The 144,179-nt window shown below is 40.8% G+C and overlaps 1 protein-coding gene across 1 annotated transcript; it reads right to left on the minus strand.

Moving 5' to 3' along the window:
* Window positions 1-31,243: 31,243 nt before the first annotated feature.
* SLC7A11 (solute carrier family 7 member 11) lies at window positions 31,244-114,509 on the minus strand. The gene is made up of 12 exons (XM_063135236.1): window positions 113,945-114,509; window positions 108,910-109,036; window positions 97,722-97,837; window positions 85,518-85,643; window positions 80,400-80,499; window positions 79,448-79,492; window positions 48,064-48,187; window positions 47,787-47,890; window positions 45,808-45,904; window positions 43,372-43,521; window positions 41,572-41,749; window positions 31,244-34,915 (listed from the first exon to the last, which is right to left on the minus strand). Exons 1-12 carry the CDS (start codon window positions 114,219-114,221, stop codon window positions 34,848-34,850), a joined length of 1,512 nt encoding a protein of 503 aa, XP_062991306.1. The 5' UTR covers window positions 114,222-114,509; the 3' UTR covers window positions 31,244-34,847.
* Window positions 114,510-144,179: the final 29,670 nt, after the last annotated feature.

Genomic DNA, 144,179 nt, shown 5'->3' on the forward strand with positions numbered 1-144,179 from the left:
CTGAAAGACACAACTAACATTTCTCCACCATCACCACCTGTCATTTCATGCTTTACAACTGCTTCAGTATTCCTTATTTGTTTGCCAATCATGCGGAGAAAAAGTATTCTGAGCATGGGCAATTCTGCATTTTAAGCTCACTTAAATCACAGCACAGTTATGACTGCTGGAACAAAGTAGAGTTTGCTTCTGCTACCCTGATGTCCTCATCAGCTACTGCTTTCTAGGTAGTCATTTGGGGCTGGGGGGGCTGGGCTACAAGGCCCTGGACTTTGGCCCTAAGATTCACCCCTAACTGTACCACTGAGGATGCTTACCCATTTTATCAAGTAAAGCTTGGCTGCTCTTTTAATCCAGAAAAAACCTGGTTTTGAACACTTGATAGGGGGTGGAGGGACACATTGGGCAACAGAATTTTCTCTGTTCAATTTGAGTGAACGACGGGCATCTCAAAGACCTGAAGTGGAGTCTACCTTTCCCTTTGGTACATAAGGGAAGAGCAATCCACAAAACATAAGAAAAAAAATCACCAATTTCACAGGGGGAGTGGACCAGGGATTTCTTTGAGCCAAGAGTGTCCCGCAGTTAATTGCTCACATAAGTAGAATAAACTGGTGGTGCTGTAATTGAATTTTTATGGAAATAAACAGGTGGCAGATTTACTATGGCTGTGGGGATAGCGAGGGGGGACGAAATGCTATAGCCATATTAACCTCTTTAATTGAATAGCCTCTCTATGGCGAGCAAAATAAATAAATAAAGACGGTGTCACTCGTTTGGTGAGCTGCGTGCCAAATCAAAATACCTGCAATTACCCTTGTACGCGAATGGGCCGAATGGGAATAAGGCATGGTGCCAGCTTCCATCTAGTTGTCATGTTTATTAATTAAGCTGCAGGAAGTTTCAGAAACAAAAGTTTCAGTCCAGCAAGAGAGACGCAAAACACCATGTTACTTAGACACAGGAGGCAACTGGCAAGTCCAGGTTTTGTTCTAGGACAAGGTCTCCGAATCACACAACAGCCTTATTTCAGAATGGGTAGTTTTGCATTATGCTACCCCCTAGTGGAGCAGTATTGCCAAAACATCTGCAGCAAAAATTGTTGGGATTACAGCCTATAATACTTTAATGAGCAGCCAGAGGTTTTAGAAGGGTAGATGATCTTCTAACCATCCCATTTCTCTGACTGAATGTGGCTCAGTGATTGGGGGATTTCAGCTATTGAAAACACTGGCTGGATTTACACTAGTGCTTTTTATCAGGATCGACGTGCACTGATAACTGTTGAGGCACAATACACATTCTGTATTCTGCTTTTCTAGTGTTATTTCCTGTTTTTTAATTTATTCTGGATCATCAAAAATACTGCAACAGATGTAATTGTGTGTGCTACGAGACATAAATGCACAAGAGGAATAGAGCGGCACCATGATGGGATCTTATCGAAATGACAAGGTGTAGATCGGGCCATATTCTGTTATATGTTTATAGATATAAATATACATTTGTTATAAATATAATGTGAGGAAGGGTGCCAGTCTAGTCCTCTCCATGTGTTGTATGCATGAAGGGAAATCACACATGGAAAGGAGCTTCAATTCTGTGTAGCTGCCCCCATATTCTGAAGTTTGCACTCCTTCTCACAGCCTGAAGCCCAGACATGAGGTGTGCAGAGGAAAGTCTACATTCACAGACCCTGTACACCAGAGGTGCACGTCCTTTGTGGCCCCTGGGGATGATGCTGGCTCACAGATTGGGGGCCACACGCATATGTGTGAGCAGAAATGCACAATGGACTTCTAAGTAGAAGCACTAGGAGCCGTGAAAATATTAATCCACCTTCTGGCATGGTCATCTATAGGTTTAATTCCTGAAATGTGCATTTATAGTTGCATTTCTGGTTCTGTAGGAGATCATGGAGCTTGTGCACACATCTGATATTGGGGACTGCAGGTTGTGTACACAAACTGTCTACATGAACTGGAACCTGATCACACAGAGTTCCAACTAGTGGAGAATGGTGGCTCTGATTTCGGTGCGGCTGTGAATCCATCCTGGGTTTTAGTCAGAACCAGCTAGAACTCAAAAAAGCTATCCAAGGTGCTAAACCATACCCCAAAATAGGTACAGCACCTTGGATAGCTGGTTGTGACTGACTGAAAGCAAGAGTGGATTCACAATTCCACCAAAATTGGAGTTACCACCCTTCACTGCTTTCAACTGAAGCAGAAAGCCATTGCATGCGGAAGTGTACTTGTATCATTAATGCCTAATGCATGGTTGTCATGGATGGAGTTGATGGTGTGTGATCTTGGGCATGAGGCTAATGACATGGACCCTTCCTACACATAATGCCCCTACATGGATATGTTGCACCTTTCCTCATATGCCTGTGAAGACCCTGAGGGAAACTGGACTGAAAAGGCCCCACAGAGCTGCCATTTTGCTGGGATGGGACAGGGAGTCCAGGAAGACAGAGAAAGATTGTCACAGAAAGAGAGAGACAATGCCACAGACACAGACAAAGGGTGGCATAAGCAGAGAGATTATAGCACACAGCAGCCATATTGTGTTGGCACTCATGAAACTTCCTCAAAATTCCATATAAACCCAGGGGCCCAAAAAGGGTTTGGAGTCCTGTCTTATAGGTCAAACCCAGTCAACAGGTTGAGAACTAAATTTGACTGGAAATACATACAAATCATACCCAAATGCTGGAACACTAAGCTAATCTTGAATGCAAGATTCCATTTGGCTCATGAGAATTTGAAATGGCATGTTTTATATTGTAAGCTACTTGGGCAAGACTGTGGTCTGGAACAGTGTCCCTGAAATGTATTAATTAATTAAATAGAACTACTTCATCTCTATTGAAATCATCACATATTTACTAATGAATGGTAATTCTGCAACATCTGTTTACAATTTTCCTTTAGATTTTAGCTATCGCAGAGTCTGAGATGGAGGGGCTAGGTCTGCCCTGTACAAAGTGCCCAAGCCATCTCTGGGCTGACCCAAAGAGCTAGATCAGCTATCCTGGTTTTCTGGCCTGCCTGGAATCTAATAAATAGTTGGTGGGCTATGTTTCATCGTGTAGGTAAGTTTGTGCACATCTGCTCTAATGAGATTTAAATGATCCTCCAATGGTTTGTTTATTCCTATTATACTCGTATTGACCCATTCCCTTGCACAGGATCTGTCCTATTTGGCCAACAGAATACAAGATACATTATGTGGGTGAATGATACGATGACATATATTATTAGATCCAGTTAATGGAAGTTCAGGTTCCCTATCAGCCTCCGGGCCTTGCAGAAATAAGAAATGTTTCAGAAATGAAGGTGCAGGAAGAACGGAAGAACATAACAAACGTACAAAGCTTTTATAACAGCATATAGATTTGTCAGTAAGGTTCAACTGCATTTGAATTGTTACAGAAGGGCCCTCTTCTTGGAAAGCTAAAAGAAAAAGGAAAACCTCAAAAACGAACTCTTTCGTACTTTTATCCTGACTTCAATGTTTAAGGTACAGGTAATAAACTTCAGGAAATACCAAATTAAAAATTAATACAAAATTAAAAGAGAAGGGTGTCTGGATGGAGGAAGAGCAGCAGTAAAGCCACAGAAGTATTTTCTAAATAAAGATTCAGTGAGGACACAATCGTATGCATGCTTAGACAGAAGAAAGTCATTGGCATTCCTTAGGAACCTTGGTGTTTTTGCTGTGTGGTGCTTTTGGCTGATATCTGCTGCTCACAAACAAATATCTCCTAAACTCTGGCTTTTCAGAGCTAGTTAAGAAGTGCTTAAAACAGAACATGTGGACTGTTTTGCAATACTACAAACGAGAAAGATCTTGGAATTGTTGTATAGGGTGACCATATTTGGGAAACCAAAAAAGAGGACACCTAGTGTGTGTGGGGGGGGAAGCAGCTTTCTGAGTCCTGCAGAAAGTACGCTATTCCCCCGCAACCTTAAAGAACCCAATTGGAGAGGAGGAGGGGAAAGGATTTCATTCTGCACCACCACCATCCACTCCAATTGGGGCCTTTTCTATAATGTCCACGAATGACCCACTTTCCCCTTTAAGACCTCAATTGGAGCTCGGGGTGGGGGAATGATGTGCCTCAAGAAAGCATGTCACTCCCTCCTGCCATGCTAATGGCAGCCTTAAAGAGGAAGGTGTGTCATTCCAGGACATTATTGAAAATTATAGAAAATCCCCCGACACCATGGAAAGAACAAAAACCAGGACAAATCCGGGGAAATCCTGACAGTTGGTCACCCTATTGTTGTAGATCACAAGCTGAATATGAGCCAACAGTGCGATATGGCTGCAAGAAAGGCAAATGCTATTTTGGGCTGCATTAATAGAAGTATAGCTTCCAAATCACGTAAGGTACTGGTTCCTCTCTATTCGGCCCTGGTTAGGCCTCATCTAGATTATTGCGTCCAGTTCTGGGCTCCACAATTCAAGAAGGACGCAGACAAGCTGGAGTGTGTTCAGAAGAGGGCAACCAGGATGATCAGAGGTCTAGAAACAAAGCCCTATGAAGAGAGACTGAAAGAACTGGGCATGTTTAGCCTGGAGAAGAGAAGATTGAGGGGAGACATGATAGCACTCTTCAAATACATAAAAGGTTGTCACACAGAGGAGGGCCAGGATCTCTTCTCGATCCTCCCAGAGTGCAGGACACGGAATAACGGGCTCAAGTTAAAGGAAGCCAGATTCCGGCTGGACATCAGGAAAAACTTCCTGACTGTTAGAGCAGTGCAACGGTGGAATCAGTTACCTAGGGAGGTTGTGGGCTCTCCCACACTAGAGGCATTCAAGAGGCAGCTGGACAACCATCTGTCAGGGATGCTTTAGGGTGGATTCCTGCATTGAGCAGGGGGTTGGACTCGATGGCCTTTTAGGCCCCTTCCAACTCTGCTATTCTATGATTCTATGATATGCCAATGCAAAGCTACAAACAATGACTTTATACTGGCATTATAGGCAAGTAGGCCAATACAATATAGTCCCTGTATTCATTTTTGTTTTACCAAGATCTGAACACAGAGTTTCATGGATTGGCAATCTGGAGATGGTTTTTGCCTTTAAAGTTATAGGTGAGTGATAGGCACCACTACTTTGCAGCTACCTTATGTCTTTCTCTGGTAAGGATTTGGGGGCTATTTTCCCTCAGCCACTGTTCAGTAGCAGTCTGTAGGGTGACCATGTGGGAAGGAGGACAGGGCTCCTGTATCTTTAACAATTGTATTGAAAAGGGAATTTCAGCAGGTGTCATTTGTAGGTATGCAGCACCTGATGAAATTCCCACTTCGTCCCAACAGTTAAAGCTACAGGAGTTATACTAGAGTGACCAGATACAAAAGAGGGCAGGGCACCTGCAACTTTAACTGTTGTGATGAATAGGGAATTTCACCAGATGCTACATGCATACAAATGACACCTGCTGAAATTAATTTTTCTACACAACTGTTAAAGATACAAGAGCCCTGTCCTCCTTTTCATTTGGTCAGCCTAGTAGCAGTGGCCTTTGCTGTCTCTTGCCCCACACATTACTGGCCATGTTGGTGGCTTTCAAAGCACACAAAAATGTCTCTTGGTTGAACAAGGCCATTTCATGCATTGTTGTGTATCTTTATACTAGGGTGACCAACTGTCAGGATTTCCCCGGATTTGTCCTGGTTTTTGTTCTTTCCATGGTGTCAGGGGGGATTTTCTATAATTTTCAATAATGTCCTGGAATGACACACCTTCCCCTTTAAGGCTGCCATTAGCATGGCAGGAGGGAGTGACATGCTTTCTTGAGGCACATCATTCCCCCACCCCGAGCTCCAATTGAGGTCTTAAAGGGGAAAGTGGGTCATTCGTGGACATTATAGAAAAGGCCCCAATTGGAGTGGATGGTGGTGGTGCAGAATGAAATCCTTTCCCCTCCTCCACTCCAATCGGGTTCTTTAAGGTGGCGGGGGAATAATGTACTTTTTGCAGGACTCAGAAAGCTGCTTCCCCACACACACACTAGGTGTCCTCTTTTTTGGTTTCCCAAATATGGTCACCCTACTTTATACCATTTCTCCTCTTCCCAACTCACACTTGCCCTCAGGCCATAGAAATCATAGCCTATCTTATGAATCAATTTCTCTTGCTAAATCAACAAAACCATTGTATGCATATGGAAAATTATCCAGGGCCAGATATACACCAAGATATGACCCTTTGAAAACAATTTTGAAACTTTATATGGTGTGTGTCCTGGGCCCCACAGCTGTCACTATTGTTATAAACCATTTTAAAGCAGTAGAGTAGATCCTGCCCAGAATCCAATATTCTCTGGTGCAAACTGGTAAGGAAGTTGCTCAGAAGATACTTCTTGACAGTCACCCAATCCTTGTCCCATTTTCTGCAAGAGTTCTTAACCCCAGCCCACCTGAATCTTCCTAAAGGCCAAAACAAAAAATATTGTAAATCACTCTTTAGCAGCTACTTCTTTCTTTTCCTTTTTTCATTTTTACTCTAGAGTAGGTGCAGGGTTGGCTATTTATTTATTTATTTATTTATTTATTGCATTTTTATACCGCCCAATAGCTGAAGCTCCCTGGGCAGTTCATGATGGGGGCGGGGCGTACAGGAGCTTTTAAGATCTGGATCAGACCCCATCACATACTCTAGGTAAAAATAAGAAAGATGTAGCTGCTAGATACAGATTTAAAGTAATGTCAGTTTGGGCCCTAATTCTACCAGTCTTTGAGATTTCTGGCAGAACCAAAAAAAGATTTCATCTAAGTCAGTCAATATCCCACTTGTAAATCAGTTAAACTGATCAGGGCAATGAAACGATGACAATTCAAAGTGAATCACTCTCTGAATATTGGACAGCCCATAAGAAGTAGCAGCTCTAAGCCACTCTCTCCTATAACAGCTTTCTGAACTGGAGAGGTGCATACAAAGTCCCTTAAGGACAATACGCTTTCAATCCTCTTGGCAAAAGTACAGTACTACTCTTCAGGTCTGATTCTCCAAGTTAGAGCTGTACCAATGATGCCACCTTGTGGTTAACATTATCATAAAAACATTGATCAGAGGAGACACCTTATGTCTTTAATAAGGAGACAATAAACAAGAATGGTAAGGATCTTGAACAAGAATTTAACAGAGTATTCTATAAGAAACAAACAAAAAAAGTGGCAAACCAAAACGTTAATATATTGAAGATGCTCTTTCCTGACACATAACTAGCTGGAGATGCTGTTCTTCAGGGAATATGCTAACAACTTAATTTAAAATGTGTCTATCGTAAGTACATAATCAAGATGCCAGATTTTAAAAACCACTGATTGAAATACAATTCTAATTCATCTAATTATGGTAGTAATTTATCAACTGTTTTTAAAGTTATGCAGGAATGGATGATCAAAAATAAGACTATATTTCTTCTGGTGGGGCTTCAGGACTAGAAATAACCCATAGTGGGAGGAAAATGACCTGGAAAGAAAGCAGTTTCATGGAGGAGGCATAGAAGAAGGATTGAGATCCCTTTCCATGGCATGTAGACTGAGGCTGATGGAAGTTGTTAGCCAAAAGTTCTGGAGGGCACCAGGTTGAGGAAGGCTGGTCTAACAAAATAAGAATAGACCAGATGCAAATACAAACACATGTATAAGTCATAGATAACACTAAGGAAAATTACCTGTAGATATTAATGCCCAATTTGGGGTATGGTTGATGGGGCAAGACTAAACCCATTGGGGCAGGGAGATTGTAGAACTGCCACTCCAGAGGTATGCTTAAAACATACCTTTATTGTTCACCACATAAGGGAATGGATGCTATTACTGACCTATGGGGGTAAATAGATCCCTGGCTCCTTGGGCCAGGCACTTTCACTAGGCCCCTCCCTCAGTGAGTCTTCCCTCTCACCACTGTAGATTTGGGGGTTGGACTCGATGGCCTTATAGGCCCCTTCCAACTCTACTATTCTATGATTCTATGATTCTGTGATAACCTCAGAACCTACACCAAATGGGTCCGGAACACCCCGGTGTGTAACCAGTGGTAATCCAAACAGACAAACATTTACTCCCAACTGACAAGCATCACCACAGACATGATTGTAAATAAGAATCTATTCATTGTAAAAACTGCAAAATTAAACAAGTGGCATGGTGGTTATATAAGTATATAATTTGTCTCTGTGTGGTTACAAGAAAAGAGAATGAAATGCAGATGTAAGATTAATTAAAAGAATTCCAGTTGCCAAAGCAGGTATTACAATCTTAACTAATAAGATAACAGCTTCTAGCATTGTTATGACTCCTCCTTATCTGCTTCTGTTTACTACCTGCGGTTTAAAGCTAAACTAAAACACATTCAACTATACTAAAACATTGTAGTAAACCCTCCCTATTCTTCCTCCTGCATACTATTTGAATCTAAAAGCTATGTTGAAGCATTACTAAGTTCTTCAAGGCATGTGAAGGATAAAAGCAGAAGTTAGAGTGAAAGAGACAATCCAAGACTTGGAAATATTCTAAGTCCCAATTTTCAGAAAAATATTCCAAGTCCCAAAGTCTAAAAGCATAAAGAGATTTATAGTTATCCAAATCCTTGGACTTGTAATCCAAAAGTCAGGGGTGAAGTCGAAGAGAAGGAAAAATAAAAATCTGCCTTGCAGCCTGTGCTTTTATACACTTGTTCTGGCCAAAGGTAGGGGTCCCGATGAGTGATGGGACCATCTTTCAATCACAAATGGCATGAATAAGTGATTAGACCACCCATTCACCAATTAGGTGTCTCCCCCTGCCCAATACCTCATGTGTTATACTCATGGGGTTCATTAAAACATGGCTGCCATATGGGCATATTATCTTGATTGGCGTATTTCTGTCTAGCACATCTTCTTTGAAATCACGTTCCTCTTCAGACATATTTGGTCATATCCTCCCAAACACCTCCTCCCAAGTGTCACGTTTGGTCAGTGCTATGACGTAAGGTAACACACACACCTTTCACTTCAAAGATATGGCATGTATGTGCTACTCCAGGTGCAAGGGAAGAATGGGGATTGAGAGGGGGGATCTCATCACAGCAAGAATATAGACCCATTCGGATACATACTGGAAGTGGGCGGGAGGACAAAGGTGGAAACAGACCATGGCAAACGAGCAAGCACCTGATCAGCTGTTGGCAGCAGTGTGGCTTAGTGAGTGATTAACTAACCCGCCAAGGCTTGTCTTCAGCGTGGCATATCATTAAGTCCAAACTGGCCCAATGTATCTCTAAGGGGTCCCTTGCAACAAAGAGGCCGTTTCTCCATATATTGTTTAGCTGTCATAATGACCCTGTTCAGACAACATGCTAAGCTACGGTGGTTAAGCATTTTGAGTTAAATATTGTGTGTTGTGTGAACCATGACTTAGTATGTTGTGTGAACCATTCCTAACCATGGTAGCTACATGAACACATTTTAAACAAGCTCACTAACCATTTGCTGCAAACAAAGTTAGCAGCCTAACCATGGCTTAGCATGTCATCTGAACAGGGTCATTGAGAGGTAGTTTGCTAGCATATAATAAATTCTAAAGTCCATGCTCTGCAGAAGCTAGTTTTCAGGCCTACCAGATGCATAGTTATTACCAGTTCGGAAACTGTACCACCAATCTTCATGAAAACCGTGCATCTCTGATTGGAGGCAGTCATTCATCTTGCCTTTCACCTATCCCTTTTCTGATCTTGCATGGTTCTAAACATAACACAGTGGAAGTAGATTGGACTATATTTCATGCACATGGCTGGAACTAAGGGACATTGCATCTGCTTTTTGCTGTCTCCTTTGCTTACTGATAAAAGAGGATGGACAGCTTGTTGATGAGCACTTTGAAGCAAAAGCTTTTTTCCTACAATTAAAATCTATAAATTATTTCTCCACAGATACACATCTTAGGCATCAGTTCACAAACTGTTTTGCGTAAACTGGAATTAGTTATGCTATGCAATTTTGAAACACCAATAATTTTGACGGAGTTATAGCTGGATACACTTTTTTTAAAAAAGCAACCTAAATATATAGAATTGGAACTTTTCAACTGTGGTATGTCCTTCTATTACTATGATTTTAAATCTGTGTATACATTTCTTATTGTGTCATTCAGATATATTTACCATATAAACTGTGTATGAGTAATGGTTAAAATGTTGCCAACAGAGCAATGGAGAAATAATGGGAAGTGATTGATGTGCATAAGGTATCATGCTAGAATGGAGGCCAGGGGCACAAGAGAAGCACTGATACATCCACAGACACCTAGATCACAAATATATTATCATTCCACACCACGTTTAATACTGGTGCTGTTCCACTGGAATTAGGCAAATGTCACAAAACATGACACCATTTTGGGGCATTGCTGTTGCAAAACCTGTAAATCTGAAATGTTTCCAAAAACCAAAGTTGGTGCTGTGTGTGTGTGTGTGTGTGTGTGTGTGTGTGTATGTGTATATATATATATATATATATATATATATATATATATATATATATATTACAATACAATACAATGTAATTTTAGAAGCATTTTTTATTCAATGCAGTCTCTCTGATCTTGGTTCAAAACTATTGAAATACATGAACTTCACAATACGTCACAATACGTGCCTTATCATTGCCTGCTGCATCATGAAACATTTGGTTCATAGACTTCAAGTCTTGTATTGATGTTAGCTGTAGTTACATGAGAAAAAAACAGTGATAGCAATCCTGAAAAGGGTTCACTGCAGATGAACTCTCCAGATATCTGAGTGCCTTGAACCAAAAGTCAATTTAGCCGCCTTCACACATGAAAAGGGCATTATGTGATTACCAGGAACATGGTTATGCTGCAAGCCCTGCCCCTGGTATCAGACATGTTGCTGATCCCATCCACAGACATTAATCATGTATAGGCCTGGTTCACATGTAATGGCAACCCAGAGTATGGGTTGAGTATGATTTGGAACATGGGTTGTCATTGAACTGTAGGTTGTCATTGAATCATGGTTGTCCTTGAATCATGGGCTGTCATTATATGTGACCCCAGCACTATGCTTTAACTATGAGTTTTTAACTACAAACAACCCAGGAAGAGAACCCATGGTTTGTTGTTGGGTTGTAAACTCTGGCTTGTTCATAGTTATGAACTCATAGTTAACCCATTGTGCAGGGTTCACATGTAATGACAACCCATGATTGAAAGTCAACCCATAACATATACTCTGAGTTGTTGTTACATGTAAACTAGGTCATAGGCATTCTCTATGCAGACAATCCACACCGATGCGTGGACATCTGGAAGTGGAGCCAGCAGCATGCTGAAGCCAGGGCCACCAATGCAGTGTCACTCCTTGTAATTACGTGATGCCCCCATAATCACATGATTGAGGGTGCTATTTCCTGTGGGCTTCCCATAATTAGCCCACAATATAGGAACAGAAGGCTGGACTAGATTGGCCTTTGGTCTAATCCAGCATAACTCTTCTTACGGTGGTGCTTTTCAATCAGTGTTCTATTTCTGCTCTCAGTGCTACTTTCTGTTTCCCTTTTACATTCTGTGTCCAACTTCCTTGCTACCTGTAGGACATGCAGTACAGTGTTCGAATCAATAGGGACTACTTAGCAAGTGGCAGACCAGCAAGCCAAGTCTCACGCTGTACATATGCCATGTTCCTTCTTTCTTCTCATTTATGCTGTTACAGAACAAACAACACCTATCTCCAGTCAATCTACCACTGGGGAGTTATGCGACAGTCTGATCAGCCGTCTGTTATTTCCCCTTTACAGAAAGACATTTCATGTTTCATACTTTAGAAGAAGCCACATTCAAAATCAGAAGGGATGCAGCATGATGGCTTACGGTAAGAGCTGGCAAGTCCTCTGTTCCAATCCCACGTCAGCTGCGCATCTTTTTTGTTTACCGAAAGTTCAGTCGTTCTACATTAAATGTGATCATTTTTAAGGACTACAATCCTGAACACCCTCAGTAGGGAATCAGTTGCATTGAACACAGTGGGAGCAGTTTCTGACTAAACATGCACTAGCATGTGGCTTTTGCTGCAACAGGCAAACCTGGCTATTCTTATAGAATTCACATTAGCTATGAATTCAGGTTAGGTTAGGTTGGCCCGCTATTGCCTGCAATACGTAGATAGCAACCCTGGCCTGCCTTATAGGTCCCTCTGTAAAGATTTCTGAAGTAATATACAAGAAGCACTTAGAACACTTCAAGTGTGCTATATAAATGCAGAGCGTTATTTAAAATGTCATTTTCAGGGACCTGGTAATGCAGTCTTTACTCCTTACGGGAGCACCAAACAACGAGGGATATTAAATGTGTCATTGCATCCAATGTGTATGTTTTTAAAAATGCAAATTGCAGCAGCTGGTGGTGGGGTCAGAGCAGGCATGGAAGGGAGGGTTTAACCCTCCCCCCCCCCTCGTGGCCCAGTGGAAAATCCCTCTTTGGAAGTTAGCAAAACAGTACAAGTGTTTTGAAATTTGTTAAAACTTACAATAAAGTGGGTTAAAAAAAAAAACCTGCACAATGCCTGTTTTGAATACATTAATTAACAGTTGCTTTCTTCCAGCTGATGCAATCTGCATTTTTTAAAAACCAGCATGTTACATGCAAAGGCGCATTTAGCATCACCTTCTGCATTATAGCCAATAGGTTGTATCCAATGTTAGTCTAACTTAAGTCCCATTCATTTCAATGAATCTTCTCTAAGTAGGGCTAGCATTGCATAGAACCCATTGGGGAAGGGATGCCCAGGAGGTTGTCTGTACAAGTGATCTCCTGGGACGCACCTCTCATGCCTGGTTCTGATGAAAGACCCTCTCAGAAACAGACATTTCAGCTGACTCTGAAAAACTGAGCCAACCACTTCCTCCATCCAACACAGCTCTCCAGAGTTTCTGCTTGCCTTCTGGCTCCTCGGCACCAGCCAGAGGGCAGGCAGTGGCAAGTGCCACAACAGCGATGGAGGGATGGGTACGGTGATGAGGCAGTGGTGCATATGTTCTCACACCTTAGGCAACAGCAGAGCTTGCACCGGGGCTGAATAGGGTCCCTGATCACACAAAGTTCTACTTTTTTTCAAGCAAACAGAGTGGAATACCTCTTCAGACATCCTTGCTCAACGCGGACAAGTTGGAAACTTTAGGGAAAGGGGTTGATGTGCACAGGGCAGTGCCGGATTTCAGAACAAGCCAAGTAAGCCATGGCTTGGGGTCTCATATTGTAAAGGGTTTCAAAATATGATAGAGGTAACTAAGATTATACTTGAAATGGCTTTGGCTTAAATCTGTTGGAAAGTCTGGTGTGACTGACAACAGAGTTGCCTTGTATAGAGAAATCATGGCAAGACAGCATTTAGTATTGGCAGCAATAAGTGCAAACAAGAGCCAATTTAAAAGAAGTTCAAACAACTTGCTTTATTAGTGCTTTTATACACATCATCAGAGAAGGCTATCTAACACTGTTTAACTGCCAGCAACCCCTACTGCTGAATGGTACCCTTTCATTACCCTTTCTATTATAATGTAATACACCTTTTTCTCTTTATTTTTACAGTTTGGGGCTTCTGAATCTTGATATGGCTTCACTTAGAGACTCAGCATATATTAATCCAGCCCTGGCACAAGGACGTAGGGTGCAGAGCCAACATGTTTTGCCCCATGCTCCTACCCTGTTTTAGCCCTCATGCATCCAGGCAAATGCCTGAACAGGGCTAAAGTTGCCTCACAGACTTCCCCCTAATTCTGCAAGCATCAAACTTTGCTAGCCTCTCCAAAATGAAACATGATAAGAAACTTTCTTGCATTTTAATAAATGAACATATTCGCAGTGCTGCTGGTATTGGTCTTTTTAAAAGTATGTCAATTTAGAGCAATACTATGTTTAACAACACTTATTCCCAGTTAAGGATGCATAGGGTTGCAGCCTAAGGGTCCGCTAGATGAAAGCAGGAATCAGATTAGTTTCGGCTCGTGGGCAGTATAGAAATGTAGTCAATAAATAAATGAAATTAGCCTTCTGACTGAAATCTTAGCAGTGTTAGCAAATGGATTAGCAACAAAAAAAATTAGGTATTAGGCAGAGGGGGGCACCATTCAGGCAGCAAAATGTCCACCCAGAAGATGAACCCATTGTAATTCAACAATCTTACTTCCAAGTGCAAGAGACCAGAAATATGTATTCTTCATAAATGGTGTGCGTCATTTTACATTAGAATATTTGAAGGCACGATTTTGATTTTTCTGTCTCGTAACATGGTGAATGAAATCCTCAGAGCACATAAACCCAATAGGACATCTGTGTTATGGGTAGATTTAAGCTTTAGGAAAAAGCCATCCATACTAAAAGTACAGGTTTGAAGAACACATCAGAGAGAATGTGCCATTATAAAACTAGACAGAGAGAAGCCATACAACAGGGATGGTAGGAGAGGTGATCTCTTACTGGAACATCTAATAAAAAGGGAAAAATCAATTGAAACAGGTGTACCAGCCACATATTCCCAGTGTAGGAAGAAATTATAGATTTAAAGCTGCTATCTCCGTCAGCCTGGACTGGTACAATTTTGAGAAAGGTACAATTTTCAGCAACGGCGGCCTTCATGCTTCACTCTTCTCATTATTCCTTGAAGCAATGTATTCAGTAGAGCAAGGCAATATACCTTCATCACAGCTTTTAGCCCCGAGAACTCACCCTCTGTCTGTGAAAAACTGGCATACAGGCACTTTGTGCTATGACAAGTTTCATCAGAAATGGCGCACATGTAATTAACTGTGTGGGAGGGGGACACACACACCCAATGATGAAGGCGGGTATAGCGGAGTTATTAAAGGCCAGACTAGATTTGACGCAGCAGAGTGGCTGTGATAAGGATTTCCTTTGTCTTTTACTCCAAGGAAGCCATGAGGTTAACCTTTTCTTCGTACACCATTTCCACAAACTTAACTGCTCCTCACACCCCCACAAAAGCTTCTATTTGCTATGCTTGGTGGAGAAGGGGACAACACATACATGGTAATATATGGTGCATGTATGCTTTTCTAAAGACAAACAGTGGTGTGGGAGGGAGGGAGAGGGGGAGAGAGAGAGGGAGAGACAGACAGAAAGGCCAGATCTACACCAAGCAGTAGATTGTCTATACATCTATACCTAAATGCGCACTTTCGTGTTTTATGACACATGATGCAGGTGTCCATTCGCTGTAGCGCCGGGCTATCTACACGATAATGTGCATCTTCTCATTCGCAATTTACCGTGACTTTTGCATCTATGGCAAGTTTGCACAGCATTATGGCTATGTATCATTGGGGGAGTAAAATCACATTTTGAAAGGTGAGCGTAGCTTCGAGGGTAGGACAATGTGATTGTCTGATTTCCTGCCTATCGCCTGCCTCCTTTGTTTGCGCCATTTTCAGTTTGTTTGTTTTTATAAGTCACCCCTCCTCACCTCCTCACTTCGAGCACTCAATCGATCGCCCGCTCTGTGCAGCCGGCACCCCAGGTGCCCCACCAGCGCACCTCCTCCTCGTGGTGTTGCCTCCCCCCCCCCGAGTCGCCCAGCCTCGACGCCAACTTTTTAAGGAGGGAGGACAGCATTGTTTGTGCCCCCTGCTCTGCCCGGAGCCAATCACCGCTTCCTGAGGCTGCTCCCTGGGCTGGAGAATAATCTGGCCGCTTGCCTGCCAGAGGCCCTTCTGAAGCGTTGGAGTTGCTGCCCCAGCCTCTGCCTGTTTACTTGGAAATAAGACCCAACGCTTTAGGGTCAGAGCCTAAAAGTGCCCTGCAGAGTTTGGATCGGGGGAGGGCTTTCATTCAAATACACGACACCCCCTCCCACTTCAGAGCATTCACCCTAGCAGAGGAACTAAAGAGAGGCAGATGTGTGTGTGTGCGCGCGCCCGCAGTAACTTCATGATATAAATCGCTGCTGCTGCAGTGTGACGCTCGTTAGCTACATTCGAATCCTCTATAAATCGGATTAACATTCAAAGAGAACCAATCTCTCTGTCATATAGATGTGCCCCAGGATATGAACGCAGTATGAAAGCAGTGTGTAGTTATGTGTCAATGGGCTCCAACAGTTGTCAGTGCACTTCAATACTGCTACAAAGCAGTAGTGTGGCTCCTGCCTCTTATATACTGCTTTCATACAGCTTTCATAGTGTATTATCCTGCTTGGTATACTGTAGGTCTGGCCAAAGACAGACAGAGAGAGATTTAGAGCTTTATCACACCAGCATTATACTTTGCAATCACTGCGAATTGCGCGCAAAGGACTCTGAAGTTTTCCAGTTTATAATCTGCTTTGACTGTGAAGTACTCCCATGCATCCTGCTTTAATTGTGTAATAAAGGGGAAAGAATCAAGGCATTTAATTATTAGTGTTCAAGCAAATCATTTGTTGTTTTCTGAGCAGCCACTGGGGGCACAGGATCATGTTTAAAGAAAAATTAAACAAATGCTTATATCTGCGTAAGTTTTAAAGATAAAGTCATCAAAATTGGCACAGTAATAGATATTAAGGAGAGCTTTAAGCATACCAAATTTGAATCGGATTGGGTTATCCGTGGATTTTTAACATTTCCCTCCTTAAACCCATTTCCTGGTATGCAAAGTAACTTAGGAGCGCTGCCGCCTGGGTTGTGACTTTTAACAACAACAATGGCGACAGTTTAGCGCTGCAGGGGATAATTTGAGGGAAACAGGTACGTGGGATGAAGCTTTTAGATAGGACAAATATAGTCCAGCCCATCTAGACAGTGCCAGATTGGAGATGTCTGGTTTATAAGGTGGTTTGAGGCTGAATGTCCATGCCCCTCTTTCTCTTTTAATTACAAACTACCTAGAGCATATTTCTGCTGCACATATTGAAACCGGAGACAGAAAAGCCCTTGGAAGCAACTGCACATGATGAGGACAGGTCTTGTTTTTGTTTTGGGTTCTTTTCATATGGTGTCCTTGTATGGGATGGTATATCATTCTGTGCTTCCATTCTCAGAACATACTCACCGTGCATGCTTTCCACTGAATATCAGATGAGTTCGCTCTGATATGCTTCCACCTGCTCCCCTCCCCCCGATTCCTCAAGTATTTCTATACAAAGTATGGCCAGATCTACACTAAGCAAGATATAACACTTTGAAAATGGTTTGAAAATGGTATATGGAATGTGTCCTGGGCCCCAACAATTGTCAATACCATTATAAACTGTTATAAAGCAGTAGTGTAGATCCTCACTGGGCCCGTTCAGACAACATCGTTAACCCTGCTGGTTTAGGATTTTTGGGTAAGCAGCGGGGTTTAACGTGTTGTGCATAATGCATTTTCCTTAACCAGGAACACCTGCTAACTACATTGCGGGTGGCTTCACTAACCCTGTTCTGCAGCAGGGTTAATGGCACTAACATTGGCTTAAGGTGACTTATGTGATACAGCTGTGGTTAACAGGCTGAAAGTATAGAGCTAGCAGTACAGAGCGACCTATATAGCCTAGGCCGCTCTAGCCTGCAGGCTCACTTGCTGCCCCTCATAGCTCTAGTTCTAATATGGCATGGCAGCTGCCATTTCACATAATCGGCCCCGTTTTTTGAGTGAAACATGCAGATTAAAGGACCATGTATTGAATCCAGCCCTTTTTTACTACCCAAGCGCACGTCTTCAATACAACCCTGTCCAGAATCCAGCCTCATTGATCCACAATTACCCCCCAGACAGACAGACACTCCCAAAATGGCGTCAAGCTTGGGAGGGCAGAAGTGCCTCCTTAAAATGGCTGACCGCATCAAGCATAGTGCAGACACTCCCAAAATGGTGGCAAGCTCAGGACAGCACCATGGCACCTTCCATGTAAACAAATCTGCTGGAGTCACTCCTGTCCAGTGAGAAGGTGGGGATCAATATTCCTGAACGGCAACCAGCGTTACAGCCACAGGACACGGTGATCACAAGCGTCAACAGCTGCATTATAGCAGTAATGGCTGCTGTCTTTAGAAAATGAACTAAAATGGTGGGCGCAAGTGCCAGCTCTCATAGTGCAAGGGCTTATGGGATACAGGGTGGAGCATTCGGAGGAATCAGGCACTTGTCTAACATGCTAACTGGCTAGCATGCGGTTAAGGAAATTGAGACCCGGACAGGTTTTACGGCATCGTGTGCGACGATACAGCTTGTGGTTAGTGCTAACCACAGGAAAGCATGGGTAAGCTAATCACAGAGCCCTCAGGGTCATCTGAACAGGCCCAATGGGTTCAGTTAAGCTTATTCCCAGGTACATGAGTATATATACTGCCTTCCTCAATTATTTCAAGGCAGTTTGCAAAAATTCAAATTATGTGTAAAACAACATTAAATACATATTAAAAGCAACCTGCAAATAAAATATTAATTTAAAGTCAGTGATTTGAAAATACATGAAGAAAATATTTCCCACACTTCTAGGCTTGTTGAGAAATCCTTTCCTAGTCTGTGCATTGTTTATGGTTTTAATGGAGCACTTGTTGTTGTGCATTGTACTTAATTGAAATAACATGCTACCTGAGCAATTAATACTCTTAACCCCCAGCAACTATCAAAAGGGCAAAGCAACATGACAACACAAGTCCTGGTCTTAAAACCAACATTAACCTTGACCCTATGCGTGTTGCCGCCTGCTGCTTAAAATTTATGGCAGCAAAATGAAGAACGGTCTTTCTGCTGAATCAGCAAGATGTACTTGCAGTGTGGGCAGAAGAGTGCCTTGGCTATTTCTGAAGGAAGAGCATGTCATCTAAATTAATATAGTCGAATTGCCTCATAAGTCATCTCTACAGCTTCGTCGTGCTGTACTAGAAAGAAGACCAGAGTTCAATACGGTGCTCATTTTGCAGATGTACTACCGATTCATCTAGCTTGGAACTTCATATCATTTCATGCAGTCGAACTATAATGAGAGTCAGATTAAGAGTCCTGCTGAAAGAACGCCCTAGCCAGGCCATTAAACCAGCCATAAAACTTGAACAAACCCTTCCAGAAGCCTGCTTAATGCAGGTAGTGCCTCGGGCTGTACAGAACCATGGCAAACAAGCCCCAACCAGCCTTGCTAGGAAGAATCTCCAGAAACCAGTACATCTTATTAGAAGAAACATGTTAGGCAGTAAAATTAATCATCTCCTCAGTAAATATCACTGAGCTCCTCACTGACGTTGAAATAAGTGTTCCAATCTTTATAGCCAACTCTATGGAAAGGGCAGTGTTCACATGTTAAAAAAAAACCTTCATCCACACAAATGTATTTTCATCATTAAGCCTGCACATTGTTGTACAAGAGGCCATTTTAAAGTTGTTGTGCTTCCTGTGAAGCATATGACAGAGGCCCAATATGGGAGAAGGGTATTGCAGAACCAATCTATGCAGGCAATGCTTGCTTGAGTCTAATACAGTCTCATGGAAAAGCATTTTGGGGTAGCTGACTAAACTGAAGAACCAAATTCTTCAATTGAAGAGCCTAAAGTGAAGAGCCTAAAGTGAAGGACCTAAAATGAAGAACTAAATTCAACCATACTAGAGATAGCATGAGGGGAAGCTTCAACCCAGGGGAAAGACTCTTCATGTCTGAAGAGGGTTTGGACTATCAGTACATATAAAAATTGCTTGCAGAGCTATCACAGAGAATTGAAGCACTAGCTAAAGGCTATGAAGGTTAGGGGAGCCTATGGCCATGGCTAGATAAGGGGGTTGGAGGGCGACGATCTCGCAATTTTATGATCGCAAGATCATCGCCCTTGTCTACACGTGGCGCGATATATCACGCCGGCCAGTTTGGATTTTTTAAAAAAGGAAAAAGGAGCACAAGAGTGCTCGAACGAAAGGTAAGTTTTTTTAAACAAAACCAACAACCTTCCCCTCCCCCCACCCCACCTTTGATGGGCACAGAGCTCCTCAGGAGCTCTGTGCCCTATGCCCCATGCCCAGCTCTTTACAGTTACTTGTGAGGAACCAGGACAACCCAGGACACCCACCCACACTTTCCATGGCCTCAGGATCATCCTGAGACTGAGGGGAAAGTGGCAAAAAAGGGTAGGGTGATCATTCCCCCCACCCCATTCCCGGGATGCCTTGTGCATCATGTGGACACACAGGGATGATCCCGGGGCTATCACCAGGATATCTCCTGGTCTAGCCATGGCCTATGTTTCTAGTCTCTGATGTCATTTCCTTTTGTTTTTGTAGAACAAATTAGGTAGAAATTGCAACTACGGTTGGACCTTGATACTAAATTCTAGGCTCCTGCTGTCCAAAAGGAATCTAAATGACTATCCAGGAGACCCTCCCAGGTGTTGGGGTTTTTTGATTTGTTGCTGTTTAGATTCCAGACACCTTGGTAGATAACCAAGCCAAGTCCAAATAGACAAACATCACCACAGGCTTCAAATTTAACTGATATGTATGAAATGCTTTATTTAAGATTTCAAAATCTAAATTACAATGGTGGTTGCATGAGCATAATTTGTTAGCTTTGTTGTGGTTACATTATTAGTGGTGAAAGAAAATGTGACATAAACTTGAGATTAACAAAAAGGAATGCGGTTGACAAAAACAATACCATAAAAGTAACAGCATAGCTTGCGTGACTGTTTTACAACACCCTCCTGCATCCTATTTGTGTTTTAAAGCTGAATTAAAGCATGCTAAATGATCTAAGGTTCACATGGCTTCTTCCTGCACATTACCTAAATGTGGAAAAGTTAGGCTAAAGCATTACTATGTTCAACTCCAAAAATAAGGCTACGACCCATATTAAGAAAATATTCTAAGTTCTAACTTCAGAAAATAATAGCAAGTGCTAAAGAAGTCCATAGTTACCCAATCCTCCCGGGTCCAATGGTCCCGCAAAGACCAGAAGTGAAGAACTGCAGGTGAACCTCAGAGAAAGGAAAAGTCAAGTGTCTGTCAGCCTCACCGTTATGGTCCTGTTTACACTACTGTTGTGGTCAGAGGCAAGGGTATACACTAATGATGGGACCAATCCAAAATTAGTTGTTCCCTTGTCCCATGTTTCACACACACACACACACACACACACACACACACACACACACACACACACACACTTTGTACTAGGAATGTTTGTGGATGTTCTTTGAAGTCCCTTAATCTGGTTATTTTATCTCATCTAGTGGGTTAGGATCTTACCCTTTATCAGCCTGGCATGTTTCCTATTGGTATATCTTCTTTAAGCTAGAGGTAATCCTGACCATAGTTATGATTTTTCCCCAAAACCAGGAAGCATCAAGTAAGAACATTCTATGTCTTCTTATCAGTACAGCTGCCAATCATTAGCTACTAAGCACAGTCTTTTTTCCTCGTTAGAATCTGAGCATGCACACAAGCTCTGTTCTTCTTATCAGCAACCTTCCAAACAACTCTTGTTCTTTTTCAACTTTGCAGAAAGCAAAATTAAAGCATAAACAAACTGCGCTGTACTTTTTCAATCCAAGCTCTTTTCACAGCCTTTTTAAAAGAGATGTTATAATGCCATAACATCAAACATCAGCATTTAAGAGCACAGTCCCATACATGTTTAGAAAGAAAAAAGTCCTGTAACTCCCAGCATGCCCCAGCCTGCATGCTGGGGTAATGCTGGGAGTTGTAGAGCTTTTCTGTCTAAACATGCATAAGATTGCACCTTAAAAGTCTAAAATCTTCTTGTACATGAGTCTGGCGTCTAGAACATAAATCTGATGTCCTCTTTCAATGTGAGACTGGGGCCTTCTTCGAGGTCTCCACATGAATTGTCTTCAGACTCTTTATCAAGCCATCTGCTTATTTTAGGATGAGATTGCAAAATGTAGCTGCCTAGCTTTTTGTGGGTATTGACCAGTGTAGTCAAAGTCTAAAACATCTGAAGGGCACCAGCTTGCCTATCTTTGGTGTACACTGTAAGGAGCACAGTACACTTGCATAGGCTTGGTTAAATTGGCTACCGGTAAGTTTTCAAGTACGAATTGATATACTGATGTGGTGGACATTAAAAGCCCTAAACAGCCTGGGCTGTACATATTTGTTAACTCCTATGAACTTTCTATTTCTTGAGATCAGGAGATCTCCATATCTCAGAAATCCCTGACCTTTTTGCATGGGCACATTTAGAATTTTGAGAGATTGTCATGGGTGTTATGGCAAAACAGCTTGCATGGGGGGCTTCATAAAATGGCTGCCATGGTGAGCATGGCCAGCCACAAAATACTCATTTCCCAGAAGGCAAACTGGTGAGACTAAAAGAAAAGTAAATTGCCCAAGAACCTAAGTCCAAGGCAGAGGTGGAGTCTGAGCTCCAAAATGCAAAAACACTCCTTTGAATCCAAATGAAGATGACACTGGGGTGAAGGCAGCACCTTCATTGGATGCCACTCCAGATCCGGGCCTGATTCAAAGTGCTGGTACTAACATTCAAAGCCCTAAATGGCTTGGGGCCAGGTTATTTGAAGGAATGCCTTCTCCCATATGTACCTGCCCAGACCTTAAGGTCCTTCTCCATAAGCCCCTGCCAAAGGAAGTGAGGCAGGTGGCTACTAGGAGGAGGGCCTTCTCTGCTGTGGCACCCTGGCTATGGAATGAGCTCCCCAGAGAGGTTCGCTTGGCACCTACACTGTATTCCTTCCGTCGCCAGCTGAAGACCTTCTTATTTTCTCAGTATTTTAACACCTAATTTAACTTAGATTTAAACTTTGCTGTTTTAATTCTGTATTTTAATCTATATCAATTTCTGCTGTGTGGTTTTATCCTGGTTGTGCTTTTTATATTGTATTTTGTATTTGTGTTTTTAGACTGTTGGTTGTTTTATTATGCTTTTCATGGTTTTAATTTTTGTAAACCACCCAGAGAGCTTCAGCTATTGGGCGGTATAAAAATGTAATAAATAAAATAAAATAAAATAAACATACCAGCCTTCCAATTACAGCACCATTATTTTTGGCTCCCTCATGTACATAAAAGCAGTCCCTTATGTCTCAGGGAACCATTTCTTGATCCTACCTGGTGTCAGCAGTTGCCAAGGGCCTAGCATCCAATTAGGTCCTACTGCGGACACCCCCTTTAAATACTCCATTATTAGCCAGAGCACAGAGCCCCCTTTGAGAGGAGCTTTTTAGGAAAGAAGGGCAGGCTGCAGACTGAAGAAGGAGCTGGAAGATCCATTTAATATGTGAAATAGTGTACACTGCACTTTTCATCCCAGCCTATGCTGCCGCACATCTGGAATAGAGCTATTTTTGTGGTGGCACCACACTGTGGCATGGTATTTTCAAATGTGCAATCTACCACTTCGTCAAAATAATATTTGTAAAGCTTCATTTGTTTGTAGTGTAAGGACTATCTAGAACTAAAAAACCCAGGGTATAATTATTTGTGAAAGTACATTTCTGCTATAGTAAGCTAAACGCCTGCTTTTAAAAAAATCTATAGCCAAAGAACAGGAAAAGAAGCAAATTAAAATGATACTGAGATTATTTGAAGAGCAAAAAATGCTAGAATCCACTCTCAAGATTTTAAAATATTATTGGCTAGTAAGCCTGGATGTGCTGAAGACTAGGGGAGGAAAATGAAGAAATATTACTAGGCTTCCTGACCCATATCAGGTGAACATGAATTGTTGTTTGGAAAACCTATTAAATGTGGCTCACGGTTATTTATAGAAAAACCAGCTCAAACAGAGTTGCAGTAATCAATTCCTACAATAACAGACTCATAAATCAAAACAGCAGCAATGTCATGATACAAATCATGGCCATGTTTTGTTAATGAAGAGAATTAAGTTTCTACAAAATTCACTGTTAATGTAGAATCCACAATCAAGCCAGCTTCACAGACCACTGTTACTGGAATGTGATCTGTTGATCTCCTTTCAATGCTGCAAAATCATTTGAAGCAAGTCAACTCATCTTCATGGTTTAACTTAAGAATTTAAGAAGATCCCTGCTCAGTCAGACCAAGGGCTCATCTATAGCAAGCAGGATATAACACTATGAAAGTGGTATGAAAGCATTATATGGTGTATGTCATGGGCCCCAACAGTTGTCAGTGCACTTCAATTCCACTATAAAGCAGTAGTGTGGCTCCTGCATTTTATATACCGCTTTCATACCACTTTCATAGTGGAATATCTGCTTGGTGTAGATGAGCCCCAAGAGTCCATCAAGCCTTCCATTCACACAGCGGTGAACAAGCTGCCTATGGGAAACTCACAAATACCACCCTTCCACTCACATTCCCCAGCAATTGATATACTTAGGCCCTTTCTACACCTAAGGATTATCCCAGAAAAAAGGAGGGATCATCCCTGCCTGCTCCCAGGTTCCTCTGTGTGTCATTTGGATGCACAGGGAAGATCCCAGGACGATCCCAGGGGAAAAGGCAGGTGTAGAAATGGCCTTAGACATACTGCTCAGATACTGGAGGTAGCACATAGCCATCAGGACTAGTAGCCATTGATAGTGTTATCCTGCATGAATTTGTCTAATCCACTTTTAAAGCCATCCAAATTAGTGGCCATCACTACACCTTGTAATGAATTCCATGTTTTAACTATGTTTCCGATCGAATGATTTCAGATTTTATTTCTGAAAACATTACCTGCTTCATTTCAGCCATTGCTGCAGTGATTTGTTTCTTGCTTTCCTCAAAGGATCACATGTGGACACAGCCTTGACAGCATGGATTCCAGTCATGAGACAAGGCATGAAATCCATGCTGGTTGCTTTCATAACCTGTGTAGCTGGTTGATGGGGGTTGCTTCCATTGGGCCTGCTCAGATGATATGCTAAGCCATGAGGCCGATCTACACCAAGCAGGATATAACACTTTAAAAACAGTATGAAAACTGTATATGTGTAATGTGTCCTGGGCCTGAACAGTTGTCATAACCGTTATAAGCAGTAGTGTAGATCCTGCCGTGGTTACAGCCCTTTTGCAGCAAATGGTTAGAGGGCATGTTTAACCATGGTTATGTAGCCACCATGGTTAGGAATAGTTCACATGACACGCTAAGTCATGGTTCACACAACATGCTAAGCCATAACGTTTAGCTCAAAATGCTTAACCACCATGGTTAAATCAAAAGTAACCGGCGGATGATACATTTACTAATTCTGCATAAGGCCTCCCATTCTAACTGAAAGTTTTTACGATCTGCAGATTTCTTCATCTTATCTAGCATCATTTTTTCCTCCTTGCTTCCTCCTTTTGCTTAACATCAAGCCAGATGAAGAGTTTTGATGACCTCCAAAGCTTGCTAACTTCTCTCTGACCTTTTACTTAGTGTTACAGATCTAGTTTCACCCAAGAGTTCAAGAACTCAAGTTTTACTGATTTTTCTGCTAGGTAGCATATCAGACTACAGCCACGTCTGAGAAACTGGAGAAAATGCTTAGGAGTAGATTCATTGATATTAGAGTGTTTATGTGAAAGTTAGATGGCATAGTTCTCTGGCTGGGTTGCCATTTTTCATTCCCCACAGAGAGTAGCCTTCAGCCTGGAATTAGTGAACACAATGTTGTTTGTTGTACATTTACTTCACCACAAAACCATTTTCTCCCTTCTACATATTCTGTTCTGCTAGAGAAAGAAGTTTTATAACACATCAGAGGGTTTTGTGTTATTTTCAAATGTGGGCAGTTCTGCTTCTAAAATATCTATATAATCTAGAAAAGGAGACATTTTAATGCAAAAACATATTTCAACTTCCCTAATAACATTTCTCTTTCCCTGCAGAAATTGTTTTTATTGATTCTGAATCTTTGTGAGCTTAGTATTCATAAAAGAGGCCAAACAGCTAGTTGGGAGGACTAAAGGCCTGCAACTCAGGTGTATAATATATTTAGCGCTGGTTCTACAAGGTAATAATAATTCTCTGTGTTGGCTCCACTACCACCACCACATGTAGCATAAGCCTTTTTTTGTTCAGTAGGTCCTCATCAGTGAGGTATAACATCATTGTGTCTGGCTCCATGGGTTGCAGCACCCCGAAATTGTTGAAATAATTGCAAGAAACCAAAAGAACTCTTCAAACTAAGAGGGGTTCTTCTTCCCTTGTGAAAAGGATCCTTTCACTGCTTGGTGTGTCCTACATACATAAATCCCAGTTCTCCCCCTATGGATGTTCATGGAATTGTAGGCACATAGGGCTCTGTCCACACAGCCAAGAACCCAGTTGGGGGCCTGGTTCCTGATTGCGTATACCACTGTAGGCATGGGAGCAGTGTTCAGTTGTTCACTGAAAGCATGTTGAGCGGAAATTGGCAACCTGCGGCTCCAGGGCATATGTGGCCCTCAGCTTAATTTCAAAAGCCTTCTGCATGTTCAGACCTCTGGCAAGAGCTATTGGTCCCTTTCCTGGAAGGAAAAGGAAAGGAGGGAGGGAGGGAAAGGGGGCAGAAAAAGAGAGAAAAGACAATGAGAGAAGGAAAAAAGGGATGAACCGCCCACTTTTGGCTCTGGCCGCACCCACCAGACACATGGCCACCAGCAGATTATCCATAAGGGAATGCAGGCCTTGACAGGAAAAAGATTGTCCACCCCAGTAGAGAAGGAGGAGTGGAGCGTGGTGTCCTCCCCTTGTGTGCACCCATTGAACACACAAGCTGAATGCCTGAACAGGACTACTCAAGATCTGCTCTGTTTCTGTTCCCCATTTCTATTGCGATCCCTGGAGAAGACATTCCTGCACCATGCAGCTTAGAGCCAATTAGATGTTGTGCAGAGACCAACTAATAGGATCTCCAGTGGTATTTTAGTAGCAGCAAGGGGGTGTACAGATTGGAACCATGGCACTAGGGTGCAGGCTGGTCTCTCTCTGCATCTTTTCTCCAAAGATTTTATTTGCAATCTGGGCCAAAACATACACTTACCTTTAGGGTTGCACTATGTCTAGTTTAGCTCTTATGCAGGCTAAAAAAAGGGTGGGGGGAAACAGGATATGAGTCCAGCCATGTCCTCAAAAGTCAAGGTCGTGATAGTGGTGGTTTTCATATCCAATTCCTCTAGGGAAATATTTACAAGCTTGCCTGGGTATCTAAAAGCCAGACTTTTTCCTGCACATTGCAGAGGGTTGGACTAGATCATCCTTCTGGTTCCTTCCAACTTACAATTCTATGATTTTCAAGGTTTTCCCCACATGAAGCTTTTATTCTGCAATTGTTCTTGGTTACTCATGAACGTTTGTGGGTCCTTTACATGACATTGTCTACCACCAGCTCCTCTCCTGTGTTTTCGGACCATTTCAGCGGGTTAATTTGAAAAGGAAATAATGAGGTAATAAAAAGATCCATTTTGAATCAGTTTGAATTTGCCTGTTTAAAGAGGGAGGGGTGCTATAATAACAGGCTTGCATTCTGGGGAACTGGAAATGCACACAAATACAAGTAAGGGATCCCCCAGTGGCTATCGGTTTTAGAGGATGGCAGCTTTGAGAGAGTGTGATTTTGAGTGGATGAGTTGCGGTAGAATCTCCGACTCCTTTTCCTGCCATTAGGAGAATTGACCATCAAGTATGTCAGACTTTTAAGCAGAGATGGCAGCTCCACCCATTCTATGCACAAAACCCAATCAGTCTGGCAGTTGAATCATTCTTCCACAGTGGTGACACCTGAGAACAGCAGGCTAGCTTAGGGAGTGAAGGCAGCTCTGTCTTCCAACATGACACTGCCACCCCGCCCCATAGCATCTGCTGTCTGAGGCAACTGCCTCACTCTGCCTAATGGTAGGGCCATCTCTGTTTTTAAGGCCTTTTTTTACCACCTCCTCTATCCCATTTTGACCAACAACCCACTATTCTCTGCTGCACATTTTCTATCCCCTTCCCTCTTGATGCACAACATATTTTATGGAAGGTCCATTGTTCTTCAATAATCTGGATTTGGTTATATTGCACCAGTTTCTCTTTTGGACCTGCACTTTCAAGCCCTGTTGCCAAACACCCTCAACAATCAAGCAAATAATCCAATTTCTACGATGTAGAAAATGTTTGATACTATAACTCCTACTCCAGTCATTCTACTAGGGGTGGGGGAAAGCTGCTGAATGTTTCAAATATTTAATTCTGGGACAAGCACCATTGTCAGCAATCAAACAGCAACACAATAAAACCTAACTACATATTTATTGCCCAGATACATGCAGGGAAATCGGTCAAGTCCGGGTCAGAAAAAGTGTTTCATTCATTTGTTGATCCAGGGAATTATGCTATTCCATTTTTAGATTAGAAATTGCAATGACTATTACCTGAGCATGGATATTTCAGTTCATTACTCTATAATATATATATATATATATATATATATATATATATATATATATATATATACCATCATAGATCCTTTGTCTCCTTCTAATATTGCTTGCTTATTGAAAGAGATAGTTATAAATTTTCTTATTAAATTAGGGTTCGAAGGGGGAAATGGGCTGGCAGGGATTCCTTCTGCAATGGAATTATCATGAGAAGTTTCTAGAAACAATACAGGATATTTGCATATCTGTCAAACGAACAATTTGCTGTCCTAATAACCAATGTGCAAATGCTGCCATTCATGTTGCTACTTAGGGAATTAATCCCCCAGTGACATATTGTCTGCCTTTAGGGTACAGCATAGATCATGCCATAATCTTTTGTGAAAATTGTCCATGCTACCTAGTGCTACAGTTATTGCCACACTCACATGAATAACAGGTGAGTTCCTGTCTCTAGTTCCAGTGAACACTCCTTTTACCACACCTAATTTTTAAAAAACGTTTTTCTAACGTTCCTGTTGAAACCGAAAACTAAGTTCTTGTCAGAAAAGTGTGATGAATTATCTTGACCAACTTGTCAGTAGCAGAGTTTATTTATTCTGTCTTTTTAATAATAGAGGCATAAAACCACAGGTAGGTAGAGTTTAGCTTAAGTAAAAACTATAGATGTTTTATACATCACTGAGAAGTTTCATGTAATCATCGCATCTAACATACCATACTTCATGTTTAACGAATTTTTCACAACATGCTTGCTTGCTCTAGTGCAGTCCCAACTGTTTAACAGTAGCTGGGTTGTCATTAACTCCATTAAATGGCATTAATCTTAAAATAACTCCAGTAAAGGAGACAACTAGAAGAAGGCCTCTGCAGAAGTTCTTAAAGCATGGGCAGTTGATGTGGCAAGAGGCACTACTTCAGTCATTTCATTCCAAAGAAGTATTAAAAGTTCCTACAATGCAGGTATAATATCTTCCATACTTAACAACTAAGCAATGGTGCATCTAGGACAGGACCTGGGGCCAACTTCAGGGCCCTGCACCCAGGAAGCCTTCAAATGACCACCCAAAGAGCAGCAGTTGATGAAAGAAGCAGAAGCAAACTCCATTTTATTCCTGTACTCGTGATGATGTTTTGGCCTTAACTAGACCTAAGGTTTATCCCAGGATTGTCCCGGGGACATCCCTGTTCATGTGAATGACACACAGAAGATCCCGGGAGCAGGCAGGAACGATCCCGGAATAAACCTTAGGTCTAGCTAAGGCCTTTGTCTATGGTTGAAGTGAGCTTACAATGCAAAACTGCAAATGGCCAGCGTTGTTTAAAACAACACAAAAATCAGGGATGCCAAACAGTGTTCTTGTTGTTGTTCTAACACATCAGGAATGTTAGTTGTAAAACATGGAATGATATGTGGTGGGAGAAATGTTACTTCTGTGTTTCACAGCTGAACTAATGCACATGGTTATCTAATGCCCCTCTTCCAAGATCATTAAATCTAGGGTCTAACATTACCTAACACACCACGGCAACTAACAGATGTAGGATTGGGATAAAGGGACTGTTGTACCATGTTCATGAGCCCTGTATGTGTTACGCACACAAACCATGCAATCTTTTCTGCCAATATGTGTGGATAAACACATTCCTGCCCTGCCTGTAGTGGAGATGGCTTATCAAGACTACAGTAATTCAAAGGTCTCCACTACACCACTGGACTATGGACAATCCACAAGTTTTATTGTTTAGACATCACATGATCATTAAACCCATTGTTCTTTTGCAACATACTAGTTCTCCATGGCATGCAGCTTCTCCGTATGTAGGTAATTGGCCTGCAGATCCCCTGTGTTATGAGGAAGGAGAAAATTCTACAGGAATAAATACAATTGAAATATGGAAATAAAATGGCTGCTGAGATTGGACTTGGAAAAACACAAACAACACCAATGACAGTCAACTCTCATCTAGTGCTTGATTCTAATAACATTATGCCATTTTAAAATTATTTATTTATCATATTTTTAGCCTGCTTCTCAGCCAAAAAAGGCTCCCAGAGCAGCTTACAATCAATCAGCAAACAGACCCTGCCCTTAGGCTTACAATCTAAAATAATAATAATAATGTGGGTTAATCCTGGATTGCTATATTTCCTATCGACACAAAAGCTTATTCTCCTGTTAGCACCTTTTCCAGGTACAGGTAAGATCATGCAACCTACACATTTTTAAACCTTGCATATTTCAATATTTTTATCACTCTAAACATTTTTAAATCTAGTATATTTCAATACTATCATGTTGATAAGAATCCTATTTTTACTGTGGATGTTTGTGATTTGTTTGTTTGATACATTACAAAGAGGTGAAAATCTCCTCCATCGCTTCTCCTGCAGCTGCACAACAGAATATTGATATTTAGAAGACTCAGAGATGAGAGGCTTCCAGAGGCTCAGACAAGGGTAGGATTGCTCTCTTAGTGATGCTTATAGTAGCCCCATGGAAAACAATGGGTCTTAAATTGATCATCATTACAAATTTTCCTCACTGTTTACAGTGGATCTACTCTAAGCATGCCTAAGTCTGCATCCAACACTGTGGTGGCTTGTGATCAAGAAACAACCTTCATGTCTAAATATACTCCCTTCTTACAATAATTCCATGTACCTAAAAAACAAACCACCTACAGAACTAATACCAATGAGCTGGACAAGTCCATTGAAAAATATGTAATTAATCTGTTTTAAATTTAAATATTAGTCTCAGGGCTTTGCTAGATCTACCGGCTAATCCGTGCGGGAGGAGTGGCGAGCCCGTGCTACAAGTAGCACGGACTGTCGCACCTTCCTAGACATGGATGCGACGGGGGAAAAGCAAAGCCCCATCGTGTCCGCCATTTTTATATATATATATTTTTAAAGGGGCCGGATGCAGGAACGCTCCTGCTCAGGTAAACTACTTAACAGCTGTGTGTGATTCACAAAGTAGAAATAGTTGTAGCATCAGACTATTCTAGTGGTGCTGAGGACCAAAACTGAACACTTTGTGTCGAGCAGCAGCAAATCAATAGGTAGATGGAGATGGATAGAACAAATCTGCAGAATTCGTTCTTCCCATCCTTATTCATGTAAGCGTTTCTATCAGATTGGGCTCTAAGGCCTTGTTGATACATACTGTGGATCCTTCTTGCAGTAGTCCTGCATGAAGGTATTTAATTAGACCTATACTCATACGTAGGTCCTAACTACATGCAATCATGGCAACAGTCCCATGAGTTGTAAACTAAGAGGGATTTACGCAGAGGAATGATAGGCAGGAGAGGGCAGATGAATCCCTGTTATGCCAGCCACTTCAATTAGGTCTGTACACATTTTTCCTGGCCAGGTTCTGAGATCAAGAGTGTCTCTAAATTAAGTGGGGGGACTGCACCCTTATCAGGCTTTCTTCTTCTCAGGTCTTTTCTGTGTTTACAACAGTTCATTTAGATGGCAGCCAATGCTGACCATGTGATTTGTAATTAAAAACTTCCTCTCTCTGCAATGCTCCATAAAGTTCAAAAAAACAGTGCCATCTAGTGGCTTCGTTGTAGCACCATGCTGACTTTACATACTGGGGATATCCCACGATAATTTTAAATAGTGCATTATCCCTGATCTTTCTAAAAGCAAGAATACTGGAGGAAGGAGCAGGAAACTTCTGGAGGTTGATGGCATTATGTAATGGACACTCAAACTTCCATGAGCTTGAGGAGAATCAGGAGCATGCAATAAATCTCTCATGTACAGAAGCTCTGAAAGTAAGCCCAGCTAAAGGAAACAGGGAGCAGGTTCTGGGGGCAACAGAAGTGGGTGGATGAACTCCTCCCACCCACTATGCCACCACCTGAAATCATCTCTTTCCCCCATTGTGTTGCATCTGTGTTATGGCTGTGACACAATCCCTGTTCTATGGTTTGGGTTGCCATCCCACATCTAGCTAGAGCCTTAGAGTTTCAGTCTCCAGTACACTACTCAGCATTATCCATCTATTTTACATGCAACTTTGTTTACTCTCTGGGCTTTGTACAGCTATACATTTCTTTGCAACTTACTCTCCTTGTTTTATCACACAGTGGGTACCTCATTAATATAGCTTTGTATTATTATAATGATTGTAAATATTCATGCAATGGAATTATTAATTAGAATAATAAGTCTCCTGTGCGCCTTTCTAAAAGTCACACGATTACTTTACAAATTATTCACTGTGTACGGAATATGAAATTGCACAATTAATGAAGGAGGCAATTTCTCTAAGGACACAGAGCCTCCATGGGTGCCACTAATCCTACTAAAAAGTGATGTCTAAAACATATTTTAATGTTATGCTTCCAACTGCAAAAAAAAAAAAAAAGGAAAAGAAACTTTGGAACACAAGAAGAAACTCGACAGAATTCTATTGACATAGGTAGTGTCAGTTTGAATAACTCCCAGTTTCAAGTTAACACTTAGGGCTACTATATGTGAAAGTTGGGAGGGGAGTGGTTTGTTTTTCCTAGTGGGGGGAGAGAGAGAGAGAGAGAGAGAGGAAAATATGACAATGGAACTACAAAAAAAAAAAAACTGGAAGGAGATGCTTTGTTTCATTTGAAAATATATTTACTAACCATGATGGTTTGATGAGGAAGAACTTGAGAAAGAGCATCCTGTTATGCTTCCAACTGATGACAAGTAACCTCTGTCTATACACAAGGTTGGGTTACTATTTCAGGACAGCAAGTTAGTCTCATCTCACTTTTTGTTGTTGTTATCATGAGGTAGCTGGCGGGATAGCAAACTTTACCATGTAACAGAATTGAAGTCAGAGATATTTATTTATTTTTATTACATTTAGATAATGTAATAAAATTTACATTACATTTTATTACATTTAGATAATGTAATAAAATTTAGATTTATTAGATAACGTCTACTGCACATAAATGCAAACTTGTGATATTCAAAATGAATATCCACATCATCAATATTTTTAACTTAATATGCCACTGGAAAAACGGAAGTATTAGACTGTTAAGGGAGAAACTACTGTTGACTTGTTGATAAACCTAGAATAAAACTTAGAAGATGGGATCCGAAGCTGCATAGATACTACAAATCTACTTAATGGGATTTTTGTTTGGTCTTTTTCTCCTATGGAAATTTTAATCCTTTGTCATCTCACAAAATAGTTTTTTGTTTTCTTAAAATCATGTCATTTTTAAAAATGTTTTGGCATTTGGCATTGGGAAACAGTAGTCCAACGCCACCTTAAATGAACAGAATTAACTTCATGGTTCTTCGACTTCCAATCATAACTCCCAAATTCCTAAAGTTAAAATCAAAGCTTTGATAGCTGCCATGTTTAAAATGCATGGGTAAGACTGGAAAATATAATAAATGCAGACTCAATAATAATTTGTTATTAAGATACATTACTACATTTTAAAAAAACAAACACTGAGAAGGTGCTACCCTCCCAATTGGTCCAATCCTATGCATTTTTGTGCTACATTGGATATACTACAAGGTCTGCTACATAGAAACAACACAAACTTTGGTGCTGTGCTGGTGACATCAATTATCTCAGACAATTGTGCAAGTGCAGCCTGAATGGGTCACGGGTAACAGCCACCATGATCAAATTTGAGACAACTGCTCCATTGGTAAGACTGGGCCAGCAATGAAGACAATAAATGCCACCTTCTTAGATGCTTATGAGTCACCAAAATGGTATAAAGTGTTACCAATAATTCAGTTGCATCAGCACAGCATAGCTGTTAGAACATATTTGTGTCAATTTACAACTGAGATACAGTACAGTAGAGCAAACTTGCCTAAGTCACAGGATAGCACAGTACCTATGTCATTATTGGTCATACAGAAAGTGCCTCCCTGTCCATCTATTGCTACATTCATTGGCATTTTCAGGAAACCCATTCATACCTTCAAACACTAAGAAGGCAAACAGAATGTGCACATTTTTGTTTTCAGCAATTAAATCAATGAAACAGAAAGGTGGGATATTAAAAAAAGTATGGAGTAATTTTGTACTGAAACATTTTTTTTACTCCTGTCTTCCTTCTTGCCCAATACACAGAATGCAAACATCATCCATGCTATTATTTCTAGCTATTTGAACATTTTTAAAACAAATGTTCATTTGCACTACAATAAAAATCATCAATGTGAAAAACTGGATTCCTTGTATGATACAATATATTTTAAATATCACATTGACTCTATTCTCATAAAAGGAGAAAATGCACTTTGTTCCACAACAGTTTTGTAGCCTCTGCTATCAAGACCGTTGCCTATCCATAGTATTGAATAACTACATATAAAAAATGTTGACACCGAAAACAGTTCCATCTATAGTTCTTATCAAGTATTAGCTTAAAAGTGATGTTTAGATCATTTCTCCATTTTTTTCAGAAACGTTGAGAAAGCTCTTTTCTTCATCAACTGGTGAAGAAACTGGATGCTTGGTCAACAGTGCCTCATCCAACTGTAGAAGTTCATGATGTCAGATTCTCCTCTGGTGGAACTACTTCCAAGATTATTTGCAATGTTGATGTTGTCTTGGCTGTAAAGAACAAAAACATAGGAGAGTTTTTCAATGCTTCTGGGAAATACCCTTTTCGAAGAATAACAAAATATGCTATTGATGATTTTTGAAACATTACATTGGCTTGCCTTAGGCATGCTGGCTGGTGAATGTTGCAAGTTGTGAGACTTATTTCTGTCTAAACATGCATAGGATTGAGCCTTAGCTGATTAAAATGCTGTAAGTTCTGGCTGTTGTCTATCCTTATGCCACTAACAGTGCAATCCTGTGCACACCTACTCAGAAGTAAGACCCCACTTCATTTCCCTGGGACTTGCTCCCTTATAAGTGTGTATAGGAGTGCAGCCTTAAAGACAGAAAAGCAGAAAATTCATGTGCAATAACTTAGAACTTCAGAAGCATAAAATCTAGATGTACAAACTCCAGATACAAATACCTTTTGATAGTTTAATTCTAGACCAAACTACATGTTATATGCAAATCTATGTAATAACAGCCCAGTGGAACATTTTATTTAATTTTTTAAAGGGTTAGGGTTAGGGTCTGAAACTTTTAAAGAAAATATCATCAGCAGAATAATACATTTAACAAAGCAATGCACATTTAAACCAAAAATAGCAATTATAGTTTGGTTTTTAAAAAGGAAAGGAAAAACTTGTTTAATCAAACAGTAAATGTCTCAAGTAACATTTACCATTTAAAGTGCAGTTAGACGAATACTCCAATATATTCTAATGTAATGGAGCTCGCAATGTGGCCTTTTCCATATTTATGTGTCTCAACAACAATTCTCTATCACTATTAAATGCATATGATGTTCCTTGCCCCAGAGCATGGAAACATCACTTTCAGTAGTTTCCATGCTCCCTCCAACAGCTATTTTTCCCCAAGCAGGATTTTAAATGTGAGGTCAGAGTTGTTTAAGGATGCCAGGGTGCATGACCAAAGGCGTATGCCACAGGTCAAATGCTAATTTATTGGAACCCCTAAAAATATTGGCTTGAATCCTAAGGACACTATCCAAGACTGCCCAAGAGCCAACAATACCCACCACTTGCACAACGGAACCAAGAGAACCAGAAATACAGGTTTCCAGAATAGAAAAGTTCAGCAGAGTTCACATAATGGAGCATCGCTGACTTGTCCTGATCTGGAAATGAGTGTTTCTGCTTGTTTTGGAGCTTGCTGTTTGAAACAAAATTGCTATTGCACATGGGGTAGGTACCGCTAGCACAACGGAATCAGGGGGAGCACAATGCCCCTGTTGGATACTACCCTGAGATACATTAACTCAAGAAAGTTCACAGAAGCTATGTTTCCCATCCTGGGGCTGTCTTCATTGTGCTAGGTTGGCGCCACCTCCCTCTTCAAGCCCACACTTTCCTTCTCCCAGGGCGGTGTCGGGTAATTCCAATGCCAAGGAGGGAGCGCGGGGTTTCTGGGCGGCCATCCAGGTCCCAGAGCCACCCTCAACCTCTTCCTGGTGGAAGGTGACCAATCATGGGGAAGCACCACAGGGGCTGCAAAGATGGGCTTGTGTCATCTACCCAAGCCACCATGGAGCTTTCCCCATGTATAGACAGCCCCCTTGTCTTCCTCAATGCAGCCTTCTGTGACTCCTGAAAAGTCTCTCCAAAGGATCAAGAAACCCTGCTAAACAAACTGAATTAGGGAGGGGGAGGGAAGAGTCTTCGAGAATCAACAGGAAACTGCATAAAGCCTCCCTGTTCTCCTACCCTCCCCACCCCTGCCCCCATTTCATCCTCTCTGCAGTCTGTTTCTCAGCACAGACATATAGCCGGCATGGTAAGAACCATGCAGGCTACAAGAGAGGATGGGGTGGGGACAATGGTTTCTATCCTGGTTTCGACATTGGTTCCCAGAAACTGAAGAATCTATGGCCCTCTAGATAGTATCTAGTGGCCATAGGAATGTTCCCTCAATTTCTTTAAGTTGATTGAACTTAGGATCCAAGCCATTGTTCCCTAAACAGGAATGTTGGCCTGTGGTTAACTGCCAATATCCATGAAAGATTATATATGGCCCCATGAAGCTTAGAGATTATTGTCTTTCTAAATATAGGTGTGTCTTGAACTGGAAAATCACCACTAGACTGCCAGTACCTTAGGCTACAATCCTATACTCACTTATTTGTGAGTAAGCCCACTGAACTCAATGGGTCTTACGCCTGAGTAGAAACCCACAGAATTGCACTGTATGTTTACCTGCATAGTGTTTCGGGTGACCATATGAAATCGGGGACAGGGCTCCTGTATCTTTAACAGTTGTAAAGAGAAGGGATTTTCAGCAGTTGTCATTTGTATGCATGCAGCACCTGGTGAATTTCCCTGTTCATCACAACAGTTAAAGCTGCAGGAGCCATGCCATCTTGACCAGTTACAAAAGAGAGCAGGACTCCTGCAGCTTTAACAGTTGTGATGAAGTGGGAATTTCACCAGGTGCTGCATGCATACAAATGAGACCTGCTGAAATTCCCTTCTCCTTACAACTGTTAAAGGAATAGGAGGAGCCCTGTCCTCCTTTTCATATGGTCACTGTAATAGTGTTCCTAACGAACAAGTCATTTATCCAACTGAGCAGTGTCTGTATTATCTAACCTGGTTTGCGATGCATGTCAGTATCATAATATCTACAGGAATTTGTATTTTCTCCGCCAGAGAAAACAGCGGTTTCCAAACGGCTCAAGCAATCTGGCATTGCCACTGCCAGCAGAAATCAGGCCTCTTCAATAGTCTCCTTGAAAGGAGTGTTTTCTTTCTGCTTGAGTAAAATGGTTCAATACTGGCATCCTGTGGCCACACAAATTCATGAAATGATGTTCGAAAACCTTTGTAAATTCTGATTACCAAGTAAAAGATGAGATCTCTTCCTTGCCTTATTCCCAGGTAGAAAAAAATAAACTACTATAGACATCAGTTTTAATAGCTGGAGTGATTCCTATCTAGTGCATCACACCATTTTTAATTCCTTTTATTTATACCATGCAAGTCTGCAAGTAACAAAAGAATAGGCATATAATAGCTAATAACCAATATTTTATTTTTATAATGGTTATTGAAAATATTAAAGGGGATGGATTTGTATCCTTGAATTTGCACTGTGTAGTAATTTGTACTGTGATTTCAGTGGGAGCTATTTTTGAATCCGTGTAGTTACATGTGAAATTCTCTATCTTGTAAGCATTGAACTCTTGTTCTTGTTCTATGTAACTAATTCTATAATATCCAGTAGACCTTAAAATAGGATAGTAAGTAGAAAACTTCATTTTTCACACATCAGGGTGGTAATAAACTCTATTATACACGTATGTGCATCTCAATGTATTTTCTTAAAACAAACTATTTTTGTTTATATTTTCCAGGAGATCTTTCATTCTTTTAAGAACTATTTAAAAAAAAATCAAAACTAAACAAAATTTGCATTATTCAAAAAAGTGTGTCTCTTAAACAAAATTGCAGCACTTAACGACACTTCCTTTTTTCATTCATTCATAGATAGATATAGATATAGATTAGAATTACACATTTATACCAATGCATGGAAAAAAGACCCTGACTCTTGTAGGAAAAACAATTTCAGGAGAGGGCAATTTGAAGTGAAGAACTAGCACACAAGGAGTGCTTGACCCTTACCCTCCCTGTGGCTTTTTACTGAAGGTTGTCCCTCCCTGTTCCTGTTTCCCTACACACTGCCAGAGGTATCTTTTGAAAAATCAACATGCTATCTGGAACACTGCTGTGGAGTAGCAGCTGGACTGTGATTTGGAGCAGAAAAGCCGTGGGTGGAGGACAAGTTAAGCGCTCTCCGATTACCTCCGATCCAAATTGTCTCCTCCCACAAATGTTTTCCCCTACAAAATGTAGTCATGAAGGATTATTACCTGCCCTCACTGTACTTCTGAACACTCTGAGAACAGCATCACTACAGTTTTATATACCAAAATAAAAAGGTAACCATGATTTTGATTATCTGGTAAATATTTGCAAATTGCTGCTAGACATTTGAAAGCAGTTTCTGTATTAGCACACCCACACAAGCACACACACAAACTGCATACTCTCCTTGGCCTTCTGTACCATGTTCAAAGGGTGAAAGTACACATTGTAGCCACATCAGGGGATTAAAAAAATAAAAATAATCCTAAATGTGTAGGGACCTGTTTTTTTCGGACCCACAAAGCTCAGGGAGCCAAGGTTTAGATTTAACCCTTCCCTACCTAACAATGATCTTAATGAACCTCTCCCCCACCCCTTGCACCTCCTCTCCCACACTGCAGTTAGTCTTGAAAAGAAACCTCCCATTGGAAATAATGGGAGGTGTGTGGGTTTTTCCCCCTAAGGCTAACTGCAATACAGGCCATGGCTAGACCAGGCCTATATCCTGGGATTGTCCCGTGATCATCACTGTGCATCCAAATGACACACAGGGGATCCCAGGAGCAGGCAGGGATGACCCCTCCATTTGCCTGGGATAATCCTTAGGTCTAGCTAAGGCCACAGAGAGAAGGTTCCAATTAAATCAAGACACAACCCTGCTCAGGATGTAAAAATTCCCTAGCATAGATGCAAACCACACAATTAATGAATTGCACATTAGAGCTTTGGACCTTGTCACTTTGTTTGCAATATGTAACACCTTTCTCCTCAGATGGTTATTGGGTTGTTGTTTTCTATCCTGGAGATGGGACTTGTTGTTGTTGTTTTCATTTAAACAATAACCTCTAGATTTAGTATCCTAAGAAGCATTGTTAATATTGCTGCCATATTCAAAATAAATTTGCGGGGGGTGGGGGTGGCTCCTGACACTTCAATTATTTTTAAATAGACTGGTATGGAGGTATTAGAGTTGTAAAGGTGCTTGTTGATGAAGACTGGTGAACAAGTTCACATGAGTACTATCACTTTTTTTTTCCAACACAAGCAGAGAACAGATAGGGGTTTGTCCACAACAAATGGAGGTGTAAAACTGCATTGCTACATCAAAAGACAACAAAGTAAAGTTAATACTTATTTTATATGGTGCTTTCCTTTCTGCTAAGTATACCTAATATATGCAACAAATTGCCCTACAATATGTCTTTAGGAATAATTGGCACAAGCTATTTGTGCTATTTAGTGTGAATCATGGAAGTACTGGCTGTTGTTGATATATCCTAATAGTTGATCAATACTGATAAAACATTAATTGTTTGCTTTGCAGCTGAACAGCATTAAGGGTGACAAAATACAACTAAAACTCAGGTGTCAATATTCTGTACAGTGAAAGAAAACGGCCAGCTCAAAGTAGACGATTAGGAAAAAATATGAGAGTCTTATGTCCCAACCAATTCAGAACTTATAGAGTTAGATCCAGTTAAGTATCAGAAACATTGCTGAGGTCAAATACCAGTTCAATATCAATTATTGTTTGAACAGGGACCAGTGGGCCCATTGCTTCAGTTAGATATATCTGTAATTGTGAATTTGACAAAATAGTTACTAGTTTCCTTAGAGCACACAAATACTTTGAATCAATTAACATGGAAAACAAGTTAGCACCACACAGCAGCTCCAGGCCACAGAAGTTCACTAGAATATTGTTCTGTTCTTCCCAAGCTGTGGCTCCCTAACATAAAGCAAGAGAATGATGTGAAATTTCCAGGAAGTTGGGAGGAGGGGAAGCAATACTGCGTCCTCACACGCCCATTTACTTCTTTCACTGGAGTCACATGCAATCATTACCAACCAACGAAAAGTTCTTCATTGTGTCTCAGCAAATTGCCATTATACGCAATCATTAAGATTCACCAACCATAGATATAACTGATACATAGGTTTGACTAATGAAACCGAAAATGCATATGACAATTATATGACAATTATAGAGCCATTCTTAAAAGTCACCATCCTCTCAGGAGTAACAGAGAAATTGTTTGGGAATAGGATTAGAAAGGGGAATAGGATTTTAGTGGTGTTTCAATAACATGAAATTGATTTTCTTCAACAAAGTGAATTATGACTGACGAGTTCTCTTAGTACAAGGCTAGCTTCTTAAGTCGTTATTATTTATTTCAATTGACAGAACAAGTTTATAATCAAAATAATTAAAAGTTGCCTCACTGAGGCAATAGTGGAGTGAAGAACAGAAGAAAATCTAAAAACTTAGTGGCCTGGTTCATACATAATGCTAACTCATCCTACAGGTTGTTGAATTCTGGGGTTGTTGTGAAATGTGAACGTGACTCCATTAACAAAGCATAGTTTGTTAACTACAAACAACTCTGAAACATAATCCATGGTTTGTTGTTGGGTTGTGAACTCTGGGTTGTTTACACCATGCAAACCCAGAACCCTGAGTTGCAACAAGCTACAGAGGTGATGGGCAACAATGGTAAAAAAAAAAAAAATCTATCTGCTCTACATACTAGTACTGTAGCACTACAAAGGTATTTGGGATACAGACAGGGAGCAGGTGAAGGAAGAGGGAAACACACAACCCAGGAATTGCGAAAACAAACTACGGTTTGTTTGATCATGTGCCCGACAAACCCTGGGTAGGGTGATAAGTCATGTGTTAAATACATCATGGGTTAAGCTTTATGTGCAAACCAGGCCATAGAGTCATTCTATACTCTAATAAACACAGAAAAAGATTCTCTATGAATGTTCACTCACCTAAGAGCCGTCTAAACCACGTTGGCTTCTTGTCCCATATGATAAAGAGGTAGTAGGCAGGCACACCAGTCAGTGTTATTGCAAAGCCGATGCCTGTATTGACAGGGTCAGCATAAAGTGATAATGCAACCATGAACAGGCAGGTGAAGGAAAACAGAGCAGGAATAAAGAGTGGCACCTGGAAAACACACCAAATGACATTAATGCAATAGCCTGACCTTGGCTATTGAGTGACACTGGTATTTAACGTTCTGTGAAATGCAAATTGGATAAAACACAGTGGCACACTACAAGCCTTGCAGAAATACAGGTGTTCAGGATAGGCATTCCAAATGCAAGGAGCTAAAGAAAGCAAATTAAATGCACCTTTGCACAGTAGGCATCCCAGCAGCTGCTTAATTACTCACAAATGAACGCTATACTGCTATACAGCATTTAAACAGAAAGAAAAATAAATGTATTTTCTTGGACAAAGTCCCTTTCCCAATCCTCCATTAGATTAGAAGACAGGAGCATCTGCAGCAAAGATGGTGTCTTTTATAATTGCCCATTGGAATCAATTTTACAATGAAGTAAGGTGCCTGGGTTATGGGCTACCTTTTAAAATGATTAAGTACATATTGATTTTCTTCACCAGGTACAATAAATAATCTTGCAAGAGACTGCCAAATTAAATACCATTTTGGCAATGGAAACAGCACCCAATAACATTACACAACCATCAAGTACTTTGAAAGTCCTGTACTATTGTCATCATCACTGATAACATTATATGAGGTGTTTTTTAAAATGAAATATGACATTAATAGCTTCAGGTTTGAAAAATGATGCTTTGTTTATTTCTCTGACAACAAAACAAAACTGATCAACAGTAACATCCAAATAAACTATTGAAAAATCCAGGGGAAAAATCAATTGGAAACAAAACAAAAATAGCAACAGCAAAGAGCAGCATAAAATAATTATCCATTGGGAGATAAAACAGTTTTAAGTTGGTGCTTGACGGACAGTTGATTTGTAACCAAGGCCCTTTTGACACCTAACCTTTTGCCCTGGACCGTCCCTGTGTGTCCAAATGACGCACAGGGGATCCCGAAAGCAGGCAGGGATGATCCCTTTATTTTCCAAGGATAACTGAGACCTCAGTTATCCCAGTGTTTCTCATGATCCCCGGACAATCCCAAGGACTGTGGGCAGTGTGGGCACCTGTCCTGGTTTCTTCCCTCATCCCCGCGAGTAGTGGGGGTCAGTAGAGGGAAGGAGCTGGGCCAGGGGAAGTCCAGGAACATCAAGGGTGTGGGGGAGTGGGGTTGGGCCTTTTTTTAATGTACTTTTTCAGTTGAGTACACGTGTGTTCTAGTGCTGTCATTTTAGAAATAAAATGGCAGGTGCGGCAAGTGCCACATCCCTCTTCCCTTCCAGATTTCGCACACCCAGGGATGATCCCGGAAGCAGGTAGATCTGGGATCGTCCCCCCCCCTCCCTCCCCAAAGGCCCTTATGTGTAGAAAGGGCCAAAGTGAACATTTTTGGAGAAGGTCTTGGTTTAACTGTACATCTACACTAAAACAGCCTTCTTTCGAGCCACCAGTCACCTAACCTGCAAAGGTAAGAATCCCTGGAACAAGACCTTAGAGAATGGGCACATTCATATAAGAGTAAGTTCATATGGAAACAACTACAAAAGAATGTATTTTCAAATAAAAGTAAGTCAAAAGGTGTTCCTTTGTTCTTTGAGCTGGGGGTGGCGCCAATACTGGAGAAAGGTATTTATGTAAAACAGTCACATTACTAAGGTTACCTTGAAAGGACGAAGCATATCAGGGCGTTTATATCGGAGGTAAATCATCCCAGCAACTGCCAATCCTATAAAAAGCCACCTGGCAAAACTGAGGAAGTTCAAGAGGCTGTAGAGATCACTAGTGAAGAGCATGATCATAGTCAGAGGGTACTGCAAAATAGATTGAAAGCAAGAGAGTTTCTTATTGGCACAACTGTTGCTGCTTATTCCATTTTATCATCTGTATCCTATTGCTCTTTCAGAGCTTTAACCAGCTATCACACCTTTGAAATGCAGCAACAAAACTAGAGCACATGTACATTTAAGGGAAATGAGGCTGGATCTACACTACTGCTTTTATAGCAGTATTGAAGTGCACTTGGGGCATAATCCACAATCCATATACCACTTTCATAGTGTTATATCCTGCTTTTTATTACACATTCGTAATGCTTTGACAGCGGCCAACTCATAAGCAGTATTTTTATTCCAAAATAAAAGAAAGAATCTTTGTCTGGGCTTAGGGAGGGTAGAAAACAGCAAGTTAGTCTATAGATAGATAGATAGATAGACAGATAGATCATATCTAAGATCTGAAGCTCACATAGGGGATATTAGTGAAATAGTGCTGAGACTTCCTAGTCCTTTGGCAAGCATACAAGATATGATTTCAAACTAATCCATAGATCACTTTCCCTGCAGGGCTTCTTATTGCAGCAGTGGCCGCCATTTTGAATATTCATGCTGCAATGAGGTGCACCATAGCTTGTCATTATGTGTGAACCTGTTGAGAAGGGTGGTAAACCAACCAGAATCCAGGGATGTTTTAGGTGCTAGGGACCCCAAAAACCCACTCTTGAAGGGTTCACACATAATTACAAGCTACAGCTCCCTCACCTCCTCACCACGGTTCAAATATTTAAAATGTCAGCCACTACAACAAGAAGCCCCATGCAAAAATTCGTGTTTCTTGTTATGTGTGAACCAGGCCTACCTCTCAGGCAATCTCAGCAGTCAGATTGCCACGCTCAGAGGTTCTTTTTACACATTTAGGGCTCTGAGCTCACATAGATCTCTGTTTAGGGGCACTTTGTGCAATTTGGATTCTAAGAAACTATGAGCAGTATCTAACACTACCACTGCACCTTCGCTAGTTCCTTTGTACTGCTAGTGGAACACAAACTAGCGCTTCTGAAAGCACATGTGGAAATGTGAGGAATCACTCATTTCTGGCACAGGAAAGAGTGTTTCCACTTGTTTCTGACTGCAAGAGTAACTGCTAGCTTCCCATTGCACTAGCAGTGGGTCCCACTAACATGTGGGCAATGTTGGATACTGCCCCTTATAGCCATTTATAAATAATATTATCATTCATCAGGGTGCAGAGCCTCTGGCATCAAACTCCTGTATGCAGCATTTTCAGTCAGTTCTAAACATGAAATGCAAATATATGCAAAGCTAGAAAATAGCTTTGTTATCACTGCTGTACCAGTGGTGAGGATGTTTTTATGATATGGGTGACATGGATAATGGAACATTTTGAATCACAAATCATATAATTTCAAATGAATCAGTTACATCATTCTATTTCAATGGGATGAAAAGATATAATCTTATAGCCAAAACGGACATTACTTTAGATGTGTGCCTAGCAGCTACAGTTTTTCTTTCTTTCCTTTTCTTTTTTTACTCTAGAATAGGTACAGGGGGCATAATTGAGGCTGTAGCATGAGGAGTACAGGGCTTTAAAGATCTGGATATGGAACCCTGCAGGTACTCTAAAGTAAAAATGAAAATAGACATATCTGGAGACACACATTTAAAGAAACATCTGTGTTTGCCCTTAAACATGGTTTTTTTTTATTTTTAGTAAGCCTCACAGATTCTAACAGAACCTAAATCTATGTACATGGTAAGGATTGAAACCTTGGATTCACCAAATGCAATAAATATGAGGGAGAAACAGAGAAATAAAAAAAGGAAATATTATTTTATAACCTGGACTCAAAGCCCTGAAGAGAGATGGTAATACCTCTTTATCTGTTACTGCTGTTTGCATTTTCTCAGCAAAGTACCTATAATGTGACTTCAGGGTCTTCACACTAGTGTGTAGCCTTTATGTAGAATTTTATTACTCTGCATCCCTACCTAGGAAGATTCATTCCATTGAGAGGCGCTTAGCTAATCACTCTCATTCAACCTTTCAAATAAAATGTAATGAGGTGTGATTTAGGTGCCAGCCTGAGAGAGTTAAATGCAACTGGCAGAGAGTTGGAGGAGGAGTCTCTCAAATAGATCACCTCCGTAATTGCTTTCCACCCCTCTTCAAACAAAGCCAACCTATGAAATGGAAATAAATAACAGGGATTCAAGAAGTATTTAAGTTGCATTTGAATCCTTCAGTGCAGACCCATGTTCTGCGGCCTTGGTACAGAGACATTTATTTGTATGATTTACCAAAACAATGACAGCTGGTAGAGGAGTGTGCTTGCGAACATGAATCATGGAGAGAATTTCCGGAAGGTGACCCTCACGGGATGCGACGTAGAACATCCTGGTGGGAAAATAAATTTGGACAGCTTTTAAAGACACTCATTACCAAGATGAATGGAAGCCGCTCACCAGAGATGTAGAACACATTCAAAGTTATGCTCAGCAGTACTATTTGTCCCTACGTAAGACAAGCATCAGAAGTTCTGATTTAACCATATTTGAGAAAATGAATTCCTAAGCCCATGAAACAGGCCTGTGTAAAATCTATCTTCGCCTTTGTCAGTGTTCAAAAGCAGGCACTGTTTGAGCACCGCTTCCTTTTTATCTTCTCTCATATCACTGAAGTTTTATAGTCAGTGGGAACAATCACCAGAAATATTTTTAAGCCCTCTTGGATTGAATGGGAGTTGTGCAAGATCATAGCCTTACTGTTTCCCAGGCTTCCATTTACTGTTCCATTGTGTCCTGGGCAGGATCTACACTACTGATTTATAACGGTTTACAACAGTATTAACAACTGTTGAGGCCCATGACACATTCCATATACTGTTTTCAAACCGTATTCAAAGTGTTATATCCTGCTTGGTTGAGACCTGCCCCTGTAGTATCAAAGTCAAGGAGAGAAAATGTGCAAAAGCCCCTGCATGGTTATGTGACTATTAAGTCATCACTGAGATTCAAACTCCATGGTACTTAAAATACATAGCATGCAACTTTGTTTTAATTTACTAGTAAGAGTGTGTGGCCCAAATCCACATCAGGACCAGTGCCCATGCGTAGAACCTTCCCCCAAATCACTTCTTTTCCATTGGCACTAATGAAGGCTTCTTCCCTCTCCCCCCACCCACCCAAGTTTTTTCCCCTTAGCATCCCCTTATGTGTGGGTGCAGCATATTTTGGAAAACAAGCAGCTGGGGAGGAATGTTTAAATCTCTCCTAGTCACACACAATATTCCAGATATGGATTAGGATCAGTTGTGAATTTACTTGTGAGTAAAAAAGGAGGCATCAGCTGCATGCCTTCTATTTAATGTATCTTGTAGTTTGACCAGGATTTGTTCACTCTGGAGAAATATCCAGTTTACACACTATATGCTAATTGATTACCTTACTAGGAAAATCCCCTACCACACAGGGGAAAATCGTGTTTGCTTACCATCGCTTCTCTGCCTGCATGTTTGTCCCTCATTACTTCCTCTTTTGAATGAGGAAGTACACAACATGCACATTGCCCATTGAGTGGGCCGTTTTGATCACGCTGCTTCTCCTGCACACAACAGGAGATAGCGGCAACTTTTATCTTTAAAATAAGTCGGATTTACTAGGGTGTTTTTTTGTAGTGCAAAGAAGATTAGAAGGGGTGGGAGGCATGCGGGAGGCAGACAATGCCATGAGAGGGACCTGCAAATATCAGTGATTGCCCAGTAACGAGCGTACAATAAAATGCTTGTCTGATGGCGCTCCAGGTATGGATGCATCTGTCAATTTTGGCTCCGCTCAGTTTCCCAACTTTGACTTTGTTTCATCTTGTGTTTGCATTAGTTTGTGACTTTTTTAAGTCCTCCTGGAAATTTGTACGCATTTTAATATGCATTTCTCCTAATAAATGCATTTCTGTATGCATTTTTGCAAAACAGATGAGCTTTTCCAAAGCAGTTCCCCCTTATAGATTTTTTTTCTATTTTTCCCACTCACATTTGCATTTTTGTACACTTTCCCCTAATATACACATTTTCATGTGCACTTTCCATAATATATGCATTTTTCATTTGGATGACTGTATCACAAAATCCAGAGAAATATGAATATGAACAAAAAACTGCCTTCACATATTGATCTAAGAAGTGTGATTTGGTAAGTTCATATCAAAATGCAAAGTGAACAAAATGCTGTCCTATCCCTCTGCTTTACCCTCACCTACATTTACTATTTCATTGACTCACCTGGAGACAGCAAAAACACCACCATTCATAGATCCAAAGCAAGAGAGTGCCACAAAAATGGGAACAGCTAAGGAAAAACTTCCCAGTAAACGTTCAGCAAATGTCTGACAAAAGAGAGGGAAATATGAATCAATTTTACTAGTAGATTTTTAAATCGTTATCCCATTCTGCAGTTTTAAGCAATAGATCCTATACATTCTATTTTCCTCTATTATAAAATAATTCATTCTGAAATTTTTATTCCTTTGTGTTATTTATGTATTCTACCATGACTTACCACTGCCACTGCCTTGGACGTTAGTAGATCCTCAGGGCTGAGTGTTGTAAAATAGGCCACATTGGTTAACACATAGCCAACTGTGACAATAACCATTGAACTGCAAATGGCAAGTGGAACATTTCTGAAAGACAGTAAGAAATTTAGTATTATCCATCTGCACTCTACAGCTGAATCTGTCTGGTTGGGAAAGATATTTGGTTTTATGCCAGTGCACTTCCATTGTGACTGGTACTTCTATAAACTATAAATCGTATTATGTGACACTTTATTATCTACAAATATTAAGCATTGTAGGTCAAATAAACTCATTTCTAACTTGGTTGTATAAATAACTGTAAACTGTAAATTATAAACAAGAGACAAATTCTGCCTCAGTTGTATTTTCAAAGAAGGTATCCTGTCCCTGCTGTTGCTTAGCCTGAGGATAGAACCATATTAGGGTAAAGAATCTGAGTTGGCCTTATTAGTCATGCCGTTTTGTTAATATACTAGAGAAGGAGATTGAAGTCCACATTTGCTCTCACTACTTTGTCATCTATAGATATCATAGCATTTGTCAGTGGGACACACTATATTCATAGCCACTCTTAAAAATTATCCTCAAAGTGTAGGTTCACGTTTATTGATGAGATTGAAGGGTTTGGACCTAGGAAACCAGAATTCATAGGGTTGCCTAGGCATGGACCATTGACTTGCCTTAGGCAAATCATTAGCAGCTTCAGTTCACCTTCTGAATAATGTTAATACTTATCTCAAAGTGTTGCCAGAGTGATGATTGAGAGGATGACTTTAAAGCACTTGACACATTTAAAGTGCTTTATATAGATTATTAATAACACTACTACCTCCTGACAACTTGGTCATGAATATTACTGGTCAGATATAAAGTAGAACTCTAGTAAATTTTCAGAAAAATATATGATTAGAAAAGCAGGCCAGTGACAAGTGGAAGGGAGGGAACTGTGAGTGTGTGAGTAGATGGGCAGAATTAATATTCTAGAAATTCCAAAAGTAAGATTCACCACAACATTAAATATAAACTATCACAGGGAACAATCAAAATGTATCAGGTGATTGTATGGCATTCATCACAATGATCCACTGTGCTCTTTGTTTCACAAGATACCATCATAGAATGTAAGTGGAAAGGCCCACAGACAAGATGGCTATGGCTTTAATGCTTAGGAAGTATGATGATACTGAAAGAACGGAATAGAACCTATTTTGTGAGGAGGTGTGACAGTTCATTTGAATATACAGGCATCTTTAGACAGAACTTTAGACATGGCCCTATGCTCATGGCTTTGAAAGGTCACGCTGCCATTTTGAGAACAGGCTGTAGGCATTACATAATGGAAATTATACAATAAAAACATAATTATCATGATTTGTGCACATCCTGAACAATGGAGTGACAGCACAGACTAGGGATGTCAGAATGCAATCTGGACTTCCTGTAGAAGAAGAAAATATAGTCGTTGTGTTTCCTAGCTCATTCTTCCAGTCATCTCTTGGATCTGCTCTTCACCCATACTTGCTGTAGTAAATAGGGCTCTAGTTTTATTCCATCAGCAAATGGAGGAGAAGGGTGAGTGATGAGACTTGAAGCGTAACAAGATATGAAAGAAAAAGGTGCTATAAATGAATGAAGGCCTGCCATGCCTCAAAACAGCCAACTCAGAGATATGCCTTACTCCCACACCCAGCCCACTGGCAGGGGGGAGGCATGGAGGCATGGAGGCTCACCACTGGTGGCCCACATATGGGGTGGGGAGGGGACTTGGTGGCCTTATAACCACTACAGAGGCACCGTTGTGGTGATGGGTAATTCCTAAGGCTCCCAGCTGGCAGGATAAAGGTTATCTTTGAGACCAACCTTCCTCACCCACTTGGAGTACTGCAGCATGAGGGGGGGGGGGTGACACCGGAAGGCCTTCCTACCCCAAAAGGGCCAAGCCTGTGGGGTGGTGAACTTTAAGGCGCCACTGCACAGGTTGTAAATGATTCACCTGATTATAACAATGGCCAGGAAACTGGCATAGAAAAGATGCCGGCTTAGGCTTCACCACTTTGCAGATCTTTAATCAATGTGACCCTATTTAATCCCATTTTTGTGTCTCGTCTCATCATTTCCCACCCTCCATACCTGCAAATGCATTACTCCCATGCACTATGGGACACTCTAGTATATATATTCACAGAGTTGAGACTGGTGACTCCGATGTCAGTGGGGCAGTGAATCTGCTCCAGGGACAGATCGACGCCTTGTGTGAAATCATTACAATCTCATCATGGTAACATTATATCCCTCTTGCGCATTTATACCTCTTAGGACACACAATGACATTTGTTCTGGTATTTTGGATAATGTGCAATAAAAAGCAGGAAATAACACTCTGAAAGTGGTATATGGAATTTTTAATGTGCCCCAACAGTTATCAGTGCACTTTAACAACACTATAAAGCAGTAGTGTAGATCTAGCCCAGGTTTTAGGGATCTAACCCAAGCACCTTGGATAGCTCTTTTAGGGTTCTGACTGAAACCCAGGCTGGAACAACCACCCCACTGACATCAGAGCCACCAGCCTCCACTGAATTCATATAATCTCCTCTAAAAACAAAAGTGAACTTACAAACCAACAAGGAAGAAAGCACTCTCATCCCTGAATGTATTTGGCGCACGCAATCCTGACTCATTATGCTGAGCAGCACTAACCCCCACTGACAGCAGGAGGGGGGGGAGCAGAAAAAAACCATAACTAGTCAGCAAGTGCCATTCATTACCCCACTGAAAGACTGGGACTCTCGATGTTCCCAGAAGCCTTGAACAGAATAAGAGGCTTCATGACCTCTAAGGTCTGCGTGCTTTCATGCAAAAGCAGTGCTTCATCTGCCTTCATTTCGCCCTTCCAATACAATTGGGCCCTTAGGGGGTTGCAATCCATTAGCATGTAACACCAGCAAGTGTTACTTGTTAGTTGGCAATTTGCAGTGAGGAACATTGACAAAAATAATTTAAAAATAAACCCGAAATACCTTCGTTTCATGGTTTCAGCAAGGAGCCATCCAACCCATATTCATTTTCAAGTGAAAAGTTGTATTTTTCTTTCAATCAGTGTGCAGTGCATTAGCCCACATTTCAGCTCTTGTGCTAAAAGCTGGCCGCCTGGCACCGCAAAAAGACACCGCTTCTGCCTCTAAGGCAGTAAATTGGGTTTTCTGCAATAAATCAGCTTGGCCCGTGTATACTTTGCATACTGACATGGCCAGGGAGGTGGAAATCACTATTACTAATTATTAATTCACTCATTAATTAGTTACTGGTAAATTCCTTCCTGGAAAATGGAAGGAGAAACTAATATGAAAAGGTATATTGCCTTTTCTCAGCCAACACAAAAAGAATTAGAGAAAAAAAGGAAAGAAAACAAAACTGGAAGAAGAATATAAAGGAGATTCTCATTACACCGGCAGAAATATTGAAATAGTCAGATTCGTACACAAACGTAGGGTAGTATCCAGTGTAAGTCCTACATAGAGTAGACCCATTGAAATGAATGGGACTGAAGTTTTATTCATTTTAATGGGTTTACTCTACATAGGACAGACATTGGACACTACCCTTAGAGTGCAATCTGGAGGAAAGTAGTGAGTCCCATTTACTTCAGTGGTGATTTAGCACTTATCTATCTACATTAGTTCACTGAATTTTCAAAGGGGCTTAAGATGTTGGCATTTTTCTGAATTGCACTCTGGAACTGCAGCCTGTTTTGTTCTTCACATGAGCCCTATTCATGTGCTACTCATGAGTAAGGCAATGACCGTCCGAAGCAGAAGTGGGGCTGTGTTCCTGGGCCTGCCCCTGACATCGTATTCCCAGGCAGGCCTGACACCTTGAAGGCCATACACTGAGCACCATGGTCTGCAAAGAAACACCAGGTATGAGCATCTGCTAACACACAGGGATTCCACACACCCAATTGTGCAGGCATATGGAGCCCCTACATTTGAGCAGATGCTCACGCATAGGGATTCTTGTGCAGACATCAGGGATGTGACAGTAGGGTGAAGAGAATGCCCCTGCTTCTGCTTCCACTTGTGATTGCCTTACATATGAGCAATGTGTGAATAGCACCATGCCAGAACAAGTGCCTGCTCATCAAGATCTTCAGTTGAGGCTGTCTTGCATATGCCAGTGACCCCAGAAATACATTCTGTTGGGTCCATGGAGGGGGCTTCTCATGGCATTACCTAAGTTCTAGGCTCTGGAACCTTGCTCCCTTTCTAATGGCTTTTCAACACAAAGCAAAAACCTTCCTTTTTAGGACAGCTTTTTGGCCTTAAGTGTTTTAGGGCATAGGATTGTGCCTTTAGTCTCAGCTGAACATTGTCTTAAGGCAATTGGATTGAAGTGATACTTTTACTTTCTGCTGTTTTTAGTTTGCTGCTCTTTAGTGTTGCAGTTCGTATTGGATTTTTATTTTTGTATGATGAAGAAAATATTTCACACAAAAAAAAAATCAAAAGCAAAATACCAGATTATAATTTGGTCATATTTCCATTAAAATACGCTCTCTGCACACTCATAATTTAATATATCTTAACATGAGACACAGCTACAGAAGCCTAAGCAGTTGAGATTTGTTACCATCTGCAGCTGTTGTTCCTCCCATCTTATGTTGCATTTCCAAAGTGCAGAACAAACAGGACTTATCCCACGAGTACCTAGGAGTTTCATTATAGGAGCTATTTTACATTAAACAGACAGTATGTTCACATATAAGCCAGTTTGACTCAAGCATCAGCCTGGCTCGGTAGCACACAGAAGCAAGCCTCCACTCCTTCCTCAGTTGTCTCCTCTATATATATTTCTCTAGCAACAGCAAAGATTGAAATATGTTGTGCTCTACTGACAGAAGGCAAGTACACCTCATAATCTGATTTCTATGCAAGGGTCAGTGCCCAGAGTTGGCTTCGTTAGGCCATTTTTGAGAGGGGCCTACTGCTGTTCCTCCTTGCTGTTGTCGCCTACAGGCAAGTTACAAGACTGAGGAGATGGAGCATCTTCCTCCGCTCACCTTGAGCAATCCTGCTGAGCAGATTGGGCCAGGAGGGAGAAGGCAGGTGAATGAGCAGCAGCGAAAGGGGCAAAGAGGAGATAGGCCCACTCAGCGAAGGAAGGATCGCATCATACCCAAGTGCCCGCCCCCCAGCAAATCTTTCGCCAGCACTCTTCTTTCTAAAGCTGAGCTGAAATTTCCCAGAAGACAAAAAAGGGGATGGGGGAGAAAGAGCTGTACTACTGCCTTGGCTAATGGGGAGAATTTCTTTACCCCCTGGAGAAATTGGTGAATTGGTCCGCACGATTTCTTTGCCTACAAATAGGGTAGAACATTTTGAGAGGCTCTTTGTTAAGAGCTTTACAATCTACAGCTTTACAATCTACACCAAAAAGTACCCATATTGCTAATTTACCAATTGCTTTTATTCCCATCTCCTCGAATGGAAATTCTTGCCTTTCATCGCTAACAAAACACAATAGCCCCATAGCCGTTAAGCACTGGGATTTTAGTTTCTGTTTTTAAATTAAACAGGATTGAGCTGATTACCCACTAAAAATTATTGAATCAATCTAACATGTCAAAATAAAACAAACCCAAACTAAATTGGGCCAGTATCATTTGAGCTCTTCAGTAATGGCCAGAAGTTAATGTCACAGCTGAGTAAACCTTAATCAGGAAGTGTCTTACGCTCATTCACATAGCTTCAATGACAGTAAATGAAGTCAGATTTTCATTATTTTGCACTTCCAGACAATATACAACTTTAGTGTGTAAAAAAATTACAACCAGAAGTATTTCAAAACATTTTTGCATAATATTTTCTTACAAGAAATTACTTTTTATTTTAAAATATGAGGTAACCATTCCTACGCATCCGAAATGTACTGCAGAAAAAGCAAATCTCTATCCTCCTATAATGAGAACATCATCCAGAAGTCCTCTAGAGAGCCTGGATTTCCCATGCATGCTCTTACCCATATACATCAGCAAGATGCACATCACAACTTAAATGTATCTCCTCACAGAGAATATGAGTGTGCCTCTAAGTTGGACATGACCTGATTGCTTTGAGATGATGATTTTAATAGAACTGTCATCCTGTTAGTCAATTAATTGTATTAGTTTAGTTGATTTCTGGATTAGTTAATCAACTGAATTTGCATCAATCTGTATACGATTAAAAGCAATAGTTCTCAAGCAAAAAAAACCCCAACCCACCTACTACTCTTGTTTTTAAATTAAGCGTGCTTGTGTTGTAGAGAGCATCTGCTTCAAAGAAGCATTCCCTCTTCTCTCTTACATCAGAGGCAAGGAACCTCCAGCACACAGACAGTTAGGCACCCACCTCAGGCCACTCCCCCTCTCCAAGCCCCACCCCTCTGGGAGGAGAGATGAATCCCCATGTTACCTCTGAACTATGATGAGAGATAATTTTTATTTATTTATTATTTATTTATTTGTTTATTTATTTGTTTATTATTTATTATATATTTATACCACCCAATAGCTGAAGCTCTCTGGGCGGTTCACAAAAATTAAAACCATGGGGAACATGATAAAACAACCAATAATCTAAAAACCCAAATACAAAATACAATATAAAAAAGCACAACCAGGATAAAACCACACAGCAGAAATTGATATAGGATTAAAATACAGAATTAAAACAGCAAAATTTAAATTTAAGTTAAATTAGGTATTAAAATACTGAGAAAATAAAAAGGTCTTCAGCTGGCGATGAAAAGAATACAGAGTAGGCGCCAGGCGGACCTCTCTGAGGAGCTCGTTCCACAGGCCGGGGTGCCACAACAGAGAAAGCCCTCCTCCTAGTAGCCATTTATTACATTTATATCCCACCTTTTTTCCTCCAAGGAACCCAAGACAGCACACATAATCTTCCTCCTCCTCTCCATGTTATCCTCACAACAACAACCCTGTGAGGTAGGTTGGGCTGAGAGTCTGTGACTGGCCCAAAGTCACCCAGTGGGTTTCCATGGCCGAGTGGGGACTAGAACCCAGATCTCCCGACTCCCAGTCCAACACCTTAGCCTCTACACCACACTGGCTGTGAGTGGAGCATGAAGGAGGCAAGGGTCCTGCAACCAGCGGATGAGTCCCTGTCCTTCATTAGCCACTTGCTTCCCAACTGGGGCATGAGCAGCATGAAAAGGAGGTGAGGGATTCAGCAGCCTCCTCTAGGAGTTGGTCCATCAATTGGCCGCCGAGTTCCTTTCTCTGAGCAGAGAGAGACACAGACCTCTACATGAAGAAACAAAAAGTGGGATGATGTCATAGGAGGGGGCTTGCAGAAGGGCATCACCCCTTGTTGTCATCGGCCCGACTACATTTGCCCCTGGACCAACATAGGCTCCTGTCACTATCTTACACAGAAGGGAATGCCTCTTCTTTGATAGTCCTTGCTATCTGAAGTGTTTGTAAGTACTTGGATGATGATTATGAAGAAAAAAAGGGTGGATGCAGACTTAGGCATAATTAAAGTAGAACAGGGTTCAGATTATGAAGAAAAAAGGGTGGATGCAGACTTAGGCATAATTAAAGTAGAACAGGGTTCATATGGATGGCAATGTGCCCTCCCTGCAGATGTTCACGCTGTACACATGGTCGGGGCCTATGTACTGTGTGCAGGTTGAGGCTGGGTCTATACAGTCCAGTCCCACTCATCTGTTTTGAACACCCAACTAGGATTAGAGTACATACTGGATCTTCTTAATGCATGCTATTTAGTCTGCACAAAGAATTTCAGACCATAATTCTACAGGGCTTATTTAGAGAAAAGCCGAGAAGGGCTATGTCTGACTCAAAACCCTCTCCTTCTGCATTCTTGAAAAGAGAGAATGTATTATGATAATAGAAGCTATTATGCTAAATACATCTCACCCATTCTCTTAACTGTTAAGTAGTGTCCTTCCCCTCTCACCTTTTGCAACAGGAAATTAAATGGAATATGAGCATGAAGGATAAGGTGCCACCCTCCAGGATAATCTAGCACAAACAAGCTTAGTTGGGACAGCATGTACTGTGCATTAAAAACAACCCTAATGCTCCTGACCCTTTTCATTCATATTTGAAATGCTAGTATATACATTTGCTGTAATTTTGAGTCTAGTAGCCTTAGGCCATAAGTGATTATTAAGTTACTTATTATAACAGTGTGAAAAGACAAATATTTATCTTTTTCTTCAGTGACTGTCAATATGTTCCATTCTTAGCCTGGATGATGTTTTGAACCACAATGGATGTTTATGGCCTTGCAGCAGCCAGTCCAATCTTTAAACGAATTCAGTTATTGCTGTGCAAATAACTTTTCTCACCCATTGTGATGAATGCATCAGGAGCAGGTTTGCATATGCTGTTCCCACTTTCAGTTTCCATGCTTGCAGTTCAAAGTCTGTGCCAAGAGAGCCCTGGATGTACACATTTGTATGTGAACTTGCTCCATGCTAGATGTGGGCAACTTGTGGTCCTCCAGTTTTTTTCACCTACAACTCCCATCAGCCTTAGTCCACATACAGTTGTAAGCCAAAAGATCTAGAGGGTCACACATTGTTCACCCATGCTCTGAATACAAACATTAAGGATAAGATGCCACCCTCCAGGATAATCTAGCACAAACAATCTTAGTTGGGACATATTCATATTCAGTTGAACAAGAAGAGTTCAGGGTAAGAGTCAGTGCTCCTCCTTTCCACATGTTTGCTGAATGTGAATATGTCAAAGATTGCAGCAAGTATCTCTAGGACAACAGAGGTGCAAAGAAAACTTTCAGCAAAATCCTCTATGGAGCCAGCTGTACACAAAGCTACATTTACATTTCTTGTATTTATATCTGTTCATCTATTGGCATGAAGCATCAACTATTTCTGATCCTCTCATCAAGGACTGTCAGCGTTTTCTGGAAACTAGTTTGGAGGAAACCGATATTAAAAAGTTTTATGTTGCCTGTCTACAGTGGTATTTACATCAACAGGATAGCTAGTGATCTCCAGAATATACGTAGGACCGCCTGGGCATCCTTCCTTTGGCAAGGGCTTCAGCAATGAAATTTCTTGAGGGAACATTCCAACCTGATGATATATAGGCTCTCTGGACAGGGTGGAGAGCTAGAGACAGTGCCTTCCAGCTAGCTGAAGCTTTGTATTGTGATAGTAAGACAAGCTAATTGAAAAATAGAAATAAAAATGGAATTCTAAATATAAACTTTTGTCTTTTCAACATACCAGAGGGCATTTTCATAGTAGTTTTTCAGTCAAGGACACAATGAAGAGTCACAAATTAATCTACCTTCCATGGCCACAGAGTCAAATACACTTACAGAATCAACATTATGGCTTCAGTGGCACATGGTATACATTATTATGGAAAGCCAGAATATATTAATATATTAAGAGAGGAGGAAATCTATAGCAACAACTTTCCAAGTTATTTCTTAAAGATGCATGAAAAAACCATAAAATTCTATTTATTAATCCAAACCGGATTAATCAGCTCTAGTTTTTTTACAATGAACAGCCGTATGAGATGTCTTCAACCAAATGTTTCCCAGATCTTAAAAACAAATAAAAGTATGGTGGCACAATTACAAAAAGAGTGAAGGAAAGAGTGAACAGAACGGGGGGGGGGGTATTTTATTGCACTAGATTCTCATGTGAATTTGGAATGATTAAATCTCTAAGCACCTGATTTATGAGCAAGAATTACAGTGCCGCCAGCCAAAATCATTTTAGGATTGGGGAGGTGGGGAGCAGGGGGAGAAATAGAAGCTTACTGAAGTTTAATATCAAATTTTCCAGCAGCCTCCTATGATCAGCAGTAGGCAATGAACTGGCATTCACTCTTGTGGACCTTAGAGGTAGAAATAAGGGCATCTGAAATAAGGAAAGAACAGATTGGGCCTCACAGCATTGGAAAGCTGAGCCAAGAGAGACTGAATGCCGCATATCAATAATATCACAGCCAGGGGAAAGAGATGGGAGAGCACACAGCGGAGGAAAGAGGGTCTCGTTTAGAAATAACCTAACCTGTCAGAATTCAATTCCTTGCCACTGTAATTATTGCAGCCTTCTGACTGCAGATGAGCTTGTGACAATGTTTTGCAAGATGGGTTTATCGAGGAAACCTGCTTCAAATGTTTGCAAAGAGCAAAACCTCAAGGCTCCACAGTGTGACAAGAGAGGCCGGCTAGGCTGCTTATTCTGAAAATGAACTACTCAGGTTCAGAGGGAGCTTTGAGACTAGTAATGTGGATACAAACCATTTTGCTCAGATGAGGTTTAATAAAGTGAGAAAAAGGTTTCCTGCACCAAAACCCTTTTTAAATAGGTCTTAATGCATTTTAACAACAGGTTTTGACGGCACGAAACCATGATCGCCTAGGTTCATAGAAGCAGAAATAAAATGGGACGACAGTTTTCTAGTTTGTTACTTTACTTGGCGCTCCATCTTTATTAATAAGGAAGCTTCCACAAAGGCAAGGATCATAAAAGGGCAAACTTTTGCTGTATCTTGCTGTTAACCCGTCAACATGAATTGAAATTGTGCCATTCAAGGATTAATAGAACACAGCAGTGCAGAGCTGGAATGGTGTGGGGGGGGGGAGGTGCGTAAGTGAGTGACCAAAGGAAGCTGCCTTATACTAAGTCAGACCATTGGTACATCTAGCCCAGTATTGTCGACACTGACTGGAAGCAACTCTCCAAGGTTTCACACTGAGCTATGGCCCCTCCCATGCATTTTCACCCTCTGGAAAAATAAGCTTCTCTTACCCTCCTTGGTGGTTTTTCTTACCCTTGGTGAAAGGGTGCCAAATGGTTTAAAAGAAGAATGTAGCCCTATTTTCAAAACAACCAGTTTGAGGGACAGACTACAGGTTAAGAAGCCGGACACATTTTATTTTAGTTTGAATGAAAAGCAGCTACACCAGATCCTGCCCCAGTTTCACTTTGAAAAGCCTCATCACTACTCTCCCCTCCCGCTGCTACAGTTCAGAAGTGCAGTTTCGTCACCGTTCCCAAGTGCAAGGAGGTTTCTACTTGATGCAAATAAATCCAAGTAGAAGCCCCCTTCAGACCACCCCACTGAACACAGAAAAGTCAGAGACTGAGGGGATAAGGGTAACGATTCTGAGGACACGAGTGCCCATGGCCCTTCCCCACTCTTAGCCCTCTCCTGAACAGGGCAAATGCCTACATAGCACATCTAAATGCTGATGAACATCCTCTGAATTGCGTTACTTTAAATCAAGCCTCTGGGCCTAATCTAAGCCTGTACATAGTTATAATAGTTTTAACTGGTTTTACTGTTTTTAAATTCTATACTGGTTTTAGCTTATTAATAGTTTAATTTGTTTTTAGCTGTGTATCTGTGTATATTTATTGTTTCATACTGTTTGTATGATTTTACCTGTACACCGCCCTGAGATCCTTGTGATCCAGAGGGAGAGGCAGGTAACAAAATTATTATTATTATTATTATTATTATTATTATTATTATTATTATTATTATTATCATCATCATTATATAGGGCAGATACAAATGTTTTAATAAATAAATAAGTTTCTCCAGCCAGCTAGCAGGCACTTTCAGGGATTCCTTAAAGGCAGCAGGGCTTGGCGTTTAAGCCCCACCCCAGAAGAAACCCCTGCTGTTATCTCTGATCAGTGCAGTGAAGCAGTTTCCCAGAAGACATGCCAGATGGATGCAGCTGGCAAATGGGGTCAGGAGGTATGGCTCCGCCCCCTGACATCATTTGGCCCATGGAGGGCTGCGGGGGGTCATCCACCACCTCATCCCAGTACAGTCCCCCACCCCCACTTTAAATAGATGCACATCCCAAAGTGCTGGCCAGTTGCTTTAGCAGTAGGAACAGCAGGTTGGCGGTACAACAGTTACCCACAGACATTTAAAAAAATGAATGGAGGAATGAAAGGGAATGGGGTTTACTTTCCCCCTCTAAGAATTTTTCTGAAAGGGCAGCTCTGCATCAAAAAATTGAACCAGACTAAAATTCTACTGCTTTCTACAGACTCCATGGAAACAGGAATATAATTTACCAAGAATAGGTTGCTGCAGTTAAGGTATTTCAAATGAGAAAAATGGCATCCATGAGTGCCGGGCGGGGGGCATTTATTAGTTAACATTAAAAGAGGCCTCATATGAAGTGAAAGCAAGATTTCAACAATATTGGACTGCAATGAAAGCAGCCATCCAGCAGACCAATAAAACTCCATCCCAGGACAGAGGAAATGAGGCAGCTTAGACATTTTCTAGTAAATATGATTTGGACAGCATTCTATTAACACACCTTGAAAGAGATTTTGCCAGAAACACACAATGTGTTTCATAATATTCAGCAGCCAGGAAATTTCCAAGTGTTGCTGAATATATGCTGGGGAAAATATTCTATATAATTAGATGAAATGCACCAGGACAGCCCTGAAACAGGATTTAAGGGGCTGACAGCTTCTTCTTTGAGTGTTTTTGCTGTTGGTGGTATTCTGTAGGGTCAATAGAAGCCAATTTCTGCACAATTACACTTGCGCAATTATGTTTCATACGAAATGGCACAGTTTTCTGGGGGAGGAATGTGGTCCTTTATTTCAGAGACAGAGAGTCTAAATGCTATTGAATAAGACACACATGCACACTCTCTCTCTCTCTCTCTCTCTCTCTCTCTCTCTCTCTCTCTCTCTCTCTCACACACACACACACACACACACCAGTTTTAACTGTAGGTTTTCAAGTAGGTATAATGTAGGAAATCCATGATCAGAATTTCTCCCACTTTTTTTCCATTTTGGCACTTTTATGCATTTCATATGTATGTGCTCATCTATAGAAAAATATACAGTACAGCTTAAAATGGCTGGACTTCAGGCTATTTGACTGGAATAAGCAAACGAAGATTAGTATTTTATATGCAAACAATTCAATCACTGGCATGTTCACACAGTTTCGGGGCAAGCAGTTTTGGGGCAAGGCGTTTTTTGTGCCCAGAGAGCTTCGGCTATTGGGCGGTATAAAAATGTAATAAATAAATAAATAAATAAATAGCTCGTTTAATCTGCTGCAGAAAGCAAGTCCCAAGTTTGGCTGCAGAGTCCGCCACCTAGATTTCAATGGTTTGTAATAACATCCATTTGGAGCACAGACAGTCCTGCATAGTTTGAGGAGCCCAAGAGAAATAGCACTGAATTGGAACTCTGCCTTTTACAACTGCACACTGGGGGGGGGGGGGGAGTTTCAGCAGGTGCAGACTTTCTCACCCAGTGTCCTGCTCTATACACCTGTTAAAAGTACAGGAGGCAGGAACTCCTTGGCACCTGGCCAGCCTTCACTACTAAGACAGCTATGTCAAGAACTACAAAATTTGTGATTTTGACAAATGCATTCGGTCTACCAAATGCACCCAAATTTATATTTTAAAAAACTTCTCAAAAGTAGAGTTTTATCACTGGGGCAATTCTACTTCTTTTTTCCCACCTTTCGTTTAAAAGCAATGAAAAAAAATTCATAGTACTGGTGGTGGTATTCATTCGAGGTGACCTTTTCTTGGTTTCGGTTTTGCTAGACCTGATATCTAACGACTCCAGAAAAAGACATTAATCCTGTTCTGATGCCACACTAAGCCACAATGTTTAAGCATTTTGAGCTAAACATTATGGCTTTAGCGTGTTGTGTAAACCATGACTTAACATGTCAGTGAACCATTGCTAACCATGGTGGCTACATAATCATGGTGTAAACACGCTGCAAAAGGCTTAGCCTAACCCTAACCACATCATAGCATGTTGTATGAACAGGCCCATAGTAGATAGTAGTAAACATCTAAATACACCAAGGCCAGATCTACACCAAGCAGGATATGACACTTTGAAAACATTTTGAAAACTGCATAAGGAGTGTGTCCAGGGCCTCAACAGTTGTCACTACTGTTATAAACCAATTTAAAGCAGTAGCATAGATCCTGCCCAGCTGGAATTGACCACACCACGCCCATTCTTATCACCCTTTACTAGCCTTCTCCATCCATGGAGGCTGTCACCAAGATTGCAGAATCCTGGCTTTCTTCTGCAGACAGTCTCCTTCCACAAGTAGATGGCAACAAGAACAGCAAAGAACATGCTCATCTCCACTCCACCTCATCACATGCAGTGCTTACAAGTAAGGAGAATGCCTGAAGAGAGCTCAGAAAGCCATAATTCTTCACAGACGAGTCCCTCATTTTCTCCCTGCCATTTTTAATCCATAAACATATTGAATATAATTCTTCCCAAGAACCCACCGAAAATTACCATTAATTCAATTTAGCAACATATTCCAGCTTCTTTAACCCTCTTCTTCTTTCTGTCAGAAAATTCTGTGCTACATGTTTGGTCCACTCCTACGCTAAAGATTTGCAACAGGTTGCCCAGCTGAATTTTAAGAATGATCAAGAAGAAGAAAGGTTTCAAGGGAGTTTCATAACAGCCAAGGTAACAACTATTTATCTGTAATTGGCTCGACATAGCTGACAGAGGAATTTAGCCTTCACTGTTTATGGGAGACAGATCAGTATGGCCATGGGCTATCAAGTGATAAAATATGAAGCTACCTGTCCTGCAAGAGTTCAGTGCTGCTGTATGAAGCCCAACGAGTAATACTGAGTTCACTTTTAAAAATGGATATTCTCAAAATCTGGAACTAATTCTTTCCTACAGTGCAAGATTTAGAGAAACAAATGTCAAGTTAGCAGGTATTTCTATTACAGAAAGCAAGAGACATATGGAAATGAAACAGGTTTGCGTGGTATTGCAGTTATGCTGTCTACTTATGCATTTTACAGATCCTGTGAATTATCAGCTCACAGACAGCAGAGTCCAGGGAAGTAATTTACTAGGTGAAACTTCTGCTGGTCACCCCATACCAAAGAGAAGGGAAATTGATTGGTGTTGTCTCCAGGCTTTGGAAGGCCCTTGGAGAAGACACCCTCTATGGGCACCCTCTCACAGTGAGTTTACCTTTTCACCACCATGGTCACTATCTCCCATTGTTCCTCATCCTGTTTCTCATCATTACTACTACTTGTTTGCTTGACAGGTAGAGAACCAGTTAGCAAAAAGGCAGCGGCATCTTCTGCTCCTCCTTCTCACCATCTCTGTTTTCTGGGCCAGACCACAAGGCAGTTGAATAAGCAAGTATCAATGGCGAAGAGGAGGAGCAACTCCAGAGGACTGTTGTCAGTGGGCCCCTGCATGGTGTGGGCTCACAGAAAAAAAGCCCAACTAAGCTTACCCTTGACATTGGCTCTGTTTCAGTCCTTACTTTTCCATGTTAGAAAACAGCAGACAGTAGCTCAGTGGTAGCGCACACAGCTACAAGCAGAAAGTCTTGGCTTCAATCCCAGAGATCCTCAGCTAAAAGGACCAGGGAGAAAAGACCTCTGACAGAAAAAAATCTACCAGTTAGAGTAGTCAACACTAAGATAGTTGGACAAATAATGCAAACAGGTACAGGCTGCTTCCTATGTTCCTAATTGCCATACAATAGCTGCTGGCTAGTGAACGGCTCACCAGCTACGTGAGAATTTCATTTCATGAGAATACATGAGAATTTTGATGCTGCCAATCACACTGGACCTCACTGTAAGGATACAACTCTTCCTGGGTTACTGAAGATCACAAGTAATGGCTCGACTTACAAAAAATGGAGTTTTTTGCTTGCACATCATCATCATCATCTTTGCCAAAAAGGGACCACTTTTCCACTAGCTTTGGCCAAAGGAAGACAAAATATTGCGGATGCTCATGTGTTTCACTGTTATTTGGATAAATAAATGTTGTGGGAGATGATCCATTGTTTTTTGACTCTCTCAACTGTATTCAATTAATTACCCCATTGCCAAAAAGTTTTAATCTTGTACAAGCTTGTTAAGACTTAAACAAATAAATCTGGACTGAAATTAATGCAGCCCAGTTCACACTGAGCTTGGGCTGAGGATTGGCATGGTGACATTACAACCTTAATAGGCATATCAACTCAGCTTTTGTCACAAATAGCTATTCTGAAGCACTGCTATCTGCTGAAGAGAACCTACGCTCTTGTAATTTTTACATTAAAATACAGAGACAATGCTGTTGAAGCTGCAAACAGGAGGTTAGAAAGGCATCTGATTTTCAAGTGCTTTGGGGCTCTTTCCTCTGAAAAACCAATTTTGGGGGCGGGGGGAGGGGGAACCAGATAGTTTTTTTTCTGAAAAAGTGCCCTCCAGTGACTGAGATTACTAATGCCTTAAAGCTGTGGCTGGAGATAATTTCTATTTCCCATGGAGTGATAATACAGCAAATGAATCTCTGCACAGCCATGTCATTTCTGGCAAGGCCAGAAAAGGAAATCAGGAGAACAGGAAAAGAAATGCACAGAGTGAGGAAAAACCTGTTGTTGTTGTTGTTATTTATTTATATAGCACCAACAATGTACTTGGTGCTGTACAGAATATACAAATAAAACAGCAATACCCTGCCTAGAGGTTTACAGTCTAAAATCACATTAAAACATATGAAGGGGGAAGGGGTTACACAAAACAGAAATAAGGGAATAATCATAGCAATGAGAACAGTAAATCAGGCTAAAATACCACAAATATAACCCCAACTCACAATTCTTGGCATCAGGCTGAACTGCCAAAGAACCGTGACCCACTAAACCAAATGCAAATATTCTGCCCTCCTGCCAGGTGCTTGGTACACACCTCTTTTTGCAGTCACAAGCAGGCAGGAACAAGAGATGACAAATCAACCCCCTTGTGAATGGCCTGTGTTCAACTTACTCAAGCACAGGCTGTGCATCTGTTATAAGTCGTTTCTGTGGTGCCCTTCACAGGCAGGCACAGCCATGGAGAAACCCATGATGCAATCACATGTGGCAGGGGGCTGTTTGCGAATGATTGTGTAGGTTTTTCTTAGGCAAGAATGGCTGTGTCACAGAAGAGCAGCTCCCACCCAGTTGGGGCTGAGTGGAGGACAGGGAAGGACAAACCTGTCAGTTTCACTTTCTCTAACTTCTGCACTTTTTTCAAGCACAAATACTTTTCGTCCCATTTCCACATCAGTTTGTGGGGAGAAATTAAAAGCCCACATGAAAATTCACATGCATTTTCATGCACATAAAAATTTGCGCACGTTTTTGTATGTAAATTTCCCTAACGTATGTATTTCTGCATTTGGGTACACAGTTTTCCCCTCGTGTATTTATCTCTGCTTGCAATTCTCCCTCGAGTGCTCTATTTTTTATTGTTTATTAGAGGACTGCATTGCAATATTTAGAGATGTGCAAAAGCCAAAGGATAATTGCATTCTGGTTCGAGTATTAGTTCTATAAGTGCAAATTAAGTAAGTTCATATTAAAATGTGGATCAAACAAATTTCACCTCATCCCTAGGGAAAGATACTTCTATCTTCAGTAGATGTCCACTAGCATCAAAGAAAGTATCTAGCTCGTGTAGAATGTTATGGCTGGATATGCCTTGGAGGCATATCTAATCTCCTTCCAAACTTCCAAACAGATGCACCCTAAACATACATATTCTGGTCAAGTGTGCAAAGCATTTCACACACACCAAAACACAAGCACACTACTTTTTTCCTAATTCTGGTTTCCTTGTTTTTTAATGCTAATTGCCCCATCTAGCTTGCCCATCTGGTTTACACAATCTGCTGTAATTACTGTTGCTGCCATTGGCACTAAATTGTTGCCACTTCCATCTGTGCTCTCACATAAACTACTACTGGCCCCTTCTACTGCTACTGCCGGAAAACCACCCAAAGATCTAACAAGAAAGCTTAACCTTTCTAAAAAAAATTAACAGCACAATGCTCTTCTTACTACACATTTCTGTGAAAGCAACAAGCTACACTGCAAAATGATCTCTCCACTGCCTCTTATTCTCCCCCCGAATCGCAAATGAACATAAACCCAAAAATATTAAATTCTATACCATGCCATACTAAAGCTGCAATGCTACACCAGTAGGAATAAGCTGCATTAAACTTAGTGGGGCTTACTTCTGAATAAATATGTCTGGGACTGCACTGTACATTAAATTCAGCTGACCGGACATGTATTGTGGCCAGATGCTCATCCCCACTACCCCACTTGTTTTTGCAGTCCCAGTTAAACCATGAGTCCATGGTTGGTCACCATACACAGGTAGCGAGGTCCATTTAGTTTGGTGGGTCTTAGGTTCCTCATAGGCCTTGCCTACGCACAACACTATCTCTTCTCCAACTTTTGCTTGCTCCATGGATTATTTCTGGGCTATTTTTGTCCTGTTCATCTCCCTTCTCCACAGCCTAGATCATTTTCCTGCCCATCAACCTTGTTTCTATGCCAACAACTCTTGGTTTGATACTTTAACTCTCTTAACTGATGGTTCATATGGACAGATTCCTTAGTTATAACCAGCTCTAATAATTGCATTCACCATATAAATGGAGAAGGATAAGAGTGGTCAAGTGTCCATGCATCTCAACTGTGGTAGAGCTAGACACAAACTGGATGCATATTTTATCCCTTTAAAACAGAGATGGGGACTGTGTGTCCTTTCTGGTGTTGCACTGTAATTCCCATCATTGCTCACTACTGACTATGCTGGCTAGGGCTTATGGGAGCTACAGTCCAAAAACATCCGGAGAGGCCCATATTCCCAATCCCTGCTTTACAAGGTGTCATGTGGTTATATAGCAGCCCTTTCATAATTCATCTGCCATGGGACAATCCATGATAACAGAAATGTAGTCTATACACAAAATGCTACACAAAACCTATGTGACTCAAGGAATTGCCAGTATCATAAAGACTTTCAGACCCCAACCTATGTATGCTACTGTGAAAAATGTCACACCAGTCCCTGTTAAATTAGATTTACAGGTACATCTACAAACTTTGGGAGTATTCCAAAGATATTCGGTATGTAGGAGGCACCAACTGTGGCATACTTTAGGCACCAACTAAAGGCTCACCAGTGCTGCCCAGTGTGGTTAATTATGGCATTCTACTTATTTTTATAAATTTTCTATTTTAATGTAATTTGGTAAACCACTTAGAAATATTTTTAAATATGTTAAGTGGTATATAAATCTATTAAATACATAAATTTATATTACAATTTCTAATACACAGTGGAAGAAATGTTGTTTGAAAAGTCTCAGCTGCTGACAAGCTTAAGATTCAGGTATTTAGGACAGTTCCATATGTGTCCCCCAGGTAATGGTGGACTTCTAACATTAAGGTTGTATCTTTCAAAAAAAAAAACACCTAGTTATCCTGATCTCAAAGGCTAAAAGCATTTCGAGACCATAATCTGTACTGAATAAAAGTGAAAGAAAAACCTGACAGACTTGTCCTTCAATTTTATTTTAGGGTAGCTGGACACCTTTTACATTTACATGAGCAAATGAGCTTTAGAAAGCATTTGAGGGATTAATATATGTCACCTCTGATTACATCAAGATAAAATATTACAATATAATCCTACTATTTCTGCACCACTTACTTGGCACTGTGGCCTTAGAGGAACGAACAAATTGACTTTGAGCCAAATGTATTTTTTATGCATATGTGAAGCAGAATCATGGGGGAAAATTAATCACAAAGTAGTCAAAGTGTTTCTTAAGACAGGACACTGCAGTCTCAACAAGAGGTTAAAAAGACTAATATATAATTTGATGATAGTTCATGGGTAGCATGAATATTTTATCCATTACCCATGGAAATGCCCTTTCTATTATGGCACTAAAAGAAAAATAGCTTGCTTGCTTAGTCAAACAATTAGGTATGTGATTGGAGAAGGAAAAAATATTTTGCTTGTTAAGGAGTAGATCATAATTCATGTTATATTCAGCTGATGTTTGCCTTATATGTTCAATAGAAAAGAGTGATATTTTCTTTCTGGAAAATTATATGTGGAAAATGCACACCTTGGGAAAACTCAGTGAATAGGTTTTACTCATGGCAAAATCTGAGCAATCAATATATCTGGGAAGGAACTTTTCCTTGAGTGATTTTTTTTTTTTTTTTTAGTGATGCTGGTTCATTTGAAGAGCAGTGTTTTGTCTTGCCTTGTCTTTCTCTTTAGTATGCAGCTTGGCTCTTTTGCCTGAGCCATCTGGATATATTTTTCTGCAAGTACTTTATAAAACATTCCAGTGGTAGACTTGTGGCCCTGCCTGGCAGCAAGAATCTTCAAGAAAACACAATTTAGCCCTTCCCAGTTGTATGGTCTTGTTGTGAACAATTCTTCCCAGTATAAATGTGTTGCCATCTCAGTTGTGAATGATCAACCATATCTTTGTGAGGATACAGATCTCCACATAGGACCAATGCTTGAAGTTAAGGTGGCAGTATTTCACAAATTCCTCAGAGGTAGTCAAATTGCAAAGAGGTATATATTATAGGAAAAACAGTTGAAGACACGGAGAACTCACTTAAGGTTTGACCAGCAAATGTGATCTCTTTTAATATTCACTGTATTCATATTAAGAATGTCAGAAGTGCCTGCTGGATCAGACCAAAGACCTATCCAGTCCAGCATCCTGGCAAGACCCAAGGTAAACCACAAGGGCAATAGATTCTCTCCCACTGTTATTTCTCCAAAACTGGTATTCAGAGGCATGCTACCTGATCATGGAGGTAAGATATAGCCATCAAAACTAGCTGTCACTGGCAGTCTGATCCTCCATGACTTTGCCTTATCTCCTTTTAAAGCCATCCCCACAACCTGTGGAAGTGAATTCCATAGTTTAACTACATGCTGTGTGAAGAAGTACTTCCTTTTGACAGTTCTGAATCTCCCACCATTCAGGATCATTGGATGACCCTGAGTCATAGTATTATGAGAAAGGGGGGGAAAACTTTCCTCTATCTACTTTCTCTACATCATGACCATATCCCCACCCCCCAAAGCTACCAATGTGAGAAAAACAACCCTATGCTGAAGCCAAGCCAAACTGAAAGTTAGGGTGACCAGGTGTCCTACCTTATACAGGGCAATCCTCTAGCTATATTAGGGAAATTACTAGCAAAAACATGTATTTTCGGCAAAATTGCATATAAACGTTTCATGTAATTTTCTTACTTTTTTAAAAAAAAAAACTCCAAACTTAAACCAAATTTAAAATTGGAAAAATGAGAAACAGAGAGAATCCAAAACTGACAGATTCATCCATCCCACATGGACACAATAAGATATCATAAAGCTAAAGCTGTACTACAGTACAACTGCTATGCACCCTATTCTTAAGCAAGATTTATTTGCAGTGTTGGGCCAAGACATTTTGCTGCCTGAAGCAGAGCCCAAATGGCCCCATTCCTGGCTTCCTAAGTCCAACACTTTAATAAGACTTGTTGAACCACGGTCTCCAGTTCCTGACTTCATCCATCTCCCCCTCGTGGTGCTGCCAGAGGCTATGGCAGGTCAGCCCTTCATAGCAAGTCCCATTTTCAAAAGTAGTCACAAGCTGACTTCTCAAGACCCAAAACATGAATAAGTTTTCCAGAGGGGATCTCTTACCATTCAGGCTCCAAAGCAAATGTCATTTCTAAAAATGCTGAGCATCCAACAGCTCCCATTCTGTCAATGCCCACTTATCAAGAGAGCTCAGTACAGGTGAGCAAAGTCATACCCATCAGGTGTGATATTTAAAGCATAATATGAGTTATTGATTTAAGTAGGAGTGATAGTGCATCAAAATGCGGCATGCCAAAAACTTAAATGGGCTCGAATTCACCAATGTGTTGGAAACACGGTGACATTTGGGAAGCTGTTCACCTCCCATTTATCTGTGTCGACATCACCTTCCTTAAGCCTGGAAATACCTTTAGTATTATGCTTCGTCTTTTCATTTCTCATTGACTCAAGATGTTGTGACTTTCAGCCATTAATTAATATAAATCGGAAGCAGACAGTGTATTAATTAAACATGACACTCAGATTATTTAAACCTGATATTAAAAAACCACAAAGATTATTCAGGCCATTCCAATACTCCGCTTTTCCAAAATGACTGATGATATCAAGCCCTGGCAACTAGCTCTAAGTCTGCTGCATCTTGGCTCTGAAGAACAGAAGGAATAAATGAAGTGAGAAGAACACTGGAGAAGTCTAATAGACAAACTGACTAATCTCAGACCCCAAGGTCATAGCAAAGCAATTCATTCTCTGTATTCCAACAGGCGCTAGACATGATTTATCAATCTGAGAGTAGGCTTACAAACACTATACATCTCAATAATACATTCTTTGCACAGTGTAACTTTTTAAACAATGATAGATTGCCTAGATGGCCTCAAACTTATTTAACAAACAGAAAAAGAACATTTGCAAACTTTCAAAAGGCCCATTTTCATGTTTAAGTAAGGAATTACTCTATACACACTTTAGCACAAATACTAGCAGTGCTTTATAACAGCAAAGGAATTTTGAAGAACACGTTTCTAGAGGTTTTTAGCTACTAGGTATCAAAGAATACTTAGTATTCTTTGCCTTTGGGTCTTAGCATTTGCTTTATTTATGTCTTCAATTTTTTTTCTATCAACAACCTTAGAGGCTAGGCCCTATTATGAAATATTTGGAGCACTTTGTTGAGACTTCCATATATATAGTCTCATATCTCAATTTAATTTATCTAGATCTACAAAAACTGCTTTAAATGTGTACAAGGTGGGTGCTTCCATTAAGTTAGTATTTCATTATGTAAAGTGGCAGTTTGTATACTTTATAATTGTATTGCTTGTTCTTCGTTCACTTTATTAGATTATTTATTATATATTCTTCGTTCATTCATTCCCATTACCTTATATTTCTTTTGATAAAACCACTGATTAACTAACTTAAGTCACATGAGAAATGAATACTAAACAACTGCCGATGTACCAAAGTGGCATATTTTGCTGTTGTATTTTTATGAATTCTTGTAAACCACCCAGAGAGCTTCAGCTATGGGGCAGTATAGAAATGAAATAAATAAATAAATAAATAAATTGCGTGTCTTTCATAAAGATCTGAAAATCTTAATTTTGTCATTTGTAAACCTCAAATGTGCCTGGGTTCAGTTTGTGAATTCAAAGTCACCAATTTTTTCTGCTCCTTTACTTCCCTGTAGAGTGTATAACATTGGAACTGAGGATGGGGATCCTCCCTGAACCCCCCCCCCTCCAAGTTGCCTACCACTGATCTAAAATATACATGGGGTGGGGAGGATACATGTCCTCGTCTAATAGGACTGTTTAAAAAGGGTTTCCTAATGGAACAGTATGAGTACGTTAATAGATACAATGCTTTATGGACATGGGAAACCTGCATTAAACCTTTGCCCAGTCATGGATTAACAAGATGGCCTTTTGCTATTCACTGTTAGCCCTGTTTCTCCACTGTTAAAAAAAGGAAATGCTCACTTTCTCATAGGGTTGTTCCAGGTCAAATAAGGAAAAAAGAACATAGCAATCTTTTAAAAGCTATAGAAAGCATTCTTTTAATGATTCAACATAAGCCAAATATACTGATTCAACATATCCCTATGCCATAGAGATTTACTATCTCGAGGTGTAAATATCTGTGTTTGCCACATAATTCTTTTCAGGCAAACTGTCACCCTACATGTTGCAGAAGGTTAATTATCACTGTTTGAGCATGAACTGATGATAGGAATACCAGCTGCCAGTTATTCTACATGGCGAAATGCACCTGGAAACATACAACTGTGACTGATTTTGAAGCAAACATTTACTTTGGCAAGGCACAAGACAGAAGGAATCATTATACATGTCCTTGGTTCCAGACAGTAATTTGCATCTATAGCTCTTTACAAAATATTCCAAATTATGCATCTGGAAGAATTACAAACCTGATCCTGTTCAAGGCAATAGAAACAATTCTCAATTTGACATCCCACTGTACAAAGGAAGTCTGTAGCAATCCTGTACAATATGAACTTCAGCAGAAGATTTAAATAATGCACCCACAGCCAAGCAAACAAGATTGCTATACAACAACTTGCCTGATGCTAATAATGCCTGTGAGCCTCAAAACTAAGCCACCTGTTCAAATAATCAAGTGGTATATCTCCAGCTATTCAGCATTAAAGGCCTTATCAAAAAATGAATGAACTCTATAATAAAAAGAGTACCTCTGAATTTAATGGGTGTTGGAGCAAAACTGTTATATCATTAAGTTCCTTTCTGCCACTTGGGTAGGGCAATCACTTCATTCTTCTCTGTCACTGGAAAGATCCCTAACTAGCGGGATACAGAATTGCAGAAAGAATATCTTACACTACATCACCCCATTAGTGCAGAGGGAAACTGAATTAACACAATATCTACTGTCTGATTTAATTGGTTCTGTTTCAGGGCTCTATAATGAACCACCACTTCTGATTTACTACCACTGCCATCTTGAGGAGGGGGGGGGGAAATTCAGTACTCTAACTTCATACAGAGAAAGTATCCACACATGCAGAATTAAACACAACATCTTCTGCTTTATTTTTCACTCAATAGCACTCAACAGATTATACTCTAGTACTTTCATGACTTTCCAACAAAAGAGAGACAGCCACGCATATAGGCAGCTAAGCTTTTGCCAAACTTTGTCTGGACTACTGTTTCGCTGTTAAAAACAAAAACAAAACAAAAAACCCAACTGGTGCAGTTGTTGTAGGTTAAAAGATTTTCCATTTGTTTCCTGACGTTTCAATTAAAGGAAAATCATAACCACAGATGATCACACCAGTTACTTCTGTAATTTTCTTTTTTTTAAAAAAGCCTGCATATTGTTATTTTTTTCTGATCATGGAAGTAACTATGATGTTCCAGGAATCTACATTTCAAACATTACACTCCTCACACAATAGACCATGTGCACATTTATTTATGGGGCATAATCAAGTGCCTGTTACTGGAACTGCTCCCCATATTTTTATTTACATATGTAAATGAACTTGCATCTATACCTGTATATGCAAAGTACATTAAACTACTAGGATCTTTTGCAGAAGTGTGATGTGCAAACAGTAGATTATGATCTGTGCTACACTGCAGTGGGAAATTAGCTCACTGGCCAAGATTAAGGGTGAACAATGCAAGCTTTGTTTTACCACTAATATTTACAGAAAGAAAACATGAGTGATTGGTACACTGCTTCCTAACACTGGGCCTGACGGCTGTTCCTAATACTAACGATAGAGCAAGAAAAGATGGCATAATGGTTCACCTAACAAGTAGTGGCAAGGCATTAGGGAGATTGTGAGGCAGTCTTTGGAGGCCTATTCACAACAGGAATAACTCAGGTTTCAATAGCAGCCTGATCCCACCAGAGGAGTACAATGGATAGATTTAGAATAATAGCAGGAAAAAGAACAACAAAAGGAATAAGAGTGAGTCTATTTCAGAATGAGGGGAACACAAGGAGCATCACTTCCTGGTCAGTCACAATTTCTTGGAAACTCGCTGTGGGCAGAGGCAACTCCCTGGTCTGTAAGCTTCTGGTCACAAATATATCACTTCAGTTTCAAAACTCATGAGCAACTTTTGTTCTCAATTAAACAAAGGCTACAAAATGCAATGGGGATGAGAGCTGATTGAACCATTATTAGCAAACCCCTGAGGTGCACCCAAATTATATATTTTGGAATTGAGGGCTGCGAAGCAATGTCTCTACTATGACTAACCTGAAGAAAACAATAAACACAGATAGAGGCAAGAGAAGTGGGAAATCAAAGCAAGAGTGGGACACTAGCTACAGTTTGGGTTGTGCCTGGCTCATAACTCTGAAAAACCTCAGCACAATGCCCTATGCTCCCAGTTTGTCCATCTGAAAGCAAACCACTGAGCTTGAAGTCCACAACCATATGTCAGGGATGCTTTAGGGCGGATTCCTGCATTGAGCAGGGGGTTGGACTCGATGGCCTTGTAGGCCCCTTCCAACTCTGCTATTCTATGATTCTATGGCCATAGCTAGACCTAAGGTTTATCCCTGGATCATCCAGGGGTCAAATCTGTTCATCTAGGTGACACACAGGGGATCTAGTGCTCAGGCAGGGGCGAACCCTGGATGATCCCAGGATAAACCTTAGGTCTAGCTGTGGCCTATGATTCATTATCTCATTATTCCACGGTTGCCCTGTAGGTAAAAGAAGCTAAGCCACCGACATCCGCAGCCCACAAATGTGGCAATGCACATAAAAGGGAGGTCCCCTCCCATGCCTCTTATGACAAGCAATCAAGTTCCCAGTACAGATGGGGATCCCCGCTGAAATGGAGCAATTGGTTACGAAGTCAGAAGCTCTGTCTGGGTGGTACAAGGCAATGAATATATCTGGGCATACAAGGCAGCAAGAAGAAGCAAGCAAGAGGAATAACTCTGAACCTAGAAATATAGATTCAGTCTAGAAGGGAGGGGTGTGGTAGGAAGAAGGATCACGAGGAAGAGCCAACAAGCCAGACTAACCTCAGGTGGATCTTGGAGCCACAAACTAGAATGTCTGTACACACTGAGTCCCATGATCAAACACTAGCAGTTGGTTTCAAGGGCAATTACAGAGCACAAATAGGGCAACAACCTCCGGCAGACTCAGGACAAACTTAAACAAAGAAATCAATAGCGTAACTCTGGGGACATGAATAGGTACTTCCAACAGGTTCCTGGCTTCTTGGCTGAATTCAAGCTAGCTGGATAAGCATTCCAAGAGACAATAGGCCAGTTAGCATGACATGCTAGCCCAAAGTGGCTTAATTTACCCACAAGGAGCTGCAGCATGTTCTAGCAGCCATATGAAGATGCAAACCCTGGTCAGAACTTGCCATTGTGTCATCCAAACCCAGGTGACAGGGGTTATTTGAGATTGAAACAACACTTGCAAAATCCTAAAACACACTAACTCTGAAATAACCCCCACCACCTGAGTTCAGAGTTCAACGAGACATGGTATTCCCTGGACAAGGCTTGCATAATCCTAATGGCAGACAGCATGCTCCACAATACCCCAAGAGTTAACCCATGGTGGCTTGTCATATCATCCAAACCAGGTCAATCAGGTAAAACAAATGGACCACAAGGATATCCAAGTGGTACTTTGACTTGATGATCTATTTTGAGGTGAAATTGCTTACAGATTATACCATATTTCTCACAAGGCTTTCATTTAGTCAATTAAAGTTACCTTCATGGGCCTCTTTGACTAAGGTGGTAATTTGGAGGCCAGGAAAGCATTTGCATTTATCTGGAGTTCTTAAGCTTTACATACAGCAGAAGTTTAACTGCTCTTAACTCAATAAGGGTCAAGGAGTTACAGGTCATGAAAGTGGTTAGCCTAGTGGTTAGCCTTTGTTCCTACATGTCATAGGTCCCTTGCTCATGCAGCCTTTCCCAGAACAAAATACATATTAGATAAGGTGCAAGTGTTTTTCCCCTCCCTCCCCTGACTGTTACTGTGATTTTAGATTGTATGCCATATGGCAGATTGTCTTGTTTTATTCTGTACAGTGCCATGAAAATTGATGGCACAATAATAATAATAATAATAATAATAATAATAATAATAATAATAATGATGTAATGTTTCCAAATACAACATGCAAAATACATGTGCAAGGATGAACTTATCAGTAGTTTGTCTCCACCAGCTCTTTAATGAATTGGAAAACTATAATGGTTGGTTTTAATTATAGACAAGGCCCAATATACACAGTGGCCTCACTTTTGGTAACTGCTTTTGTTATTCAATTACAACAATACTTGCTTGTTCCAAATGAGCCATCTTGCTTTCTTGCCACTAACAGAAACCAATTCAATGTGTGTTGAACAGGAACATTTACATAAGAACATAAGCATAGCCATGCTGGATCGAACCAAGGGCTCATTCTGTTTGCACAGTGTCCTACCAGCTGCCCGCAGGAAAACCGCAAGCAGGACACAAATACAGCAACAGCCTCCCAGCCAAGTTCCCCAGCAACTGATGTACATATGTATATTGTCTCTGATACTGCAGGTAGCATATAGCCAACAGGACCAGTAGCCATTGATAGTGATCTACATTTCAGTCAGGGCCAAACTACACATTACACACAAGTGCAGTTAGATACACAGAAACCTATGCAGATGGGGTGACATTTGGGCAGAAACACATCCTGAGGTGAAAGAGTTAAGCAGCGCCTCTCTTTTACCAATACTCTGCTCAAGAGGGCAGACTCCCACAGACGCTTTTCATTAAAAACAATAATATAGGTTCAGTGACACACAACTATATGTAATATTTGGTTGGCCCTTTGATAACCTGGGCAGGATCTACACTACTGCTTTATAATGGGTTATAATGGTTTTGACAACTGCCCGGGCCCAGGACACATTCCGTATACTGTTTTCAAAATGTTTTCAAAGTGTTATATCCTGCTTAGTGTACATCTCTTTGTCATAAACAGAAAACTGTAAGAGTCAAATCTTCCAACACATTCAGTGGGACTCCAAAATAACATAGATATGCAATGGTGGAGAGCCATAGCTTAGCCCTAGGCAAGATTTCTGGGCATGCCAGAAAAAATGGGATTGGATCATAAGAGAGAGAATCAGGGAGGGACTTCTAAATGGCATAAAACAAGGCAACTCAGCACAACTTAAATTTTAACACAGTTATCAGCTAAAATTGAAGATGCCATTGCATCTTGCTTTGTATTCAATAAGATAGCAAATGTCCATTCCCAAGAGACAGATCTGAATTTCTAGCTTTTCTATTTTTAAAAGGGAAATATACATGCTTCTCTGCACCAGCAGCCCTTGGTGCAAATTGATATCTGTTTGCACCTACCTTAGACTACCCTAATTAAGTCTGTATAACATTAGGGCTTTTCCATCATGCCGTGAGACATCCTTTTCTCCATATAGCTAAAAATTATCTACATTGACATTCCGCCTAGGGAAGAGTTCTATATACTTGAAATCTTGCATGCTTCTATATTAAGACATGTAATCCATCTATTTTCATTCATCTGTTTTGCTTTTTTTCCTAGGTGCAACATCGTATCAACAGAGTGTAAATAAATATAAGGAAGGATATGGAATTGAAAGTATTAAAAACACTGTGGGAGGTGGGGAAACTATACAGAAACAACATAATTCTAAACAGGTACACATATCCATCTAGACTGAAACACCTGGATAAATGTTAGATGTGCTACTTAAGCCCACAAATACACGCGGGTCTAGGAATCACAAATACACGTAGATGTACGTAGTGTAAATTGACCATATGAACAGCACAATCCTATAGTCCACCTATGTCAACTGGAGGCCATATTATCTCTACTACCCTGCACTGGGCATTAGAGGGTTACCAGCATTCCAGGAACAGCAGATGGCTCTGCCCAGCCTAATTTAAACATAACAAGGCCAGGTAGAAAAACCTTTGGAAGTATTCTATACAACTGCCATCTCATTTAAAGACACTTGCCACATGCACATGTCACCAGCAATATCTCCTTCTTGGCCACAGATTGAAGTGTGTGGGGGAAAGTATTACATGTATTTTCACCTGTTGTTTATGGTTGGTAATGCTTATATTATTTGAGGAAACCATTACAGATATTATAATATAACTGAGTAGACCAGAAGCCTAGTTTTGTTGCTGTGTACAAAGTAGTCATGGCTATGATTGCACTAGAAAGGGAGGCTTCGTTTTGAGCTTGAAAATGTCTTCTTCTAATGTGATTTAATGGCAGATTAAGGCCAAATAGTCCTCATAACTGCCACCTACTGGGGAAAAATTGAAATTGTCTAGGGGGAGAAGCTACCTTGATTTGGTTTGGTCAAGCAGGTCAACAAAGGTGATTGGCAGTTAAGGAACATGATTGGCCAGGAGATTAAAAAATGTCAGTTACAGTTACAGAGTTCATTGGTGACAGGGGAGGTGGGTTAGTAGTTGTTGGCTGAAGGGAGAGTGCTTAAACCTGGAGAAGGAGATGGCCCAGTCTGAGAGAACCTGACTAGGAGACCTGGGATCTGGATCTTGTGGTTGTGGAGAACAGGAGGCCATGTTATGAGGTTGTAGTGAAGCCTCAAGCAGGCAGCAGAGCCTGGCTCCAAAAGGCATCACCAGAGGTCTGACCAAAGGGAACTTTAGCAAGTAGTCCCTGAAACAGAATCATCCCAAAAGCTAGAGGTAATAGGAAGAGCTGGAAGCCAAAGAAGACTTGTGTACATCATTTGTTCCTGATTGTGAGGAAATGGTTGGGACAGAGTTTAAGGAAATCTGATCTTAAGAAAAAGCTATTGGTGGCTTATTATCAGGGAAGACTCTCTTATTAGAAACACTAACCAAATATAGCCTAAGTACAGTTAAGCAATCTCAATCTATTATTTGAATTACCTTTATTCCTCTACGACCTTTATTTCTTGCCTCTAGTGGTGGTGTCAATCCTATGTCTATGGCTTAGTTACCAGGCTACTAAAATATGTAAGATCTGGAGAGTTTATTTTGGTAGCAGCAGTTTTATGAATAAAGGCTTTACAATTGAGGTAGAATTCTCTATTCCCCGGCTGTAAGATCTATTTGGGAACTTCATTTAAACCTGTGGCAGGAAGTTCCAAAACCATAACCTCAAAATTTTAGAAAGGGATCAGCAGCAGGAAATCCTATGTGGTTTCTCCACACTTGATGATATGGGCAGGATACCCACCAGTTGTTCCTTCACCACATATGATTTCTAGTGGTTCTATGTGAATGGTCTGGTTGATGTGGAGCCTCTTAAGTGAGGTGGCAGCTACATGGAACACTTACATGGCTCCCCCCCTCCCCAAGGTCCTTGTTTTGTTCAAATTCGGCCTTAGTGTGGTTGGATGACATTATGCTTGAGCTGATCTATACACAAGATATAATTAGCATTTTGAATCAATATTTAAACAGTCAAATTCTGTCACAACATCTGCATTCACCGCCTGCTCTTTCCCCGGAGATAAGTCAGTGACGTCGACTGAATGATCCCACAGAGAATTACTCATATGCTGAAGGGAAGAATCAGAGCCCTGGAGACCTATTTTCTTTTCTGCATTCTCTGTACAGGAAAGTTACACACCTACTCAGGTCAATTCAAGTCAAAAATAGCAAAATTTCAAGCAACAGCACATTCAAATTGATAGTAGGTCTGCAAGGAGGAAAAAACCTGACCAACATGCAAGATAATTTGAAATAGATCAAAGATATTTGATTTGGGGTGGGGGGGGGGAAAGCAGCAGGAATTTCAAGACTGTTTTTTAAAAGCTAGGAGTGGTTGGTACATGCCTTTCGGGGTTCTCCACTTCTTCAGTAACAAAGTTGAGGTAAAACCTATAAAAGCAAAGTTTTAAATCATATTATTTGTTGATTGGTTGATTTAATATATCTCAGCATACAAAACAATTCTCATTTTATCTTCACAATAACCCTGTGCTGCATGCTAGGTTTTCATCAGAATTTACAGCAATCAGAAATGAATCACAAAATGGGAGTGGCCACTTAGGAAGCTGCCTCATCCCAAGTCAAATCAGTGGTCCATCAAGTTCAGTATTGTCAACATTGAATGGCAGCAGGTCTCCAAGGTTTGGACAGGAGTCTCTCCAGGATTGAACCTGAAAACCTCTGCATACAAAGTATGAACTCTAGCACTGAGCATTTAAGTATTTATCATAATTTTAACCTCTCTATCCCACAGACTCCTCTTTCACTCCAATTTAAATGCGGAGGACATTTAAGTTGGGACCTACATGTTGGCAGGCAGAGCAATCCTAAAGGGGGAAGGAGTAAAATGGCAAAGGATCTGCCATTTTCAGCTCACACCAGATGGTTGGGGGGGGTAGTTCATTTTTTCATCCCTCCCCCCATTGGTTTCAAAGGAGAGGAACCTACGTATGTCAGCTACAAGCTAGCATAAATAACGGACACTATCTTGCAACCTTCTCTCAGACTGGATCTAGCAGAGCTTCTTTGTGGCATTTGTGATTCGCTTTGGATCTAGCGAACCACATCCCCAGAATACCTTGTTTTGAGGCCTACTAGAGGTGGAAAATCTACACATACAGAGCTTCCCTCAGGCATACTGGGGCAGATATCTCCCCACCATCTGCAGATTTCCTCTTCATCAGCAGAGGAGCACTTTCACCCCATCCTACCCCCTCCCCAGCCACTGCATCTGGAGCGTAGGATTGCTCAATGATCAAATAACATTTCAATAAATCCAGCCTGCTGCACAACTTACCATCCTGAGTAGGCATACATCCCCGAATAAAAAGCAAGAGGCAATCCCTTGACACTGGCTGCATTCCCCACAAATGCGTCTTTAAAGTGCTGAGTTTCTCCTGAAAACAGTTTTTTTAAAAAGCCATACTATTTATTAAGGTTGATGATTACCAAAATAAACACCTATGAGTTAAACCATTCACAAAAACTTTCCAATTCAAGTTTAGTCCCTCAAACATTTGATAAAGGAGATATGCAAGGCTAATAAATAAACATATGAAAGGAAAATTTGATTGATGTATATGCTTCCCTTCCCTCTCCCACCATTCTGATTGGCTGCCTTAATTGATTTCAACAGAGCTAATGTAAATTTGTTTTAAATAACTCAGATTTCCTGTAGTACACTGTGATAATAAAGTAGTAACAAATGCTGAAGCATTGAATAAAAGATGGTAAATTCAGTAAATAAGGGTCATGATAATTCAGAGCCTATGCTAACCTACCCATCCCTTCTATTTTTGTTTTGCAGCTACTACACAATTAACTAGCGATACGCCAAATCCTGCCCCCTATTTCTGGGAACTTTTTCTTTCCCTGCGAAAGATGCATTGTTTTTTTCAGCCTCTTTCTCAGGGAAGGGGAGAATTTTGGAGAATTTTCTCCTTGGGGAGGGGGACAGGATTTCCACACCATTTTTAAGTGTAGCTGGTTGTTGAGAGAACTTCTTTCTATTTTTTTATTTTTAAAAAAACACAAAACACCCCTGGTAATTGGAGGAGCCCAGCAGTTCTTCCTGTATGCCTATTGGAGACCATATGACCTTGCCCTCTCCGTTAGGCATTCAAGAAGAACTGCTGGGCTCCTGCAAGTGCCAGGGGTGTTTAAAAAAAAATAGAAAGAAGACCCTTCAACAACTGCCTACACTTAAAAAGTTTTGTGAAAACCCTGCCCCCCTCCCAAGAGAAAATTCTCACCTCTCCAAAACTCTTTCATCAGAGTTTTCATTTTCCTCCCATCCACCCCATAAAATGCCAAAGATTGAATAATTGAATTTTTTGGGCACAGCACTACAATTAACTAACACTCCTAATATTTTTCAAAGGAATAGTATTATTTTTCTAATGGTTTGCTAATAAAATAGCAGCATTCTTTTTCTAACATACACTAATGGCTAAAATCCTACATGCTACTCAGTACTAGGAACCACATTACATTTAAGTAAACATCAGAGCCACCAGAACACATAAGGGTAAACAAGTGTGTTTATTTGTTGTTTCAACCATCATGGTCATATCAACTTTACAGATGCAATACAGGTATCTTTTGTATTTTACTTCTTTGCATTGTAGAGTTTTTGTGTGATTACCTGTATTGCATCTGTAAAGTTGATAGAACCATGATGGTTGAAACAACAAATAAATATATATGATAAGGGTAAACATACTGGAAATGGTGCCCAGCAGGTGGCTACATGCACATAATAACAAGCTACATAACCACGTTTGCCACCAACTGTTTAGAATATTTATACTCCAGACCTAATTGCCATGAAGATCGTTTTGAAAGGAGTTCTGCTAATTTTAAGAAAAGCTAGCAGGAAAACATATTGACAAAATAATTCATTCCCTGTGGGCATGTGGGCATTCGTATGTCAAGAAAGCTACTTTCCACTTCACAAATATATGCATTTAGAAGTTGCAAAAAGAATTTTCTTTGTGGAAATACATGAAGATTGTCAGAAAATTTGCTATGGTGTTAAATTTCTGCACATGCATCCTGTAAGATTTTAGCAATATTCTTCACATAAAGTTATTTTGTACACCTTGTTATTAACCTACATAAAAGGAGTAAAAAAAAATATTAGTGGGAGACAAGGCAGTTCAATGATGATCACATCTTTTGCTTCTGAAGAAAGTTTGACTGCTAATTCTGTTTGTTTTTGCAAATATCAGGAGCCAAATTCTGATATTTGTTTTATTCCAGTTTTATTTGTTATTGCTGAAAACAATGTGAGTTTTACTCAATAACATAAGCCAAAATTCACACTGATTTTCATCAGGTTTAATCAGAGAAACTGCACCTTTGCAATATTGATACAGCCCATAATTCAGACTAGGCCTAGACTGAGGATTGGCAGGCATGACCAGCCAACGCCCAACGAAAGTTTGGGTGGGAGCCGGCAGTTGTCTTTGGGGAGGAGCGTAATGAACGCTCCCCCATTGAATGCAAGGTCACGTGGGGGCCTGGAGGGGCTGCTCTATATAAGCAGCCCTCACCAACATTTGGGTCGCTGACCGCACCCTCCCTCCCTCTTCTAGTATGGGATTAGCCAGTCGCTCTCTTTGGAGGGGGGGCTAAGTAGGATTTTTTTCTCTACAGGGTTTTTGCCTACTTCATACTGGAGGTTTTATGAGGAAGGGTGAATAACTAGGTAAATTTGTGGCAGGGATGTGTGGGAATTATATGTTTAGTTAGGGCGGTAAGCACACTGGCACCCGTTTTGGGTGACTGGCATATCCAGATGGCCTGCTCCGCGGGGGGCTTCGCGGCTCACATGTCAGGATATGGTGTGCCTTTGGAGACCCTCCGGTTTCATCTACTTGCTGTCGTTATGGCAGCGAGTGGGGGTGCGACAGGGCGGTCTCCCCACACTTGCATAAGTGACAGATAACCAGGGAGCCGGGTTAACCGGCTTCTGGCTTAAAGTGTGGCTTGCCCTTAATGACAGGCAAAGTAGCCTGAGTTAGAATTAATTCCCGCACTGTCACATGAAGATCATGGGAGGGATGTAGTTATGCAAATATAAATAAAGAGGCCCAAGTTTTATCCAAGCTCTGTGTCTGCGTCTTATTTACCGCTTCCTCCTCCAAACACAAATGAACTCGAGTGAATACTTCACCACATATAAGAGTTTAGTTGGACAATAGGGTATAACTACATGAGTGTACATGAATGGTGCTTTACATGTACGTCAGATTAACAAACGTGGTCCGTGACATAGATGATTGCAGTGTGCTATCCAAAAGTTACAGCCTAGCTCTTGTGACATCCCAGGCAACTTGGCACTCATCTTGGATGTCTCAGAGGATGCTGTGTGAAGCTTTTCAGGTGTTATAGAAAGTGCTGTGATTACCTTACCCTTGGTATAAGAATATAAGCCATCAACCTCCCATAAAGGTTGTGCTGCCTTAGGGTTTGTTTGTTTTACTGTATAAGCAAGGGCCAGAACTACACCAAGCAGGATATTGCACTATGAAAGCAGAATGAAAGCAGTATATAAGAGGCAGGAGCCACACTACTGCTTTATAGCGATGTGGAAGTGCACTGACAACTGTTGGGGCCCCTTGATACATACCATATACCACTTCCATAGTGCTATCTGGCCTAGGCTGCCCTTTCAATGAAAACAACCTTTTTTAAAAGCTCAGGAAAACACTGGCCCAGTAAATCGTAATGGGAAAACATGATTTCCCATTCTGAGAATCTACCATGAAAATACTTTGACTTTCACTTTGCCCCCTCCCTTCCTTCTTTTCATGTAAGGTAAGCAAGTTTAAAGCTTCCATTTGCAGTTTTTCCCAAACTGCAGTTTTCCATTACATCTGAAAATGGGAAAGTGTGATTTGAACAAAGTTAGTCATAATGGCCTGGTTCAGACAACACGCTAAACCATGCTGCTTAACCACAAAATAGTTAATGTAATGCATTAAGGTCAATGCATTCCGTTAAACATTTTGTGGTTAAGCAGCATGGTTTAGCATGTTGTCTGAACCAGGGCAGTGTGGGTTGAGATCCTGGCTAGTTAACTAACTGTGGCTTGAACAACCCAAAGTTCCTGTGTTGGGATGTAATAGGAACTGTGGCTTGTTCTAAAACTGCAAAAGGAAGCTTAGCATTTTCTCCCCTTGCACACAGAAGAGGAGGGAAAGGGAGAGGAAGAATGCAGGCCAAAGTCTTACCACAATTATCATCATCATCATCATCATCTATTGCATTTGTATTGTAGCGGAAGCTTTCTGGGCAGTTTACATACTACTCTGAGTGGTTTACATAATGCATTCTCATACATCTGAACTAGACTGAACTAGACTGTAGTGTATCTCTCCTCTCTCATCTCACACTATTGCCCCGCTCGTGCTCTTCGCTCCTCTGATGCCATGTTTCTCGCCTGCCCAAGGGTCTCTACTTCCCTTGCTCGGCTTCGTCCATTTTCTTCTGCTGTCCCTTATGCCTGGAACGCTCTTCCAGAACATTTGAGAACTACAAGTTCAACCGCAGCTTTTAAAGCTCAGCTAAAAACTTTTCTTTTTCCTAAAGCTTTTAAAACTTGATTTTGTTCTGACTTTATACTGTTAGTTTTACCCTACCCAGTGCCTGTTTACCCTACCCTGTGCCTGTTTGCTTTCTCTTCCCCTCCTTATCGATCTACTATGATTTTATTAGAATGTAAGCCTATGCGACAGGGTCTTGCTATTTACTGTTTTACTCTGTACAGCACCATGTACATTGATGGTGCTATATAAATAATAATAATAATAATAATAATAATAATAATAATAATAATGATGATGATGATGAAGGAAAAACCTTCCATAATGAAGGAAGAGTGTTGGGACAATAGCAAAGAAAATAATATGAGATGTTAGTCCACTTAAATATTGGAGGTACTGATTATGGTTAGCATTTGTTTAATGAGATATTAATATGTATGAAAAATCTGGAAGTGAAGCCCTATTGAAATGGCACAGGGGATAATGTGTACCAGTTATTTACACTGCATTGAGATTGCCCTTCGAGCTTCATCCAAATCTGATGCACATCCCAAATGCCCAACAGTTTTGGCATCTCAAGTGGCTTAAAGTACCCTTCCAAGGTATTTACACTTTTTGCTGAGAAGAGCAACTCATTGGTCCTTCGTTTCAAAATTATGGATCCCTCATCAGCATGCCGCTGTAAATATAACTACTCTTCTCAGCATACTTCTACTTCCAGTTATTTACATGACAGTATGAAGCTTAAGTAGAACAAGCAGAGACTAATTAAGAGATTTTGCTGGCATAAGCACTATTTGGTAGGGGCAAGGGTGGGAAGGAGGAGATAAAAGCACTTAAAATAGCATTTACTTTTCAGTTCATACCTTTAATTAGCTGCATAACTCCAGGGACTATAATTATCAAAATTGCTACGAGCTTGCAAAAGGTTAGGAAAATCTGGATGCGGGCACTCCAACTGACACTCATGCTATTCAAGACCATTACAATTGCTGGAGAGGGGAGAAAGAGAGAGAAAGAGAGAGAGAATAGTTAAAGGAAAGTGCTGCTCATCTGTCCAAAAGCACCATAAGCTTCATCGAGGGAGAGCGTCCCCCAGCATGTATTCGGGGCATTTGCAAAAGAATTAGACCTTACCTTTCTTAAATGTTTCCTTCCCTGGCTTACTTGCAGCACACATTTTTCATCTTCTCACATTCTCCTCAATATGCCTTTGCTAAAACAGTCCCCTACCCCCAGCCCACATTATACCAGCTATAAATCTATAATGTACAGCCTTTCAACAGAAGACATTAAAGCTTGCCCCTTACTGGTAGAACTGCTTGGCATTGCTAACTGATGGACTGCTATAACTCAGCCTTCAAACTGAAAATTAATTTCACATTCCCTTGCAGTTATAATCTTTGTTTGATTTAATGGCAGATGTGTATGTCGTTTGGGGAAGGGAAAATAAAGAATGAATTGGGGGTGGGGGTGAATCAAGTCTTCAAATCCTCACAATTATGGTCTCTGCAAAACATTCCCCTTAAGCTCAGTGTTCATGTTAATTTCTTCCTACTGCTCTGCATCCTCCTGGGGGTTGTTTGTAGTTTCCTCTGAAGAGATGCCTTAAGTAGGGAATGAGCATTCATAGGGATAGGTATAAGAAACTTCCAGCTAATCCCTTAAGGTCCACCACTATAAAGATAGTAGCAGTCCCTGGCCCACATGTAAGCAAGCAGATGAAGGTCTATTATACCAGTTCAGTATTTTCCCTCCCTGAAAACATAGGCCTTAGCTAGACCTAAGAATTATCCCAAGCAAATGGAGGGGTCGTCCCTGCCTGCTCCTGGGATCCCCTATGTGTCATTTGGATGCACAGGGATGATCCCGGGACAATCCCATGACCATAGTTTGTTGAGGGTGCCGAGAATCCTTGTTAGAGTCCCTTCGGGGCAGGGAATGACTTTAAAAAAAACCCACTTTCATTATCTAATGAAAATAAGACCAGTCGGTGTACATGCAGTCAAACAATATTTGCTGTGTTGTGCATACGTTTTCTGCAGTGACATTTTCACCCAATAGTGCATGCATAGATTATTTCACATGTGAAACTAATGGGAAACAATGGGCTCATCTGCACCAAGCAGGATATTCCACTATGAAAGCGGTATATAAAAGGCAGGAGCTACACTACTGCTTTATAGTGATATTGAAGTGCACTGCAGGATCTACACTACTGCCTTATAGTGGTAATGAAGTGCGCTGACAACTGTTGGGGCCCTTTGACACATCTACACCAAGAAGGATATAGCATTATGAAAGTGGTATGAAAGCAGTATATGGGTATGTGTCAATGGGCCCCAACAGTTGTCAGTGCACTTCAATACAACTATAAAGCAGTAGTGTGGCTCCTGCGTTTTATATACCGCTTTCATACCACTTTCATAGTAGAATATCTGCTTTGTGTAGATGAGCCCTAAGTTGTTTGTTTGCACATACTGAATACATATACTGAGAATCATAGAATAGCAGAGCTGGAAGGGGCCTACAAGGCCATCGAGTCCAACGCCCTGCTCAATGCAGGAATCCACCCTAAAGCATCCCTGACAGATGGTTGTCCAGCTGCCTCTTGAAGGCCTCTAGTGTGGGAGAGGCCACAACCTCACCAGGTAACTGATTCCATTGTCGTACTGCTCTAACAGTCAGGAAGTTTTTCCTGATGTCCAGCTGGAATCTGGCTTCCTTTAACTTGAGCCCGTTATTCCATGTCCTGCACTCTGGGAGGATCAAGAAGAGATCCTGGCCCTCCTCTGTGTGACAACCTTTTAAGTATTTGAAGAGTGCTATCATGTCTCCCCTCAATCTTCTCTTCTCCAGAGAAACATGCCCAGTTCTTTCAGTCTCTCTTCATAGGGCTTTGATCATCCTGGTTGCCCTCCTCTGAACACGCTCCAGCTTGTCTGCGTCCTTCTGGAATTGTGGAGCCCAGAACTGGACACAATACTCTAGATGAGGCCTAACCAGGACCGAATAGAGAGGAACCAGTACCTCACGTAATTTGGAAGCTATACTTCTATTAATGCAGCCCAAAATAGCATTTGCCTTTCTTGCAGCCATATTGCACTGTTGGCTCATATTCAGCTTGCGATCTACAACAATTCCAAGATCCTTCTCATTTGTAGTATTGCTGAGCCAAGTATCCCCCATCTTGTAACTGTGCCTTTGGTTTCTATTTCCTAAATGTAGAACTTCGCATTTATCCCTATTAAATTTCATGAAAGACATAAATGCTTTGCAGGCATTCTCAACTAGGGTTAGGCGAATTTTCCCAAGTCCTTTTCATGCTCTGCTCACCAGACTCTCACCATTTGCCTGACATTGGCATGTATGTAGGGCAATCCACCAGATGATCAGCAAGGAGCCAGCGAGAGCTCGTGTCTTTCTTTCTTTTGCCTTTCTTTTTTCCCACAAGCTGTGATATGCACAAATTTCACACTGTGAAATTTGCACAATTGTGAAATTTGCACTGTGAAAACACAATTTGCACAAGATCGCAGCCATAAATACAATTTGCATAAAAGTGCAGGCATAAAGGACCATTTATGCCTGCAATTTTGCACAGATTGTACTATTGTACTATTTACAGCTGCAGATTTGCACAAATTGCAATTTCTGTAAATGTTCCCAGCCATGAATTTGTGCAAATTGCACACACACAAAAACAAGCAGAAAACTGCAATCTTGCCTGACTCCACATGAACTGAGTCAAGCCAGCCCAGGTATCCATGACCTGGCATCCAGGGGGCCAAGCTTGCAAAAACGCACCAAGCTCCACTCCCAAACCAGATTCGTCTAACATCCCTATTCTCAACATTAGGACAAGCTTATATAACCCACCTCCCAAATGTCTCCAAGATCCCAGTTACACCATAGATCTTTGCATGTTGTGTAACTGCGCTTGACTGAACACACTTAACGAATATCTGAGATCAGAAACTGCCTTATAAGGAAAACCATTGCCACACAGACAATTTAATAATTTACAGCACATATGGGATAATCCAGAGGCTTGAAGATTAGCAAATAAAACAGCCTTCCACATCTGCCCTGGTGAAATTGTAAATCTAGAATGTCAAAGTGCTTGCATACTAAAAAAAATGTAAATAGTATATTGTTGTTTTGTAGATCACACAGTTGTAATCACATGTACACAAGTAAGCATGCAAATGAATCTTTCATGGGCAATTTCCTATATTCTTTAAGAAGATTTATGATGTGTGGTATTTCTTTACACATCTCACCAGCTATGTTCTTCAGTATGAAACAGTAGAGTTCATAACCTAAGGATTAATTTAATCTCATGTTGGTAATGGCTTGATATTTTTAGATTCTCACTGAATGCCTCTTTAGTTAGAATGCCAGAAGCAGAGAGAGATGAAAAAACCATGGTAATGGGGACAGGCCATCTAGCAATCAGATGTGGTTTAAAAATTTAAAAAGAATTTAAATGTTGACATTCGTTAGCAACATGTTTGTTTTCAGCCGAAATGCAGAATGGCAAATGTTACCATCCTACCTGATCACTGAGGTCATCAGAAGCATGCTCCTGGTAGTTCCACATGGACCTATGGCCTGATTGGAATCCACCAGGAGAAAAGACTTTAGTGTAGTGGCCCCTTCTCTGTGGAACTCTCTGCCCCTGAAGATCAGGCAAGTGCCAACACTAGGCTGCTTTTGTCACCTCCTGAAAACAACACTGTTTCAAGAAGCCTTCATCAACTGACTAGCCACTGTTTTTCCGGTTCCTTTGATTTTAATTTGAACATTTTAATTTGCTTTTTTAATCGTCTTTCTTTTACTGCTTATACCTATGTTCACTGCTCTGGAATCTGTGTTAGATAATTGAGCAATATATCAATATTGAAAATGAAAATAACAACAACAACAACAACAAGAATATGCAAAGGGACAAAAAATACCAACTTGGGGTGTTTCCATATGAGGTTTTTATGGCACGGTCACCCTGCCTCATTTATAGAATTTTGCAGGTGATTCAGACAATGCCATCTTCCAGTTATAACCCATTGTTTCCTCAGTCTTTTTTTCCCAGGAAAAAAAATCCATTAAGAGGAAAAGATGGAATTGCTGCTAGGAGCCTTCTGTTTGGAAGCACCCTTTATCTTTTAAAGTAAACATTTAAGTATGAAGAGTTCAACTAAACTGCCTTGAACACTATTAAACAATTCAAGAATGAATGGCCAACCTGAGCCTCCTTTCTTGTGTGAGAACTTACTAGCAACAACATCTTTTTATAATGCAATGACCTGCCTTCCAGAAATACATGCTAGATTTCCTGTTAGATAATAGCTAGTGAGAAGCTGAGTTATGAGAATGGCAAAAGTTCACACAGCATCTCGTAGCCTTTTCTTTTGAGCAATCCAAGGAATGAATCACAAATCACTTGTCCTAAGTGAATCATTCTTATTACAACAAAAAATCCAGCATCTGTATGAGCACAGTTTATCAGTGTTTATAACAAGGCTTGATTCCAAGTTCTACCATGTTCAGACCAGTCGGGAGGCCGCCAGCTGCCCCCGCCATGCTCTTATGGTTGTTTTGTTGTGGCTTTGTAGTCTGACATAAAGAGAGGGGAACAGATAAAGGTGTGATTTAATATTACATCACAACAGGTTCTCTTTTTTAGCTACATCTGTGCAACCAGCCACCTGGATAGTTTGCACAACCCTCTTAACTTTAATGGCAGCTTTTAAAACTTGAGCCCAAAGGCTGAGATGGGCAGCATCACACTACAAAAAAAGAAAGAAAAGAAAGCTGGCATTGCAGATAATTACACTGAAGACAGCTAAGGAAGATGAGAAGGATGGAAGGGATATGAAATCACATATAGTGGGGATAATTTTGGGGTTACACTCCTCAGTCCAATCTTATATGGAATATGACAGGAGTGGTGCTGGTTTTCTACCAGTTCCCAACACTGACACAGGACAGAATAAAAAGAATCCATGCAGAGTATATGAGGTATATGGATAAGGAGGTATGCCTGACAGTATCTAAATTTTTTTTAAAAAAAAAATAGAAATTTGTGTGCAGCAGTACCAAACAAAACATAATTACCTAGGCTTCAGAAATTCAAACGTGCTCATGATTTTAATCCAGACATTCATTATCACAAATATACCAGATTTTGGTACATTGGGGATACATTTCAAACCAGGTTACCAATGGCAGGAATTAGAATTTTATATTGCGGTGCATAGGTCAATAAATAAGAGACGAAACATGTACAGTTTGGATTTAAACAGGGGCACATTTATTTAAGATCTGCAAAGGAGGTGATACCCTATAGGGCATCCAGTAAGGCCTGAAACAGGCCCATCTAAGCTGGGCGAGCCATTCATGGCCCGTGGGTTGGCGCTGCCACATTCGCCCTCCCCACGGGCCTACCCCTTTTGGGGTAGGGAGACCTCTGAGTGGTTGAGAAGAGATGGCCTCAGAGGTAACCCTTATCTCCCAGCTAGGCTGCAGGGCTCACAGCTGAGAGCCTCAGAACTTACCAATCACCATAACAGTGCCTGAATGCTCACCAATCCTAAATTCCTCTCTGGAATGCCTTTACCTAGCCGCCTATAATAAATGTGACCAAACTGAGAATCAACAAATCAACCTATTTAATACTCCCTAATTGTCTTACATTGTGGAGTAGGCAAAAAAACTCATGAGCAATTCAGACCATGAGTAAAAAATTCCTACTTGGTCCCCTAATGGCAACCAGCAAGCTCACATTGCCTACACGGGAGGGAGGGAGCCGTGCAACAAAGAGGAGGCTGGGAGGGGTAAGTCAGCTTTATAAATATAAATAGACCACTCCCAGCCTGATGGCACCATGCAGTGCTCTGCCAATAGCTGGCGGGCACGTCTCCTGTCTCGCCCCCGCCTGCAAAGGCTTCCCCATGCCCAGGCTGTGCCGGGTGTGGCAGAAATGCACTTGTAGCCCTCAGCATTGAGAGAGAACTGTTATAAGCATTAAACACCCAATAAGCTTTCTAAAAATTGTCAGAAAAATATGGATCAGTGCTGGAAGTCTGGTATGAAAAAGACTTTTTATCCAGTCTTGGTGAACGTACACTAAAATAAAGAATTAATGGATGCAGATAATTTACATAGTCGTTACTATACCACAAGTCAATTTGTCATTAAACCCTAAAGTATTTTATTGACTTTTTAAAGGTAAGGTCTTTTAGTTAAAGAGACTCTTCTGTTCTACATTATTCTAGCAGTCAGAAAATTGCAGTGCTAGATACCTGGAAGACCAAAAATACTCCACATTTGTTAAACCTGGGCAGGATCTACATTACTGTTTTAAAACGGTTTATAACAGTTTGGACAACTGTTGGGGCCCAAGACACACAACATATACAGTTTCCAAAATGTTTTCAAAGTGTTTTATCCTGCTTGGTGCAGATCTGGCCCATGAGACCTTGCTGTTATGAATAAGCTTAAATAGAATATCCATGTTAAAAAATGAGAAAAATAAAAATTTAAGTTCCAAACATAAAAGTTTGGAACTGATTTATTTATTTATGTATTTCTTTTATACTAAAATTTCTATCCTGGGGCAATATCCAATTGTACTTCTACACAAAGTACACCCATTGAAGTGAATGGGCCTAGTTTACATAGGACTAGCATTGTATACAGCCCTTGGTTTCCTTCTACAACACTGAAGCTCAAAGCAACCAACATTAATAATAAAAATAGCAAGAATAATACTCAGGAAAGTAATAATCAAGTAATCAACACCACACCACAAAAGTGTAGAATATTTTGGAATGACATATTGCAAATGGTTTTCATTTTCCTTTTTTAGTGAGTGTGTGTGTGTGTGTGTGTGTGTGTGTGTGTGTGTGGTATAAAGGTTTAATTACTATCAGTCAGATGCAAATATCTTTGTGGGCTTGAGTGGGTGGTTGCTGCACAACTCCAGCCACCCTCAAATGAAACTGGTTATCTAGATCTTTTTCAGTCTGGTTTCAGACCTAGTTTTGACACAGAAACTGCCTTGGTCAACCTGATGGAAGCTGTATGCAGGAAAAAGAACAACCTTGCTGAGTCTTTTCTGGACTTCTCAGCAGCTTTGGGCACCATTGACTAGGGTGCCCAGGTTGGTGGTTGGAGATACTGTATTATGGTGTTTTGGAGAGGGATGGGTGTTAAATAATGTATCTGCTAAATAACAATGTTCTACAGTTGGAACAGTTGCAGAAATAACATGTTCTTCTTCGTGGTCTCTGTGCATCACATTATGGGCTCTGTGCCTGCGTGGAGCTGGAACAGTTGCAGAAATAACATGTTGCTCAATAGATCTAGTTCCAATAGAACATTTAGAGTGTGAGCAAAATTGAACGGTGTGGTTGGGTGGTGAGAGTTAGTGTGTGAGTGTTGTTTTTCCTTCCTCCCCCATCACATGACTCCGATATCTACATGACATGCAGAAACCTGCTGACTCACTGGAACAAGTCTAAAAAAACTTTCCATTCTCTATTTTAAGTGTATGGAGAAATTAATGGTGCTGGGTTGTAAAATGCAACAAAAATCTTTGTTCCCATTTTGTTTAAACCACACACACCCCTTCCACAGTGTGGCCTCTGCTAGAAATTGTGTTGCTCTGTGTAGAACACATATTCTTCGCTAAATTCCTCCTGTTTTCTGCTTGCTGGGACGCACTTTAAAAAATACCTGTTATTATCTATTCCAATATTCAAGGGCAACTTATCAATCATTTCTCTCTATAAAGATCATCTGTACAGGACACGGAATAATGGGCTCAAGTTACAAGAAGCCAGATTCCAGCTGGACATCAGGAAAAACCTTCCAATAGTTATATTGGAATTATAACTATTGAGGAACATGTTATTTCTGAAACCGCTCCAACTTTGAAACTTTATTTTAACAGTTACTTCCTCTATCTCCCTATAATTCTCTCCCAACCTCATCTAGCTGCAGATTTTGATAAACCTTGATATTCTTCTCTTTACCTGCTGAAATAATTTTTAAAAATGCAATGAAGTTGATGTTTATTCATGATTTCTACATATGCATGTGTGTGTATGAGTGTGTGTGTGTGCATGAGAGAGAGAGAGAGATGATATTAACATTATCAGAATAAGAATTACTTTCCTTCCATTAGTAGTTGATACCTGATTATTGGTACACTGGAGGAGAAGGTTATTGTTGTTAAAGATAGTGGGAATACGATAGAATCCAAATGCTAGAGCACTGGCCAAATAAAGAGACAATTTCTTTTTCAGTTTTCATATATCCCCCAAATAGTTTTTATTCTTGTTGAGATTAAAGCCTAGGGTAGTTAAACTGTAGCACAGCGTGTATCTCATTGCTACAGTTTAATTTAATGGATCTTCTGTTTATTCCTATTCTCAAACTATTACCCTAGTTTAGTAAGTGATCCACAGAGAACTTTGCTCATCCTAGTTCATTAGGTAACTGAATTGTTCTCCCAGGGGCTTAGATGGTGACTCTTACCTGCATGCTCAGAGCAGAATTGACATACTACCATAGCAGGCATCTTCAAGGGCAAATTGGCTTCCTCTGCAGGTTTTAGCATGCCTCGTACTTGTGTCAACTCAGTTCACCTTACGGTAATTATTCCTTCACACATGTCTTTCAATGTCTTTCCTGACAGCCATATGACTTACACTCAAAGGGCTTCCTAAGAATCCTTCCGTTTCAGTGAAGCAGCAACTCATCCGACTTGCTCAGCACAGCCTCTCATTTGGTTCCCATGGCAACAATTTGCTGTTAACTCCTATCTCCCTCTGCAGGTGTCATTATTTCAGGAGAACTCCACCCTCCTGCCATATCGATTCTTTCTTTTTAATTACTGCATAAAACCCCAGCTTATCTCAAAGATTTTCCCATTACATTAATTGTGTTGAAATCCTATTCCAAATTATGAACTCATTGTGGTCAAATTAAAGACACTTAGGAAAATATTTATAATGAAATTTCCTCCTGCCGCCACCACACCACCAATGCTGCCTCAGGAAACTTTGCGGTTTTCAAACATCTGCTTTACTATTAGCTTTCCATGCAATATTTTGTGCATGAACCTCTACAACCCACAACCTTAATTCAATTACCCATTTAGAGCTTTAGGTTTTAACATAATTAAGATAGAAATAAATTTGGAGAGGTATCCATTCTTTCTATTATGTTTCTGCTTGATGGAAATGCACATTCACAAATAACTTTGTTTGCAGAACTGAAGTTCAAGGACGATCCAACTGAAGAAAATGCCAAGTGAGTGTATTTTCTTCTGCAACTAGAACTGCCTTGCATGACTTCACATTTTATTGATGCCTTTAATTTCCTTTCTAATATCTGGTCTGGCTGTTTATTTATTTATTTATTTAATTAATTAATTTCATTTCTATACCGCCCAATAGCCGGAGCTCTCTGGGCGGTTCACAAAAAACCGGTTTCTAATATCTGTTTACATAAGAGGCCAACTATTTTACTAGTACTAACTAAGCCTTCTGGAATAGACATGCTTTATGTGCAGAAGCATGGGAATTTGAGGAATTTGTCTTTTTGTTTCTCTGCATTAACATGGCACTGATCCCTGCACAAGACTTTATATCATCACCAAAAGCAGCATTTCTTGAGATACATTCCTAAAAATCCCATTTCTTTTTCCTTTCCTTTACACTTTTTTATTTTATTTGCAACAACGCCACTGAGTCTAGGCAACATGAGCTTGTGAGAATAGGATATAGGGAATGAGGGGATTTCTGAAATGTATAAGAACATAACAGCCATGCTGGAGCAGACCAAGGGTCTATCTAGTCCAGTGTTCTGTTCACACAGTGGCCAACCAGCTGTGCACAGGAAACCCACAAGCAGGACATGAGTGCAACCACCCATGTTCCCCCAATAAGTAGTATACCCAAGTCATTTAGGGCATTATAAGTGAAAACAGGATGTCATGGAGCATCTGTGTAAAATGCACCCTGCAGTAGTTTCCGTAGAAAGGCCAAACTCTATCAATGGCAAATGTCCATGACCTCTTTATGACCCAGTATCTGAATACATTAATATTTCAATCCTCAATAGATTCAGTTACGGTCAGCTTTTTCATGTCCGATCCCACACTTAGTCCGTACCTATGTACTGAGGTTGGGGGTTGGAATTTAATTGTTCAGGAGTAGTGAAGAGAGGAATATGTGAAACTGAGAAGAGATATTGAAGCACTATCAGCTCCCACACATGTTCAACAAACAACTGATAATCAGTGGTATCAAAGGTCACTGAAAGGGCTCTGTATATCCACAGTCTACTATTCACACAGTTGATCTCCAATTGCAGAACTAGAGACATAAGCAAAAAATCTTAATACCACAATGACTTAAAAACAAAAACAAAACCCTGTTCCCTTGGGTCCTGAAGTACAGTGTTATTGAAATGCGCTGGGCACTAAAAGGTGACCACTCATTTCCCTTTACACTGAAAGGGAAGCTTAAACACACAGAGGTAAACTTCTCAGGTGAGGACGACTGGCAGCCTCTCTTCCTTGGAGGTAGGTAGGCCATGCCCACCAAAGGGCCTAGCTTCTCCTAATTATTCTTCGCCAATCTGGACACATATATCCATCTCATAGCTGGTTACTTGTATATCCCTCCTCCCTTATACCATACTTGAATCTGGGCCATAGTAGGACAACGTCCAAGACTCTAAACAACATTTTTAGACTCTGCAGCTGAGCTAGCAGTCACTAACTACAAAAGCAGAACAATATTTTGTTTTGTTTTCCTTTTCCTAGTCATCTCAAAGCAGTTAAGGTAGCAGGTGGCTGATTTCCTGGATTATGAGGAGCAGGCATCCGTTCCCTGTTGCCTGCACTGTGATGACAGCTGCCCAGGAGACAGAACTACAGGCATTTTAATCCAGCATGAAACTACCTTGGTAAATGACGGATAAACCTTATGAGCTAAGAAGAGCTATAGGTTCCTATCTAACAAGACTACCATACCTCCTCAACTCCACCTGCTGCTGCTTCCTACCACAGCGCCATCATTTTCTTCATTTCCTGCTATACCAGCATTTGTGTCTTACCTTGCCTAACCCAGAATTATTATTTTTCACCTATACCAGCACCTCACTGCATTAGCTAATTTTCTAGTGTTTTACTTCAGCTACCGCAACCTCAGAACACCTGGCAAGGGATGCAGCTTTCATTTTCTCTCCTCCACCCCACCCCTGCCAAGTAAAGGCCTCTTGGGCCCCGTCTACACACAGTCTTCGGGGCGCCCCAAAACTCCTAGTGCAGCTACCTGGTCAGAAGAGACGGAGGAAGAGGCGACGGCGGCGGCAGTGAAAAGTTCCCAGGGCTCGGCGGCTTCTCTGGTGAGTCCTTGCCGCCGAGCCCAACTCCCCGCCGGCCTCCTGCTGCCGGCGAAAGAGCCACCCGGGTTGGAGAGCTCGGCGGAAGAAGCCCGCCTTCTGAGATTTGCAGAAGAAGCCCACCTTCTTCCGCCGAGCTCTCCAACCCAGGTGGCTCTTTCACCGGCAGCAGGAGAAGGCCGGCGGAGAGTTGGGCTCGGCGGCAAGGACTCACCAGAGAAGCCGCCGAGCCCTGGGAACTTTTCGCCGACGGCTCTTCCTCCGTCTCTTCTGACCAGGTAGCTACACTAGGAGTTTCGAGGCGCCCTGAACACCTTCGGAGCGCCCTGAAGACTGTGTGTAGACAGGGCCTTGTTACAAGTTCTCCATATCTCCCTTCCTTTGACCCCCCCTCCCCTTATACACATATAGATTCATTATCCTATAATGTTAACGATGCAATATGGTCACTGTGAAGCATCTCCAAAAACAATTTTGAGGTTATTAAAACAATTCAGTTAGAGATTATATTTTAATGTGCCTTAAACTGAATCTCAAGCACAGTAATTCATATGATCTGCATTGTGAATGCATTGAATGCAGAGTTTATTCAAATTTTCATCTGCTTATCACCTGCCATAGCCTCCATTCTCCTAAAATTGGGTACTTACTGATTCCCACGGCTGTAATCAGTTTAACAGCAAGGACTGGGATTTCACACTGCATAAAAAATGGCTCCAATATGTAACGTCCAAATGCCAGAGATATTACCGCTGTGGCAGCTGGGCTAAAGGAAAGAAAGAAAGAAAAACTGATCACTTTACAAGGTAATATGGAGACTTTTTATGTTAATGTTATGATGAATCCTGCCTCCTGTTTTTGGAACAAAATTCTTTCCTTGCAAAAGAGACATTGTTTTTTCTGCCTATTTCGCAGGGAGGGGAGAATTTCAGAGAATTTTTGCCTTGAGGAGGGGGACAGGGTTTCCACATACTTTTTAAGTTTGGGAGGTGGCTAAAGAAACTTCTATTTTTAAAACTTGAAAAACACCCCCAGCACAAGACTCATCTCCAGCCTTGCAGCACTTCTTGAACTCCCACGAGACCACATGATGTCACCCTTTCCAGTAGGCATCCAGAAAGAACCCTCTGATCGCAGAAGTTTCTTTGCAAAAAACATCTTTGCGAAGAACAAATGAGACTTTTGGAGCATTTGAAAAATGTTTATCTTGCTTGCTCTGTGTTGTTGCAAGAACAGATTTTTTCGAAAGCTCTAAAAGCCATGATTGCTCCTGCTTTGCAAAGACGTTTCTGCAGCCCTGGAGTCTTTCCTGAATGTCTATTAGAGAGGGGAGGTTATATGACCTCCTGGGAGTTCAGAAAGAGCTGCCAGGCTGGAGAAGAGTCTTGGGATTCTGCAAGTGAAGGCGGTGTTTTAACAAAAATACAAGTTAGAAATACCCCTCAGCCACTGCTTACACTTAAAGATGTAAACTGAAATCATGTACTCCTCCCCAAGCAGCCTCTTCCACCAGAGTTTTCATTTCATGCCACCACTCCCCACAAAATGATGAAAATGATAGAATCAAAATTTTTGGCACAGTACTAATGTACATATGCCTAGATGAAATATACACATTGTACATGCCAAATTGAACATTGTCCTTTACCCACACAGACAAGTATAGATTCTCCAATAGTTGGAATTATAGTTATAACTGATAAAAAATCATATAAACATAGGAAAAGCAAAATAACCAGCCATTTATTCACTGATGGAGTTTTAAGAATTCTCCTCTCATTTTATACATTAGAAAGGAGAAGTGATAATTAATTGCTTAATGCTAATTCGTATGTTACACCTGCAACAAAGAAAATCACTGTTCTGGGCAAAGGCTCCATGCTGCTACCATAGCATGATGGTCTCTGCTCAAGAGCATCATGTTATGGTGATCTCATGATCTCCTCCATGCCACTACCATAGCATGATGCTCTCCTGTCAAGCACCATTGGCCCAAAGTAAGGAATGGTGCCAACATGATGTTGCATAGCATACTGCTGCCCTGTGGACCCATGACATGTTACAGAAGCCAAGTGGACCTGAAAAATGGGAAAGTATTTTTTGGCAACAACTTTGCTGTGTATTACAGACTAAATATATTACCCAGATTTTATAATTCCCAACTAGAAATGTTAATTATTGACTATTAGAAATGTTAATTGTTGTTTATTAGACATGTTAATGTTGACTATATCCAATTAGATATCAAGAGAATATGTATTATAAATTAAAGCATATTCCTTGCAGAAAGAGCAAGGCAGACCTTTGAACAGCAAAACTCTGCTGTGTACACAGAGCCTGTGCATATACAAGTGCTTCCCTGTTCCTAGGTCTGCCTAGGTGGCTCCTCCCATAGAAGTAAATGACGCACCTGCTCATGGAAAGATTCCATGTTTACACAAGGGTTTGTAACCTGCTCTGTGTTAGAGTGATAAGAAGAAATCAATCAATGTCACACAGGCACCACAGTTTTTCATTCATTATACAATAGGAAGCCTGCACCACATGTAGAACTTTGGGACATGCTGTTTCTCTGAAAGCAGGTGCAAATGTCATTGCAGCTGGGTAACCCTTGCAATTATTAATGGTTCATGAGAACAGTCTATTCATGTGAACAATTTAATATCAGAAAACAAAAGTCACACAAGACTGCATCTCCCCTTGCCATGAATAGGAAAACTGTACTTCGCAGAAGAAATATTTTTGATACATGAAATGCATCTAAACAGGAAGTTAAGAGAGGACAAAGTGTCTTGCTCTGTCAAACTTTCTGTAGCTGCAATACATGTACTTCTGTGGGGGTGTTTCTTAGTTCATAAACTTAAGAATTTCATAAACTTTATTTCTACATATTGTATGGGTCAAAGTCACTAGGTCTTCTTCAAACCAAGAATATCCATCAAATCACACAGGAAATTCATTTTTCACAAAAAGCCATGACAAGACTAAACAAATTACAGAAAACATTTAATGTAATTCATACAGAAAACATTTAATGTAATTCAAAAACAGAAAGTGGCTCATCCCAAAACATCTAAAAAAGAATAATTCAGGATGGACACAACTCTAATGACTTCTTTGATGTTTACTTCCTCACTCTACCCCATCCCGCTCACCTCCTGCCACAGTATGTCTACCATGAAACCAAACTATACATTACGCTAATGGCATAGCATGTAGCTATGAGTTGTCTTTTTTTTTTTTTTTTTTTACTCCAGTATAAGCACGCGCAACCCTGAGTTGAATCACTCAGCTTGGTTGGATGTTTGGAGATTTGCCATCGCCACAAATAATTGATCATGGCTGAGCTCAGCACACACCTGCCAAGAGTAGGGATTATGTGAATTTTTCAGCCTATGGCAGAATGGGAAAAAAGTCTAACGGGAAGCCCAAAAATTGTTTTTACTATGGTATGGAAGTGAAACCAAGCCCTTAAGGCAACTTGGAGTAGAGAAACTTCGTTACCTGTTCGCTGCTTCTCTGCTCCAAATCCAATCTCACAAAACTGCTTTTCTTTATGAAAGTAAAACCAGCATTGGGGCTATCTCAAGCACGTTTGCATGTCACGTTCAATTAACCTATGAGAATTTACCCCAGTCTTTAAAAAAAATAAACAGAAGAGTGGATCAAATTTATTGGAGCCACTCTAATCAATTTATAGTGGAAATCAGAAAACTATGCATAATTTTGGCAGAGGAGGTGCTTTCTCATAAGATAGAAGTAGGGAGAAGCATGTTTCTCAAGTCACCTGTCAATTTTAATTAAAGATTCCAAAATATTTTTTCTTTTATTTGTTTTATGTGATGGGTGTGGGGAAGCATCCTCTAAGTGATTCAGTGCTCTCACAATCTTGCAAAGAGTGTGATGTATGTCCAAGAAACATCAAGTTCATAATGAATTGGCATTGTTGTTGCTTTTGAACCAAATCCTTTGTTGCTTGTTTCAGATTTACATAAGTATATGTTGCAATAAGATTAACTAAAATGAGCTGTCCAGACTGTGGAGGGAAGAGGAAATGGGACGGCATGTTTATTTCACTGGAGTACATTGCCTTCAGTAATACATATTCCTCAAACATAGAATTAGGTAAATAGATCAAGAGGCTAACCTCCCTACAGACAAACAGATTAGTTCGCCAGCCACTTAAAATTGTACCTGTTTATTTGTATACAAAAGCACATTGACAGGAGAACCAAGGCCAGTGTCACACGTAGGCATACTCGGGCACCTGCAAAGGCCCACATTCCTGCAGGGGCCCACTGATAAGAGCCCCCTGTCTTGCTCCTCCACTTCAAAAGCAAAGTTTGCCATTATACACACAATTAGCAAACTGCCATTATACACAATTGCAGTGAAAAACCATTATACAATTTAAAACTCTACTAATGGACCATCAGAAGTGGAATAATTTTCCATACGGCCTTTAAACTTTGTAACATGCTTCTGTAAAGCATTGATGAGGAATTTAGATGTTCTGAAAGATATGAATTAGCATCAGATAATAGAAAGCAAACCTTTCCATGGGCTGGCCTGCCCTTCAATGATCTTAACAATGGATGAATATATTTGGTTCTAAGATCAGTAGAACCAAATACATGAGCTCCTTTTCTTCAACCTGCTTGTTCACCTGACTGATCTCTTCTGGCAGGCCTATCCAGTAGAATTTTAGGATACTTTTAATATGCTTTTAGGATGTTTTTAGGATGTTTTTAACAGTGTATGCAGCATTTTGTGTATTTTATGCTTGTTGTTGCTCCCCGCCTCGATCCCCTTGCCATGAATAGGAAAACTGTACTTCGCAGAAGAAATATTTTTGATACATGAAATGCATCTAAACAGGAAGTTAAGAGAGGACAAAGTGTCTTGCTCTGTCAAACTTTCTGTAGCTGCAATACATGTACTTCTGTGGGGGTGTTTCTTAGTTCATAAACTTAAGAATTTCATAAACTTTATTTCTACATATTGTATAGGTCAAAGTCACCAGGTCTTCTTCAAACTAAGAATATCCATCAAATCCCACAGGAAATTCATTTTTCACAAAAAGCCATGGCAAGACTAAACAAATTACAGAAAACATTTAATGTAATTCATACAGAAAACATTTAATGTAATTCAAAAACAGAAAGTGGCTCACCCCAAAATATCTAAAAAAGAATAATTCAGGATGGACACAACTCTAATGACTTCTTTGATGTTTACTTCCTCACTCTACCCCATCCCGCTCACCTCCTGCCACAGTATGTCTACCATGAAACCAAACTATACATTACGCTAATGGTATAGCATGTAGCTGTGAGTTGTCTTTTTTTTTTTTTTTTTTACTCCAGTATAAGCACGTGCAACCCTGAGTTGAATCAGGGTCACTGCATTCCAGTCAGTGGGGGTTAAACCTTTTCCCCCACCATTCCCTCCTGAAATTAAAAGAAGTCTCCATCGGCATCAGTGGAGACTTTTTTTTCTTGTTTAGTTTCTATGCCAGATAAAGCTAGTTTCTAGCTCTATCAACTCTACCAGACTGATAAAGTAATAGCCTATCCTCTGGCAGAATGGAACCAGGGCCACAATTAGAGGTTGCCATAGCACTTGAGCTAAATTTCCCCCCAGTTATTCATGTTCCAAAAGGGCTTATTCTTTGAACATTAAGAAGTGGTTTGCAGATGTGTACAGAAACACATGACCCGAGCAAACATGCTAACTACGCATTTCACTCAGCTTGGTTGGATGTTTGGAGATTTGCCATCGCCACAAATAACTGATCATGGCTGAGCTCAGCACACACCTGCCAAGAGTAGGGATTATGTGAATTTTTCAGCCTATGGCAGCATGGGAAAAAAGTCTAACAGGGAGCCCAAAAATTGTTTTTACTATGGTATGGAAGTGAAACCAAGCCCTTAAGGCAACTTGGAGTAGAGAAACTTCGTTACCTGTTCGCTGCTTCTCTGCTCCAAATCCAATCTCACAAAACTGCTTTTCTTTATGAAAGTAAAACCAGCATTGGGGCTATCTCAAGCACGTTTGCATGTCACGTTCAATTAACCTATGAGAATTTACCCCAGTCTTTAAAAAAAATAAACAGAAGAGTGGATCAAATTTATTGGAGCCACTCTAATCAATTTATAGTGGAAATCAGAAAACTATGCATAATTTTGGCAGAGGAGGTGCTTTCTCATAAGATAGAAGTAGGGAGAAGCATGTTTCTCAAGTCACCTGTCAATTTTAATTAAAGATTCCAAAATATTTTTTCTTTTATTTGTTTTATGTGATGGGTGTGGGGAAGCATCCTCTAAGTGATTCAGTGCTCTCACAATCTTGCAAAGAGTGTGATGTATGTCCAAGAAACATCAAGTTCATAGTGAATTGGCATTGTTGTTGCTTTTGAACCAAATCCTTTGTTGCTTGTTTCAGATTTACATAAGTATATGTTGCAATAAGATTAACTGAAATGAGCTGTCCAGACTGTGGAGGGAAGAGGAAATGGGACGGCATGTTTATTTCACTGGAGTACATTGCCTTCAGTAATACATATTCCTCAAACATAGAATTAGGTAAATAGATCAAGAGGCTAACCTCCCTACAGACAAACAGATTAGTTCGCCAGCCACTTAAAATTGTACCTGTTTATTTGTATACAAAAGCACATTGGCAGGAGAACCAAGGCCAGTGTCACACGTAGGCATACTCAGGCACCTGCAAAGGCCCACATTCCTGCAGGGGCCCACTGATAAGAGCCCCCGTCTTGCTCCTCCACTTCAAAAGCAAAGTTTGCCATTATACACACAATTAGCAAACTGCCATTATACACAATTGCAGTGAAAAACCATTATACAATTTAAAACTCTACTAATGGACCATCAGAAGTGGAATAATTTTCCATACAGCCTTTAAACTTTGTAACATGCTTCTGTAAAGCATTGATGAGGAATTTAGATGTTCTGAAAGATATGAATTAGCATCAGATAATAGAAAGCAAACCTTTCCATGGGCTGGCCTGCCCTTCAATGATCTTAACAATGGATGGATATATTTGGTTCTAAGATCAGTAGAACCAAATACATGAGCTCCTTCTCTTCAACCTGCTTGTTCACCTGACTGATCTCTTCTGGCAGGCCTATCCAGTAGAATTTTAGGATACTTTTAATATGCTTTTAGGATGTTTTTAACAGTGTATGCTATGTTTTTAATCAGCATTTTGTGTATTTTATGCTTGTTGTTGCTCCCCGCCTCGATCCAATCAGGTAAGAAATATATTATTATTGTAGTTGTTGTTCAAATATATAATTAGGTAAATAGATCAAGAGGCTAAACTACCTACAGATAAATAGGTTAGTTAGCCAGTCAATTAAACTGTATCTATTTACTGTGATGTAAAAGTAAACAGCAAAAGCATATTACATACTAAGGGCTCTTCCACACGTCGTTCTCAGGGCGCCTTCATCCGCCCCCAGTGCACCCTGAAAACGCTTGTGTAGTACGTACCTTAATCATCCCCAGAAGAGGCGGAGGAGGCGTGCTTCGGTGGCACAGACTGCGAGCGGGCTGCTCCAGGCTCAGTTTCCCTTTAGCCAGCAGGCCCTGTGAGAGCTCCCAGTAGCGGGGCTGGGTCGTGGGAGGGAAGAGAGCCGACGGGCGAGGAAAGGGGCAGCGGCGGCCCCTGCGCAGTCCCGGGGGGTGGCAGCGGCGGAGGCCCCTGCACGGTCCCGGGGGCGTGGGAAGCGCCCTCCCCTTTCCTCGCCCGTCGGCTCTCTTCCCTCCCACGACCCAGCCCCGCTACTGGGAGCTCTCGCAGGGCCTGCTGGCTAAAGGGAAACGGAGCCTGGAGCAGCCCGCCCGCAGTCTGCGCCGCCGAAGCACGCCTCTTCTGGGGACGATTAAGGTACATACTACACTAGCGTTTTCGGGGTGCACTGGGGGCGGATGGAAGCGCCCTGAGAACGACGTGTGGAAGAGCCCTGAGTCATTCACATAATTGGCCACAGTGTTGTTTATTATTATACCAGACTAGCAGCGTAAATAATAGTTTTACAATGTTGTAAACCTGCAGCAGTGACTCTAAGAATTGAATTATTTCTGAAGGGGGCAGAGAATGCTAGTATTGTTGAACCAGTTTAGCCAGCTACACTTCTTTTGCACAGAGAGAGAATAAAGTGGTAGAGGAAGTATAATGTTTTCTGTATAATGTTTTCTGATTACCAGGGACAAATAAACACAAATCCAGTCTAACATAAATGTTCATATTTCCTAAAAGGCACCTACAGAATAAAGTTTTCAGATGAACAGGTCCTGCTCTGGCAGCCATCCACGTCTTTAATTTCTTCTTGTCTGAAACACTCATGCTCACCTACTCACGGAGCTCTCACAGTCTGCCATACCCAACCTACTGCAAATCTATAGCTCAGATTAATAGTGGGATTCTCTTTTTTCAGAGAAAGAAGGACATTAATTTAGAATTACCTTTGCCTATTCTCCAAAAAAAACTGAAACTGAATTAAGAGACATGACCACAAAGACAACAGTATCTAATTAGAAAGATATGCAACACCTATGTATATTTGCAATCCTAGATTGTGCATGCATATGCATTTGGGACTTTTGTTTTGTTGTTGTTGTTGTTGTTGTTGTTGTGGAGCCCCTTCCTACCAGATTACCAAACCAAATTTTAAGCGAAATGTGGGTAAGTCCATGCACCTTTTTTGAGTGTAGCAGAGGATTTGCAGAAATATGGTTATTATTATGAGCAGGTAAGTTCTATAAAAATTAGGGGTGTGATCCGCTCCGATTAGGAGTGTAGAAGCAGTAGCGGATTGGCCTGCTCCGCCTTACCCAGAGGCGGAGTAGGAGCGGACCGCGGACCCCCTAGAAGCAAGGCGAAGAGAAGCGGCCATTTTTCGGAGCTCCTAGTTCAGGCGGAGCGCTCCGGTCGCCATCTTGAAAACATTTCACCATAGGATTGCATTGCGGCAAATAATCGCGCATAACTACGTTCTTTTTGAAGCTATCATTCTAGAAATTCTTGTGCTCAGAGAGTCGTGGATGGGGGTCATTTTGAGACCACTCTCACCTCTCTGCATTGTCTGGGTCGCGTGCTATATTTTTGTGAAAATCGGGTCAACCGCGCGGCTCAAACGGCGTTTTCGGCTTTTCGCCCATAGGATTGCATTGAGGGAAAGACTCGGGCATAACTGGGTTGGTTTTTAAGCTATCGTTCTGAAAATTCTTGTGCACAGAGAATCGTGGATGCGGGTCATTTTGAGACCACTCTCACCTCTCTGCGTTGTCTGGGTCGCGTGCTACATTTTTGTGAAAATCGGGTCAACCGCGCGGCTCAAACGGCGTTTTCGGCTTTTCGCCCATAGGATTGCATTGAGGGAAAGAATCGGGCATAACTGGGTTGGTTTTTAAGCTATCGTTCTGAAAATTCTTGTGCACAGAGAGTCGTGGATGCGGGTCATTTTGAGACTACTCTCAACTTTCTGCGTTGTCCGGGTCGCGCGCTAGAAGTTTTTTAAAAATCGGCGGGAAAAATACCTTTTTCAAAGGGCTGAGGGGCAGAGTCAGCTCCCGGTCATGATGATCCCAAAGTTAGAGGAGGGCATAGGCAAAACAGGTAACTTGGGATTCTGGGAAACTTCTCTTTCTTCATCTGAACGGGCTTTTCCCCGTGTTTTTTAACACAGTAGCCCCACCAAATGCACAAACACAACCTGAAATCATATACTAAACCAAGAATAAGAGATAGAAACACAGCACTGCTCCCCACCCTAACTTTGGGGAACAACTGAAAAGATGTGGTGCAAGGGGATGAGCTCCCCTAGGGGATCTCATTGTGGACGTGCCCCCACTCTCTCCTGTACTGGAAGGCCATTAGAGCCTTCCAAAGAGAGTAAAACGGTGGAGCAATGCCTATCATGAGTTGAAGTGAATGTTCACTTTTTAGTGGTGGAGCGATGCCTGTTATGAGTTGAAGTGAGCGTTTACTTCTTAATCTCAGAGCTGTTGGTGGCTGTCTTGAGTTGAACTGGCAGCTGCTTCCCCCTCCCCCGGGCACGTCCCCCTATTGCTGGTAAAAGACAGATATAGCCTTTTTTTAAAAAATCTTCTTGCTGTTTATTGAGCAACACTGCTGCTTTTAATTCCACCCCTCCTTTGTTTATTTATTGATTTATTCCATTTTATATGCATTACTGGCTTATCCTTGGCTCACTTCCTTATGCCCCCAGAAATGCCAGCTGCATGCCTGCCTGCCTTCCCTCCCTCCTCCCCTGCCCACCTCGCAGGGATGTTGTGTGTGGGGTGCCTGATTTTCAAAAATTCGCCAAAAATCAGGGGATGATGGGATTGCTTTGAAACTTGGCGTGCGTGTGTATATCCCCATGAGGTGTCATGGTGCCAAACATGAGGTTTCTAACTTGAACAGAAAAAAAGTTGTATAATTTTTTAGCTTTCAATGCAAGCCTATGGGGGGGAAACGGAGCTCCGGATCCGGATCCGGAGCTCCGGGCGGAGCGGAGCGGAAGTGGGCGGGGCGGGGGCGGGGCGGAGCGGCCCGATCCGGAAAATGGCGGATCTGCAAGTGAAGCGGAGCGGGGGGTCCGTGCACACCCCTAATAAAAATCACTATGCAATACATCCACCTGCTAGAACGCACTCCCAATGGAGATCAGAACCTACACTTCTGTCTTTTGGGCCTGCTTAAGACCTCTCTCTTTATGCCAGACCTTTAATTCATTTAGGGTACAATCTATGCATGTTTAGGCAGGTGGGGGGAGTCCTACAACTCCTAGCAGTCCCCAGCCAGCCAGACTGGGGAATTCTGGGAGTTGTAGGGCTTTTTTCTGTCTAAGCAGGCATAAGATTGCACCCCTATTGCTGTTATGTTAATTCTCAGTTTTTGTGTACTTTCTTGTGTCACTACTGTGATTTTACTCTATATACTTTTATCTGTATTGTAAATGACCTTAGGGGTGCTTGTGGCCAAAATGTAGGAAATAGATCTTATAAATAAAATAAAATTTAAAATAGGGAATTACAAGGCTTGATTAGTTTTAAACAACAATTATTATCTAACTTAACTTATGGGTATTGTTGATGTTCCCTGTAAGCGTAGAATCTAATTGAAATTAAATACATTCTTTTTTAAAAAAGCGTAGTTTTAGTTTATTAATTTTTACAATTCCTTGATTTCCTTTTTATATTTTAAATCTTCAAATAGTGACAGTAATGCAACTTTTGGTGTTTGTTCTATCTTCATTTCCACAAAAGGATTCAAATCCACTTATGTGGCACCACAGTGTCAAAATGTTAAGCCTTGGTGGGCAGACAGGAGAAGCACAGGTGAAGGAAGAGAACACTGTCGACAAGGGCTACCCACAGAATATTTAAACTTGTTCTTTGACTTTCAAAAGCACATTGGCAGTAGAACCAAATCCAGCATCAAGAGTAGGCAGATTCTAGCACATGCCAAGGGCCCACATTGCAGCAAGGGTCCGCTGATAAGAGCCCCCTGGTCTTGGTCTTCCTCTCACCATTGCAACCCACTTGCTCATCCACTTCTTGCTCTGGCCCAGATAATGCTGGCGGTAAGGAGGAGGAGCAGTAGGTGCCACTGCCTACTTGATCTCTGCCTGTCAAGGAAACAGGTGGTGGCAGTAATGAGAAGTTGAATAGGAGATGGTGAGCTGATGGCAATGACAGTGAAAAGATAGAGGGGGGGACAGTGGGTGTGTCTTGCCCAAAGGCCTCAGAAACTTGGAACTGGCACTGAGTAGAACAAAAGAATATATATAAGTGGAGTTTACTTACCGTATGACTAGCAGCTCCACCCATACTCTTACAAAAGCAGGTAATGGGCCAAAGGCTTCCAGGATGTATGTATAGTGACCACCAGATTTTTTGATACTTGTGCCCAGTTCAGCATAGCAGAGAGCACCTGTGAAAATATACTTGATATTAAAACAAAGTTTTTGAAAGACCGGTCAGATGTATTTATCTAAAATGTTTCTAATTAATAGCCCAGCACTTATTTGTTGCCAGTACACATATTTTCATCCCACTTATTTTACTAAAATCCGTGCAGTGAAATGACATCTCTTTATACCCTCCTTTCCCCACCCCCACAAAAATCACACAAATGCTTAGGGAGCCTTTTTAACACAGCGTTGATTGGTCTTCTGCCAATACAGTTTGAATGATTGTGTGGCAACCAGCAGTGCACAAAGTTCGCCTTGAGAGCAGGCCCAGCAGGCGATGTTCTTTCACACAGCAGACTGTGGGTGTTCTTAGCCTCTGCACATAATTGGTCATTATTCAAACTGGCTTGAGACAAGGAAAGAATCGTTGCGATTTGAAAAAATGTGCCCTGTAGAGGGATGTTAATTTGGCTCCCCTTTCTTTTTAACATAGGGTACAGTCCATTTCCAGACGAAGTCAACAGTAAAACTCTTGTGGGAAAGTGTCTTTCATTTTACAGTGGACTTGAAAGCACTAATCAACAGTTTTTAACATTATTGCAGGATTTTACTGGATGTTCTCATTCTCAGTGTCTCGATCTTCCTCTTTTAAAACGTTTTAATTAATGTATTAAAACATCATATCTAAGGGCCTATAAATAGACCTGACCAAATCTAGATCTACACTACTGCTTTATAATGACATTGAAGTGCACTAATTACTGTTGGGGCACATTACACATTCCATATACTGCTTTCATAGTGTTATTTCTTGCTTTTTATTTCACATTATCCAAAATACCGCAACAAATGTTATTTTGTGTCTTTTGAGGTATAAATGTGCAAGAGGGATATGATGGGATCGTAATGATTTGACACAAGGTGTAGATCTGACCTTAGTCACTTGCACTTCAGCTTGGCTTTCTTTTCAACTCACTTTCTAAAGTGCCAACTTTGTATATAAAGCTAGTGAAACAAATTAACATATGTAAATTTATTTATTTATTGCATTTTTATACCACCCAATAGCCGAAGCTCTCTGGGTGGTTCACAAAAATTAAAACCACAATAAAACAACCAACAGGTTAAAAGCACAATTACGAAATACAGTATAAAAAGTGCAACCAGGATAAAACCACACAGCAAAATTGATATAAGATTAAAATACAGAGTTAAAACAGTAAAATTTAAATTTAAGTTAAAATTAAGTGTTAAAATACTGAGTGAATAAAAGGTCTTCAACTGACGACGAAAGCAGTACAGTGTAGGCACCAGGCGGACCTCTCTGGGGAGCTCGTTCCACAACCGGGGTGCCACAGCGGAGAAAGCCCTCCTCTAAGTAGCCACCTGCCTCACTTCCTTTGGCAGGGGCTCACGGAGAATGGCCCCTGTAGATGATCTTAAGGTCCGGGCAGGTACATATGGGAGGAGGCATTCCTTCAGATAACCTGGCCCCAAACCGTTTAGGGCTTTAAATGTCAATACCAGCACTTCGAATCGGGCCCGGACCTGGACTGGCAGCCAATGAAGTTGTAAAAGGACTGGCGTAATGTGATCTCGCCGGCCAGTCCCTGTTAGTAAACGGGCTGCCCAGTTTTGTACCAGCTGAAGCTTCCGGACCGTTTTCAAAGGTAGCCCCACGTATAACGCATTGGAGTAATCCAAGCGAGAGGTTATCAGAGCATGGATAACTGTAGCTAGGCTATGTCTGTCCAGATAAGGGCGTAGTTGGTATATCAACCTAAGCTGATAGAAGGTGCTCTTTGCCACTGAGTTCACCTGTGCCTCAAGTGACAGTTCTGGATCCAAGAGCACCCCCAAACTACGGACCCGATCCTTTAGGGAGAGTGCAAACCCGTCCAGGACAGGGCAAACATCACCTCACTGGACAGATGAACCACCCGCTAACAGTATCTCCATCTTGTATGGATTGAGTCTCAGTTTGTTAGCCCTCATCCAGTCATTACCGTGCCCAGGCACTGGTTCAGAACAGTCACTGCCTCACCTGGGTTTGATGAAAAGGAAAGGTAGAGCTGGGTATCATCTGCATATTGATGACACCTCAGTCCACATCTCCGGATAACCTCCCCCAGCGGCTTCATGTATATGTTAAACAGCATAGGGGATAAGATAGAGCCCTGTGGAACCCCATGGCTTAGGAGCCACGGTACAGAGCAATAATCCCCTAGCACCACCTTCTGGAATCGGCCATCCAAGTAGGAGTGGAACCACTGCAACGCAGTACCTCCAACTTCCAGCTCAGACAACCTATCCAGAAGGATACCATGGTCGATGGTATCGAAGGCCACTGAGAGGTCCAGGAGAACCAACAGGGTCGCACTCCCCCTGTCTCTCTCCCGACAGAGGTCATCCCACAGGGCGACCAAGACAGTTTCCATTCCAAAACCAGGCCTGAAACCCGATTGAAATGGATCTAGATAATCCGTTTCATTCAAGAGTGCCTGGAGTTGTCCTGCAACCACCCACTCAAGCACCTTGCCCAGGAAAGGGATATTAGCCACCGGCCTGTAGTTGTTAACATCCTCCAGGTCCAGATTAGGCTTCTTCAGGAGTGGTCTAATTACCGCCTCTTTTAAACAGGCCGGCACCACTCCCTCTCTCAAGGAGGCATTTACAACCTCCTGGACCCAGCCGGCGATCCCCTCCTTATTTGATGTAATGAGGCATGAGGGGCAAGGGGCAAGCACACAGGTGGTCAAACGGACTTGGCCAAGCACCTTGTCCACATCCTCGGGCCTCAATAACTAAACTCATCCAATAAAACTGAACCGGACGGCGCTCTGAACGCCTCTACTAGTGGAGCTGCATTAAGTGTGGTGTCCAATTCATGATGAATCTGAGCGACTTTATCTTCAAAGTGCCGTGCAAACTCGTCACAGTGTGCTACCGAGAGTTCCACCATCTCTCGCCCTGGCCCAGAGTGTAACAGGCCGCGAACCACCCGGAAAAGCTCCGCCGGACGACGCTGAGAAGATGCAATACTGGCGGAAAAGAACTGTCTCTTTGCCACCCTCACCGCCACAGAGTAGGCTCGATAGTGAGCTCTAACCCGTGTTCGATCAGACCCAGCACGAGTTTTCCTCCACCTGCGTTCTAGCCGTCTCCCCTCTTGCTTCATTGCCCTCAGCTCAGGTGTATACCAAGGAGCTGACCGGGCTCTGCTCTGCTGACCGGGAGAGGACGCTTGGGTGCGATCGTGTCAACCACCCGAGTCATCTCTGCATTCCACAGAGCGACCTGGGCTTCAACAGGAGCACCGGCCATATCAGCAGGAAAATCCCCCAGAGCCCTCTGGAATCCATCGGAGTCCATTAGCCTCCGGGGGCGGACCATTTTAATAGGCCCCCCACCCTTGCAGAGGGGAAAGGCCGCCGAGAGTCTAAACCTCAATAGGAAGTGATCCGACCATGACAAGGGGGTAGATGTTAGTTCCCCCACTTCCAGATCACCATCCTCCTGCCCAGTCGAGAAAACCAGATCAAGCGTGTGCCCCTTTGCATGTGTTGGGCCGATGACATGTTGAGACAGCCCCATGGTTGTCATGGCAGCCATGAAGTCCTGAGCCGCTCCGGATACAGCAGCCTCGGCATGGAAGTTGAGATACCCCAGAACCACCATCCTGGGGGTCCTCAACACCAGGTCCGAGACAACCTCCGTCAGCTCAGGCAGGGAGACTGTGGGGCAGCGGGGGAAAATACTTTTTTTAGAAGTATTTAATACAAAACATAAATGTACAAATTACAAAGTTCAGAAGTGCAAATTCATTTTGACTTTATCTAGCTATTTGTCTAGCAAGGGTGGGTGAAGCCTTGTCTCTGATTTTTTAAGTGCATAATGAGTTGACACAGGGTGACATTCCACTTCTTGAGTGGAGATTTGCCCACCAGGCAATGAGTACTCTAGGCTAATAATAATGCCTATAATCATGAAGCATTTCTGCTTCTTTGAGATTAACTTATTATAACAATCAAGGAAGTGCCCAATTAATGTAATTCATTGTATTCTCTATATAGTTGACAAATATTTGCAAAAAGCTAGAATTTTTTGTAAATTTAAAAAAAGCCAGGCACATTATTAACATCGGTTCCAATTATACAATTGTATACATGTCTATTCAGATGCAAGTCCAAAGTTCAATGGGACTTACTCCCAGATATGTGGCTATAGGATTGTTTTGTAAGGCTTAATTTGAGAATTCCATCCCTTACTTTTAATAAAAAGGCTCAGTGCTAGAACTACAGGTGTAATAGTCAAGAAGAGAGTTCTTCTAACCATGGACAGGGGACCAGGTTTTCACAACATTTGGGATTAAAGATGAGGGTCTCCAAATCATAATACACAAATTTCAAGTTTCTGAAATCTTTCCTTTTAACCGTTAATATGAGTCTTCTCCTCACACCACTCCCTTCTTTTTGCTAGAAAGTAATTCAGCAGAAGTTTACTCTGTTTGACATGGCACCTAACCAATATGGAACAAGGCTTACGTTTCACAGATGTTCTTCCGATGGAGTAGTTCATTTCCCCAGCTGCCAGCACTCGGCGAGCACGCTGTAACTCGTTCTTGGAGCTCAAGCAGAAAGCCGATACAAACAGCAAGCTTTATGATGTGATAAAGGAGACTCCTCTCTCCAGTTACTTCAGGGAGTCGTCAGGAATATCGTTCGGTCTTAAAAGTCCTTACACCACTGTGCAGCAGAGTTTTGCCTGGTTGTGAGAGGGCCTGCCAAGTAGCACAATAACCACCCACCCCAAATACTAAACCGGTATTAGTTCTGGGTCTCCAACCAGGCTTTTGATCTCCAGTATCAAACATTTGAGAAATCTGCCAGCTACCCCAAAGGATCAATTATAAACTTTCACAAACTTACCAAAGAGGGAAAGGATACCACAGACAGTCCAAACAGTCAAGGACATTCCCACACTTCCCGTGTGTTCGAGGATTCCTTTGGGAGAGATGAAGATTCCTGCTCCAATGATAGTGCCAATTATAATGGATATGCCTCTCAGTAGAGTTACTTTCTTCTTCAGCACCACTTTGTCCTCTTGGACTGCCTTGTTGTCACACACAGAGGGCAACTTGCCATTAGATTGTCCTTGCAGGTAGCTGCCATGAGAGATGGTTGATACAGGAGGCTTCCTAAACATGTTTAAATGCTGCCCACACACCCAAAAAAGAAGGTTTTTTTTAAAAAAAACACCTCTCCAACAGGCACTTCAGTTCTTTCTTTCCTCTCTCTCTCTTGCTTTTTCTGCCTTTGTCTAGCTAATTGCTTTTATACACATTGCCTGTAGCCTTTCAACCCACTTGTGCCAACAGGTAGAAAACTCTTCAGGTGTTTCTTACTTTTCACTGCTATCTAAATGCCTCTCAAGAACACCTGCCCTTTCACACGGCTACCTTGGTGCTGTTCTATCACTGGAAGCCAGCTCAGCTTCCGCATGGTCTTGTATTTAAGCTCTCCTGTCATACTAAGTTACTCTTGCTGACTGATGATGCAAATTCTCCAGGTTTGCATCAGCCATAGGGGCGAGATCTGGCATTACTCAGCACTTTTCTTTTTCACAGTAGTAGCAGGATGTTACACAACCTACCTAAACTCCATTGAGCAAACAAACAAAAGAACAACTCACCAATCCTTAGTTAGTGAGTTACTATATTGGCACACTGCCAAATATTTAAAGTGTTTCTCAATGAGAAGCCAATGTCTGTTTTCAAACACACAAAACAGTACAGCTTCTAAAGGGAAGAAAACAGATCAAAGATAATATATAATTTTGGGTTCCTGTCCAAAAAAGTTTTTTACCCCAAATATCATCAGCTAACATGGGTGTTACCCTTTTTAAAAAATAATGTGTGGACCTAAATCAAGACTTTATATAAAGATCTCACACATTTACAGAAAAGAGTGCATGTCAACCTTTTTGCTTCCCTGTGTTGCCTAGCAACCCAGCCAATCCAGACAAATGGTGTCTATGCTTTTATAATTTGGTAATTCTAACAGGTATTTTGCTTCTGGGATTTTTTTTTTTTTTTACTAAATCAGTAATTTTAAAAAAGGATTACTTTGGTCAGATCAAAATTGTTGTTTACAGTTGAATCCCCTTCTTGTAAATACTACTAGTGTGTGGACAGTATTACTGAATGCCAGAGAAGCTGGATCTCATTTTCATGTTGCATTCATGCTGTCTTAAGAAGATTAAGTTTGCTTTGATTTTCCGTCTCATATGAGTGAGTAGAGCCCATTTTTGCATCTTTTAAATCATGCATAGACAGAATGCGCAGAGGGAGAGGTGGATCACGGCTGCCTCTGATTTCTGGTTATATAGTGGATGTTTTGATTAATCCTTCAGTACTAGTAGCTATGAGTATATAGCCTCCCACATGATAGCGAAACCTGCACAATCAGGATTTCCATTCATATGAAAGAGCCAGGTGTGGGCCCTAATCCACTAGTTAATCAATAACGATGGTGAGAATTCCACATGAGATAATGACAAGAATGTATCTCATCAGCCAGAGGTTCTTACAAGCACCATTTATGTCAAAGGTTAATGTGCAGTGTGTTTCTAATTTAGGAGCATAATCCCTGTAAAAAGCAATTATAGGTATTTTAATAGTTCCTCCAAAGTATGGAATCCTACAAAAACCTTTGCATGTTCACAAAGTTTCTACATAAACCCAGCATCTACACATGCACACACTGAATGCATGTTTTTACACATTGTAAATGGGGCAAGTAAGTTAATTAGGATGCAATCCTATGCATGTTTAGGGAAAAAGTTGTATAACTCCCTATATTGCCTAGCCAGGTTTGGCTGGGAAATGCTGGGAGACATATGGCTTCTGTCTTCACATGCATAGAATTGCACATCCACTACTGTACCAGAAAAAGTTAATGGTCCCAGCAAGCCAAAGGGAGATGTTTTACCAAAAAAATAGTATATGCTAGCTCCTATTGGGAAACAAGCTGGTCCACATTTCAGAAATGTCTTTTATTGCACAGATAAAGGTTTGGTAAGTTGCCAAGATACTCTCTTTGATGCCAATTACTTTAAAGGTGCAATCCTATGCACATTTAGAAATGGGGGGGGGAGTCCTACTACTCACAGAATTCCCCAGTGAATATGGCTGGCTGGAGAATTCTGAGAGTTTCAGGACTTTTTTCTGTCTAAATGTGCATAAGGTTGTGCCCTAAGTTAACATACATTCCATGGATCTACTCAGCCATTGTTCCATTTACTATTTATTGCATTTTTATCCCACCTCTTTTCCTCCTTAAGGCAGCACACATAATCCTCCTCCTCTCCTTTATCTTCACAACAAAACCTGGCTCAGGAGAACTTTTATTGTTGCCAATGGTATTCTGTTGTGGGATGCTACATGTTTTTAAATAACATATTTTTAACAGAAATATGTTGTTTTTAACAGAAACCAATCCTATACTCCCTTGGCAACTAGAGTGATCTCTTGAAAACATCTTACGTTTTCAATGAACTGAATTATTCCCTCAGATTTAATTAAATTATTCAATATTAATAATTGTTCTTAGTAATCTTACATTTATGTGCAATATTAAAGCCTAGCCGGCAGGGGCTTTATAAGACTTTTTTTTCTGTCTAACTATGCATAGGATTGTGCCCTCAGTTCTTCATTACTGATAGGCATTTATGAAGTGATAGTGCATTTTGGAAGCCCTTTAAAAAGACTCACTTTATACAGGACCATTTCATAGAACAGTGGCTGCCACTTTTCCTAAGAACCACAGTGAGTGAAGCTGGTCACAAAGAAGAATTGGGCCTCAAAATCCTTCACCCTTTCTACCAAAGGGGACAGAGCCCAGGGCAATATCTTGTCATTCAGAGACAGAAAAAAGTCCAACAACTCCTAGCATGGCTGGTTGGGGAATGCTAAGAACTGTAGGGCTTTTTTCTGTCTAAACATGCACAGGGTTATGTTGTTAGCTTTGGAGCTCTGTGTGTGGAGGTTTATTGAGATAAAAGGCCTATGTGGGCAATGGAGGCAATTATAAAGGTAGATTTTGCTCACAGGCCTCCAGTTTCCTATCCTAGTCTAGAAGGTAAGGAGAATTGTGTGAGGTGTGAGACAGGTGAGGTGCTGGACGACTGGAGGAGGGGTAACATTGTCCCTATCTTCAAAAAGGAGGAACCTGGAAACTACAGACCAGTCAGTCTGACATCCATCCCTGGGAAAATTCTGGAGCAGATTATAAAGAAGTCAATCTGTAAACACCTTGAAATCAATGCAGTGATTACTAGAAGCCAACATGGATTTGTCAGGAACAAATCCTGTCAGACTAATTTGATCTCATTTTTTGATAGAATAACCTCCCTTGTGGACTGTGGGAATGCTGTGGATGTCATATATCTTGACTTCAGCAAAGCTTTCGACAAAGTGCCCCATGATATTCTGATTAACAAACTAGCTAAAAGTGGGCTAGATGGAATAACTATTAGGTGGATTCACAGTTGGCTACAGAATCGGACTCAAAGAGTACTTATCAATGGAACCTTTTCAAACTGGGGAGAGGCAACGAGTGGGGTACCACAGGGCTCAGTCCTGGGCCCAGTGCTCTTCAACATTTTTATTAATGATTTGGACAAGGAGGTGCAGGGAACGCTGATCAAATTTGCAGATGACACAAAATTGGATGGGATAGCTAATACCCTGGAAGACAGAAACAAACTTCAAAGTGATCTTGATAGGCTGGAGTGCTGGGCTGAAAACAACAGGATGAAATTTAATAGGAATAAATGCCAAGTTCTACATTTAGGAAATAGAAACCAAATACACAGTTACAAGATGGGGGATACTTGGCTCAGCAATACTACAAACAAGAAGGCCCTTGGAATTGTTGTAGATCGCAAGCTGAATAGGAGCCAACAGTGCGATATGGCTGCAAGAAAGGCCAATGCTATTTGGGGCTGCATTAATAGAAGTATAGCTTCCAAATCATGTGAGGTACTGGTTCCTCTCTATTCAGCCCTGGTTAGGCCTCATCTAGAGTATTGCGTCCAGTTCTGGGCTCCACAATTCAAGAAGGACGCAGACAAGTTGGAGCGTGTTCAGAGGAGGGCAACCAGGATGATCAGGGGTCTGGAAACAAAGCCCTATGAAGAGAGACTGAAAGAATTCTCAATCCTCCCAGAGTGCAGGACACGGAATAACGGGCTCAAGTTAAAGGAAGCCAGATTCCAGCTGGACATCAGGAAAAACTTCCTGACTGTTAGAGCAGTACGACAATGGAATCAGTTACCTAGGGAGGTTGTGGGCTCTCCCACACTAGAGGCATTCAAAAGGCAGCTGGACAACCATCTGTCAGGGATGCTTTAGGGTGGATTCCTGCATTGAGCAGGGGGTTGGACTAGATGGCCTTGTAGGACCCTTCCAACTCTGCTATTCTATGATTCTATTGCATCTTGAAATTATACAGATCCAACCCAGACATGAATTAACATAATTTAATTTCCTGTGCTTTGTGTTGCATCATTTGCAAAAGGTTTGGTCTTTGATGCAATCTCTATTAAGCCATTGTTTGTGAACTCGGTGGGTCATACATCCTCAAAGGCAGCTATGACTACACCTTCGTTAAAAGTGTTCCTTAAACATTTACATTGTTGACACATATTCTCCTTTCTAGGCTACCTGTGAAGTCTATTCAGAGTTGCCAAATGAAAAGCTAACAGGAAAGATTCTTCAAATGGCTGATCTATAAAGAAGAACAAATGGTCCCCCAAATTATTGATCTCTGGCACAGGAAGGTGTAACAGCCTAGAAAACTATACAGATGTAAAAGAATGCAGTTGAGTGTCGAAAGAGGGCAGGGAGTTATGGGCTTCCCTCATGGCTTCTTTAGTGCTGTAATCCTAAACTGAAAGTACTGTGAAAAGGAACCATTATCATATGAAAGAGGTACCAACTAGTACAGTAGGCTTTTGACTGTACCATCTATGCTAATCCCGTTTGGAGAGTGAAAAGGATCGTAGTCAACATGTCACTGTTTCTCACAGCTTCTTCCTTATAAATACTAACTAGCTTCTTCCTTATAAATACAAAATAATCCTGGGGCACTAAGTACTTTAGGCTGAAATTTCTTCTCAGAATCTCTTTCTTCAAGTGTCTCTTATTACTGCCAAAAAAATGCCAGGCCCTGAAAATGCTTCTGCCATCAGACTACTAGTTAATTAACAACACTGGCATATTTAATACACCACAATAATAAAGCATGAAGCTAATCAGATATGTCTCTGCTCTGATAGGCCATTAAAGCGAGATGCAAAAGATAGCAATGGGATAGGAAAGGGAATGAGGAGCTATCATGAGAGGAATTATGAGTAAATGCACTGCACTAATTCCTTACACGGTTTGATTCTCAAATTGTATCATGTTTCCTCTTCCATTGTTATTATTTCTTGACCCCTGCGTTCATACTAGTTTATTTTTGTGAAGAATAACAGTCAAGCTGGACTTCATGAGGAGTAAACATCATAAAACTACCAAGAAAGTTTTGACACCGTGCCATGCATGTGTGACCCCATACAAATGGATACATAGTCACCAGCATTTTGGACATGCCATGCATCTGTAAGCACAGGCCCTACAGGTATGAAGTTTAGCCAGCTAACTTTTATTGGGGTAAGTGCAAATATGAATTTGGAAAGTTCTTAAGTGGCAGAACAAATTTAAGTGGCAAAACAAATTTAATCATGAGGTTTGATGCTCTTCGTGGTGCATAGTAAGTGCACAAGAGAGGTAATTTAAAGGATCTTTTAACTGGCATTGAGGAAGGATATAAACAATGAGTGACAGTGACTTATGGTTTTCCTTCTTTTCGCAAACATATATGTGAATTGATGGAAATGCTGTTAGCAAAGAACATTATCATTGTACAATCTTATGGGGAAAACATAGTATAAAGCTGATCTTTAAGTTTTGCTGTTAGCTATGATGCAACTCTACAGCTAAATTGCTAGCATCAAACCATAGTAGGAAATGAGAAAGATGGAAGAAGAAGAAGAAGAAGAAGAAGAAGAAGAAGAAGAAGAAGAAGAAGAAGAAGAAGAAGAAGAAGAAGAAGAAGTTGTTGTTGTTTTACTTCTTCACTTAAGGTGCAGTCCTATTGGATCCACCCTGGGTACTCATAAGCCTCTGAGTTCCAATGCAGAGCAGGAAGTGTGTTACATCTCCCATTCTGCTTTTAAGCAGAGGTTTCGGGGAGAGGGAGGGAAGGACACTGGGGTGGCCATAGGATCTCCTCCCCTCTATACCCACAACAATACCCCCTCCCTCATCTCTGCACTCTGTTTTCCAAGTGTGAAGAGGTAGCCAGCGTGGTTCTCTCCATATCGACTATAAGGAGGAGGGGACAAGGAGTGCCGTTTCCTGGCTCTGAGGCTGGAGCCCTGTTTCCCACCTCAGAGCCGGGAAAGTGAAATGTCCAATGTTCCCCAGATGCTGTCTTGGTGATATAGGATTGCTCAGTTATTTATTTATTTATTGAGTGTATATCCCACCTTTCCACTACAATGGCTAACAATAATAAAATACAGATTAAAAACAAAATCATAATTATAACATAATATAAAAATACTGTTAAAATGCAACAATAAAATAAATCTGTTTTATTAGACTAACTAACTGTTTTTTACATTTGCCAGTTCTTCTTTAGTGTGATATTAATTTTTACAGCAGGAGAAGCTAAAACATAATGATTTTCCAGACAACAACTCTAGTTCAAAGGAAAATAGTTGTACCTAAGTGACTAAGCGCAATCCTATACATGTCTACCCAGAAGTACGTCCCACTGAGTTCGGTGGGGTTTACTCTCAGGTAAGTGGGTATAGAGTTGCAGTCTTAAGTTTCAGTAGTATAAGGCATGCTTTCATTCACTGTCATATACTATACGACCTTTTTTCTTTTTCTTTTGGACTAAAGTTATCTGGATTACGTCTTTCAAAAAACAAGGAAATGAAAGTTGCACATGTGTAGATAGGCTACAGGTAGTGTTTGTTTGTTTGTTTGCTTGCTTGCTTACTTTGGTGTTTTGGGGGGGGATAAAGGGCACAGAATTTGATAGCGTTTTAACTTTTTTTCCACCAAAATGTATAGAAAATGCCAAAGCCATTGACTAAGAATCTATGAAAACATTTGGGATAGTCCAAAAACAGAGGAACAGCCTCTAAAACTCTTGATTCTAAATATTATGAAAAACATCTCTTCTTTGTAAGAGTATTCAATATAAAATATAACAACCATCACCAGTCTGAAACATAATCCACTGCCATCTGGTTTTAACACATTTAGAAGAAAATATATATAATATTTTGGTTGTTGACCTCTTTTAAAAAATATCTTGAGAAAATTTTTCATTAGGAAACCATAAGAAATAAAAATAATAATACTTGATAAGTGTGTGGGCAGATCTGATAAAAGGAAAGTTTGTTAAATGGATAGGCTATATAATCTTGTTAGATGTGGTACTTTTAATAATTGGCATGCCCATACTAGAATTTATACCTTATTTCCCAATTGGTATAAGCATAATGGCTACAGGTTGGTATGATGCAACGTCACTCAAATTAAGATGTTCCAGGTTTCAGAACAGGGGTGGGCAACTTGTCACCCTCCAGATGTTTTGGCCTACAGCTCCCACCAGCTCTAGCCAGCAATGTTGAGGATTTATTTATTTATTCATTTATTACATTTTTATACCGCCCAATAGCTGAAGCTCTCTGGGCATTGTAGGCCAAAACCTCTGGAGAGCCATAAGTTACCCACTCCTGTTTTAGAGAGAACACTATGTGTTATATCCAATGTTAGTCCTAAGGGCTGTCTATAGAGTGGCAGGATGCCGTCACAATGAGCTCAAACCCCGCACTTTCATTGCTCCGGGGAGGGGCTAATTCCAACACTGCAGCGAATGCACCAGGTTTCTGGCACCAGACTTGCCCCCGTTCTCTGCTCAGGGAGACAGCAACCAATCAGGGGTTATCATCCACCGGACCATGGTTCTACTGCAACTCTGGAGCAAGGCTAGATGACAGATACACCATACTCACCTTGTGCCAGAGAAAAAAGTCGGGGTAAGTCCCCAACTTTTTTCTTCAGAGTTTCAAGGGACAGCCCCATGGTGGCTGCAGATCTGTGACTGCATCATATAACTGATGCAGTGCACATTCGCAGCCACCATGGGGCTTAGGGCGCGTATAGACAGACCACTAGTCAGGATAGACCTATTGAAATGAATGGGACTTAACTTAGACTAACTTTGGATAAACCCATTGGATACAACTCTCCGATGCTGATGTCAAGGTGGGATTAAAACTTGGGGAAATGTGCTTCTCTATACTGATAGTGTTGTTTAAACAGTATATTACCATGCATGCTTGCACACTGTGTACATAATAAACCACCATGGTGCCATCATAATGGAAATCTATCTATCTATATCTATATCTTTATCTATGATATAGATATAGTTATAGATATAGATATATATCAGATGCATATTGACAGACAACGGCTTTAGTATAAATGGCAGAAGACAACAAGGGTAATCAGCAAGCAGCAGCACTGAAAATATGTGACACATGCAAGAAAAATCATTGTGTCCCTGTAAGTTGTGTGTGACTGAGGTGTGTTTGATTTGTACTCCTGCTTTTCCACCAAGAAAAATGGCACTGAAGGCAGCTAAAATGGTATTCAGGGCAGCTCCTCCTGAAAGCCCCACCACCACCACCAAAAGAATAGCTCCTATGATTCAGCCATATATTCTAGAGGGTCTTTACAATGAGAAAACATTAATAGAAATTCCAAGTCCTCCATGCACTGATACATTGCATGTGGTGCGGATATGAATGGGGGCACATCATGCTGTATTCAGCAATGTTTGACTTTTTGTGTGGCATCACAGCAGCCATTTTTCTAACAGTTGTGAGATAGTGATCTACCTAGAATTGTTCAGGTCCTGCCATCAACTTTGTGCCTACCCAGGTACAAGGTAAGTAAATTGTACCTTACCTTCTAATTTCCATGCTAATAATCTTAATTATAGACTTAACTATTATTCTTAATTATATCTTCATCATTAATTATTTGGAAGCACTCATCTTCTTTACTCCTCTGATCTTAAAGAAGGTGAATATATCCCAAATCCATTACTCCAGTCTGCTTATGGATTTTGAGGTGGAAAGATTGTGGAATTAAAGTAATCTTCTGTCTATAAGACTTCAAGTGTGTCCTCCTGGAATCTATAGGACAACTTGGACAATATATACCTATATTAATATAGTTAATATTACACCTTTCATCTGAAGCGCTCAAGAGGTCCCTCCACCACAATTTTATCCTCACAGCAAACTTGTGAGTTAGGTTAGGCTGAGAGGCAGTGACTGACTTAAGGTCATCTGTTCAGCTCCATCACTGAGATGGCATCTGAACCTGTTCTGACAACCTAAGCACTTCTTCATCTTGATTCTCACAGACTGGTTGCTTTGCATCCAAATTCACCCTTGCATCTTTTCTTCATCTACCTCAAATGTACTGAAGAAAAACTCCAGACACTTACAAACTAAACCAGTGCAAACTCTAATTCAAATAATGATAACAAGCATGAAAGATTAAAATATTTGCTAGACATTTCTCCCCAAATTATGTTCTTTCAAAAACAAGACGAAAATTCAGATAAAGTTTTTCAGCACTGTTTTGTTATGTGATATATTTGTGGAATGAGGAAAATAGTATCTTGCTACTATTGCAGAAGACGGGGAAACCTCATATTTCAAACAAATGCACTGTGGGTTTTTTATTGCAGTTTTCATGCTATAAAGCAGCCGAGCTACCTGTCTTTTTTCAGTTGTCAAATATGTCAAATATGGCATAAAGCAATGAACTTTGAAGAAAAGTAACATTCACATTCAGTTTCCAGGCTAGTCAGCTCACCTTAGTGAGACCTTTCTTATGAGTTGTCTGTAATGGAAATATCATTTCAAGGCCTAGTGTCACCATGACACAGTCTCAGGTGGCCATCACATCAGGTATCACAATTACTCTATATATCTCTACTCACAGAACCAATATTTTTCTCATGATTTATTTAAGAGATCTGTCAAAGACAGGTGAAAGAGGTGGGGAGATGCCCTGGGAAACAAATTTACAGACATAGCTCTATATCAACCACTGAATAAAGGATTCCTTGCTGATTTAACATTAGAGTATGTTAATAGAGATTAAGTCTATCCTCGATAAGTGATCAGGGCCAGTTCTACACTCGTTAAGTGATCAGGCCACAGATCTACATGTTATATCAATAGGATCCCATCATGGTAACACTATATCCCTCTTGCTCATTTATGCCTTGTAGCACACACAATGACATCTGCGCCAAGCAGGATTCAGCACTATGAAAGCGGTATAAAAGATGTATATAAGAGGCAGGAACCACACTACTGCTTTATAGCGGTATTGAAGTGCACTGACAATTGTTGGGGCCCATGACACATACCATGTACCACTTTCATACTGCTTTCATAGTGATATATCCTGCTTGGTGTATATCTAGTCTCAGATATGACAAGAAATGCTTTTACAAGTTTTTAAGAGGTGCTGGTGGTGAAAAAATGCATTTTGCTCTACAACTAAAAATGTGTTAGGCATTCTTGGTACTGCCATCTGTGTGATTATAAAGAGAATTAATATGAACAACCAGCTAGCAAAAAGTCACAGTATTTACTCTTCTTGCTTGGTACCCTGCTTTATATGGTTCCAGGTAGAACTTCCTGTGTGAGTAATGCACAATGGAGTTTAATTTGTTTTAAGACAATGTAACTATACAAAACCTGAGAATATGTCCTATATAATATATTCAGAAAGAAGGCAGGCTGAAGCCTCTAAAATTGCAGTTACTAATTAGTAATTCCACTCAAGTGAGGCAGGTGGCTACTAGGAGGAGGGCTTTCTCCGCTGTGGCACCCCGGTTGTGGAATGAGCTCCCCAGAGAGGTCCGCCTGGTGCCTACACTGTACTCCTTTCGTCACCAGCTGAAGACCTTTTTATTCTCTCAGTATTTTAACACTTAATTTTAACTTAAATTTAAATTTTACTGTTTTAACTCTGTATTTTAATTTTATATCAATTTTGCTGCGTGGTTTTTATCCTGGTTGTGCTTTTCATTCTGTATTTTGTATTTGTGCTTTTAACCTGTTGGTTGTTTTATTATGGTTTTAATTTTTGTGAACCGCCCAGAGAGCTTCAGCTATTGGGCGGTAAATTATTATTTACTACAACTATTTGTAATTTCATAGTGTCAGCAGTGTGCTAGACACTGATGCAAAACTAGAACTATTGTAGGTACAGCAGAGCACATATTTTCTAATACAATATTGCTGGCCTTGTGTGTTCAGATAGTTTGCCTTTATCCTATTACCCCAGTGGAACATCAGCTTTATACCTGATTTACAACACAATCCTATCCTTGGCATATATCAGTTGGACCATGATGATGACAATGATAAATATTATTACATTTATATCCTGCCTTTTTTTCCTCTTGCCTTATATGGACCTCCTCCACTCCATTTTATCTTATATTGTATTTTGTATTCACGTATTAAAATTGTTGGTTGTTTTTATGCTTTTCATGGTTTTAATTTTTATGAACCACCCAGAGAGCTTCGGCTATTGGGCGGTATAAAAATGTAATAAATAAATCAACAACTTTATGAGATAGTTTAAGCTGAGAGTCAATGACTGGCCCAAAGTCACTCAGTGAGCTTCATGGGGCTGAGTGGGGACTAGAACCCAGACGACCCAAGTCCCAATCCAACACTCTAACTGCTACACCACACTGGCTCTTTGGATAATATACAGCCTAAGTTCATTTGTGCCAACAAAATCTGAAGATATACTGGTGTTGAGAATCTACCCCAGTATAGCACCACTGTTAAACCTGGCACAAAAAGACCGCACCTCACACAATCAACAACAAAGCTAAGGTTGTATCCAGTGGTATCATTCCACTAGTGCAAAACTCCTACCACTTGTGGGAAATCCATTTGCATCCTCCTACATCTGCCAGATCCAATATTCTCTGTTCCCACTTTCATAACTCACTACAACTAGCATATATTAGGTGTTGCATGTGCTAGTTGTTTTGTCAGTGGAGGCACAACTGCTAGTGGAACAGACAACCACTAGCAAAACTCTACCTCTTGTACTGCCATCATTACATCAGATATAACCCTCACCTAGTAACAACTTAGGAAAGGCATTTTACTAACACTTGTCAAGCTACTCTGCCTGAGGATTCCCAAAACTGCAACTCAACTGCTGAATCTGTGATGGCAAAGATGCTTAGGTGCACAAAGGAAAGGGAATCCAAATTTCTACGCTTATTTCTGTGCATTTCTACACACACACATACACACACACTACAATGTACTTGTTAAGCATTCTTCCATCTTCCTATAGATAGCAGCAGTGTCTGCTACACAGGATAAGTATGCAATGTGTGGGGGAGGGAAGAGCACCTCAAGTGCAGGCAAGCTTTTAGTAGTGACAGGATCAAAAAAGACATTAACTTAAATGTGTGTCTAGCACATTTACTCTATCATCTCAATCCAGATCTTAAATAATAATAATTTTTAAAAAGCCCTACCCACCCCCATGCTAGTATCCAGTGCATATTGGGCTCCCTGTGCCTACTCTAGAGTAAAAATGAAAAAAAGATGTAGCTGCTAGACATATTGAAATTAATGTCTGTTTTGTCCCATAGGAAGCAGCCTTATATCGAGTCCATTGTGCCCTTAATATTGTCAATATTAAGTGGCAGTAGCTCTCTGGGTTTTCAGACAGGACTCTTTCCCAACCCTATCTGGAAATGACGGAGATTACACCTGCTTCCAACTTCTGCATGCAAAGAATGCGCTCTATCACTGAACTATGGCCCTTCCTCATAACAGCAACTGGGAGCACAGCTTTCTAGATCAACACCAGGCAATCCACACTTACTATTGCTACTACAGGGAGTCCTGGAGTCTGCCATCATTAGTGGCAGTTGGTCAGTTCTTGCTGGCTTAACTGTATTGATGTACACTAAGCATCTTTGAGTTTTTCTACACTCGTGATTGGTCACTTATGGGCATTTGTAGGTCCTTCTCATGATATCATGAATCTCTAATGCCTCTCTGCCATTTTCAAGCAGGAATCCGCCATTTTATAAAACCCAAAAAAAATAAATGCTATAGTAAATTGGAATTGCGCAGTAAAGTAGTACCATCTGCTGTTGGTATAAATGAAGCATATAGGAAGGAATTAGCAAAAACTAAGGAAAGAGTATATGTATTGTGCTGATCATGAAATGCATGAAGACTCCAGAAAACAAAGCCCGAGTAAGCCTGCAGAATTTTTGCTAAATGCGAAGAAGCACTTTTGGGCCTCCTGGTATTTAGGTACCAATTTTTAACATCCCACAAACTTCCTTCTTCCACTGCCATTCTTGCCTTCTCCCATTTCCTTTCTTTTCTTGCTGTGCCTGGTTTCCTATTTATAAGTTGTAAATTGTGAACTGTTCTATTCTGCTTTTCTCTGTTCTTTTGTTTCCACTTATGGTTAATGAACTCCATCACACCTACATTTTTTTCCTGATAGGCACCCGCAATTTTGACCTCCATTTCATTAGTGCAGCAAGCACTGGTCACTTTCACATGCATGCGTTATTGCACTATTTCACCTCATTCTCTCTCCCACTCTACCCTACCCTGCCCCTTCTCCTTCCTCTCCAGTTCATTGGTTCTTGTCATTTGTGGATGGCCACCTTCCCCTCGCTCTGGCTTTGTTGTCTAGTATGGGTGTGCAGAGCGGGTCTGTCCTGCCCTGAACTGTTCTGTTTTTGGACAACCACTCCATTATAGCCTATGGAAATTAACCAAAATGCTTACAGGTCTGTCATTTTTAAAGATAAAGCGATGAAATTTGGCACCATGATAGCTCTTAAATAGGGCTTTCGATATGCCAAGTTTAAAGTAGATCAGTTTATCCCTCCCTTGATTTCCTACCCCCACCCCCATAAACTCATACACACACACCCCTCTGATTCTACATTAATTCACCCCTCACATTTTTGGAGGGAGCTTTTGTCCTTTACTTTGGGGATGCACAGAAAAAATTAAAATTTCCTAAAGAAAAAACAAGGGATAAACTGGTCAGCTTTAAACTTGTCTAAAGCCCTACTTAAGAGCTACCAATACGCTACCATCTCTTTATCTTTAAAAATTATGGATCTGTAAGCATTTTGGTTATTTTCCATGGGGTTGGAGCAGCAAAAGTCTGTTCAACTAATTCAGAACTGCCCCACCCACCTCTTTCATCAGCAAGACCTCCCTTCAAAACACACACACCCAATACAGGACATAGCACAAGGACGGCAATACATGGGGGTGGAAGAGCACTTTAATCCTGCATGGAGGAAATAAACTTGACTTTCCTCGCTGTAGGAAAACAAAGAATGGAGGGGAAGAGGTGGGGTGACTGCAGGACAGGCATGATATCATGTGAGTACCGTGCTGCAAAACAACAAACCAGGCATGTTGAGAGTGCGATGAAACACTGGTGTGATGAAGCCCAACCTCTCTTTCCATTTTGTCACTGAACATGTTTGAAATATGTCTTTTAATTCCATTAGATAAAGGCAGATCAAATGTGATCTGTTCCAAATGACAGAGATATTGTACTTCAATGGAACCTAGCAGAGAATATGAATGGTCCATTATCATTACTACTAGGGATGTGCTCCGCTCCGATTAGAAGCGGAGAATCAGAAGCAAATTAGCCTGCTCCGCCTTGCCCAGAGGCAGAGTAGAAGCGGACCGGGGACCCGTAGAAGCACGGCGAAGAGAAGCGCCCATACGCGGAGTGCTTCTCTTTTCGCGGACCGATCTGATCGCCATTTTGAAAAATTTCGCCCATAGGATTGCATTGCGGAAAAGAATAGGGGATAACTGTGTTGTTTTTAAAGCTATCTTTCTGAAAGTGCGTGTGCTTAGAGAGTTGTGGATGGGGGGGATATTTTAGGATGAGAAAGGAAACCATGCCTTTCTTTAGTGAAGGAAAGGCTAAATTGTTTTGCTTACAAATAATCTTGCAGATAAAATGCAGGTACAGACTACAACTTCAAAAAGGTTTTTTTCCCAGTCCATTTTGTGTGGACTTCTCCAGGCAGGAGCGAGGGAGCAAACACAACTGCTCCCAGCAATGGAGAAAGGGGAGGGAGAAAGGGGAGGAGCAAAGGAGGAATCATATTGTAGGCTACAGAGACCCTAAAGCTAGCAGTGGTCTAAATTGCTGCAAATTAACTAACTGAAACACTGCCCCCCTCCAGTAATTTGCAAGTGGGGTTGCAATATTCCTAACACAGAGCAAGGGTAGGAGTAATGGGATTGACACAGAAACAACTGTCATGGACTGTTCTGTCATGGGGAAGTGAAACCCCACTATGGTCACCAAGAAAAAGGGGCTTAGTGTAGATCATGGGCTGTGAATCCGCATACAACAGAGCTCAGTACAGACACTGCCTAATGGCAAAACAGTGAGGGGCACAGTGTGGATAAATCCTAAATGTGTGTCTAGTAGCTATGTCTTTTCATTTTTCCTCTATGGTAGGTGCTGGGGGGCAAATACAGAATTTAAAAGCCACAACCCCCCATGCTAGAGTCCCAATTCAGGTTGGGGGGGGCTGTGCCTACTCAAGAGTAAAAATGGCAAGAGATAAATATGTAGCTGCTAGACACACATTTAAAGTAATGTCTGTTTTAGCCCTTAAGAACAGAACTATAAGCAGAGTCAATGGTATGTTACAAAGTGGCAAAAACAACACAGAGTTAGTGGAACACAATGGAATTCATATCTTCTGTTCCTCCTCCTCATTTGAATTTTCAGAGATAAAGTAAATTGGCCTAGTTATCACTTGGTTATTAGATAGTAATGACATTGCCCAGCCACACGGCCAGCAAAATTTTTATTTATTTATTTATTTTTATTTATTTATTACATTTCTATACTGCCCAATAGCCGGAACTCCTCAATCCAAGTGCTTCTTGGTTGCGGGGGGGGGGGAGGGGGCGGGTAGGCTTTCCTCTTGAGGAGCCAGAGTGTGATCCAGATCCTGCAAACTTCAAGGGTTTATAGAGCATCAGCAACTATATGATCCTGTCTTGCCACACAACTCTATAGGTAAGCAAATTAACCCACAGTGACCAACAGATGACATGATTACCCAAGATGGGTTAAATAACCCCTACTGCAATGGATTATCAGAGTGGGTTGTTTTGGGCAAATATTCCATAGTGGGTTAAAAACAATTCCCTACAGATGAAAGAATAACCCATGATGGGTTAAATAATCCATGATGGGTTATTTAACAAATCATGGGTTATTGTGTCATCTGAACCCAGTTTCCACTTCAGGGGATGGGACTTAGAAGGTCCCATACCTGGGCCAAAAGGTGGAGCTGATATTTCCTCCAACATTTAGCACTAAGTTCCTCCTCTGTCAAAGAGCATTTATTGATTTGAAGTATGTTTACTCCACACCTTAGTCAAAAATCCCAGGGCAGTTTACCAAGATCAGTGGTAAGGCAGTCCCTGTCTCAGGCTTATAATCTAAAAGATATGATACACAAGTGAAGAGGAATGAGGAGGGAGGAGCAGAAAAACCAAGTTGAGGCACCAGCTCTTAATGTTACTGTTCTTATAACATCTAGCTGTGTCCAAAACCATATTCTGTTCTTACAACAGTCATTTTAAGAGCAAGTTCTTGTTATTAAGCTCAGCAATATAAGCAAGAAATGTACTAACACACATGCCCTGTCAGTAAAGATATTTTACAACGAAGGAAGGCTGGTAATATTAACCTACACTGGTACTATTTGGTCATGAGATCCTCCAGCTCAAAGGACCATATCATTTTACTCCACTGTGTGCCTTCATCTAGACACAATCTCGTTACTCTTTCCATTCAAAATTTAATTATGAGACAAAAGCTTGAAAAACTCCCTTGTGGTCCTTCAGTCAGTCATATGTTTCTGATATTCATGTGCAATCCAGATGGAATTCCAATCTCAGAGAAAATTAAAGCCTTTGTTTGAAAATGCATCTGCCAGCCGATGGAGAGAGACAGAAGCTTAGCAAATTAGCAGCACTGAACTTTTCAAATGAACTCACTGACAAATAAATAAAACCATCAAGAGACACATTTCATATATCAGAACAACCCAAAGTGGACTCCATTATTGTTGTTGTTGTTGTTACATTTCTATTCCATATATTGTATAAACAATTAAAAACAATATACAAAATTTAAAACCATAAAAACATGCAACATAGAAACATACATCTAAAAACAACTATAAACAACTTTACAAACAACTATAAAAACAGATAGAGGATCAATGAAGCTCATCACAAATTGCTAAACACCTGAGAAAAGAGAAAAGTTTTAACCTGGCACCGATGATAGCAACGTTGGCACCAGACAGGCCTCATCAGGGAGATCATTCCATAATTGGGGGGGGGGCACCACAGGAAAGGCCGTCTTGTTGCCATCTTCCAGGCCTCCCTCAGAGTAGGCACCCAGAGAAGTACCTTAGATGTTGAGCGTAGGTTCATGTAGAGAAAGGTGTTCCATCAGGTATTGTAAGGCTTTATAGGTTAGAACCAGCACCTTGAAAAATACAGGCAGCCAATGCAAGCAGGCCGGAGTTGGTCTTATACATTCCAACCTTCTGGTCCCTATTATCAATCTGGCTGCTGCATTTTGCACAAGCTGAAGCTTCTGAACTGCCTTCAAAGGCAACCCCATGTAGAGTACATTGCAGTAATCTAAGTTGGAGGTTAGACAACTGGAGCCAGGTTATCCCTGTCCAGATAGGGGTGTAGTTGGGCCACCAACTGAAGTTGGTAGAAGGCCAAATGACAGAGATGGTTCAAATGGAGAGGCGGGTAAGAAATAAATTTTATAATTATTGTTGTTGTTGTTGTTGTTGAGGAGGAGGAGGAGGAGCAGGGAGCATTGGAAGTGACAGATCCCAGAGTCTGCCACAGAGTCAAGCTGGCAAAGTTGAGAGAAAGTGGGATGTGGTCTGCTAGGCTACCCACTTGCCAGAGGTTACAGATTGAAGACCCTCCCTGAAGGAAGGGTTCAGTAAAAGCCTGTCTCATGGCAGGAAACTGTCCATTTCAAAAATAGGCCTCTGCCTTACTTTGTTAGGCTAATTAAGCTCCTAGCATTCACACTCCCTTCAGGTGTGAAGAGCTTTATTTACTAAATAAAGCTTTGTGGATTGCATGGCAGACTATTGTTTCAGCAGGAGGGCTTGGAATCCTGGTGGACAAAATGCCAGGCTATTGGAGGATCTTTCTAAAAAGTGTAGAAGACAAGGCAGTTCCAGAATTAGGTATTATAACTATAATTTATGCATTTTCTTTTACTTGTGTGATTGTAGTCCGAGAATGAAAAAGGGAGGTATAGTGAACTACATCAAAATGTATGCTGCAGAAAATATTGGTGAGTGGAAATAAGATACTGCATTTCCTTTTCCCTCCTTTTTTCCTCAAGCCACCCAAATGTAAGACTCGGAGCCAAACTACACATTACACTAATGCCTAGCATGCAGCTGTACATTAGATTTTCATTTACTATTATATAAATGTGCTCAGCCTTGCTTCAGACTGGGACCACCAAGAGGGAAGGATTAAATCTCAGACATACACACACATAGACCCATGGAAACATTTAGCTTAGACAGATCTTGAATCCTGCCCCTGTAGGAAACATCCTGCCCACATGGTAGCCTTACATCTCATGGAATTGGTATGGTATTGAGAGGGTGGTATCCAGAGCTTTTTAGGAAATGGATGCATTTTCATAGAGTTATGCATACATTTATATTTGCTTTTTGCTTTTTTAATTATTATACATTTTTATGGTGCAATATTAAAAATATTTACTCTGACATGTCCCATTGAGTTGAATGGAACTCACTAGCAAGTAAGCGGGTATAGAATTGCAGTCTCTGTGTATCTGTTTTTATACTGCTTTTATATTCTCATATGTTGGTTGTGGAAGAATTTTTTTTTTTACTTGATCTGCAAGATCTTGCTACTAAAAGACTTTTCTATTCCTCAATGACACTATCCTTTTATAGAGGTCTCCAATTGGCTAGGCCGAAACATCTGGAAGGCCACACATTCCCTACCCCTCTATTACATGAACTCTACGCTGGATAAAAAAAAGTCACTCGAAGCAGAACAGACGTGCTTGGTTTTCTTCCTCTACCCAGGTCTAAGTTCATATTAAATTACATGAGTAATTAGAAAAAGTGGAAAGGATTATGCCAGAGGCAGTTTTATTAAGATGCTTACAACTTACAAGTAATGGTTCTGGAGCTCTACAGACAAAAAACTACATGGAATGTTAAAACAGCAATTACTACTTGCCATAACGATTACCCTAGCAACGTCATTTAGTAAGTGTATTTGCGTGGGTACATATGCCTCTGAATGCAATGCCTGAATCAAAATAAATGAATGAAACAAGCATGGATTTAAGGTAAATTAGTGCCACTGAAGTCCCTGGACCAGTAAAACCACTACTCAATTAACGACAACACAACTATTTCAGGGCAGTATATAAATAAGAAAAAAGAAGAAAAAAGAACACAGATTTTTAAATAAATGGTGCTTTTAAATGAGAGAAGATAGATATACCAAGCTTTTTCTCAAAGTCAAATTCAGAATCTGTAGGGGAAAACATGATACAATAATATGCACAATATTTCTGCTGAAGGTGTGGGGAAAAGTATTTATTCAAAGTCAATTGACATAATAACAGAAAGAATCCATCCCCGGCTGTATATTTCCTATCTTGCTTGTCCTTCTGACCTTTCTCTTTACTTTTTTAGACACTTCAACATATTCCTTCTGGGCCACAAGATCTCTAACAAGAAACTAGGGTGTGGAGTTCCTCTGCCCAGCAAGAAACACACATCCATACTTCAAACACAGCCAGATGAACAGTCAAAAGGCCACTGTAGGATATTGATTATTTTTAAGCTCCATTTTTCTTGTTGGACTCAAATGCCAAGATAGATTCTGGCAGCCCTGAATCCTTAGGGCTGATGAACTAGCTTGATGCAACTTCCTCAGGATGGTGCTTATGGAGGACAAGGAGGGGGCAACTTGCAGATGCTAGTATTACTAGCATAAAAATAGGTTGCAACCAGCTAGGCAGCCCTTTAAGAAGCTTCTTCTTTTACTTGGTGGTTCAAACAGAAGATCTTTGCCTGTCCAAGCCGCAGTCTCCTAGATGTTGCTACTCACAAGATGGTGGAGAATCAGAGTGTGTCTATCTACTTCCAAGTGGGGTCTGGAAGGCATAATGCATCTTTCTTTCTATGCTTTGCTAAGGGACAAGCCATGTTCCTAAGCTAAAACTACTATTGCATATGTTACATTAGTAAAATCCCAAGTTTTACTAATGTAAAGAGGTATCAATCCACAGTGTTTGATACTGTTTTACTCTGTACAGCACCATGTACATTGATGGTGCTATATAAATAAATAAATAAATAAATAAATAATAGGTGGTATCAGCTCCAGGGAGTATAATCGCAAGCTTACAACAGTAAAAAGTTGCAAAGGGTTGACAACTTCCAGATCACCAACGGACCTGGATGAAGTGATAGGAGTAGGATTCAAATCCATGTCAGTGATAAAAAGAACATTTCAAGGTTGTTTGGGGAGGGAGGCATGTTCTGCAAGACAAGACAAGACAAAGGGTGTGGGAATTACCTACAAAAATGTACTGAGAGGTTGGGTTACATTTACCTTTTAATTAAATTATATCCTGCCTAATATGCTCTCCGTGGAAGTTTATGCATATTAAAGTATGCATGTTTTCCATTTAGTGGTACTGAGAACATGGCTGGTGGTTCTGATTTCATTGGGACTGTGAATCCATTCTGGGTTTCAGCCAGAACCAACCAGAACTCTAAAGGAGCTATGCAAGGGGCTGAACCTATTTTGAAGATAGGGTTCAGCATCTTGGATAGCTTAGGGTGACCATATGAAAAGGAGGACAGGGCTCCTGTATCTTTAATAGTTGCATAGAAAAGGGAATGTCAGCAGGTGTCATTTGTATATATGGAGAACATGGTGAAATCCCCTCTTCATCACAACAGTTAAAGGTGCAGGAGCTATACTAGAGTGACTAGATTTAAAAGAGGGCAGGGCACCTGCAGCTTTAACTGTTGCAATGGAGAGGAAATTTCTCCAGGTTCCCCATATATACAAATGACACCTGCTAAAATTCCCTTTTTATGCAACTGTTAAAGATACAGGAGCCCTGTCCTCCTTTTCATATGATCACCCATAGCTCCTTTAGAGCTCTGGTTGGTTCTTACTGAAACCCAGAATGGATTTACAGCCCCACCAAAATCAGAGCCAACAGCCTATACTGTTAGAATCCCATTGTTATCTCTGATTTCTTGCAAGTGCCAGCCAAGTGCACTTTGCTCCTGCTTCTCCAGGAAGGAGGGATGGTTCGGTGGTAGAGCATCTGCTTTGCATACAGAAGGTCCCCAGTTCAGTCCTTGGCATCTCTAGGATGGGCTGGAAAAATGCCTGCCTGGAAACCTGGAGAGCCACTGCCAGTCAGTGTTGACAATATTGGGCTAGATGGACCAATGGTCTGACTCAGTAGAAGGCAGCTTCCTATGTTCCCACATGGGGAAGGAGAAGCAGGAACCAAGTTGGTTGTGCACTTGGCCAGCTCTTACAGGAGCTCCTCACAGAGAAGGCAAAGGACAAGTGAAGTCAGCTCCACAGCCAAAGTGCTTAGAAGAACTCCAGCCAGCACAACAGCTGGATGACACCATCTGTCCCATGGGATGTTCTGAAGGGGGTAATGCAATGCCTAGAGGGAATGTGGTTGCTCACCCCTGTTTTAGATACTCTATTTCCAAGCCCTTTAGGGCTTTAAAGGTCAACATCAACACTCTGAATTGGGTCAGGAAATGGAAGCCAGTGCAGCTGATGAAGAACTAGAATCACATGATCGTAACAACCAGTCTCGGTTAGTTGCCTAGCATCACTATTTTGGGCCAACTGAAGTACAGAATATTGCAGTAATCCAACCATGAAAGTTGCCAGGGCATCAATAACAGTTGCTACATCACTGCTGTCCAGATACAATCACCATTGGTATATCAGCCTAAGCCAGGGATGCAAAACCTCATCCAAGTTCTACAATCCTGGCCTAAATTGAAAAAAGTTGCTCGTAAGCCACCAAAACTACATGTGACTCAAGTGACAGTGATGGATCCACAAACAGTCCCAAACAGTATACATAATCCTTCAGTGCAGAGTATAACCCCTCCAAAATAGATTGAACTACCCACTAACAATACCTTTGTCTTGTCTGGATTGAGCTTCAGTTTATTGGTCCTCACCCTTACCCTGATTAGGCACTGATTCAGGACATAACCTGAGTTTGATGAAAAGGAAAGCTAGGTGTCATCTAATATTGATGCACCCCAGCTCACATCTCTAAATAACCTTCCCCATGCTAAATATTAAATTGCATGAGGAATAAAAGCACGCTTGGCACAACCCCATGATGTAATTGCCATGAAACAGAGCAGTAATCCTCCTGCACAATCTTCTGGAAACCGTCATCCAAGTAAGAATTCAACGCCTTGTAAAATAGTGCCCCCAACTTCTACCTTAGACAGCTAATAGAGTTCCATCCTTAAAGGCAGCCTATAAATAATTTTAGATAGATGATAGATAGATAGATAGATAGATAGATAGATAGATAGATAGATAGATAGATAGATAGAAGAAATGGACAAGAATACCATGGATTGATGGTCTCAAAGGTTGCTGAGAGGTCCGAGAAAACCAACAGACTTGCATTCCCCCAGTCTCTCTTGGCAACGGTCATTTATAGTCCTAAATATTGGGAAATGAATTCTATGTAAAGTACTACTTCTCCCTACCAACTCCCAGTCTTAAATTAGCAAGTCCCAAAGGGAATGAGCACCAGTGCATATGGTTAATTTAAAATTTCAAGACTTTATATAAACCACCTCACATCAGCCAGTTAAAGAGCCTTGGGAATCCAGAGGAGAGAGATGAAGTCCTATCATAGATTTGAAAACTGAAGAGGCCAATTTTAAGCAAAGACAATGCTAAGCAGTAATGTACCCAAGGGAAATATAATATAAGCAGTGTTGCTCAGTCTATTTATTAATAACTTAAGAAAAGGACACTCATATTCAAATTCAACTAGCACAATTTGCTTATTATCAAAAACTAGTGGGGTTTATAAGGCAGTCCCCATGGACCTATGAACACACAGAAAGGAAGTAAAAATATGACCAGTAAAAGTCTATATAAGCAAAACTCAGAGAAAACAGACAGAAGTTATAAACTACTCCAGCAAGTTGTCAGGACTCCTTGTCAGTGTGTACTATAAATTGTGATGGATGACAGAACAGAACATTTCTATAAATGGTATTGTTTGAACCAAGACAGCCAGAACCTTCTCCTAATTCTTACTGTCAGCAGCTCAAATCACAATTCCTGAAGATCCTGTTAGAACAGTGAGAGATATGTTGGATCCTGGAATGCATCCTGGTTATGTTTTCCATTGCTTTGTTAATTGCTGAGGATCTGGAAGAACAGAAGACTCAGCAGAAACTTAAAGGTCAACTCTACATCTGGACATTGAGTGTCATAATTGAATAATTGTCTAACTGATTGTCTTCAATTAAGGGTTGCAAGGAGTTGCATCATTGTACAGGTTGTCTATAAAAGTAAATGTATTTTCATCTGCAAGTAGTATAACTTCCATGTCCCTTACCCAACTTGATGTGAGCTGTATTGACTGACCGTTTGTAAGTATTTGTATCTGTACTGCCATAACTAAATTATATATTTATTTGCCAGTAAAAAGGTTTATTTTAACCTACATAAATCTTTGTCTTAATTCATGTCTTTGCTGACTTGGCTGAGAACCGCTGTAATCTCTGCTAGTCTCTGGAGGGCCCAGACAGAGACTTAACACAAAAGGTTATGTGCCAGGAGCCCAGTCTGTGCCATAACTAATCAGCTTCTAAAGCCATAACTCAACAAGATGAGCCTTTCTAGGCAGATATGAACAACTACCAATAAAAGTTTAGTGTCTCCTTGAAACCTGCCAATTTCTATTAGGGATAGACAATGTCATACCCATGGGCACCAATGTACTATCAGACACTTTTCTTGGTGATGTCCAAGGTGCACTAACTGTTCGTTGTTTGGTTGGTTTTAACTATCCCATTTTCTTATCAGCAACTGGAATTTCTTCGAAGCAAAGTGAAGGCCACCATCCACCGCCATCTTAAGAACATAAGGAGATAAGAACGTAAGAAGAGGCATGCTGGATCAAACCAAAGGTCAATCTAGTCCAGCATGCTATTCACACAGTGGCCAAACAATTGTTGACCAGGAACCCATGAGTGCAATGGCATCCTCCTACCCATGTTCCCCAGCAACTGGTGTACATAGACTTGCTGCCTCTGCTACTGGAGACTGCACATAGCCATCAGGGCTAGTGACCGCCTTCATTTCCCATGAATAACTGGGATACACTGTGTAGCTCAAGAACATTCTAGGGAAATGAAGATGGCAGGTAGTCGGGGCAGCCATTTTGTGATGGTGCCAAGGACAGGTTCTTCAATTGCCAGGTGCCCATGGGCCCCAAAATGTTGCCTACATCTGATTTATATCAACTTGCCTCTAGGTTTCTATTATTCTTCCCTGTCAATTTGTTTCTAATGAAAACACCAATAAAAAGGTAATAGAACATCCTACATCCCATGGGACTGGGGTGGGAGTCAAATAGTTGCATCTAAATTTGTGAGATTTATTTATTTATTTATTTACAATATTTATATACTGCTCCATATCTAAAATAGATTCTGGAACAGTGCACATGGGAATAAAATGGTAAAAAGAAAGACTAAAACAGCAAATTAAAATTGTTCAATTTAAAGCAAAGGACCAATAAAAACAGTGGCCAGTCAGTTGAGGAAGCCTTCCTGGAGTTGTTTTCAGGAGGCTCCAGAATCAATCTAGTGTTGGCACCTGCCTGACCTCCTGGGGCAGGGAGTTCCAAAGAGAATGGGCCACCATACTAAAGGGTCTTCTAGTAAACAATCAGGACAAAGATCCATGTGGAACCGCCAGGGGCATGCCCTCCAAAGACCTCAGTGACTGAGCAGGTTGGTAAGGGATAAGGCACTCTCTCAGATATCCTGATCCCAAGTTGTTTAGAGCACTGTACACTAGTATAAGAAGTGGTCTTATGTAGCTAATAACCAGCACAGAAGCCAAGGACCCCCAGGAAAGAGAACTCCACTAGCCTCATGCCAGTTCCTACCTGTGTGCACTGCAGATTTTTTAATTTTACAAATATAGTTAAGTCAATCACAGAGAATGTGAATCAGGTGCAGAATTCTTGCATGTTGAAACATGTAGTTCATACAGTTCAATGGCATAGCAGCAACATTAGCAATTCCTTATGTAAGCCTATGCGGCAGGGTCTTGCTATTTACTGTGTAATCTGTACAGCTCCATGTACATTGATGGTGCTATATAAATAAATAATAATAATAATAATAATAATAATAATAATAATAATAATAATAATAATTTCTTTCTTGAACAGGAAACTCCAGAAGCAAAGCAATATGAATGTTGGCATGCCGTACTCTTTTGACTGAGAAGTCTTTCGCACATTTCTTTAGGCACCCATTTTCTGACTAGTGTGTGACCTCATGTCACTGTGGCAATAGTTCTCATAGCCCTAGGAAACTCCATTGTGCTCTACTATGGAATGTAGGTTTAATGCAGACACCTGGCGCCAGCAGCAATCTCATCAAAGCTAAATAATTATGCAAGGCATCTAAATTCATTGGATGGTTCACACAGCCACAGACTAACTCTTACCTACCAAGATGTATTCTACAGAAACAGATGGTAATCTGGCACAAAGGTAGGCACAGTCAAGGCCATTAAAATCAATGGTTTAAGAGGCACATAATTCATGGAGGTAAAAATAAAAACAAAACAAAACCCCTTATCATAATCTCAAGACAAGTGATATCAAAGGAAGTTTACTTTTAAAAGTCCCCAAACCCATCTTAGTTCACAATTCATACTAAATGGCAAACAAAATATTTTAAAGGTCCAAATAAAATGTAACTTAAAATAATGACATTAACAATTCTAGAAGAGGCAACTTCACATTTATGATCCTTAGCCTTTTTCTCTTAAGAACAGTTTGTGTTTTGCTTAATTTAAGTTGCTGTTTTTCATTTGTATTTTAAAAAAAAACATTTTGGTAGGTTGGTTGGTTTAGACCTTTTTAACTGGAGTTGGTAGGGGTGGAGACGTTATGGGAGTGTTCTTGATACTGCTTTGAATTTTAATTTAGAGACTATTAGCTAAATTATGAATCGGGACCTAGGGGATTGCTGCCATCTTGAGATGGTGAGACAAAAGGTCATTAGGATGATTGGCAAGTTTTAGATCCTTATAGATGGGAAATAAGTGATTGTGTACAGCAATTTGCCATCTCTATGTTACGACATTTTTTCAACCATACCCTTAAGTTTGCCAGCAGCTCAAATTCTCCAGTTGGGCTGGGGAGTCTCAATTTACCATAAAATCATCATTGCATAAATCAGAATATTTCAATTAAGATCTCAGATAGTCATCTGCATGGTTTTGCATCTAGCAAGCCCACCACTTATGTGTGCATGATACACACATGTATCACGCACAACAATGGAGCAAGAGAGAGAAAGGTCTAAGCTTTACATAAAATTTGCCTGTGATAATTTATATGTGAAGATGCAGATCTTGAAATAATTACTGTACTTTAAATAGAATTACAATACTCTCGTGGTAGTAGGGAAGATGGTGACCTGTGTGGCTGCTCAGACTGGTGCCCAGGTGGTCACTGCTGATATGCAGTTTCAAGATCCTTGCTCTCCTTTCTTATGATTCTTTAACCTTAAACTCAGCTTTGGGCAGGACAGCCCTTTCAAACAGAGGGTACCTTCAAATGGAGGATTGGCATCTGTAACAAAGGTTTGTAACAGATGCCCATCCTAACATCTACTTGAGTACTGTTCTCAATATCAGGGAAGACTCGTCTCTACTGAGATGGGGCTCATGGAAGACTAAAGTGTTGCGACGCCTCCCCAAATTCCAGAAATCAACTGGCCCGCCCTCCCCAAGCCATTATAACATTTTTTTATTCCCATGCATTAATATTCCTTGACATTCTGCATTTTTGAGGAGAAATTAACTTCAGTTGTAATTTACCAATGAAAATGTACCTCGGCTTTTACAAGTAACTGGCTCCTATAATTAATAGGTTTTCTCTTTTAAAACTAAGCCATGCACTATAAAGCAACTAACTAACAAGCCTGCACTGAGTGATATGTTTTTCAACTATGACAATTATATGTTGGTTAAAAATCTATGATTTCACCCATCCCCTCAAAAATCATAATAATTGCTGAAGTTCCCTTCCTTCCTTTCTCTTCCTTTGTTTGTTCCTTCCTTCCTTTTTCTTTCTAATATTTACACCCTACCTCTTCTACAACATAAGGTAGCTTACAGGCAAACTGAAGGAATCTGATGAAGTAATAAAACATTTGCAGGACTTTTGTGTAAAGAAGTTTACATTTGAAACTGCATCTATATTTTTGTTTGTTGCTTGTTTTATATCTCACTCTTTTAGTGACTAGGGTTCACAAAGCAGCAAACCATATGAATAGACCATAATAATGTCTATATCTATAACTATCTATCTATCTATCTATCTATCTATCTATCTATCTATCTACAATAAAGCACAATAAGAGAATGCAAGAGCAACAACAGCAAAATCTCAGCAACAGCCATAAATCCCATCCCACTGAATAGAAAAGGTCTAAAGTCAATAAAAACACTAAAATATCTGGAACCTAAACAACAATATGTCCCCCTGAATTCAGTGGGATGTACTGTCAGGTAAGTGTGCAAAGTCCATGTCAGGGATCATTAGGAAAGGAATTGAAAATAAATCTGCCAATATCATAATGTCTTTATTAAAATGTATGGTACATACTTTGAGTACTGTGACCATATGACCGGATTTGCCTGGATTTGTCCAGGTTTTGGGGGACAAATCCAGGAGGGGGGAGGGGAAATCCGGATTTTCCAATCTTCCCCAGCCAGCTCGAATGGGAATTAACAAAAATGCTTATAACGCCATCATTTTTAAAGTTAAAGACATGAAACTTGGCACAATGGTAGCTCTTAGGTAGGGCTTCAGTCATACCAAATTTGAAACAGATCCATTCATCCATTGATTTTTAAGGATTTTTTTAAAAATTGAGGTTTTAAAATTATTATTTTTAAAATTGTCATTTTTAAATATAAAGAGATGAAACTTGGCACCATGATGGGTTTTAGGTAGAGCTTTAGCCATACCAAATTTGAAACAGATCCATTCATCCATTGATTTTTTAGGATTTTAAAAAATATTTTAGCTTTTAAAATTATTATTTTAAAAACTGTCATTTTTAAAGATAAAGAACTGAAAGTTGGCACCATGATAGCTTTTAGGTAGAGCTTTAGCCTTACCAAATTTAAAACAGATCCGTTCATCCATTGATTTTTAGGATTTTTTTTTAAATTTGAGGATTTTAATTTTTTTTTAAAAAAATGTTATTTTTAAAGATAAAGAGATGAAACTTGGCACCATGATTGCTCTTAACAAGGACTTTAGCTATGCCAAGTTTGAAACAGATCTGTTCATCCATTGAGTTTTAGGATTTTTTAAAAAGTTTGAGGTTTTAAAATTATTATTTTTAAAAAATGACATTTTTAAAGATAAAGGGCTGAAAGTTGGCACCATTATAGCTCTTAAGGAGAGATTTAGCCATGCCAAGTTTGAATCAGATCTGTTCATCCATTGTTTTTTTAGGATTTTTTAAAAAGTTCAAAGTTTTAAAATTATTGTTTTTTAAAACTGCTGGCCATATCCTTCAAACTCAGGTTGTCAAACCTCCTCTTTGGGGTGTTGCACATTGAGCAGTTTCAGCCCTTGACATTAAGAGGATCTCCAGTCTTTAGGTAAGAAGTCCTGGGCAAGCAGGGCACCTTTCCTGTGGCAGATTTGGTGTGCAGTCAGGTACCTGGAGCTCAGCAGAGGCACATCCACAAATCAAAATGTGGGAAAGGAGAGGTAAGTCGAAGCAGCCCACAGGGCAAAACAGAATGGGCCAGAGGCCTTTTTCTCAAATTTCCACATCATGGGCGATGAAGAGTCATCTTTAGAGAAAAACTCTCACGACCAACAGTAAGGTGCCAGTCGAGAGAGAGGCTCTCTTCTTTGTGGATGCCTTGTTGCGGCGAATGTTGGAACCTGGCATATCATTGCTTTGCTTCGCTACCACTTCCCTTCCATTTCACTTTGTACACTTGTGAGCTAGGCTCTGACTGCACTGCTGGGATGCAATGCAGAACATTTAAAGTGCATACCAGAGAAAAATAGATAGCTTTGTGGCTTTGGCTGGCTGGCATATCTCTTAGAGACAGAGTTAGACTGAAGACACAACTCTGAGATGGCTGTAGCTGAGCCCTGAGAGGCTGCTGTACCACACAGAGCCTTTTTAAGAGTGTCTCAGAGTCCAGTTTTGGTACAGGCAGAGGCGGCTGGCGGTGGAGTTTTTTTTAAAAAAAAAAAAACAGATACAACCAAGCTATAAGCTCTTGCCCTACCCCCAGACACAGGGTACAAGTGCACAGCCTGGCTGGACCGTTGGGAAACTTTGGCAGAGAGAGAGGAGGGGGGGATTATTTGAGGCTGGAAATGTTGGCAGGCTGGCATAAGGCAGAGAGAGGCTGAAGGCAACCCAGATGCACCTGTAGCTTGGCCCTGAGGCTGGCTTGCCACGCAGAGTGTTTTAAGACTGCATCAAACTTGTGCAG

This window comes from Elgaria multicarinata, chromosome 10 (genome assembly GCF_023053635.1).
Source record: "Elgaria multicarinata webbii isolate HBS135686 ecotype San Diego chromosome 10, rElgMul1.1.pri, whole genome shotgun sequence".
Lineage (NCBI taxonomy): Eukaryota > Metazoa > Chordata > Lepidosauria > Squamata > Anguidae > Elgaria > Elgaria multicarinata.

Excerpts from the sequence above, each read along its gene's own strand:
- SLC7A11 (XM_063135236.1), bottom strand. The coding sequence starts at position 114,221 with ATGTTTAGGAAGCCTCCTGTATCAACCATCTCTCATGGCAGCTACCTG. Across the intron at positions 45,905-47,786 it reads GGTGTTTTTGCTGTCTCCAG|GATGTTCTACGTCGCATCCC; the intron begins GTGAGTCAATGA and ends TTTTCCCACCAG. Across the intron at positions 41,750-43,371 it reads ATATGCTTCGTCCTTTCAAG|GTGCCACTCTTTATTCCTGC; the intron begins GTAACCTTAGTA and ends TGTGTTTTCCAG.